The sequence below is a fragment of the Taudactylus pleione genome, unplaced genomic scaffold (genome assembly GCF_031769625.1).
Source record: "Taudactylus pleione unplaced genomic scaffold, aTauple2 ptg000407l, whole genome shotgun sequence".
NCBI classification, from domain to species: domain Eukaryota; kingdom Metazoa; phylum Chordata; class Amphibia; order Anura; family Myobatrachidae; genus Taudactylus; species Taudactylus pleione.
The window spans coordinates 1-144,179 of record NW_028284809.1 but is presented as its reverse complement, the minus strand read 5'-3'; the positions used below and the strand labels follow the sequence as shown (position 1 = coordinate 144,179).

Sequence of the window (144,179 nt, the reverse complement as noted above, 5' to 3'; positions counted from 1 at the left end):
CGGCCCCACTGACATCATTGCTGATGTCAGTGGGGAACTTCCTGCTCAAACAGAGTAGGAAGCTCCCTTGGGCTTACGAGTGCCCAGACCCTACCCTAGGGTCTGGTCATAAGCCCCGATGGTCGCGATGGTCTAGACCATCGTGACCATCACCCATGTCGGTCATTAGAGCTGTGGGTGGTAACCCACAGCTTAACGATCGACAAGGAGGCAGCCGTTCAGGATGCAAGCGCCCGCCCCGATTCAGTGCGACCGCTTGCATCTAACGACCGCCTCTGAATGAGGCCTAATACCCCTTAGTGTCATGTGCAATCTACTAGCAAAGCTTCAGCTGCTCTGTTGTTCATTATGCAGTCCCTAAATAGACAGGATGACACGAATAACTAGAGCATGAGGTCGGGGAAGATGGAAAGTGTGGGAGAAAAGTAATGAAAATAGCGCAATATCACGAAAAGATTTGCGATGGTGCTTTGTGTAGCTTCATAATCATTGCTATGGCCGTCCATGGAGACATTGCATTCACAGACAGCAGGAGCTTCCCGGGGAGTAGCCGTATGTACTATACATGTACTATATATGCTCTATGTAACCACATCACACCTCCCAGTAGTAGTGTGTGCATGAAAATATCTGCACATTATATTCCCATGTAAAACTTTTAGTTACAGTAAAAGATACACTTACACGGTGTGGAAATCAGTTATTACCTAGGAAAATATAGTTTTTGCACTAAAATACATTAGTGCAAAAAATAAAGTAAGTCATATTTAAAACATCATCTTGTTCAACAATAGCATCGAGCCCCGATTTCGTTCATGGATCAGATGGAGTGTTCTCATGTGGCCAAAGATCAGCGAGGGAGTGCTCACGCAAATGCGAGCTATGAAGGGCTGGGCGTAGGCAAATCTGCGCCTCTTTCTGGTAAAGCGAAGGTGCAAGTCCTCCCTGATGCTGACAACTAGTAGCAAACCAGATGTGGTAGCATCTCAATATGCGCACAAGTCTGCGTATCATTCGCACAGTTTTTCCTGCGCGCTTTAAAAAAAAACACAAAAAAACATTCATTTCGTTATTATGTTTTTGCAGAAAAAAACAAGAGGGTTGAGCTGGCGGGGGCAAGAATACATCCTAGGGCACAAGGGATACACAGCAAAATAGACACAGATATACAAAGACCAATAAATCGATCTCACAAATAAACAGTATAAAAAAAAAACAGTAGATAAAATTGTAATCCGTGCACTATTTTTTTGACCAGTTTTTTTTTTTTTTGCACCCCACGCATTTTACAATTTGTTGACAATCCGGTCTAAGATGACATCAGGAAGGCAGCGTGCGTGGGCACCGTAAGTGGTGGAGATGTCGGAGAAATGCGTCAATGTATATTATACATCAATTGCCCTATGGACAATAAATGAGAGTGAAGCACATTTGTATTTATAAAGTAATGTATTAAGGCCCGCTAAAGTACGGAATGGAAGTTTTCTCTCCATCTCTCGGCCTTTGGGCGTTTGTTGTTTCATGTAAAAGCAGGTATTTACAAAAAAAAAAACCTTAATGTAAAAAAAGCGACATCTCCAGGGTCACACTCCTCTTATATCAGTTACTCTGTTGAGATTCTTCTTCCCCAATCTGTAGGATTCTCTGTGAGAGGAAACGGGTTGTTGTGGGCTAGAATTAATCATTGCGCGTTTCACTTCTGTAAGCTGCTGATGTCAATATTTGTGTCTCTCCAGCGCACGCAGCGTAGTATTATTCCACCATTCCGGGTGGAACATGAAGATCTCGGCAGATTTCGGCCAGCTGTGTGAAACTGAACGTGTGCAATCAGCAGTTCCTGGGGTTATTTTTAAGCCGTCATGAAATCATTTTCCTTTTTTTTTTTGTAAATATATAAACAATCATCTGTCTGGAATTCTCTGTCTTTATAGAAAAGAAATCCTCCCGTTTTAAAAAACTAAAGCGCTAGAAAATGTTTAACGTATTAAAATATGTATAGACAATAACTACAATGGAAACAATAAATATTGATCCAAAAAATATAGTCAGAGGGGCTTATTTAATAATGTGCACAGATGCTCTGCTTCCCAGACCAACCAACCAGACGCTTTCTTTCATTCTCTAAACTGCGCTGGCTATATGATGATGGCCGCTACGGTTCACAGAATATCTCTGCGCTATATTATTAAGTAGGCCGCATTGTAATTCTGTATCGAACCTCTATATTGTGCAGTCGGGTTGTGGTGGCCTCCTAGGACAAGACTCTTGCGTGTGTCACCAAAGGAAGTGGTTAGCATTGCAGCCCTGCAGTTTGATTCTGACCAGCATGATATATGTGTGGAGTTTGTACGTTCTCCTCAATGTTTACAGGAGCTTCTTTTGGTGCTCGCAATACTTCCCACAGTGGTAAAACATACTGGTAGGGTAACTGGCGTCTTGCTAAGTAACCCTGGTGTGCGTCCATGTGGTAGGAAATATAGGGCCTGATTCAGAGCCACTCGCTCGCGCTGTGTGTTCGCAAGTGGCCCGATGTTCTGCTCATGCACATTTGCACACTTTGTTGTGCGCATGTGCGAACTACACACTGCGATCGCAACCCTCTTGCTCGCCCAGCAAAGGCAGCCCAGGGTAACTAATGAGTGACAGGAGAGGCCGTCTGTGGGTGGTAACAGGGGCAGGACACTAATATAAACGGGGGGTTGGAGATGCGAACGCAGGCGTGCCTGGGTGTTTCAACGCTGTTTTAGAGGTGTGCATAATTAACAGGCAGAGTCATAGTAAACGTCACTTAACCATTTTTTTACACTGATTTCCTCGCAATGCTTGCGGTACGGTAAAGCTCCCGCAAGCATTGCGTTCGCATCCGATGTTGCTCGATGTACCAATTTTTTAATACAGTTCCTGGAGATGACGTGGTGCTGGTGGGCGGCTCTGTCTGTGCGATTGGGCGTATGCTCAAACAAAGTGGTCGCTCGCTAAGACATGGTGGGCGTGCTTATGCCTTGGCGAGCGATCGCTTCCCGTGGCGTCACTTAGAAATATTTGCATATGCATCTAGCGAGCGTATACAGATATCGAACAGGTCTGAATCAGGCCCATAGATTGCAAGCTCCAAAGGACAGGGATGGGTGTGAATGGTAAAATATTCTGTGTATGAAAGGGCTTGGTAAGTATGGCCCTCATTCAGACCCACTCGCAAGCGAGCGCACGTACGTTAGGCGTACGTACAAAAATATTTAAATTCAATGGCTCGCTCGTATTTTCGTTCGCATCTAAAATTCCTCCCTAATCTCTGACGACCCCTCCTCTAACTAACGAGCGTACGAAATAGCGAGCGTACATCCCCGAAATGCCTTGAAAGGAACGCACGCACAAGTATAAACAGGAAGTGGCCTTGTCAGATGTCGATTACCTGCTCCTTTATTCTGCCTACCTCCCTCAATCGTATCATGCCAATCAATGTATCAATTAGCTTAATTGTTTGTTTTTTTTCAACACAATGCAAGAAACTTTACTCTTGTCCGTGTTTGTGTTTACCCGCAGAATACGTACGGATGAAACATTCGCTTTTATTGTTCAAAAAACATGTGAACCACAATTAAACAATTGTTCTATTGCTGTGGATCCCCGCATATTTCCCTGGGTTCATTTCTTTATTTAAATTTGCTTACGCATGTCACTGCATCAAGCCTATCATAACTCTCCAGAGATTTCTGGCCCTGTCGAACACATGACTCATACACTAACCAATAAAATTGCTCCTGTTAATTTCCAAAATACATTAGCCAATCAGAAAATTTTTAAACACTTTATCAAAAATGAATTTTAAGAAAAACACCATTGCCATCATGAGAGCCTCCGCATTCACCAGGCGCGAGCTGCTGGTGCTTACGGAGGTCATGGATCGCCGGATCACCAGCCAACCTCAACCCATGACCAACCGGCAGAAGCGCTCCGCGTATGCGGAGGCACGGTCCCGCCTGCGGTCCTTCGGCTCACGCCGCAACATCGGGCAGCTGGAGCGCAGGTGGTCCGACCTGCAACGGCGAACGCCCCGCTTGCTGGCATGCTTTCGCATGGAGATCCTGGAAAGTAAGTGTTATGTATTGTGGTTTTAATGTTTGTGTTTGTGGGGCAAACTGCGTGTGCATGTTTTCGTGTCTGTCCTATTTATTATTTGTACTCATATCTGCGTGTGCATGTTTTCCTGTCTGTCCTATTTATTATTTGTACTCATATCTGCGTGTGCATGTTTTCCTGTCTGTCCTATTTATTATTTGTACTCATATCTGCGTGTGCATGTTTTCCTGTCTGTCCTATGTATTATTTGTACTCATATCTGCATGTGCATGTTTTCCTGTCTGTCCTATTTATTATTTGTACTCATATCTGCGTGTGCATGTTTTCCTGTCTGTCCTATTTATTATTTGTACTCATATCTGCGTGTGCATGTTTTCCTGTCTGTCCTATGTATTATTTCTACTCATATCTGCGTGTGCATGTTTTCCCTCTATTTCTGATTTATTCATTCTACTCCTATTTGGCTTATTTTTGGGGTTTTTTTTTTTTTTTAGTTTTGGTCCCCGGATTTGTCCAGAAACTAACCGCAATTTCTTTGTCATATTTTAGGAGGACAGCCAAGACTCCGCCGTCACCGTCCGTCCAGACGGCGTTCCCGGCCACTATCCCCAACCCCCAGCCAACACTCCACCCCAAATCTTTCCCCTATTCCCCACTCCTCCCCATCCTTCCCAGACCCTCTCCCGGAAATGTCGGGCCTCCTTCCCCTCCGTCCCACTTCCCCCTCTCCTCCACCCACCCCTCTTCCAATTACCCCCTCCCCGGAGTCCATCATAACTCCTCCCCATTCTTTGGGGAATGACGGATCCTCCGAGGAGGATCATGGAGGCATTTCCGGAGCTCCCGTTTTGGCTCCCGGTATGTTTTTATTTTGTTTTTTTTTAAAGCACAAACTGTTTGTATGTAATCATGTGTCGTGCCTTTCTTCGTGTTTTTGTGGCTTGACTTTTGGTGATTTTGCAGTTTGCCTTTACCTCTTCCTGGTGATTTCAACATACACATATCACACCTGTGGGAATTTGTACCTAGGCCTTGTATTTTTGGCAGCACCCCCTTTTTTTTTTTTTTTTTTAGGTTTAGGAGTGATTTCGTTGTGTTTTTGTTTTTTTAATGTGGATTCCCTATTGTTGTATTAACCCACACACTTTTCTCACCCACAGAGGAACAGAGGCGTCGGCAAGAGGTGGCGGATTGTGTTGGCCAGATGCGGCAACATGTAATCGGCATTCTGGTGGCCCTCGACCGGCTGTCTGGCCTCCTTCGCCAGTAGTTTTTTTATTTTTGTTATCGTTTCTAAATAAATTTATTCTGACAAATATACGTTGTGGCTCATTTTTTAAATCCAAAACCAAGATAGTTTAGCATGACATAAGTAGACTGTTCCTGCAACGATTTCCCTTTTTTAAAAGTTAGATTGTGTTTTGTCTTTGTATGTCAAACAGACACAAGAAACACATAACAGTAACAATGTCATTTCCCTTTTTGGGTGTAGTGTCAATTACATATTTCGACATTTTACAGGTTCCTAGTTGGTGCGCAAGCTGCTTAGGCCAATCTTACAAATCCCAAGGTTGGGCCAGGCTTCCTTTGGGTGTGGGTTGGGAATCTGAAAACATATTTCAGTTTAGCTCAACTGGCGTCAGTACTGGATTACCCCTTAGTCAAATGTAACTTGTGTTAACCTGGTTACACTTGCTGTTAACGTCCCAAAAAAGGAAGACCATTTCACTCTCCAAACATTTATTCACAACATAACAGAGAAAACAAAGTGGTCACTCCCAAAAAAAGAACACAGTGATAAATTCAAATACAACACATACCAAGAAATAATTAAATAAAAACAAAAAGTCAAGAACTGGTTGACGAAGGACCATGCCAACATGATTCCACAAACATGGCGTTGCAATATGGGTTCCAGAATATATGCCCAAAAGGACCAGATCCAGGTTTGGTAAGGGTAGCAGGAAGTAGTGAGCGTTGGAGTGCCAAAGATTATGTGAACAAACAGAAGATGGTGAGAAAAAAAACACAAAATTAGATGTTCGCAAACAAACACAAACACATTAGGTATAAACACTGTAGTTTTGTTACAACTTACCTAAAAAATCTGGCCACCACATCATCGCGTATGGCCCCCCCACATACTGACCTACGACCAACCTCGGGGGGGCCATCCTCAGGTAAGGCATCCTCTGGCTGCATTGGGACACCACTCCTTATGGCAATGTTGTGAAATATCCCACACAGGACCACAATTTTAGACACCATATCCGGCACATACATGAGCTCGCCACCAGAGCGGTGGAGGCATCTAAATCGGCCTTTTAAAAGGCCGATACAGCGCTCCACCACTTGCCTGGTGGCTGTAAGTGCGGAATTATACGCACTTTGTGGCCCTAGTGTGGGAGCCAAATAAGGAGTGAGCAGCCAGGACATGCAAGGGTATCCACTGTCTCCTGTGAAAAAAATTAGCCAACATCAGGACCACTGTGTATCAAGCTTAACATTGTTATGTACTAAAGGTCTCCACTTACCCAGAAGCCACGCATCACCAGCTTGTAGGTTGGTTAATTTCTGCCATATCCCTGATTGCCGGATGACGAAGGAGTCATGAGCACTTCCTGGTAATTTAGCATTCAGGGACAGGATCTGGAGGGAGGCATCACATACCACCATTACATTCAGGGAGTGATAGTGTTTACGGTTTCTAAATATTGCCTCCAGCCGTGCTGGAGGCTGAAGTGGTATGTGAGTACCATCCACAACCCCTATGATGTGTGGGAAGCCAGCTATTTGGTAAAAATTGGCCTTGGCCACACTAAGGGCACCCATATCCAAAGGCATTTTAATAAAATGATGGAGGTGCTTGAAAAGTGCCTCCATCACTGCCCTCAGGATCCGGGAAAAGGAGGATTGGGAGATGCCCGCCACTATGCCCACCATTGTTTGAAACGATCCTGAGGCACAGAAATGTAACACCGCCATAAATTGCGTCAGTGGTGGTATTGCTGTTGGACTGTCAATTTGCCGCTCAAGATCACTTTCTATTAATGAGAGAGTGTCTATGATGATTTTGGGAGGTAGACGGTAGCGTCTTAAAACCTCATCATCGGGCATTCCAAAAAGGGTGACACGTGTTCGAAATATCTGGGGCCTTGCATGCCTACGATGCCTACGCCTGGGACGAGTTTGAGGTTGGTCGTCTTCCGGGAGCAGGGCCAGAACAATTCGCCCCAGATCTACCTGAAATTCAAAGTTTACAATGTAAGGCTTTTGAGTCACCCCAAAAGTAACATAAAACAACTTAGCTTTATGATACCATCCATAGCTGCTTACATGCCGGGGTATTGTCATGATACGTATAAACTGTAAAAAAGCCAAAAATGAGACATCAAAAATTTAGAGTGTGATTTTTTGTTTGGCAAATTGGTGCAAGCCAACACATAAAATAGTCGAAACACACATTTGGCCATCGATGAAAACGACATTGCACACCGTACGTCAAATAGGGGTCAAATGGACCCCAAAAATGGAAAAGGGCAAAGCAAAACTGGTTTACATGATGAATAAGCCTCGAAAAATGCGTTAATTAGTTCGCAAATGCAAGTCACTACACCAACTGTCAAAAATGCGTTAATTAGTTCGCAAATGCAAGTCACTACACCAACTGTCAAAAATGCGTTAATTAGTTCGCAAATGCAAGTCACTACACCAACTGTCAAAAATGCGTTAATTAGTTCGCAAATGCAAGTCACTACACCAACTGTCAAAAATGCGTTAATTAGTTCGCAAATGCAAGTCACTACACCAACTGTCAAAAATGCGTTAATTAGTTCGCAAATGCAAGTCACTACACCAACTGTCAAAAATGCGTTAATTAGTTCGCAAATGCAAGTCACTACACCAACTGTCAAAAATGCGTTAATTAGTTCGCAAATGCAAGTCACTACACCAACTGTCAAAAATGCGTTAATTAGTTCGCAAATGCAAGTCACTACACCAACTGTCAAAAATGCGTTAATTAGTTCGCAAATGCAAGAAAAAAAATGGACTTACCCAACTCGAATATATAAGATTTCCAACAAAAAGGTCTTTGGGTCCGAAAGCCAAAACAAACTAAAATAGATGAAATTAGTGTTAAAAAAAAAATATAAAACCAAAAACCAGAAGTAGACACCAATTGCCCACAAATTAGACTGCACAAAACTTACCAAATCAGGAAACGATGGAAAAAAATCAACCCAAAAAATGCGAACGGAAAACCAAAACAACTGTAGCAAAACCAAAAAAAAACAAACTCCGCCAAATCCTCCAACCGCAAACAACCAAATCCAACCACCTTAACCGCCAACAAACCAACAACGCAACCTCGACTCCACACACACCAAGCCATAAATAGTGTTTATTTTCCCGCACAAATTAAGGATGAATCATAGGGACGCACAATCAATGATGCGGCCGCAAACTAAGGACGCATGTATAAATACGTCACGAAATCACATTTAATTTCTGGTTGATTTCATTCTGGAAGCAGAGACATGGCTTCAGACCAGGGAAACAATGGCCAAAAATCCGGCGGTAAGGCCTTCATGCATTTTGTCTCAATGATTCTTTTAAAACATAATATGGTGCAAGTTGTGAAGTGGCTAAATCTGCATATTTACCCAAATAGGTGAGGAGGATGACATGGAAGAGACTGCTGGCCCCAGTCAACCCGCCAAAGCTGCCAAAAAAAAAAGGCAGCCACATTTCACAAGCAAGGAGATGGAGGTTTTGATCCAGAAGTGCGTTGACATCCTGCCCCAGGCAGCCAGGAATATGAGCCAAAGCCAGAAGTGGAGAATGTGGGAGGAGGTCGCCGTTGCTGTCAATAGGGTGGGTGATTATGTCCGTCTAGCCCGGGATGTCAAACGGCGGTAAGTAAACACTTTCCCATCCTATAAACAAACCCCATTGTAAAACAAAGGATAATGGTTCCAATTTCATTCCACAGATGGGCAGACTTCAAATATCGTCTCAAGCAAAAACTTGCCGACAGGGCTAGGCATGCAAGGGGGACAGGTGGGGGTCCCACCCCTGTGTCATTGGAGTTGACAGACTTAGAAGAGCTGGCACAGGGGTGTGTGCAGGCTGTGGAGGTGTTTGGCGTGTCCAACATGGATACGGACATGCCAGACTTTGCGGCTCCTCATGTTGGCCAAGGTAAGTCTTGTGATGTCACCAACTCTGAAATGCTATTGTGCCAATATGTAGATTCTAATGTGAGTCTTTTCGCATTTTTCCTAACAGAGACAGAGGCGGATGAGTCTGCTCCAGAGGGGAGCCTTGGCCGCAGAATTTCTGCTGGCTCTGCAGGGGAGGAACCAGTACATCCGGCTGAGGACCCTGCAGAAGCCAGTCCAGGGCGTGCCCCCTCGCAGGCAGTGGGCCTCCTCACAGAACTCAATTTTAAATCGGATTTCCATACGGAGATTCTGCAGAGGATGGACGCCAGTCTGATACGGGTGGCTGAGGCCCTGGAGCAAAATGCTGCGGCCAACGTGACCATTGCTCAGGCCCTGGCGGAAAATACCAGGGCCAACATCCGCATCGCCGATGCCCTGGAGCAGCTCGTTCGCCAGCACATGGTGGAGCCGACCTCCCTTCCTGCCGGAACATCCGGATCCTCCACCTCTGGCACAACATCAGCCAATCCTCCAAATGTGCCTAGCCCTGTGCCTAGTCCAGAGGCCACAACATCTGCCTCTGGACAGGCCAGCCCGATGGCATCCCGGACCCGGTCTGGCGCCCACCCTCACCCAGCCAAACGGGCGAGAAAACGGTGACAGCAATGGCGACTTTGCCCACACTCCTTCTGTGCTTGGCTCATATTCCTTTCTGGTCAAAACTTCCCTCTCCTTTCTTGTGAAATTTTTATAAATTTGGTATTTACGTTTATGTTACCAGTTATGGCATTTTTTTTTAGTTTAACAAATATCTTTGCCACAAAAAAAAGGCCAAAAAATATTAGGCCAATTTGTTGGTGTTTATACAATAAATTAAAAACAAAAAACTGAGATTGTATTGTGACATTATTGTACAAATGGGTTACATTTAATCCTGGCCCTAAAGGCAAAAACTGACCCTCTTAAAAAAAAAAAAAGGCCTCTTTAAGGAACGCTTCAAAAATCACATAGCGATGCAAATTCCACAGTAAACCAAAAAAAAGGGGAGCTAATTAAAACATGATGACATTATTGTTACAATAGGCCATAACCAACAAATTGTGGCCAAAATAAAACACCCAAAATGTACGCTAATTGATTGTGTAATCATGACATTAGCAGCTCTGATTTCCACCTGCGTACGCTTTTGTGCTATCCCAATAAACTGCTTTCCACACACATACCAAGCCGGTTTTCAATCCAACACTAATTACTTTACTGACCAGCCGCGATTAATCGCAGCACCATCGTTGAGTCCCGGGACGGAGGAGAAGGCCATCGCCAATGTGGTCGAGTAATCCTGACCCTAAGCTGTGCGAGCATTTTGAAGGGAAAGCGGATGTTCCAGTGACGTATGAGACGGTCCGAACACATTTGACGTTCTCATCTGCTAATGTATGTACGCCCCAAAAACGCCTCGCCACGCCTGCGTTTTTTCATCTCCACCCCCGTCAACACCCAAAAACGCCCTGTTCTGTCAATCACATTTGACATGTCACTTCCTGTACGCTATTTTAGGAACGAGAGAAAAAAAGCTCGCAATCTGCCGTATGCACATGCGCAGTGTAACACCGACGCATGCGTGGTTAGTCAACATCGGAACGCAACGAGCGTACTGTTGTTAACGTGCGGCTCTGAATGAGGGCCTATGATCATTAGACCTATTACATATATGAACTATGTATCAAACTGTATTAATTGTTTGGCAAATATACTGTTTATTTCCTCTTTGCCATTCCCCTATAAAGAGCCTTCCCTTTTCACAGTCACATATTTACAGCGCAGAGCGATTACTTGCATCATTCCTTACTTTCGTATAATTTCCACTATTGTAGGAAGGGAAATATTTCCCATGTGCTGTTTCTTTTGTTTGTACTTTTGATATCTGATATTTCCCGTTCTCGGGTGACGCTTCTGCAAACTTTGTAGTGAGAAATGCTGAGGAGATGCCGTACAGTAATATATCACGCTCCGACCGGCTGCACCTTAATGGGCCTGATCCACAGTTGAACGCTATTCTGATTTTCACGCAGTTGAGTGATTATCGGTGCTCTGTGCATGCGCCACAGCTGCATTATGCTCGCCAGGGTCGGCTCTTGGGGTGTGCGACCAGTGCGGCCGAACAGGGGCGCTACGCCATAGATGGCGCACCCCTCCCCAACATCCCGATTTCAGCAGGACAGCACTGTTCCGCTGTTCCACCCATGGGCCGAAGTGGCCGCGGGTGGTCTGGTCGGGAGGTTGGGTACCCCCACCGCCGCAGTTGTGCGGCGATCCCGGACCCCGGAGTCTGAATGGATGCTGCGAGCATGCGTGCGGCATCCATTCAGTGCTGGGAGAGAGCTGGGGGAAGCCCAGCTAGTGACGTAGTGCTGGGCTCCCCCCAGCCTGAAGTTCCACGGGAGGGGTGCCATGCGGACACGCCCCCAAACCGCAAATAACTTAATTTAGGGGGCATGGCCTATAGTAATTAGCTTACGCCCCCATTTTAGCTGCATGCGACTAAAGGAGGCGACCATCACCCGGGCGGCACAGGGCACGGCTACCCCTGGAGCCGGCCCTGATGCTTGCGCTGCTAATGAATTGCGATTGCGCCCACTGTGAGTATTCACTCGCAATTGATTGACAGGAAGAGACCATTTTGTGGGTGTTTATGGGGAGTTCCAGCCAAAACGCGGGCGTGTCAGGGCCGTTTACTGGGTGTGTACTAGCCCAGCGCCTGCGATCGCGCACACAGAGAACAAAGCTCTGGTGTCTCAATTACCACGTCCATTCTGAGTGACCATAGACTCACCGGAGGATCTGCGTACAATGCTGCGTTTGTGTGTGCGCAGTTACAGCCAGCTGCGAGGGCTCCAGTGAGGGTCTCTATACAAATTCTGCCGTTAGCAGATTTTAGCAACTGCTAGGTGGCACAATTGGCAAATGCACTTGCATTGGCGTACAGCTCTGAGTCAGGCCCAATAGACGCCACCTCTTTATATTTTCCCATTATTGGCCGAAAATACCGCATGACTTAGCTTCATTTATGTCTGGCATTTAATCGTGAGATGACTGTCTGACTTCCCTGCATTTGTCCAGGCTAGGGAAGGTCACTGATGGTTAACAACCATCAATGGTTAATCACAGATGGGTGATGGTTTTGCCATCGATGGTGGAGATCCAATGGTTCACCAAGCGCCACGCAATGTTCTTTTTTTCCCCCCTATGTGCTGGGACAGGGAGCCTCGCTCCGCCCCGCCCCACCCCGCATCATGACCCATGAAGTCCCGCCCCTGCTCCCTAATTGGCCTGCTCCCCAGCCAGCATTAAAGCAGAGATGATCTTCGGTGGATGAAACCATTGATGGCTTACACTACAGCTGATGGTTTCATAAGATCAATGTCAACCACCAGTGATACCATTGATGGTTAACCTACTGTTGGCCATCGCTAGTCCAGACATCTTGATGACTCGGCCCCACACTATGCTTTACAATACCAGGAATCTCAGCTTTGTCCACAATGACACAACTGCAGCGTCATGTCTCCTGCATCGCCCACTTGCATGGCTAAAAGTGCACATAGATATGAAGGGGGTGTGCAAAATAAGCCCTCCTGTATGAAGGAGACGCATGTGTGCCTATCTATATAATGGAGAATATACTGTAGCCATTATAGTGCCCTCTCCACCCCATCCGCTAATATGAATGATCCTACCCCTCCAAACTTCAAAGTGATCCACTTCAATTCCAAAAAACTACCTCCAAGACACACAGCTCAGTGCAGCCATCAGATGGTGCAGACTGTACCCCAGCTCAGTGCTGCCATCAGATGGTGTAGACTGTACCCCAGCTCAGTGCTGCCGTCAGATGGTGTAGACTGTACCCCAGCTCAGTACTGCCGTCAGATGGTGCAGACTGTACCCCAGCTCAGTGCTGCCGTCAGATGGTGCAGACTGTACCCCAGCTCAGTGCTGCCGTCAGATGGTGCAGACTGTACCCCAGCTCAGTGCTGCCGTCAGATGGTGCAGACTGTACCCCAGCTCAGTGTTGCCGTCAGATGGTGCAGACTGTACCCCAGCTCAGTGCTGCTGTCAGATGGTGCAGACTGTACCCCAGCTCAGTGCTGCCGTCAGATGGTGTAGACTGTACCCCAGCTCAGTGCAGCCGTCAGATGGTGTAGACTGTACCCCAGCTCAGTGCTGCCGTCAGATGGTGTAGACTGTACCCCAGCTCAGTGCTGCCGTCAGATGGTGTAGACTGTACCCCAGCTCAGTGCTGCCGTCAGATGGTGTAGACTGTACCCCAGCTCAGTGCTGCCGTCAGATGGTGCTGACTGTACCCCAGCTCAGTGCTGCCGTCAGATGGTGCAGACTGTACCCCAGCTCAGTGCTGCCGTCAGATGGTGCAGACTGTACCCCAGCTCAGTGCTGCCGTCAGATGGTGCAGACTGTACCCCAGCTCAGTGCTGCCATCAGATGGTGCAGACTGTACCCCAGCTCAGTGTTGCCGTCAGATGGTGCAGACTGTACCCCAGCTCAGTGCTGCCGTCAGATGGTGCAGACTGTACCCCAGCTCAGTGCTGCCGTCAGATGGTGCAGACTGTACCCCAGCTCAGTGCTGCCGTCAGATGGTGCAGACTGTACCCCAGCTCACTGCTGCCGTCAGATGGTGCAGACTGTACCCCAGCTCAGTGCTGCCGTCAGATGGTGCAGACTGTACCCCAGCTCAGTGCTGCCATCAGATGGTGTAGACTGTACCCCAGATCAGTGCTGCTACAAGATGGTGCTGACTGTACCCCAGCTCAGTGCTGCCATAGGGTTGGTGCAGACTGTACCCCAGATCAGTGCTGCCATAGGGTTGGTGCAGACTGTACCCCAGCTCAGTGCTGCCATCAGATGGTGCAGACTGTACCCCAGCTCAGTGCTGCCGTCAGATGGTGCTGACTGTACCCCAGCTCAGTGCTGCCGTCAGATGGTGCAGACTGTACCCCAGCTCAGTGCTGCCGTCAGATGGTGCAGACTGTACCCCAGCTCAGTGCTGCCGTCAGATGGTGCAGACTGTACCCCAGCTCAGTGCTGCCGTCAGATGGTGCAGACTGTACCCCAGCTCAGTGTTGCCGTCAGATGGTGCAGACTGTACCCCAGCTCAGTGCTGCCGTCAGATGGTGCAGACTGTACCCCAGCTCAGTAATGCCGTCAGATGGTGTAGACTGTACCCCAGCTCAGTGCAGCCGTCAGATGGTGTAGACTGTACCCCAGCTCAGTGCTGCCGTCAGATGGTGTAGACTGTACCCCAGCTCAGTGCTGCCGTCAGATGGTGTAGACTGTACCCCAGCTCAGTGCTGCCGTCAGATGGTGCTGACTGTACCCCAGCTCAGTGCTGCCGTCAGATGGTGCAGACTGTACCCCAGCTCAGTGCTGCCGTCAGATGGTGCAGACTGTACCCCAGCTCAGTGCTGCCGTCAGATGGTGCAGACTGTACCCCAGCTCAGTGCTGCCGTCAGATGGTGCAGACTGTACCCCAGCTCAGTGTTGCCGTCAGATGGTGCAGACTGTACCCCAGCTCAGTGCTGCCGTCAGATGGTGCAGACTGTACCCCAGCTCAGTGCTGCCGTCAGATGGTGCAGACTGTACCCCAGCTCAGTGCTGCCGTCAGATGGTGCAGACTGTACCCCAGCTCACTGCTGCCGTCAGATGGTGCAGACTGTACCCCAGCTCACTGCTGCCGTCAGATGGTGCAGAATGTACCCCAGCTCAGTGCTGCCGTCAGATGGTGTAGACTGTACCCCAGCTCAGTGCTGCCGTCAGATGGTGCAGACTGTACCCCAGCTCAGTGCTGCCATCAGATGGTGTAGACTGTACCCCAGATCAGTGCTGCTACAAGATGGTGCTGACTGTACCCCAGCTCAGTGCTGCCATAGGGTTGGTGCAGACTGTACCCCAGATCAGTGTTGCCATAGGGTTGGTGCAGACTGTACCTCAGCTCAGTGCTGCCATCAGATGGTGCAGACTGTACCCCAGCTCAGTGCTGCCATCAGATGGTGTAGACTGTACCCCAGCTCAGTGCTGCCATCAGATGGTTTATACTGCACCCCAGCTCAGTGCTGCCATCAGAGGGTGCAGACTGTACCCCAGCTCAGTGCTGCCATCAGATGGTGTAGACTGTACCCCAGGTCAGTGCTGCCATCAGATGGTGTAGACTGTACCCCAGCTCAGTGCTGCCATCAGATGGTGTAGACTGTACCCCAGCTCAGTGCAGCCATCAGATGGTTTATACTGCACTCCAGCTCAGTGCTGCCATCAGAGGGTGTAGATTGTACCCCAGCTCAGTGCTGCCATCAGATGGTGTAGACTGTACCCCAGCTCAGTGCTGCCATCAGATGGTTCTAACTGTACCCCAGCTCAGTGCTGCCATCAGATGGTGCTGACTGTACCCCAGCTCAGTGCTGCCATCAGATGGTGCAGACTGTACCCCAGCTCAGTGCTGCCATCAGATGGTGCAGACTGTACTCCAGCTCAGTGCTGCCATCAGATGGTGTAGACTGTACCCCAGCTCAGTGCTGCCGTCAGATGGTGCAGACTGTACCCCAGCTCAGTGTTGCCGTCAGATGGTGCAGACTGTACCCCAGCTCAGTGCTGCTGTCAGATGGTGCAGACTGTACCCCAGCTCAGTACTGCCGTCAGATGGTGTAGACTGTACCCCAGCTCAGTGCAGCCGTCAGATGGTGTAGACTGTACCCCAGCTCAGTGTTGCCGTCAGATGGTGTAGACTGTACCCCAGCTCAGTGCTACCCCAGCTCAGTGCTGCCGTCAGATGGTGTAGACTGTACCCCAGCTCAGTGCTGCCATCAGATGGTGCAGACTGTACCCCAGCTCAGTGCTGCTGTCAGATGGTGCAGACTGTACCCCAGCTCAGTGTTGCCGTCAGATGGTGCAGACTGTACCCCAGCTCAGTGCTGCCGTCAGATGGTGCAGATTGTACCCCAGCTCAGTGCTGCCGTCAGATGGTGCAGACTGTACCCCAGCTCACTGCTGCCGTCAGATGGTGCAGACTGTACCCCAGCTCACTGCTGCCGTCAGATGGTGCAGAACGTACCCCAGCTCAGTGCTGCCGTCAGATGGTGTAGACTGTACCCCAGCTCAGTGCTGCCGTCAGATGGTGCAGACTGTACCCCAGCTCAGTGCTGCCATCAGATGGTGTAGACTGTACCCCAGATCAGTGCTGCTACAAGATGGTGCTGACTGTACCCCAGCTCAGTGCTGCCATAGGGTTGGTGCAGACTGTACCCCAGATCAGTGCTGCCATAGGGTTGGTGCAGACTGTACCTCAGCTCAGTGCTGCCATCAGATGGTGCAGACTGTACCCCAGCTCAGTGCTGCCATCAGATGGTGTAGACTGTACCCCAGCTCAGTGCTGCCATCAGATGGTTTATACTGCACCCCAGCTCAGTGCTGCCATCAGAGGGTGCAGACTGTACCCCAGCTCAGTGCTGCCATCAGATGGTGTAGACTGTACCCCAGGTCAGTGCTGCCATCAGATGGTGTAGACTGTACCCCAGCTCAGTGCTGCCATCAGATGGTGTAGACTGTACCCCAGCTCAGTGCAGCCATCAGATGGTTTATACTGCACTCCAGCTCAGTGCTGCCATCAGAGGGTGTAGATTGTACCCCAGCTCAGTGCTGCCATCAGATGGTGCTGACTGTACCCCAGCTCAGTGCTGCCATCAGATGGTGCAGACTGTACCCCAGCTCAGTGCTGCCATCAGATGGTGCAGACTGTACCCCAGCTCAGTGCTGCCATCAGATGGTGTAGACTGTACCCCAGCTCAGTGCTGCCGTCAGATGGTGCAGACTGTACCCCAGCTCAGTGCTGCCGTCAGATGGTGCAGACTGTACCCCAGCTCACTGCTGCCGTCAGATGGTGCAGACTGTACCCCAGCTCACTGCTGCCGTCAGATGGTGCAGAACGTACCCCAGCTCAGTGCTGCCGTCAGATGGTGTAGACTGTACCCCAGCTCAGTGCTGCCGTCAGATGGTGCAGACTGTACCCCAGCTCAGTGCTGCCATCAGATGGTGTAGACTGTACCCCTGATCAGTGCTGCTACAAGATGGTGCTGACTGTACCCCAGCTCAGTGCTGCCATAGGGTTGTTGCAGACTGTACCCCAGATCAGTGCTGCCATAGGGTTGGTGCAGACTGTACCTCAGCTCAGTGCTGCCATCAGATGGTGCAGACTGTACCCCAGCTCAGTGCTGCCATCAGATGGTGTAGACTGTACCCCAGCTCAGTGCTGCCATCAGATGGTTTATACTGCACCCCAGCTCAGTGCTGCCATCAGAGGGTGCAGACTGTACCCCAGCTCAGTGCTGCCATCAGATGGTGTAGACTGTACCCCAGGTCAGTGCTGCCATCAGATGGTGTAGACTGTACCCCAGCTCAGTGCTGCCATCAGATGGTGTAGACTGTACCCCAGCTCAGTGCAGCCATCAGATGGTTTATACTGCACTCCAGCTCAGTGCTGCCATCAGAGGGTGTAGATTGTACTCCAGCTCAGTGCTGCCATCAGATGGTTCTAACTGTACCCCAGCTCAGTGCTGCCATCAGATGGTGCTGACTGTACCCCAGCTCAGTGCTGCCATCAGATGGTGCAGACTGTACCCCAGCTCAGTGCTGCCATCAGATGGTGCAGACTGTACCCCAGCTCAGTGCTGCCATCAGATGGTGTAGACTGTACCCCAGCTCAGTGCTGCCGTCAGGTGGTGCAGACTGTACACCAGCTCAGTGCTGCCGTCAGATGGTGCAGACTGTACCCCAGCCCAGTGCTGCCGTCAGATGGTGCAGACTGTACCCCAGCTCAGTGCTGCCGTCAGATGGTGCAGACTGTACCCCAGCTCAGTGCTGCCGTCAGATGGTGCAGAATGTACCCCAGCTCAGTGCTGCCGTCAGATGGTGCAGACTGTACCCCAGCTCAGTGCTGCCGTCAGATGGTGCAGACTGTACCCCAGCTCAGTGCTGCCGTCAGATGGTGCAGAATGTACCCCAGCTCAGTGCTGCCGTCAGATGGTGCAGACTGTACCCCAGCTCAGTGCTGCCGTCAGATGGTGCAGACTGTACCCCAGCTCAGTGCTGCCGTCAGATGGTGTAGACTGTACCCCAGCTCAGTGCTGCCGTCAGATGGTGTAGACTGTACCCCAGCTCAGTGCTGCCGTTACATGGTGTAGACTGTACCCCAGCTCAGTGCTGCCGTTAGATGGTGTAGACTGTACCCCAGCTCAGTGCTGCCATCAGATGGTGTAGACTGTACCCCAGCTCAGTGCTGCCGTCAGATGGTGTAGACTGTACCCCAGCTCAGTGCTGCCATCAGATGGTGTAGACTGTACCCCAGCTCAGTGCTGCTATCAGATGGTGCTGACTGTACCCCAGCTCAGTGCTGCCATCAGATGGTTTATACTGCACCCCAGCTCAGTGCTGCCATCAGATGGTGCAGACTGTACCCCAGCTCAGTGCTGCCATCAGAGGGTGTAGACTGTACCCCAGCTCAGTGCTGCCATCAGAGGGTGTAGACTGTACCCCAGCTCAGTACTGCCATCAGATGGTGTAGACTGCACCCCAGCTCAGTGCTGCCATCAGATGGTGCAGACTATACCCCAGCTCAGTGCTGCCATCAGATGGTGCAGACTGTACCCCAGCTCAGTGCTGCCATAGGGTTGGTGCAGACTGTACGCCAGCTCAGTGCTGCCATCAGATGGTGCAGACTGTACCCCAGCTCAGTGCTGCCATCAGATAGTTCAGACTGTACCCCAGCTCAGTGCTGCCATCAGATGGTGTAGATTGTACCCCAGCTCAGTGCTGCCATCAGATGGTGTAGACTGTACCCCAGCTCAGTGCTGCCATCAGATGGTGTAGACTGTACCCCAGCTCAGTGCTGCCATCAGATGGTGTAGACTGTACCCCAGCTCAGTGTTGCCATCAGATGGTGCAGACTGTACCCCAGCTCAGTGCTGCCATCAGATGGTGCAGACTGTACCCCAGCTCAGTGTTGCCATCAGATGGTGTAGACTGTACCCCAGCTCAGTACTGCCATCAGATGGTGTAGACTGTACCCCAGCTCAGTGCTGCCATCAGATGGTGCTGACTGTACCCCAGCTCAGTGCTGCCATCAGATGGTGCTGACTGTACCCCAGCTCAGTGCTGCCATCAGATGGTGCTGACTGTACCCCAGCTCAGTGCTGCCATAGGGTTTGTGCAGACTGTACCCCAGCTCAGTGCTGCCATAGGGTTGGTGCAGACTGTACCCCAGCTCAGTGCTGCCATAGGGTTGGTGCAGACTGTACCCCAGCTCAGTGCTGCCATAGGGTTGGTGCAGACTGTACCCCAGCTCAGTGCTGCCATCAGATGGTGCTGACTGTACCCCAGCTCAGTGCTGCCATCAGATGGTGCTGACTGTACCCCAGCTCAGTGCTGCCATCAGATGGTGCTGACTGTACCCCAGCTCAGTGCTGCCATAGGGTTGGTGCAGACTGTACCCCAGCTCAGTGCTGCCATAGGGTTGGTGCAGACTGTACCCCAGCTCAGTGCTGCCATAGGGTTTGTGCAGACTGTACCCCAGCTCAGTGCTGCCATAGGGTTGGTGCAGACTGTACCCCAGCTCAGTGCTGCCATCAGATGGTGCACACTGCACCATAGCCGATGCCGCCATATTGATTCGCTCCTCCAGGCACATTAGGGGCTTACTCTAGTAACCTAAAGGAACAGGTTTTTATTAGGGGTGTGCACCGGCCACTTTTCGTGTTTTGTGTTTTGGTTTTGGATCTGGATCTTTCTTCGTGTTTTGGATCTGGATTGGTTTTGCCAAAACCACCCTTCCGTGTTTTGGGTTCTGGGTTTTGTGTTTTGGATCTGTATTTTTTTGAAAAAAAGCATAAAAACAGCTAAAATCACAGAATTTGTAGGTTTTTCTGCTCCTATGCTATTATTAACCTCAATAACCTTAATTTCCACTCATTTCCAGTCTATTCTGAATACCTCACACCTCACAATAGTGTTTTTATGTCCAAAAGGTTGCACCGAGGTAGCTGGATGACTATGCTAAGCGACACGAGTGGGCGGCACAAACACGTGACCCATCTAGGCGTGAAACTGCAGTGGCAGACAGGATGGCATTGAAAAACTAGGCCCCAAACTGTACATAATGCAAAGAAAAAAAAGAGGTGCAAGATGGAATTGTCCTTGGGCCCTCCCACCCACCCTTATGTTGTATAAACAGGACATGCACACTTTAACAAACCAATCATTTCAGCGCCAGGGTCTGCCACACAACTGTGGCTGAAATGATTGGTTCGTTTGGGCCCCCACAAAACAAGCTGGCAATTAATCTGTCCCTGCACAAACTGGCTCTACGGAGGCAAGAAGTCGTCCTCATCCTCCTCATCCACAGATTCCTCACCCTCTTCAGTGTTATGTACATCCTTATCCTCACAGAGTATTAATTCGTCCCTGCTGGAACCACAGGTCCCTCTGTACGTTCTGGAGGCTGGTCTCCCTGGAAGAGTTGATCATTCATTTTATGAACATCATCTTCTCCACATTTTGTGGAAGCAACCTCCTACGCCTTTCGCTAACAAGGTTCCCGGCTGCACTAAACACTCTTTGAGAGTACACACTGGAGGGGGGGCAACTCAGGTAAAATAGAGCCAGTTTGTACAGGGACCTCCAAATTGCTTCTTTTTCCTGCCAGTACAGGTACGGACTGTCTGACATGCCTACTTGGATGCTGTCACCGATGTAATCCTTTAACAGACAGACGCACGCTTGTCGCTGCTGCTTTGAGGATTCAAGTGCGGCTACAGCCCACACAATTCACAAAGACAGAAAAAAAAAAAGAATATTTTTATTGTTTGTGGAGCACACTTTGAGGGTTACACCACCCTCTAACAGACAGACGCACGCTTGTCGCTGCTGCTTTGAGGATGCAAGTGCGGCTACAGCCCACACAATTCACAAAGACAGAAAAAAGAAGAAGAATATTTTTATTCTTTGTGTAGCACACTTTGAGGGTGTCACCACCCTTTAACAGACAGACGCACGCTTGTCGCTGCTGCTTTAAGGATGCAGGTGCGGCTACAGCCCACACAATTCACAAAGACAGAAAAAAGAAGAATATTTTTATTGTTTGTGTAGCACACTTTGAGGGTGTCACCACCCTTTAACAGACAGACGCACGCTTGTCGCTGCTGCTTTGAGGATGCAAGTGCGGCTACATCGCACACAAGTCACAAACACATTAAAAAAATAGTTTTTTATTTTTTGGAGCACTTTGAGAGTTACACCACCCTTTAACAGACAGACGCATGCTTGTCGCTGCTGCTTTAAGGATGCAGGTGCGGCTACAGCCCACACATTTCACAAAGACCGAAAAAAAAAGAAGAATATTTTTATTGTTTGTGTAGCACACTTTGAGGGTGTCACCACCCTTTAACAGACAGACGCACGCTTGTCGCTGCTGCTTTAAGGATGCAGGTGCGGCTACAGCCCACACATTTCACAAAGACAGAAAAAAAAGAACAATATTTTAATTGTTTGTGTAGCACACTTTGAGGGTGTCACCACCCTTTAACAGACAGACGCACGCTTGTCGCTGCTGCTTTGAGGATGCAGGTGGAATCTAGACGGGATTTGGAACCGAGGACACACTACCTCCATCAATTGTCTAAATCCCACTGCACTAATGTCGGATACCGGACGCACGTCTAACACCAACATAGCAGTCAAGGCCTCAGTTATACGTTTTGCTTCAGGATGACTGCTGTCGTACTTCATCCTCATCGCTAGGGACTGTTGGAGGGTCAATTGTTTAGTAAAAGTAGTGATGTTCCTACTTCCTCTCTGGGATGATGAACAACTCCCAGCAGCAGCAACAGCACTAGTAGGAAGTGGTTCTTGATCTTTCCCTATTTTATTTTTATCAGAGAAAGTTTGGTCCTCCATTTATGTTATATTGATATATATACGTGCGGCTAAAGCGCACACAAACACAGAAAATATTTTTTTATTTTTGCTGGAGAGTAGTGCACTTTGTGGGTTACACCACCCTTTAAGAAATGAGCCAGCCGGCTCTTTACTTATGGGACACAGGCGCACGCTTGGCGCTGCTCCTTTGTTGATGCACGTGCAGCCACAGTGCACACAAGTCACAAACACAGAAAATATATATTTTTTTGGTTTGGAGTGTACTTTGGGGGTTACAGAACCCTTTAACGGTCAAGCCAGCCGGCCCTTTACTTATGACACAGGCGCACGCTTGGCACTACTTTGTTGATGCACGTGCGGCTACTGCGCACACAATTCACAAACACAGAAAATATTTTTTTTTCGGTTTGGACTGGAGTGTACTTTGGGGGTTACAGCACCCTTTAACGGTCAAGCCAGCCGGCCCTTTACTTATGACACAGGCGCACGCTTGGCACTACTTTGTTGATGCACGTGCGGCTACTGCGCACACAATTCACAAACACAGAAAATAATTTTTTTTTTGGTTTGGACTGGAGTGTACTTTCGGGGGTTACAGCACCCTTTAACGGTCAAGCCAGCTGGCCCTTTACTTATGACACAGGCGCACGCTTGGCACTACTTTGTTGATGCACATGCGGCTACTGCGCACACAATTCACAAACACAGAAAATAAAAATTTTTTTGGTTTGGACTGGAGTGTACTTTGGGGGTTACAGCACCCTTTAACGGTCAAGCCAGCTGGCCCTTTACTTATGACACAGGCGCACGCTTGGCACTACTTTGTTGATGCACATGCGGCTACTGCGCACACAATTCACAAACACAGAAAATAATTTTTTTTTTGGTTTGGACTGGAGTGTACTTTGGGGGTTACAGCACCCTTTAATGGTCAAGCCAGCCGGCCCTTTACTTATGACACAGGCGCACGCTTGGCACTACTTTGTTGATGCACGTGCGGCTACTGCGCACACAATTCACAAACACAGAAAATAAAATTTTTTTTGGTTTGGACTGGAGTGTACTTTCAGGGGTTACAGCACCCTTAACGGTCAAGCCAGCCGGCCCTTTACTTATGACACAGGCGCACGCTTGGCACTACTTTGTTGATGCACGTGCGGCTACTGCGCACACAATTCACAAACACAGAAAATAATTTTTTTTTTGGTTTGGACTGGAGTGTACTTTCGGGGGTTACAGCACCCTTAACGGTCAAGCCAGCCGGCCCTTTACTTATGACACAGGCGCACGCTTGGCACTACTTTGTTGATGCACGTGCGGCTACTGCGCACACAATTCACAAACACAGAAAATAATTTTTTTTTTGGTTAGGACTGGAGTGTACTTTCGGGGGTTACAGCACCCTTAACGGTCAAGCCAGCCGGCCCTTTACTTATGACACAGGCGCACGCTTGGCACTACTTTGTTGATGCACGTGCGGCTACTGCGCACACAATTCACAAACACAGAAAATATTTTTTTTTTTGGTTTGGACTGGAGTGTACTTTCGGGGGTTACAGCACCCTTAACGGTCAAGCCAGCCGGCCCTTTACTTATGACACAGGCGCACGCTTGGGACTACTTTGTTGATGCACGTGCGGCTACTGCGCACACAATTCACAAACACAGAAAATAATTTTTTTTTGGTTTGGACTGGAGTGTACTTTCGGGGGTTACAGCACCCTTTAACGGTCAAGCCAGCCGGCCCTTTACTTATGACACAGGCGCACGCTTGGCACTACTTTGTTGATGCACGTGCGGCTACTGCGCACACAATTCACAAACACAGAAAATATATTATTTTTTTAGCACTTGGGGGGAGCACCCCTGATGGACAGAGCACCCCCTGGACAACACTACAGCACCTCTTTAGGACTGGGACACTGCACAGGACTTTGGAGTGGACACAACCCCTATGGAGAACTGACTGCACAACACAGTCCAGCCAGCCCCTATGGACTTTGAAGTAGTGGACACAGCCCCTATTAACAACAGCAGCACAGCACAACACAGCCAGCCCCTATGGACTTTGAAGTAGTGGACAACAGCAGCACTACACTACACTACACTACACAGCCCAGCCAGCCCTAACTCCCACCCTCCCTCTTCACTGTCCACAGCCGAGTGAGAAAATGGCGCCGACGTGGGTACCTTATATAGGATCCAAAACCCGCGAGACTCGGAAGGCGGGATGATGACGTTTTGCCTCGATTTCAGATCCGAGTCAGGCGGGAAAAGTCGAGCCTGATTCGGATCGGACTCGGATCGGGGGGGCTCGGGGGGGTTCGGATTTCAGAAATCCGAACCCGCTCACCCCTAGTTTTTATTGTAAGCTCAAAATAATAAATTAATCTGCTTTAAACTGCATAGATTTTGTCTGTTTAATTCATTTTTATAGTTTGTAATTGAGGATTTAGCAAGGCATGCGTGATTCATTTATCATTGTTTATTAGTTTATTGTAGTGTCATTTAAGTTTAGTTGTGTTTTTCACCTCAGTTATCTCCTACTCTCCCCCCATGGAATCACATCACTCTAATCAGGGCTGCAGGCTTCACTTACACTTACTGTAAATAATAATATGGATTGTGAGTCAGGGGCAATTATTTATTTAATGATTTTGTTTTTACAAAGTAGGAGTCCCTTAATCTGCAACACCTTCTCAATGTGTCTGCTACATCAGGGCTGTCAACTTCTGTGAAATAACAAAATTTCACAGTTTTTTATAATAATATGCTACAGTACTGTATACTAAGCCAGACAGGGGCACAACTGCCGGTGGCAAAGGAAGCATTTGCCTCTGGGTGCCACCGGTCAGGGGTGGGGCTGACAGTCTCTACTCCCAGCATCACTTCAAGGGGGATGGGGGGCACGCACTTTAACTCCGGGAGGGAAGGAAGAGAGCAGCTCGAAGGAGGTCTGGTCCCCGGGAACTGGCAGTGAGTAGGGCTGGATTATGGTTTGTGCGGTCCTGGGGCAACAACCTTGTGGGGGCCCCTATGAATATAATTGTATTAAAAGTATATATATATATATATATATATATACACACAGTATATAATATATATAGTCAGTAAGTATGGCACTCCCATGCAAATAAAGATTAGTCCCGGGTGCCCTCCGTGGAAAGCCAAAACTTCCCCAATATAATCATCGCGTCTGCGTTTTCAAGATACCTTGAAAACGATGCACTAACGCATTGAAACGTTTATATTATACCTGCCTGGTGTTGTCTGTTACACTGGAGTGCCGCCGACACAGTGATTTTAAATAAATATGTAGATATATATATTATATATATATATATATATATATATATATATATACACACTAAATTTGTGCAGTAGAGCTGCATGGGCAGACTGGCAGGCAGGACAGGGAGTAGATGTGCTTGGTTCTGTATATATATATATATATATATATATATATATATATACACATATACACACACACCACACATGCATATATTTTTATACATATATACATACATATATTCACACAGAAAGACACATATATACCACACATGCATGTGTCACATATACATTACACCATACTTGCCTACAGTACACTCCCGAAAATCGTGTGCCGCTACAGGCCCCCTGGAAAAGCAGGCAAGCATCCCTGCACCCGCTGACCCGCTCGACCCCCCAACCCTCCCCGCAGTAACAATAGAAACCCCTGCAGCAGGGGGGGGGCGGTGAGGTGGCCCCGCCCCCTGCTTCACAATGCCGTTAATCTCGGCTTTGTAAAGAGGGGGTGGGGCCACAATGGCACTATTGCGCAGTCACGCCCATGCTTCGCCCCCAATGCTGCATCATCGCAGCACCACGCCTCACCGCCATTGAAGCCTGAAGGAGGGAGCTGAAAAGTCAGCAGGTATGCATTACACACACAAATATATATATATATTAAGAAGGTACCATGTTATTAAGCTCCGTCCCCCTTGCAGCAAAATGCCGCAATTCACGGGTTAATTGGGGCCAAATGACACAATTTTAATGTATTGCATCATATTGACTCCCTATTGGGGTACATGTAAATGGGTGCTAGTATATTTTGGTGTCTCTAAAGTGAAGATTGAAAAAAATCTAAAAAATACACCTGCTGCAGCCTCGTGCAATCCTAAAAACACCTGTCTCATCATTACAGCCCCCCAAAGTACCAGGCCCCCTACTTACCCATTTTCCAACACTTTTAAAAATTTTGCCCCCAAAATTACGTCTTTTTTGGGGTGAATTAAGATAACTTTTTATTTTTTGTAACTAATTAGTCATTAGGGGCGGTGTCCAAAGGGTTCTGAACCAAGGGCCTGATTCAGAGCTGGACGCTATTTGCGCTCGCTCGTTCATTAAACAGGGGTGGCTATTCAAATGAACCATTCGCACTTTGCGGTCTGTTCACGCCTCTATGTCTGAACGAGCGAACAAAACTTGCGGTTGTAATTTTGAAAAAGACGCCCCCTGGCCGCTCGCACCATACGTCATGTCCGCTATTTAATAGATTAATCGAGTACATCGAACAGCGTATGAACTGCTCGCTATTCTTGTGGTTGGTTTTTCCTACCGCAATCTTGCGAGCAGTTCTGACTATAAATCAACCAAGTGACGTGGTCAATGACGCTCCTGTATTAATTATGCACACCCTTAAAACGCCCGTTTTGACCTTTAAGCACGCCTGCGTTCTAATTTCCACTCCCCGTTTTCAAGCACCTTCCCCTGTTACCACTCACATACGCCTCCTCCTGTTACTCAAAATAGCAGGCATTCGCTATTTAGCGAACAAACGATTTTCGGCCGCACTGACTGGTTTGCGCATGCGCAGATGTGCGAACATCGCTCATAACGAACGAGCGGCCGCTTACGAGCGGCTCTGAATGAGGGCCCAAGTCCCCACATTTGTACTCCAAAATATGGATTTTGCACTTCTCCTGCCTTTTGCTGGAGAACGTTTTTCGCCCGTTTTTGCCTATGGAATTTTCGCCTAGGCGAAAACATCCTGGAATTGAATGTGGAGATACTTTGAAAACAGGCGAAAACCGCGCATCGGCGAAAATTTTTAGCCGAACGCATCTTTTCGCCTCTAACTGAATTCGGTCCTAAATCTCAGCGGTCGCCCGGCACCTCCCAGGTAAGGTGGGCTGGAGGAGGCGGCCCACATTAACCCCTGGTCTGCTCCTTTTTGTGAACTGCTCCTAACTCTGAATTACAGGACTCACGTCACTTTTGCTGAGAGAGCCAGTATAGCGTGTAAAGTGTGACGCTACCTCCCTTTGCGGGAAAATGGGGTCAGGTCTCATGTTTAGGGGGCGTGGTCTCACTGCCCAAACCCCCGTATTCTCCGGGGGGGGGGTCCTGGAGATGCGGGCTGCCCCCGTGGACCAGTTTATTTGCAGTGACGGCTCCCTCACAGCGTCAGGATGCACGTAATGCTACAATGCAGCACCCGGCTCCCGTCACTGAGGGGGAGTCGGCACTTTGGTGTCACCCCTCGGCCGCACCCCTCTTGTGAAGCCACTGGTTGGAACTCTCAAATTCTGCCCACAATACCGAGAATTGCAGGTCCGTTGTAGCCCCTTCCCCTGGCATGGAGCCACAATTCATGGCAGAGCCTCTTCTCCAAGGTGCGGAGAATGTAAAAGTAGCAAGTATGTTAGAACCATGGGTACGGCTCTGTGCCCTGTAAGTGGGCAACAATGGATGTACTTTGAATGAAATAATCCTGGAAGTACTAAGTCGGTGTCATCCTCTATTTGCACTCTTCACCAGTGACCGGCCGTGTGTATGTTTATGTTATTATACCTGTATTGTACATACTCTCCCTGTGCGATGCCTCCCAGGATTGGCTGCTGTAGTATTGGGACAGGAGTCCTACTGTGTCATGTGTAAACACAGGGTTGTGCAGGGAGTGTGTACGCAGAGTCACACAACAGCCCTCATCATACAGGACACACCGGGGTAACACTAGGCAGAGACACACAGCCCTCTCATACACCTATATACTCCCTCCTATACACCTTCATATATACACTGTACCTCATACACCTTTATACACCCTATATACAACTTTATATACACACTGCACCTTATACACCTATATACTACCCCTATACAACTTTATATACACTCTGCACCTCATACGCCTATATACTGCCCCTATACATATACAGTATATATATATATATATACTCTGCATCCATATACCTATATATTCCTTCCTATACACACCACACCCCTTACAGCCGTATACTTACTCCTGCACACCTATATACTCTGCAGGGATATGGGTCGGACTCTGCGGCTGTGGGTACTGAGCTCGGCCCTGGTGGAAACACTGCTATTTTCAGGGTGTCTCCTTGGCTGGAATTCCCTGAGTCCTATCCTGATGGATCTGGGGGTGCTGTCCCAGGACTGTTCTCCAGGTCTGTATCACACATTATATATTCTCTCACACTGTAAGAATGCCATGTACTTTGCCCCTAAAGGTCGGGCATGAAGCTGAATGGCAATAACTCATCTCTTTTTCCTTTCTGCTTCTTACCTAGTAACATTGGTCCTGATACAGAGATTTACGTAATGCCGATATTTACGCATATTGAGCGATTGTTTGCCATAGCGTATGCGTGAATATTTGTGCTGTGCACGCGCAGTGTTTGTATTGCGCTCAGGCTCGCCCAGAGGATTCACTGGCAATGATGTTTGCGCCGTTGTACGTCGTCGGATGAACGTGAGAAGGCAGCGCTGGGCGTCCCTGAGCTCGGCTGTGCATTAGCATATGTTAGTCATTGCGACCCGTGAGAGATCGCAGTTGCGATTGCATTAGCGTAAATCTCTAAATCAGCCCCCAGTGTCAGAACCTCTCTTTCAGTCCTTGGTGAGTGGGAAGAGGGTGGATTCTATGGGACATATTCACATCTCAGCGATGTCCAGCTGGGCACATTATCATTTAATACCATAGGCGATCTTTGCACATCTCTGTGCGGCGAGGAATCATGAGCGCAGATATTAGTCGCGGAGCCCCCACACTCGCATCCTTCCGCGCACATTGCTAGGGATTGTCTTACACACAATACCTGTGACTTAGTAACTAGAAATAATAGTTTGGATTGGATGTCAGCCAGTCAGGTGGCGTAGGATAAATATTGTGATGCGGTTAGCAATGTCACACCCTCTCAGAAGAGCACTAGACGGGAAGCTATTGTCATCTGTTATCAGCCATATCAGACAGAGGAGGCGCTATAGAACAGAGTAGTACATTTGCAGAGCTGTATCCTTTACTCTAGTACAGGCCTGGCTAACCTGTGGCTCTCCAGCTGTTGTGAAACTACAAGTCCCAGCATGCCCTGCCACAGTTTTGCAATTGGGGTATGCTAAAACTGTAGCAGTGCATGCTGGGACTTGTAGGTTTGCAACAGCTGGAGAGCCACAGGTTGGCCAGGCCTACTCTAGTAAATAGAAAACACCACAGCTGTCCTGCAGAAACCTACCCGGGACATAATGACTTACAACCTCTGCTACGGGTTTTGAATTTTATATATCAGGGAGGGAGATAGGAACGAGCATTAAAGTGAGGGAAGGAAGGGAGATGGGAGAGATAGAAAGATGGCTATCAAAGGAGGAAAAGGAACATCTGGGATTGTATGTTGTGTGGTCACCTGTAATTCCATTGGTACTGATACACAAGGGTACAGCGGGTACAGCCGAATGAATAGACAGTTGTCCCAGCCCCTATGCATGATGACAATCTGCAACAGCCTTTGCGTGGCATAGGCAAACACAGGCAGGGTTTCCAGTTGCCCAGATAGCAGTAGAGGAGCAGCAGATGCAGTCTCCTCTGCCTGGCTTTACACCGGGCTAAAGGGTCTCACAGCGCCCCCCTCCCCAGTGCGCACCACCACTTGGGGTCCCTGCAAAAAAAAAATTATCCTAAGGGGTGTGGCTATGCATACTGCAATTAGGCCACACCCCCTCTCCCCAGGCTGGCTTTCGACGCCCCTGCTCTTAAGTTCTGTAATAGTGAATTGGAATCCTGAGAGAGGACTACCCCATAAGCTTTATTTCATTCAGATAAGCTTTTAGGTATGAATATCACATCCAATATCACCAATCATTGGGTATTAAATTACTACACCATGAGAGAGAGTCTCTGTCTCTCTCTCTCTCTAGATGTAGTCCTAGAGCCTCTACTGCAACAGAGAAGGATAGATAGACCCAATGTAGTCCTAGAGCCTCTACTGCAATAGAGAAGGATAGATAGACCAGTGTGGTCTTAGAGCCTCTACTGTAATAGAGAAGGATAGATACACCAGTGTAGTCTTAGAGCCTCTACTGTAACAGAGAAGGATAGATAGACCAATGTAGTCCTAGAGCCTCTACTGTAACAGAGAAGGATAGATAGACCAATGTAGTCCTAGAGACTCTACTGTAACAGAGAAGGATAGATAGACCAATGTAGTCCTAGAGCATCTTCTGTAACAGAGAAAGATAGATAGACCCATGTAGTCCTATAGCCTCTACTGTAACAGAGAAGGCTAGATACACCAGTGTGGTCCTAGAGCCTCTACTGCAACAGAGAAGGAGAGATAGACCCAATGTGGTCCTAGAGACTCTACTGCAACAGAGAAGGATAGATAGACAAGTGTGGTCTTAGAGCCTTTACTGTAACAGAGAAGGATAGATACAGCAGTGTGGTCCTAGAGCCTCTACTGCAACAGAGAAGGATAGATAGACCCAATGTGGTCCTAGAGACTCTACTGCAACAGAGAAGGATAGATAGACCCAATGTGGTCCTAGAGACTCTACTGCAACAGAGAAGGATAGATAGACCCAATGTGGTCCTAGAGCCTCTACTGTAACAGAGAAAGATAGATAGACAAGTGTGGTCTTAGAGCCTTTACTGTAACAGAGAAGGATAGATAGACCCATGTAGTCCTAGAGCCTCTACTGTAACAGAGAAGGATAGACACACCAGTGTAGTCCTAGAGCCTCTACTGCAACAGAGAAGGACAGATAGACCCATGTAGTCCTAGAGCCTCTACAGCAACAGAGAAGGATAAGTAGACGGGTGTGGTCTTAGAGCCTCTACTGTAACAGAGAAGGATAGATAGACGAGTGTGGTCTTAGAGCCTCTACTGTAACAGAGAAGGATAGATAGACTCAATGTGGTCCTAGAGCCTCTACTGTAACAGAGAAGGATAGATACACCAGTGTGGTCTTAGAGCCTCTGCTGTAACAGAGAAGGATAGACACACCAGTGTGGTCCTAGAGCATCTTCTGTAACAGAGAATGATAGATAGACACAATGTTATTTAGAGAATATGGACTTAATTTAACATCAATTAGACAGAATAGCTCTACTTCCTACCTGAATGACATGGATATGATACTCATCTTCATCTGCTATCCCACCCACTCGTTTTGCCTGTTTAATGAGTGTCTAAGGACAGATATCTATATCCACTTACTGTATATAACACCATGTCACCTTGTACAGGTAAATATCCCTGGTCACCTCATGCTACAAACTTAGCGCTGTATCTGTTTTGGTGATGTTGCTAGATCACAGTGATTAGGTTCCTTAATCTATGAAAAAGGCGTCCTGAGTGACCTTTATGTCTAACCCAGTCGTTCCCATTCTGTCTCCCAGATCCCGGGCTGTCTGCAGCTTGGAGTAATGATACCGCAGCGGGGTCTCACAGCAATCACAGCGCTGGTAAGTAGCGGTATTCCAGTGATAACACAGAGGTAGTGACTAATGATAGAAGCAATACACACAGCAATATACTGTATAAGTGAGTGTGAGTATACGGTGTGCAGTCACACACATACACACTAGGGTTACTTTTGTTGGGAGCCAGTTAACCTACCAGTATATTTTTGGAGTGTGGGATGAAACCAGAGTACCCGGAGGAAACCCAGGCAAGCACAGGGAGAATATACAAACTCCACATAGTTAGGGCCATAGCAGGAATAAACATTTGTCCTGTGTGGGGTTACATATTGCAAGAAGATGGACAAGCCATTGGCCAGATATCTGACTGTGTATGTCCCGGAAAAAGCCTTGATGTCCAATAATAATCTGATCGATCAGACCATTATTGGTCTTGTTGACAAAGGCTGGTCAGATGCTGTTCACAGACCATGGATCCAAAGATGACCAGTTTGCAGAAGATGACTACAGACCACAGATCAGGAGATGACCTCAGGCCACTCATCAGAAGATGAACACAGACCACAGATCAGGAGATGACCACAGGCCACACATGAGAAGATGAGCACAGACCACAGATGAGGAGATGAGCACAGGCCACACATGATAAGATGAGCACAGACCACAGATCAGGAGATGACCACAGGCCACTGATCAGAAGATGAGCACAGACCACAGATCAGGAGAAGACCACAGGCCACACATGAGAATATAAGCACAGACCACAGATCAGGAGACAAAGTGGAGTTATATTTATTTAGAGAATATGGACTTAATTTAACATCAATTAGACAGAATAGCTCTACTTCCTACCTGAATGACATGGATAGGATACTCATCTTCATCTGCTATCCCACCCACTCGTTTTGCCTGTTTAATGAGTGTCTAAGGACAGATATCTATATCCACTTACTGTATATAACACCATGTCACCTTGTACAGGTAAATAGCCCTGGTCACCGCAAGCTACAAACTTAGCGCTGTATCTGTTTTGGTGATGTTGCTAGATCACAGTGATTAATTAGGTTCCTTATTATATGAAAAGGGCGTCCTGAGTGACCTTTATGTCTAACCCAGTCGTTCCCATTCTGTCTCCCAGATCCCGGGCTGTCTGCAGCTTGGAGTAATGATACCACAGCGGGGTCTCACAGCAATCACAGCGCTGGTAAGTAGCGGTATTTCAGTGATAACACAGTGGTAGTGACTAATGATAGAAGCAATACACACAGCAATATACTGTATAAGTGAGTGTGAGTATACGGTGTGCAGTGTAAGGTTGTCGGTGAGACCTGATTAGGCGAGCTGCCTTCCTTGTCCAATCAGCTGCCGATGACAACCGTACACTGCTCACAATTAGACTTCTCCAATCGCTCAATTCTGAAGAACCACCGAGTACAGATTGTATCAGTGGCCAGTATCTCTAAATCTGTCAGGCCCCCGGTTTCCACTTGTATTGTGTAGGGTTGGTAAGTTAAGAAGAAAAAAACAAACATTCTTCTCTAAAACTCTCCTTCTATAGTCACTCTGTGGTCAATTAAAATTTTGGGAAATATACTGTGGTCATTTATTTATTCATTACCAGTTATATATATATATATATATATATATATATATAGCGCACTCATATTCCGCAGCGCTTTACAGATAATACTTGCCCATTCACATCAGTCTCTGCCCCAGGGGAGCTTACACTCTATATTCCTTTATCACATGCTCACATACATACACACTAGGGTTACTTTTGTAGGGAGCCAATTAGCCTACCAGTGTATTTTTGGAGTGAGGGAGGAAACCAGAGTACCTGGAAACCCACGCAAGCACAAAGAGAATATACAAACTCCACACAGTTAGGGCCATAGTGGCAATAAACATTTGTCCTGTGTGGGGTAACAGATTGCTAGGGGATGGACAAGCCATTGGCCAGATATCTCACTGTGTATGTCCCAGAAAAAGCATTGATGCCCAATAATAATCTGATCGATCAGATCATTATTGGTCTTGTTGACAATGGCTGGTCAGACGCTGTTCACAGACCATGGATCCGAAGATGACCAGTTTGCAGAAGATGAATACAGACTACACATCACACGATGAATGCAGACTACACATCACACGATTACTACAGACCACAGATCAGGAGATGACCACAGGCCACACATCAGAATATGAGCATAGACCACAGATCAGGAGATGACCACAGGCCACTCAAAAGAAGATGAACACAAACCACAGATCAGGAGATGACCACAGGCCACACATGAGAAGATAAGCACAGACCACAGATCAGGAGATGACCACAGGCCACTCATCAGAAGATGAACACAGACCACAGATCAGGAGATGACCACAGGCCACTGATCAGAAGATGAGTACAGACCACAGATCAGGAGATGAACACAGGTCACTGATCAGAAGAGGAGCACAGACCACAGATCAGGAGATGTCCACAGGCCACACATCAGAAGATGAGCACAGACCACAAATTAGAATATGGCATTTACCACATCATAAGATGACCACAGACGATACATCAGAAGGAAAATGACTGCAGACCAGGCATCAGAAAATGAGCAAACTAAAGACCAGAAGATGACAGACCAACAGAACACGAATCCGAAGATGATCATAGATTACTCTGTTGTCTTCATAATGCATGAAATGTCATTATAGCCACACGCATGTATATTTTATGTATATTGTTTATATTGTGTATATTTTGCATATTGTGTATATTTTATGTACTGTATATTGTGTATATCCTATGCATAATGTGTATATTATGTATAGTGAGTATATTATGTATATTGTGTATATCTTATGTATATTATGTATAGTGTGTATGTTTAATGTATATTGTGTATATTATGTATATTGTGCATATTATGTATATTATGTATAGTGTGTATATTTTATGTATATTGTGTATATTATGTATATTGTGTATTGTATATCTTATGTATATTGTGTATAGTGTGAATATTATGTACACTGGTGGCCAAAATTGTGGACACATTTTGAAATGTGAATGTTTATCAACTTCGAATGCTTATAAAAACTGTTTCACTTCACGCAGTGCAATGATTCAGAAATCAAATGAAAGGAAATGTAATGCTGAATTCAACACAATAAACAGAGGTCAAATATTTGCATTACAAGGGAAGTTATGCCGTGAAAACAACACTTAGGGTGAAAATCCCTGTGTATTTATGATGTTACTGTCCTATCAGTATTTCGTTGGGTATCCTTTATTTTGCAAGACCGCAGCACAGCGACGTGACCCAGGATTGTGGTGTTAAGTGAAAATGGTCTTTCGTATGCAGCAATTGCGAGAGAAGTTGGTGGGAATGTGACAACATCAGGAATATGAAAGTTTTGTTTACGCTATCAGGAAACACAATCTGTACAAAACAAAGAAGGAAAAGGCCGGAAAAAATGCACAACAGCTGCTGATGATAGGAGAATAAAACAAATTTGCGTCAGGGACAGATGGATGTTATCTGCGGCCATTAGCAGTGACCTGAGTGCAACTGGTGTTTTTGTCAGTGCAAGAACGGAATGGAGAAGACTAACGGAGGTTGGCCTAATTGGTAGGATTCCCTGAAAAAAGCCATTGTTGAATATAAAACAGCGGCAGAAACGAATACAGTGAGCAAAAGAACACATTGCATGGACAGAAGGTCAGTGGAAACAAGTGATATGGAGTGACGAAACTAAGATATCGATATTTGGTAGCGATGGGAGAAAATATGTGAGACGTCGCATCGGGGAAGAGGTACATCCAGACTGCATTCAAGCGACAACAAAGAATCCTACAAGTGTTATGATCTGGGCATGTATGACAGCAAATGCTGTAGGCCGCCTTTATGTCATAGATGGCACACTGACACCATCCTACAAGTGTTATGATCTGGGCATGTATGACAGCAGATGCTGTAGGCCGCCTTTATGTCATAGATGGCACACTGAACAGCAGAAAGTACATTGACACCATCCTACAACCAAAACGTCTACCTTCTATCAGGGATCTATTCCCAGATAATGCCCCATTTTTTTCCCAGCAGGATTCAGCTCCCTGCCACACTGCATGGACATACAAAAAGGGGTTCACGGAGAATGACATGCAGGTGCTGGGATGGCCAGGGAACATTTGTGGTTCTGTTTGAAAAAACTGGTACATATTAGGGATGTGCGCCGGACCATTTTTGCCGGATTTGGATTTGGATTTGGTTCTAATTCGTCGTCCGGCTTTGGATTTGGATTTGGATTTGCCAAACTGCGGTGACTGGCTTTGGATTTGGATTTGGATTTGGATTTTTTTACAAAAATTTACAAAAAAAGCTAAAATCACATAAATTGGTCTTTTTTTTCTTCCTAGAGTATTATTAACCTCAATAACATTAATTTCCAGTCAATTTAGACCATATCACAGCTTATAATATTGTTTTCAACATTATTGGCCAAAGGTTGCAGTGAGCTGACTGGTTACTAAGCGACAAAGCAGCGGCACAACGACACAGACACCACAGTATAAAGCACATCTATGACACATTGCCACACAGCAGTGGCAGAAATGAAAAGTAGTGCACCCACCCAGTGGGGTACGGCCAGCAGAGTCACAGTACTTGTTTACAAAGTGGGCTACGGCCCTAGGAGTCACAGTGCACAATCTTATTAGCATTACACCGCACATAGGGCCTGATTCACATTACACCATAAAGTAGTGTCTCTTATTTATGTTACGAAACTTACGACACACAGTAGTGCCCCTTTTACACAATGCCCACAGTAGTGACCCTTTTACACAATGCCCACAGTAGCGGTGTCCCTTACACAATGTTCCCCAGCAGTGGTGCCCCCTATGCAGTCCCCTTAGTAGTAGGGTCCACTATGCAGTGCCCCCAGTAGAATGCCCCCCAGTAGTATGCCCCCCATTAGCAGGCCCCCCCAGTAGTATGCCCCCCATTAGCATGCCACCCAGTAGTATGCCCCCCCAGTAGTATGGCTCCCCCAGTAGTAGGCTGCCCCAGTAGCAGGCCCCCCCAGTAGTAGGCTGCCCCAGTAGTAGCCCCCCCTGTAGTATGGGCCCCCCCTGTAGTATGGCCCCCCTGTAGTAGGCTGCCCCAGTAGCAGCCCCCCCCAGTAGTAGTAAGCCCCCCCAGTAGTATGGCCCCCCCCAGTAGCAGACCCCTCAGTAGTATGGCCCCCCCAGTAGCAGGCCCCTCTGTAGTATGGCCCCCCCAGTAGTATAGCCCCACCCAGTAGCAGACCCCCCCAGTAGTGCAGACCCCCCCAGTAGTATAGCCCCCCCCAATAGCAGGCCCCTCTGTAGTATGGCCCCCCAATAGTGCAGATCCCCCCCAGTAGTATGGCCCCCCCAGTAGCAGACCCCCCCCCAGTAGTATAGCCCCCCCCCCAGTAGCAGGCCCCTCTGTAGTATGGCCCCCCCAGTAGTATTGCCCCCCCCAGTAGCAGACCCCCCCCCAGTAGTGCAGACCCCCCCCAGTAGTATAGCCCCCCCCAGTAGCAGGCCCCTCTGTAGTATGGCCCCCCCAGTAGCAGACCCCCCCCCAGTAGCGCCCCCGGACCTTTGACAAGTAAAAAAATAAAAAAAATAAAACTTACCTGATTCCCCGCTCCCGCGCCGTCCGCTCTGTCACACGCTGCGGAGGGAGCCGGAAGACGGAGCTCATGTGTGAGCTCCAGCCGGCTCCCTCCGTGCAGCAGCCAATGAGAGTCTGTGTGACTCTCATTGGCTGCTGTAACAAACACACAGCTGCCACTGGCGGCTGTGTGTTTGTGTCTGTGTAGGCAGAGCGCTATCACTGCGCTCTGCCCTACACGCGAGGAGACCTGATGTCGGATTCTCTAGTGAGAATCCGACATCAGGCGGCCGCCGTTCGGCCCCGAATGGGGATCCGAGTCAGGCGGTGGACTCGGATCCCCAATGTTCGGAGCGGTTCGGATTCCACAGAATCCGAACCGCTCATCTCTAGTACATATGAGGCGTCCATCCAGTAAATGACGATTAATTGAGGCTATAATTGTCTCATGGCACCACATAAAAAAGGAAGAGCTCCAAACATTGGTGTTTCCTGATAGCGTAAACAAAACTTTCATATTCCTGATGTTGTCACATTCCCACCAACTTCTCTCGCAATTGCTGCATACGAAAGACCATTTTCACTTAACACCACAATCCTGGGTCACGTCGCTGTGCTGCGGTCTTGCAAAATAAAGGATACCCAACGAAATACTGATAGGACAGTAACATCATAAGTACACAGGGATTTGCACCCTAAGTGTTGATTTCACTGCATAACTTCCCTTGTAATGCAAATATTTGACCTCTGTTTATTGTGTTGAATTCAGCATTAAATTTCCTTTCATTTGATATATGAATCATTGCACTGCGTGAAGTGTAACAGTTTTTATAAGCAATCGAAGTTGAAAAACATTCAAATTTCAAAAAGTGTCCGCAATTTTGGCCACCACTGTATATTGTGTATATCTTATGTATATTATGTATAGTGTGTATATAATGTATATTGTGCATATTATGTATAGTGTGTATATAATGTATATTATGTATAGTGTGTATATAATGTATATTGTGCATATTATGTATATTGTGTATAGGTAGGTGGACTTCCTGCTCTATTAGAGCAGGAAGTCCACTGGGGCTTGAGATGGACGAGACCCTACCACATGGGTCTTGTGGCAAGCCCGATGGTCGCGACCATCACCTGGCCGCTCGCAAAAGCTGTGGGTGGTCATCCACAGCTTAGCGAGCGCCAGGAGGCCGGCACAAAAAAAAAATGAAAGAGCATCCGGCTCTGAAACAGGGCCATTGTGCATATTATGTATATTGTGTGGGCAAGTAGAATGGAAGTAAATAATTCTCTCTCCCTCTGTGTATAAATGTATTAAATACAGATGTGTTGCCCCCACTGGCTGAGGGGATAATGGGACACAGGGACCCCCCAGATTTCTGCACCTCTCAGATGCAAAGCCTGAATTTGGGATTCACGGTGGGAGCCTTCTTCCTGTGGGGAACCTTCCTGCCGCTGCAGCTGCTGATGGGATATGCACACGTCAGGTCGCTGCGCCAGATAGGAGGGTGAGAAACAGATCCACCTCTCTCTATATAACTATCTGCGCTCTGCCCCAGTCACACCCCAAACACCCTTCTCCTCCACAGGGCCCTGACATCTGTGTCCTGCCTGATGCTGGCGTATTGCTGCAGTAACCCTCGCGGTGAGTGTGGAGCAGCCCCTGCTAATTCTATACACACGTGTAACTGTCCCTAATATACAGGTTTACAGAGCTGCAGGTGGAAGATCTTCCCTATATTTAATATTGATCGACATAGTCCAACTTTACTCGCCTGATGCAATTTTCAGTCTCGTATACATGTACACTATACCAGGACATATTTATTAAGTGATATAAGCAACTACACTGACGATACCACTCCCCCTGCACGCTGAGCTAAATTCCCAGTACCTGATATTATGCTGTATGTAAGGTCAGATGCATAGTATCAATTCTCTTGTCTGTATGGTGATATACTTCCCAGTATCTGTTCTTATTCTGTATTTACGGACAACTGCACAGTACCACTTCTCATGTTCTGTATACTAGATGTAATTCTAAGTATCTATTATTTTCCTTTGTGTATGGACAATTGCACAGTACAACTTCTCAGGTTCTGAATGCGAGATGTAATTCTCAGTATTTATTTTTCCGGTGTGTATGGACAATTGCACAGTACCACTTCTCATGTTCTGAATGCCAAATGTAATTCTCAATATTTGTTCTTTTTCCGGTGTGTATGGACAATTGCACAGTATCACTTCTCATGTTATATAGCATCTCAGTACCTGTTCTTTTCAGGCACGTTAAATCAACTGCACAGTATCACTTCTCATGTTTTGTATGCTAGATGTAATTCTAAGTATCTATTCATTTCCTTTGTGTATGCACAACTGCACAGTATCACTTCTCATGTTTTCTATGCTAGTTGTAATTCTAAGCATCTGCAGTATTATTTTCCTTTGTGTGTGCACAACTGCACAGTACCACTTCTCATGTACTGTATTGCTAGATGTAATTATCAAAATCTGTTCTTTTCCGGTGTGTATGGACAGCGGCACAGTACCACTTCTCCTGTGTTTTTTCTCTTTGGTTGCTCTTTCTCAGGCCTGTCGTTGTTTCTCCCGTTTGCGCTGGTGGCCCAGGGGGTCGGAGGAAGCTGCGTCCTGTTCTCCTCTCTCATGGTAAGGAGAACACCGTTGTGGGCAAAGGATCCCCTTATCAGTAATGCCTTTATTGTGTTTTCCATTCTGACTGTGCCCTGTGTCATATAACAACAGCCCCTGTTTACACAACAGTTCCAGCTGAAAGGCTCCTGTTCACACCCAGATTCCCATCACAATGTGTTATTGACGTTTACATTTTACCTTCACTTTTTATAATGTCTTTTACGGGCAGGAAAGTAATGACAGTAATAAAAGATGGAGGATGACGGCGTGGGTTAATGCACTGCGCTTATAGTATGTGTGCCAAGATGTCAGTGTCACCAGGGACACCGCGGCTAACCTGGAGGATCTAAGGGCCGGATTCTGAGATTTACGCAATGCCGATATTTACGCAGGTCGAGCATTAGTTTGTCATTGTGCATGCAATGAGAGCCGCACTGCGCACACGCAGCGATTGATTTGCGATTGCGCTGGCACAGAGGATTCATTTGCCAAGTGAGTGACCGGTAGTCAGCGCTTGGGGGAGGTAACGCGGGGTGGCTAGGAAAACAAAGGCGCGTCTGGCCGTTTAAATGCCATTTCATGGGCGTGCATTAATTAGGCATTGCGATCGCCTTCTCAGCACGAGATCTCCCTGCGTGTCAGGAGAGCTGCAGTGTTTGCGGTAGGGATGTGCGCCAGACCATTTTCAATTTTTGCCGGATTTGGTTCCAATTTGTCGTCCGGCTTTGGATTTGCCAAACTGCGGTGACTGGCTTTGGATTTGGATTCAGATTTTTTACAAAAATTGACAAAAAAGCTAAAATCACACAATTGGGCTTTTTTTTCTTCCTAGAGTATTATTAACCTCAATAACATTTCCAGTCATTTATAGTCAATTCAGGCCACCTCACAGCTTATAATATTGTTTTCACCATTATTGGCCAAAGGCTGCAGTGAGCTCACTGGTTACTAAGCGACAGAGCAGAGACACAGACACCACAGTATAAAGCACATCGATGACACATTGCCACACAGCAGTGGCAGAAATGAAACCTAGTTCAAGATGGTATTCTCCTTGGGACCTCCCACCCACCCAGTGGGGTACGGCCAGCAGAGTCACAGTACTTGTTTACAACGTGGGCTACGGCCCAAGGAGTCACAGTCTTATTCACATTACACCGCACATGGGCCCTGATTCAGAGCCGGACGCTCTGACCAGAGCGCTCGCTCTGGATCAGGGCCCTTCTCCATTAAAATGGAGCGTCCTCCTGGATGCTCGTATAGCTGTGGGTTACCACCCACAGCATATACGAGCGTCCAACAAGATGGTCGCGATGGTCTTGACCATCGCGACCATCGGACTTGCGAGTGAAACCCTGTGGTCGGGTTTCTCAACCACAAGCCCTGGAGTGATTTTGGCTCTAACAGAGCCATAATCACTCCCACTGACATCACTAGTGATGTCAGTGGGGCCGGCTTCAGACGGTAGGCGTTCCCATGGGAACGCCTCCGTCTGGCTGCCACACCCCCGGCACGCCCACCAAAGGGGGCGTGCTGTCAATCAACATCGACAGCACGCCCCCTTTGGTGCGAGACCCAGAGCGATGGAAAATCCTTCGCTCGCCGGGTCTCCGTCGTGCGCATGCGCAGTGGGTAACATCGACCCACTTGCGAGCGTACTGCCGCTCGCGAGTGGGTCTGAATGACCCTCATAGTGCCCCTGATTCACATTACAGCATTAAGTAGTGTCTCATTTATGTTACGACACACAGTAGTGTCCCTTTTACACAATGCCCACAGTAGTAATGCCCCTTATACAATGCCCACAGTAGTAATGCTCCTTATACAATGCCCATAGTAGTAATGCCCCTTATACAATGCCCACAGTAGTAGTGACCCTTATACAATGCCCACAGCAATAGTGCCCTTTATACAATGCCCACAGCAATAGTGTCCCTTACACAATGCCCCCAGCAGTGGTGCCCCCTATGCAGTGCCCTCAGTAGTAGTGCCCTCTATGCAATGCCCCCAGTAGTAATGCATCTTTTAGTAATGCCCCCTGTAGTAATGCCCCCTGTAGTAATGCCCTCAGTAGTATGCCCCCATTAGTAGTGCCCCTTCTAGTATTCCCCCATTAGTAGAGCCCCCAGTAGTATGCCCATGATTAGAACTTGAAGTGCCCCTAGTAGTATGCCCCAGGAGTAGTGTCCCTAGTAGTATGCCCCAGTAGCATGCCCTCATTAGAAGTGCCCCCAGTAGTACTGTATTCCCCCATTAGCAGTGCCCCTTGTATTATGTTCCCACACGTAGTACCCCCAGTAGTATGCCCCATTAAAACTTGAAGTGCCCCTAATTGTATGCCCCCAGTAGCATACCCTCATTAGAAGTGCCCCCAGTAGTACTGTATGCCCTCATTAGTAGTGCTCTCGGTAGCAGCCGCCATCCCCCCGATCCCATGCACTGCCAGTGCGGCAGTGTGTTTGTTAAAGTGTAGGGCAGACCGCTCTAACTGCATTCTACCCTACACTTGTGGAGCGCTGACGTCGGATTCTCTCGCGGGGATGACACACTGACACTTGGGGCCCCAGAACAATGACACACTGACACTTGTCGCCCCAGAACAATGACACACTGACACCTGGGGTCCCAGCACAATGATACACTGACACTTGGGGTCCCAGCACAATGACACACTGACACTCGGGGCCCCAGAACAATGACACACTGACACCTGGGGTCCCAGCACAATGATACACTGACACTTGGGGTCCCAGCACAATGACACACTGACACTCGGGGCCCCAGGACAATGACACACTGACACTCGGGACCCCAGGACAATGACACACTGACACTTGGGGCCCCAGGACAATGACACACTGACACTCGGGGCACTAGAACAATGACAAACTGACACTTGTCATCCCAGAACAATGACACACTGACACTTGTCGCCCCAGAACAATGACACACTGACACCTGGGGTCCCAGAACAATGACACACTGACACTTGGGGTCCCAGCACAATGACACACTGACACTTGGGGTCCCAGAACAATGACACACTGACACTAGGGACCCAGAACAATGACACACAGACACCTGGGGTCCCAGAACAATGACACACTGACACTAGGGACCCAGAACAATGACACACTGACACCTGGGGTCCCAGCACAATGACACACTGACACTAGAGGTCCCAGCACAATGACACACTGACACTAGGGGTCCCAGCACAATGACACACTGACACTTGTCGCCCCAGAACAATGACACACTGACACCTGGGGTCCCAGCACAATGATACACTGACACTTGGGGTCCCAGCACAATGACACACTGACACTTGGGGTCCCAGAACAATGACACACTGACACTAGGGACCCAGAACAATGACACACTGACACTTGGGGTACCAGCACAATGACACACTGACACTTGGGGTACCAGCACAATGACACACTGACACTTGGGGTCCCAGAACAATGACACACTGACACTAGGGACCCAGAACAATGACACACTGACACCTGGGGTCCCAGAACAATGACACAATGACACTAGGGACCCAGAACAATGACACACTGACACCTGGGGTCCCAGCACAATGACACACTGACACTTGGGGTACCAGCACAATGACACACTGACACTCGGGGTCCCAGAACAATGACACACTGACACTCAGGATCCCAGAACAATGACACACTGACACTTGGGGCCAAGAACAATGACACACTGACACTTGGGGCCAAGAACAATGACACACTGACACTTGGGGCCCAGAACAATGACACACTGACACTTGGGGTCCCATCACAATGACACACTGACACTAGGTAGCAGCCGCCATCCCCCCGATCCCATGCACTGCCCCCAGTAGCGCCCCCTTACACAAACACACACAAAGAAGGAAAAAAAAAAAAAAACTTACCCCGCTCCTGCCATGACTGCGGCCGTCCGCTCCTCTCTGCATCCGCAGCGGGGGGAGTCGGAAGACGGCGCGCATGACTGAGCTCCTGCCGGCTCCCTCCTTTTATGCAGCAGCCAATTTGAGTCTGTCTGACCCTCATTGGAGGCTATAACAAATACACTGCCGCCAGTGCGGCAGTGTGTTTGTTAAAGTGTAGGGCAGACCGCTCTAACTGCATTCTACCCTACACTTGTGGAGCGCTGACGTCGGATTCTCTCGTGGGGATGACATACTGACACTTGGGGCCCCAGAACAATGACACACTGACACTTGTCGCCCCAGAACAATGACACACTGACACCTGGGGTCCCAGCACAATGATACACTGACACTTGGGGTCCCAGCACAATGACACACTGACACTCGGGGCCCCAGAACAATGACACACTGACACCTGGGGTCCCAGCACAATGATACACTGACACTTGGGGTCCCAGCACAATGACACACTGACACTCGGGGCCCCAGGACAATGACACACTGACACTCGGGACCCCAGGACAATGACACACTGACACTCGGGGCCCCAGGACAATGACACACTGACACTCGGGGCACTAGAACAATGACAAACTGACACTTGTCATCCCAGAACAATGACACACTGACACTTGTCGCCCCAGAACAATGACACACTGACACCTGGGGTCCCAGAACAATGACACACTGACACTTGGGGTCCCAGCACAATGACACACTGACACTCGGGGCCCAGAACAATGACACACTGACACTCGGGGCCCCAGCACAATGACACACTGACACTCGGGGCACTAGAACAATGACACACTGACACTAGGGACCCAGAACAATGACACACTGACACCTGGGGTCCCAGCACAATGACACACTGACACTAGGGGTCCCAGCACAATGACACACTGACACTAGGGGTCCCAGCACAATGACACACTGACACTTGTCGCCCCAGAACAATGACACACTGACACCTGGGGTCCCAGCACAATGATACACTGACACTTGGGGTCCCAGCACAATGACACACTGACACTTGGGGTCCCAGAACAATGACACACTGACACTAGGGACCCAGAACAATGACACACTGACACTTGGGGTACCAGCACAATGACACACTGACACTTGGGGTACCAGCACAATGACACACTGACACTTGGGGTCCCAGAACAATGACACACTGACACTAGGGACCCAGAACAATGACACACTGACACCTGGGGTCCCAGAACAATGACACAATGACACTAGGTACCCAGAACAATGACACACTGACACCTGGGGTCCCAGCACAATGACACACTGACACTTGGGGTACCAGCACAATGACACACTGACACTCGTGGTCCCAGAACAATGACACACTGACACTCAGGATCCCAGAACAATGACACACTGACACTTGGGGCCAAGAAGAATGACACACTGACACTTGGGGCCAAGAACAATGACACACTGACACTTGGGGCCCAGAACAATGACACACTGACACTTGGGGTCCCATCACAATGACACACTGACACTAGGTAGCAGCCGCCATCCCCCCGATCCCATGCACTGCCCCCAGTAGCGCCCCCTTACACAAACACACACAAAGAAGGAAAAAAAAAAAAAAACTTACCCCGCTCCTGCCATGACTGCGGCCGTCCGCTCCTCTCTGGGTACCAGCACAATGACACACTGACACTCGGGGTCCCAGAACAATGACACACTGACACTCAGGATCCCAGAACGATGACACACTGACACTTGGGGCCAAGAACAATGACACACTGACACTTGGGGCCAAGAACAATGACACACTGACACTCGGGGGCCCCAGCACAATGACACACTGACACTTGGGATCCCAGAACAATGACACACTGACACTCGGGGCCAAGAACAATGACACACTGACAATCGGGGTCCCAGAACAATGACACACTGACACTCGGGGTCCCAGAACAATGACACACTGACACTCGGGGGCCAAGAAGAATGACACACTGACACTTGCGGCCAAGAACAATGACACACTGACACTTGGGGCCCTAGAACAATGACACACTGACACTTGGGGCCCAGAACAATGACACACTGACACTTGGGGCCCAGAACAATGACACACTGACACTTGGGGCCCAGAACAATGGCACACTGACACTTGGGGTCCCAGCACAATGACACACTGACACTTGAGGTCAAGAACAATGACACACAGACACCTGGGGTCCCAGGACAATGACACACTGACACTTGGGGTCCCAGAACAATGACAAACTGACACTTAGAGTCAAGAACAATGACACACTGACACTTGGGATCCCAGAACAATGACACACTGACACTCAGGATCCCAGAACAATGGCACACTGACACTCGGGGCCCAGAACAATGGCACACTGACACTTGGGGTCCCAGCACAAGGACACACTGACACTAGGAGTCTCAGCACAATGACACACTGACACTTGGGGCCCAGAACAATGGCACACTGACACTAGGGACCCAGAACAATGACACACTGACACTTGGGGTCCCAGCACAAGGACACACTGACACTAGGAGTCCCAGGACAATGACACACTGACACTTGGGGTCCCAGAACAATGACACACTGACACTTGGGGTCCCAGCACAAGGACACACTGACACTAGGAGTCCCAGGACAATGACACACTGACACTTGGGGTCCCAGAACAATGACACACTGACACTAGGAGTCCCAGCACAATGACACACTGACACTTGGGGTCCCAGCACAATGACACACTGACACTTGGGGCCCAGAACAATGACACACTGACACCTGGGGTCCCAGAACAATGACACACTGACACTTGGGGTCCCAGCACAATGACACACTGACACTTGGGGTCCCAGAACAATGACACACTGACACTAGGGACCCAGAACAATGACACACAGACACCTGGGGTCCCAGCACAATGACACACTGACACTTGTCGCCCCAGAATAATGACACACTGACACCTGGGGTCCCAGCACAATGATACACTGACACTTGGGGTCCCAGCACAATGACACACTGACACTTGGGGTCCCAGAACAATGACACACTGACACTAGGGACCCAGAACAATGACACACTGACACTTGGGGTACCAGCACAATGACACACTGACACTTGGGGTACCAGCACAATGACACACTGACACTTGGGGTCCCAGAACAATGACACACTGACACTAGGGACCCAGAACAATGACACACTGACACCTGGGGTCCCAGAACAATGACACAATGACACTAGGGACCCAGAACAATGACACACTGACACCTGGGGTCCCAGCACAATGACACACTGACACTTGGGGTACCAGCACAATGACACACTGACACTCGGGGTCCCAGAACAATGACACACTGACACTCAGGATCCCAGAACAATGACACACTGACACTTGGGGCCAAGAACAATGACACACTGACACTTGGGGCCAAGAACAATGACACACTGACACTTGGGGCCCAGAACAATGACACACTGACACTTGGGGTCCCATCACAATGACACACTGACACTAGGTAGCAGCCGCCATCCCCCCGATCCCATGCACTGCCCCCAGTAGCGCCCCCTTACACAAACACACACAAAGAAGGAAAAAAAAAAAAAAACTTACCCCGCTCCTGCCATGACTGCGGCCGTCCGCTCCTCTCTGCATCCGCAGCGGGGGGAGTCGGAAGACGGCGCGCATGACTGAGCTCCTGCCAGCTCCCTCCTTTTACGCAGCAGCCAATTTGAGTCTGTCTGACCCTCATTGGCGGCTATAACAAATACACTGCCGCCAGTGCGGCAGTGTGTTTGTTAAAGTGTAGGGCAGACCGCTCTAACTGCATTCTACCCTACACTTGTGGAGCGCTGACGTCGGATTCTCTCGCGGGGATGACACACTGACACTTGGGGCCCCAGAACAATGACACACTGACACTTGTCGCCCCAGAACAATGACACACTGACACCTGGGGTCCCAGCACAATGATACACTGACACTTGGAGTCCCAGCACAATGACACACTGACACTCGGGGCCCCAGAACAATGACACACTGACACCTGGAGTCCCAGCACAATGATACACTGACACTTGGGGTCCCAGCACAATGACACACTGACACTCGGGGCCCCAGGACAATGACACACTGACACTCGGGACCCCAGGACAATGACACACTGACACTCGGGGCCCCAGGACAATGACACACTGACACTCGGGGCACTAGAACAATGACAAACTGACACTTGTCATCCCAGAACAATGACACACTGACACTTGTCGCCCCAGAACAATGACACACTGACACCTGGGGTCCCAGAACAATGACACACTGACACTTGGGGTCCCAGCACAATGACACACTGACACTTGGGGTCCCAGAACAATGACACACTGACACTAGGGACCCAGAACAATGACACACTGACACCTGGGGTCCCAGAACAATGACACACTGACACTAGGGACCCAGAACAATGACACACTGACACCTGGGGTCCCAGCACAATGACACACTGACACTAGGGGTCCCAGCACAATGACACACTGACACTAGGGGTCCCAGCACAATGACACACTGACACTTGTCGCCCCAGAACAATGACACACTGACACCTGGGGTCCCAGCACAATGATACACTGACACTTGGGGTCCCAGCACAATGACACACTGACACTTGGGGTCCCAGAACAATGACACATTGACACTAGGGACCCAGAACAATGACACACTGACACTTGGGGTACCAGCACAATGACACACTGACACTTGGGGTACCAGCACAATGACACACTGACACTTGGGGTCCCAGAACAATGACACACTGACACTAGGGACCCAGAACAATGACACACTGACACCTGGGGTCCCAGAACAATGACACAATGACACTAGGGATCCAGAACAATGACACACTGACACTTGGGGTCCCAGCACAATGACACACTGACACTTGGGGTACCAGCACAATGACACACTGACACTCGGGGTCCCAGAACAATGACACACTGACACTCAGGATCCCAGAACAATGACACACTGACACTTGGGGCCAAGAACAATGACACACTGACACTTGGGGCCAAGAACAATGACACACTGACACTTGGGGCCCAGAACAATGACACACTGACACTTGGGGTCCCATCACAATGACACACTGACACTAGGTAGCAGACGCCATCCCCCCGATCCCATGCACTGCCCCCAGTAGCGCCCCCTTACACAAACACACACAAAGAAGGAAAAAAAAAAAAAAACTTACCCCGCTCCTGCCATGACTGCGGCCGTCCGCTCCTCTCTGCATCCGCAGCGGGGGGAGTCGGAAGACGGCGCGCATGACTGAGCTCCTGCCGGCTCCCTCCTTTTACGCAGCAGCCAAGTTGAGTCTGTCTGACCCTCATTGGCGGCTATAACAAATACACTGCCGCCAGTGCGGCAGTGTGTTTGTTAAAGTGTAGGGCAGACCGCTCTAACTGCATTCTACCCTACACTTGTGGAGCGCTGACGTCAGATTCTCTCGCGGGGATGACACACTGACACTTGGGGCCCCAGAACAATGACACACTGACACTTGTCGCCCCAGAACAATGACACACTGACACCTGGGGTCCCAGCACAATGATACACTGACACTTGGGGTCCCAGCACAATGACACACTGACAATCGGGGCCCCAGAACAATGACACACTGACACCTGGGGTCCCAGCACAATGATACACTGACACTTGGGGTCCCAGCACAATGACACACTGACACTCGGAGCCCCAGGACAATGACACACTGACACTCGGGACCCCAGGACAATGACACACTGACACTCAGGGCCCCAGGACAATGACACACTGACACTCGGGGCACTAGAACAATGACAAACTGACACTTGTCATCCCAGAACAATGACACACTGACACTTGTCGCCCCAGAACAATGACACACTGACACCTGGGGTCCCAGAACAATAACACACTGACACTTGGGGTCCCAGCACAATGACACACTGACACTTGGGGTCCCAGAACAATGACACACTGACACTAGGGACCCAGAACAATGACACACTGACACCTGGGGTCCCAGAACAATGACACACTGACACTAGGGACCCAGAACAATGACACACTGACACCTGGGGTCCCAGCACAATGACACACTGACACTAGGGGTCCCAGCACAATGACACACTGACACTAGGGGTCCCAGCACAATGACACACTGACACTTGTCGCCCCAGAACAATGACACACTGACACCTGGGGTCCCAGCACAATGATACACTGACACCTGGGGTCCCAGCACAATGACACACTGACACTTGGGGTCCCAGAACAATGACACACTGACACTAGGGACCCAGAACAATGACACACTGACACTTGGGGTACCAGCACAATGACACACTGACACTTGGGGTACCAGCACAATGACACACTGACACTTGGGGTCCCAGAACAATGACACACTGACACTAGGGACCCAGAACAATGACACACTGACACCTGGGGTCCCAGAACAATGACACAATGACACTAGGGACCCAGAACAATGACACACTGACACCTTGGGTCCCAGCACAATGACACACTGACACTTGGGGTACCAGCACAATGACACACTGACACTCGGGGTCCCAGAACAATGACAAACTGACACTCAGGATCCCAGAACAATGACACACTGACACTTGGGGCCAAGAACAATGACACACTGACACTTGGGGCCAAGAACAATGACACACTGACACTCGGGGGCCCCAGCACAATGACACACTGACACTTGGGATCCCAGAACAATGACACACTGACACTCGGGGCCAAGAACAATGACACACTGACAATCGGGGTCCCAGAACAATGACACACTGACACTCGGGGTCCCAGAACAATGACACACTGACACTCGGGGGCCAAGAAGAATGACACACTGACACTTGGGGCCAAGAACAATGACACACTGACACTTGGGGCCCTAGAACAATGACACACTGACACTTGGGGCCCAGAACAATGACACACTGACACTTGGGGCTCAGAACAATGACACACTGACACTTGGGGCCCAGAACATTGGCACACTGACACTTGGGGTCCCAGCACAATGACACACTGACACTTGAGGTCAAGAACAATGACACACAGACACTTGGGGTCCCAGGACAATGACACACTGACACTTGGGGTCCCAGCACAATGACACACTGACACTTGGGGTCCCAGAACAATGACAAACTGATACTTAGAGTCAAGAACAATGACACACTGACACTTGGGATCCCAGAACAATGACACACTGACACTCAGGATCCCAGAACAATGGCACACTGACACTCGGGGCCCAGAACAATGGCACACTGACACTCGGGGCCCAGAACAATGGCACACTGACACTTGGGGTCCCAGCACAAGGACACACTGACACTAGGAGTCTCAGCACAATGACACACTGACACTTGGGGCCCAGAACAATGGCACACTGACACTAGGGACCCAGAACAATGACACACTGACACTTGGGGTCCCAGCACAAGGACACACTGACACTAGGAGTCCCAGGACAATGACACACTGACACTTGGGGTCCCAGAACAATGACACACTGACACTTGGGGTCCCAGCACAAGGACACACTGACACTAGGAGTCCCAGGACAATGACACACTGACACTTAGAGTCAAGAACAATGACACACTGACACTAGGGACCAAGAACAATGACACACTGACACCTGGGGTCCCAGCACAATGACACACTGACGCTTGGGGTACCAGCACAATGACACACTGACACTCGGGGTCCCAGAACAATGACACACTGACACTCAGGAACCCAGAACAATGACACACTGACACTTGGGGCCAAGAACAATGACACACTGACACTTGGGGCCAAGAAAAATGACACACTGACACTTGGGGCCCAGAACAATGACACACTGACACTTGGGGTCCCATCACAATGACACACTGACACTAGGTAGCAGCCGCCATCCCCCCGATCCCATGCACTGCCCCCAGTAGCGCCCCCTTACACAAACACACACAAAGAAGGAAAAAAAAAAAAAAACTTACCCCGCTCCTGCCATGACTGCGGCTGTCCGCTCCTCTCTGGGTACCAGCACAATGACACACTGACACTCGGGGTCCCAGAACAATGACACACTGACACTAGGGACCCAGAACAATGACACACTGACACTTGGGGTACCAGCACAATGACACACTGACACTTGGGGTACCAGCACAATGACACACTGACACTTGGGGTCCCAGAACAATGACACACTGACACTAGGGACCCAGAACAATGACACACTGACACCTGGGGTCCCAGAGCAATGACACAATGACACTAGGGACCCAGAACAATGACACACTGACACCTGGGGTCCCAGCACAATGACACACTGACACTTGGGGTACCAGCACAATGACACACTGACACTCGGGGTCCCAGAACAATGACAAACTGACACTCAGGATCCCAGAACAATGACACACTGACATTTGGGGCCAAGAACAATGACACACTGACACTTGGGGCCAAGAACAATGACACACTGACACTCGGGGGCCCCAGCACAATGACACACTGACACTTGGGATCCCAGAACAATGACACACTGACACTCGGGGCCAAGAACAATGACACACTGACAATCGGGGTCCCAGAACAATGACACACTGACACTCGGGGTCCCAGAACAATGACACACTGACACTCGGGGGCCAAGAAGAATGACACACTGACACTTGGGGCCAAGAACAATGACACACTGACACTTGGGGCCCTAGAACAATGACACACTGACACTTGGGGCCCAGAACAATGACACACTGACACTTGGGGCCCAGAACAATGACACACTGACACTTGGGGCCCAGAACAATGGCACACTGACACTTGGGGTCCCAGCACAATGACACACTGACACTTGAGGTCAAGAACAATGACACACAGACACTTGGGGTCCCAGGACAATGACACACTGACACTTGGGGTCCCAGCACAATGACACACTGACACTTGGGGTCCCAGCACAATGACACACTGACACTTGGGGTCCCAGAACAATGACAAACTATCACTTAGAGTCAAGAACAATGACACACTGACACTTGGGATCCCAGAACAATGACACACTGACACTCAGGATCCCAGAACAATGGCACACTGACACTCGGGGCCCAGAACAATGGCACACTGACACTCGGGGCCCAGAACAATGGCACACTGACACTTGGGGTCCCAGCACAAGGACACACTGACACTAGGAGTCTCAGCACAATGACACACTGACACTTGGGGCCCAGAACAATGGCACACTGACACTAGGGACCCAGAACAATGACACACTGACACTTGGGGTCCCAGCACAAGGACACACTGACACTAGGAGTCCCAGGACAATGACACACTGACACTTGGGGTCCCAGAACAATGACACACTGACACTTGGGGTCCCAGCACAAGGACACACTGACACTAGGAGTCCCAGGACAATGACACACTGACACTTGGGGTCCCAGAACAATGACAAACTGACACTTAGAGTCAAGAACAATGACACACTGACACTAGGGACCAAGAACAATGACACACTGACACCTGGGGTCCCAGCACAATGACACACTGACGCTTGGGGTACCAGCACAATGACACACTGACACTCGGGGTCCCAGAACAATGACACACTGACACTCAGGAACCCAGAACAATGACACACTGACACTTGGGGCCAAGAACAATGACACACTGACACTTGGGGCCAAGAACAATGACACACTGACACTTGGGGCCCAGAACAATGACACACTGACACTTGGGGTCCCATCACAATGACACACTGACACTAGGTAGCAGCCGCCATCCCCCCGATCCCATGCACTGCCCCCAGTAGCGCCCCCTTACACAAACACACACAAAGAAGGAAAAAAAAAAAAAAACTTACCCCGCTCCTGCCATGACTGCGGCCGTCCGCTCCTCTCTGGGTACCAGCACAATGACACACTGACACTCGGGGTCCCAGAACAATGACACACTGACACTAGGGACCCAGAACAATGACACACTGACACTTGGGGTACCAGCACAATGACACACTGACACTTGGGGTACCAGCACAATGACACACTGACACTCGGGGTCCCAGAACAATGACAAACTGACTCTCAGGATCCCAGAACAATGACACACTGACATTTGGGGCCAAGAACAATGACACACTGACACTTGGGGCCAAGAACAATGACACACTGACACTCGGGGGCCCCAGCACAATGACACACTGGCACTTGGGATCCCAGAACAATGACACACTGACACTCGGGGCCAAGAACAATGACACACTGACAATCGGGGTCCCAGAACAATGACACACTGACACTCGGGGTCCCAGAACAATGACACACTGACACTCGGGGGCCAAGAAGAATGACACACTGACACTTGGGGCCAAGTACAATGACACACTGACACTTGGGGCCCTAGAACAATGACACACTGACACTTGGGGCCCAGAACAATGACACACTGACACTTGGGGCCCAGAACAATGACACACTGACACTTGGGGCCCAGAACAATGGCACACTGACACTTGGGGTCCCAGCACAATGACACACTGACACTTGAGGTCAAGAACAATGACACACAGACACTTGGGGTCCCAGGACAATGACACACTGACACTTGGGGTCCCAGCACAATGACACACTGACACTTGGGGTCCCAGCACAATGACACACTGACACTTGGGGTCCCAGAACAATGACAAACTGACACTTAGAGTCAAGAACAATGACACACTGACACTTTGGATCCCAGAACAATGACACACTGACACTCAGGATCCCAGAACAATGGCACACTGACACTCGGGGCCCAGAACAATGGCACACTGACACTCGGGGCCCAGAACAATGGCACACTGACACTTGGGGTCCCAGCACAAGGACACACTGACACTAGGAGTCTCAGCACAATGACACACTGACACTTGGGGCCCAGAACAATGGCACACTGACACAAGGGACCCAGAACAATGACACACTGACACTTGGGGTCCCAGCACAAGGACACACTGACACTAGGAGTCCCAGGACAATGACACACTGACACTTGGGGTCCCAGAACAATGACACACTGACACTTGGGGTCCCAGCACAATGACACACTGACACTAGGAGTCCCAGGACAATGACACACTGACACTTGGGGTCCCAGAACAATGACAAACTGACACTTAGAGTCAAGAACAATGACACACTGACACTAGGGACCCAGAACAATGACACACTGACACCTGGGGTCCCAGCACAATGACACACTGACACTTGGGGTACCAGCACAATGACACACTGACACTCGGGGTCCCAGAACAATGACACACTGACACTCAGGATCCCAGAACAATGACACACTGACACTTGGGGCCAAGAACAATGACACACTGACACTTGGGGCCAAGAACAATGACACACTGACACTTGGGGCCCAGAACAATGACACACTGACACTTGGGGTCCCATCACAATGACACACTGACACTAGGTAGCAGCCGCCATCCCCCCAATCCCATGCATTGCCCCCAATAGCGCCCCCTTACACAAACACACACAAAGAAGGAAAAAAAAAAAAAAACTTACCCCGCTGCTGCCATGACTGCGGCCGTCCGCTCCTCTCTGGGTACCAGCACAATGACACACTGACACTCGGGGTCCCAGAACAATGACACACTGACACTCAGGATCCCAGAACGATGACACACTGACACTTGGGGCCAAGAACAATGACACACTGACACTTGGGGCCAAGAACAATGACACACTGACACTCGGGGGCCCCAGCACAATGACACACTGACACTTGGGATCCCAGAACAATGACACACTGACACTCGGGGCCAAGAACAATGACACACTGACAATCGGGGTCCCAGAACAATGACACACTGACACTCGGGGTCCCAGAACAATGACACACTGACACTCGGGGGCCAAGAAGAATGACACACTGACACTTGGGGCCAAGAACAATGACACACTGACACTTGGGGCCCTAGAACAATGACACACTGACACTTGGGGCCCCGAACAATGACACACTGACACTTGGGGCCCAGAACAATGACACACTGACACTTGGGGCCCAGAACAATGGCACACTGACACTTGGGGTCCCAGCACAATGACACACAGACACTTGAGGTCAAGAACAATGACACACTGACACTCGGGGGCCAAGAAGAATGACACACTGACACTTGGGGCCAAGAACAATGACACACTGACACTTGGGGCCCTAGAACAATGACACACTGACACTTGGGGCCCAGAACAATGACACACTGACACTTGGGGCCCAGAACAATGACACACTGACACTTGGGGCCCAGAACAATGGCACACTGACACTTGGGGTCCCAGCACAATGACACACTGACACTTGAGGTCAAGAACAATGACACACAGACACTTGGGGTCCCAGGACAATGACACACTGACACTTGGGGTCCCAGCACAATGACACACTGACACTTGGGGTCCCAGAACAATGACAAACTGACACTTAGAGTCAAGAACAATGACACACTGACACTTGGGATCCCAGAACAATGACACACTGACACTCAGGATCCCAGAACAATGGCACACTGACACTCGGGGCCCAGAACAATGGCACACTGACACTTGGGGTCCCAGCACAAGGAGACACTGACACTAGGAGTCTCAGCACAAGGACACACTGACACTTGGGGCCCAGAACAATGGCACACTGACACTAGGGACCCAGAACAATGACACACTGACACTTGGGGTCCCAGCACAAGGACACACTGACACTAGGAGTCCCAGGACAATGACACACTGACACTTGGGGTCCCAGAACAATGACACACTGACACTTGGGGTCCCAGCACAAGGACACACTGACACTAGGAGTCCCAGGACAATGACACACTGACACTTGGGGTCCCAGAACAATGACACACTGACACTAGGAGTCCCAGCACAATGACACACTGACACTTGGGGTCCCAGCACAATGACACACTGACACTTGGGGCCCAGAACAATGACACACTTACACTCGGGGCCCCAGCACAATGACACACTGACACTCGGGGCACTAAAACAATGACACACTGACACTCGGGGCACTAGAACAATGACACACTGATACTTGGGGTCCCAGCACAATGACTCACTGACACTTGAGGTCTCAGCACAATGACTCACTGACACTTGGGGTCCCAGAACAATGACACAATGACACTAGGGACCCAGAACAATGACACACTGACACCTGGGGTCCCAGCACAATGACACACTGACACTTGGGGTACCAGCACAATGACACACTGACACTCGAGGTCCCAGAACAATGACACACTGACACTCAGGATCCCAGAACAATGACACACTGACACTTGGGGCCAAGAACAATGACACACTGACACTTGGGGCCAAGAACAATGACACACTGACACTCGGGGGCCCCAGCACAATGATACACTGACACTTGGGATCCCAGAACAATGACACACTGACACTCGGGGCCAAGAACAATGACACACTGACAATCGGGGTCCCAGAACAATGACACACTGACACTCGGGGTCCCAGAACAATGACACACTGACACTCGGGGGCCAAGAAGAATGACACACTGACACTTGGGGCCAAGAACAATGACACACTGACACTTGGGGCCCTAGAACAATGACACACTGACACTTGGGGCCCAGAACAATGACACACTGACACTTGGGGCCCAGAACAATGACACACTGACACTTGGGGCCCAGAACAATGGCACACTGACACTTGGGGTCCCAGCACAATGACACACTGACACTTGAGGTCAAGAACAATGACACACAGACACTTGGGGTCCCAGGACAATGACACACTGACACTTGGGGTCCCAGAACAATGACAAACTGACACTTAGAGTCAAGAACAATGACACACTGACACTTGGGATCCCAGAACAATGACACACTGACACTCAGGATCCCAGAACAATGGCACACTGACACTCGGGGCCCAGAACAATGGCACACTGACACTTGGGGTCCCAGCACAAGGACACACTGACACTAGGAGTCTCAGCACAAGGACACACTGACACTTGGGGCCCAGAACAATGGCACACTGACACTAGGGACCCAGAACAATGACACACTGACACTTGGGGTCCCAGCACAAGGACACACTGACACTAGGAGTCCCAGGACAATGACACACTGACACTTGGGGTCCCAGAACAATGACACACTGACACTTGGGGTCCCAGCACAAGGACACACTGAGACTAGGAGTCCCAGGACAATGACACACTGACACTTGGGGTCCCAGAACAATGACACACTGACACTAGGAGTCCCAGCACAATGACACACTGACACTTGGGGTCCCAGCACAATGACACACTGACACTTGGGGCCCAGAACAATGACACACTGACACTCGGGGCCCCAGCACAATGACACACTGACACTCGGGGCACTAGAACAATGACACACTGACACTCGGGGCACTAGAACAATGACACACTGATACTTGGGGTCCCAGCACAATGACTCACTGACACTTGAGGTCTCAGCACAATGACTCACTGACACTTGGGATCCCAGCACAATGACACACTGACACTTGGGATCACAGGACAATGACACACTGACACTTGGGGCCCAGAACAATGACACACTGACACTCGGGGCCCCAGCACAATGACACACTGACACTCGGGGCACTAGAACAATGACACACTGACACTCGGGGCACTAGAACAATGACACACTGATACTTGGGGTCCCAGCACAATGACTCACTGACACTTGAGGTCTCAGCACAATGACTCACTGACACTAGGGATCCCAGCACAATGACACACTGACACTTGGGGTCTCAGCACAATGACACACTGACACTTGGGATCACAGAACAATGAGACACTGACGCTCAGGGTCCCAGAACAATGACACACTGACACTCGGGGGCCAAGAACAATGACACACTGACACTCGGGGTCCCAGAACAATGACACACTGACACTTGGGGCCAAGAACAATGACACACTGACACTTGGGGCCCTAGAACAATGACACACTGACACTTGAGGTCCCAGGCAGTGGTCGAAGTGGGGCCACTTCCCGGCCCCACTTCATTTTAGATGTTGAAAAGATTGCACCAGCGCTGGGATCCAGTATGGGATCCCAGCGCTGGAAAAGCGGCGGCAATGTGTTAAGATGTGTCCCGCAGGGGACACATCTCAATCGGTGCAGTGGAGGCGCTGACATGTAGCCGGGACAAAGTACCTGGTCCCGGCAGCACTGTAAGCACCACGTACTGGGCGGCTGCCAGCCAATCACGAGGCTCGCAGCCGCCAGCCAATCGCGGGACTCCCGGCCGCCAGCCAATTGCAGGGCTCGCAGCCGCCAGCCAATGAGAAGCTGCCAAATGGCAGCTTCTCATTGGCTCGTAGCAGCACCAATGAGAAGCTGCCAAATGGCAGCTTCTCATTGGCTCGCAGCGGAGCCAGATAAACTGGAGGGAATACCCGAGGATCCCGGTGGCTCCACTCCAGCAGCGCAGGTAAGAGAGAATTAGAGAGAGGGGAGGGTGTGAGAGAGGGAATAGAGAGAGGGGCAGACAGAGGCAGGCTAGCTATTGTAGGGGGTGAAAGAGAGAGGGAATCAGTAAGGGCAGGGTGTGAAAGAGGGGAGCAGGCAGGTAGAAGTGTGTGTGTGTGGGGGGGGGGGGGTTAGAAGTACAATGGAGTGATATGGAAGGAGGGGCCCATAGGGGGCGGGGGGAAGATTCAATCTCCATACCCCCACCTCTAAATTACCACTTCGAGCACTGGTCCCAGCACAATGACACACTGACACTTGGGGCCCAGAACAATGACACACTGACACTTGGGGCCCAGAACAATGACACACTGACACTTGGGGTCCCAGCACAATGGCACACTGACACTCGGGGCCCCAGGACAATGACACACTGACACTTGAGGTCTCAGCACAATGACACACTGACACTTGAGGTCAAGAACAATGACACACTGACACTTGAGGTCAAGAACAATGACACACTGACACTTGGGGTCCCAGGACAATGGCACACTGACACTTGGGGTCCCAGCACAATGACACACTGACACTAGCAGTCCCAGCACAATGACACACTGACACTAGGAGTCACAGGACAATGACACACTGACACTCGGGGCCCCAGGACAATGACACACTGACACTTGAGGTGTCAGCACAATGACGCACTGACACTTGAGGTCTCAGCACAATGACACACTGACACTTGGGGTCCCAGCACAATGACACACTGACACTTGGGATCTCAGCACAATGACACACTGACACTCGGGGCCCCAGAACAATGACACACTGACACTCGGGGCCCCAGAACAATGACACACTGACACTTGAGGAACTAGAACAATGACACACTGACACTTGGGGCCCAGAACAATGACACACTGACACTTGGGGTCCCAGCACAATGACACACTGACACTAGGGACCCAGAACAATGACACACTGACACTTTGGATCCCAGAACAATGACACACTGACACTTGGGATCCCAGAACAATGACACACTGACACTTGGGGTCCCAGAACAATGACACACTGACACTTGGGGTCCCAGCACAATGACACACTGACACTTGGGATCTCAGCACAATGACACACTGACACTCAGGGCCCCAGAACAATGACACACTGACACTCGGGGCCCCAGAACAATGACACACTGACACTCGGGGCACTAGAACAATGACACACTGATACTTGGGGTCCCAGCACAATGACTCACTGACACTTGAGGTCTCAGCACAATGACTCACTGACACTTGGGATCCCAGCACAATGACACACTGACATTGGGATCACAGGACAATCACACACTGACACTTGGGGCCCAGAACAATGACACACTGACACTCGGGGCCCCAGCACAATGACACACTGACACTCGGGGCCCCAGCACAATGACACACTGACACTCGGGGCACTAGAACAATGACACACTGATACTTGGGGTCCCAGCACAATGACTCACTGACACTTGAGGTCTCAGCACAATGACTCACTGACACTAGGGATCCCAGCACAATGACACACTGACACTTGGGATCACAGGACAATGACACACTGACACTTGGGGTCTCAGCACAATGACACACTGACACTTGGGGACCCAGCACAATGACACACTGACACTTGGGATCACAGGACAATGACACACTGACAGTTGGGGACCCAGCACAATGACACACTGACAGTTGGGGACCCAGCACAATGACACACTGACACTTTGGGTCCCAGAACAATGAGACACTGACACTCAGGGTCCCAGAACAATGAGACACTGACACTCGGGGGCCAAGAACAATGACACACTGACACTCGGGGTCCCAGAACAATGACACACTGACACTTGGGTCCCACCACAATGACACACTGACACTTGGGATCTCAGCACAATGACACACTGACACTCGGGGCCCCAGAACAATGACACACTGACACTCGGGGCCCCAGAACAATGACACACTGACACTTGGGGCACTAGAACAATGACACACTGACACTTGAGGTCCCAGGCAGTGGTCGAAGTGGGGCCACTTCCCGGCCCCACTTCATTTTAGATGTTGAAAAGATTGCACCAGCGCTGGGATCCAGTATGGGATCCCAGCGCTGGAACAGCGGCGGCAATGTGTTAAGATGTGTCCCGCAGGGGACACATCTCAATCGGTGCAGTGGAGGCGCTGACATGTAGCCGGGACAAAGTACCTGGTCCCGGCTGCACTGTAAGCACCACGTACTGGGCGGCTGCCAGCCAATCACGAGGCTCGCAGCCGCCAGCCAATCGTGGGACTCGCGGCCGCCAGCCAATTGCAGGGCTCGCAGCCGCCAGCCAATGAGAAGCTGCCAAATGGCAGCTTCTCATTGGCTCGTAGCAGCACCAATGAGAAGCTGCCAAATGGCAGCTTCTCATTGGCTCGCAGCGGAGCCAGATAAACTGGAGGGAATACCCGAGGATCCGGGTGGCTCCACTCCAGCAGCGCAGATAAGAGAGAATTAGAGAGAGGGGAGGGTGTGAGAGAGGGAATAGAGAGAGGGGCAGACAGAGGCAGGCTAGCTATTGTAGGGGGTGAAAGAGAGAGGGAATCAGTAAGGGCAGGGTGTGAGAGAGGGGAGCAGGCAGGGAGAAGTGTGTGTGTGTGGGGGGGGGGTTAGAAGTACAATGGAGTGATATGGAAGCAGGGGCCCATAGGGGGCGGGAGGAAGATTCAATCTCCATACCCCCACCTCTAAATTACCACTTCGAGCACTGGTCCCAGCACAATGACACACTGACACTTGGGGCCCAGAACAATGACACACTGACACTTGGGGCCCAGAACAATGACACACTGACACTTGGGGTCCCAGCACAATGGCACACTGACACTCGGGGCCCCAGGACAATGACACACTGACACTTGAGGTCTCAGCACAATGACACACTGACACTCGGGGCCCCAGCACAATGACACACTGACACTTGAGGTCTCAGCACAATGACACACTGACACTTGAGGTCAAGAACAATGACACACTGACACTTGAGGTCAAGAACAATGACACACTGACACTTGGGGTCCCAGGACAATGGTACACTGACACTAGGAGTCACAGGACAATGACACACTGACACTCGGGGCCCCAGGACAATGACACACTGACACTTGAGGTCTCAGCACAATGACACACTGACACTTGAGGTCTCAGCACAATGACACACTGACACTTGGGGTCCCAGCACAATGACACACTGACACTTGGGGCCCCAGAACAATGACACACTGACACTAGGAACCCAGCACAATGACACACTGACACTTGGGATCCCAGCACAATGACACACTGACACTTGGGGCCCAGAACAATGACACACTGACACTTGGGATCATAGGACAAGGACACACTGACACTTTGGGTCCCAGAACAATGACACACTGACACTTGGGATCCCAGGACAATGACACACTGACACTTGGGATCCCAGCACAATGACACACTGACACTTTGGGTCCCAGAACAATGACACACTGACACTTGGGATCACAGACAAGGACACACTGACACTTGGGATCCCAGCACAATGACACACTGACACTTGGGGTCCCAGCACAATGACACACTGACACTAGGGACCCAGAACAATGACACACTGACACTTGGGATCACAGGACAAGGACACACTGACACTTTGGGTCCCAGAACAATGACACACTGACACTTTGGGTCCCAGAACAATGACACACTGACACTTGGGATCCAGAACAATGACACACTGACACTTGGGATCCCAGCACAATGACACACTGACACTTGGGATCACAGGACAAGGACCCACTGACACTTGGGGTCCCAGCACAATGACACACTGACACTCGGGGCCCCAGCACAATGACACACTGACACTTGGGATCCCAGCACAATGACACACTGACACTTTGGGTCCCAGAACAATGATACACTGACACTTGGGGTCCCAGAACAATGACACACTGACACTTGGGGTCCCAGCACAATGACACACTGACACTCGGGGCCCCAGCACAATGACACACTGACACTTGGGGCACTAGAACAATGACACACTGACACTTGGGGTCCCAGCACAATGACACAATGACACTTGAGGTCCCAGGCAGTGGTCGAATTGGGGCGGTATACGGCGGTATGACATACCGCCACTTCCCGGCCCCACTTCATTTTAGATGTTGAAAAGATTGCACCAGCGCTGGGATCCAGTATGGGATCCCAGCGCTGGAACAGCGGCGGCAATGTGTTAAGATGTGTCCCGCAGGGGACACATCTCAATCGGTGCAGTGGAGGCGCTGACATGTAGCCGGGACAAAGTACCTGGTCCCGGCTGCACTGTAAGCACCACGTACTGGGCGGCTGCCAGCCAATCACGAGGCTCGCAGCCGCCAGCCAATCGCGGGACTCGCGGCCGCCAGCCAATTGCAGGGCTCGCAGCCGCCAGCCAATGAGAAGCTGCCAAATGGCAGCTTCTCATTGGCTCGTAGCAGCACCAATGAGAAGCTGCCAAATGGCAGCTTCTCATTGGCTCGCAGCGGAGCCAGATAAACTGGAGAGAATACCCGAGGATCCCGGTGGCTCCACTCCAGCAGCGCAGGTAAGAGAGAATTAGAGAGAGGGGAGGGTGTGAGAGAGGGAATAGAGAGAGGGGCAGACAGAGGCAGGCTAGCTATTGTAGGGGGTGAAAGAGAGAGGGAATCAGTAAGGGCAGGGTGTGAGAGAGGGGAGCAGGCAGGGAGAAGTGTGTGTGTGTGTGTGTGGGGGGGGTTAGAAGTACAATGGAGTGATATGGAAGCAGGGGCCCATAGGGGGCGGGGGGAAGATTCAATCTCCATACCCCCACCTCTAAATTACCACTTCGAGCACTGGTCCCAGGTCAATGACACACTGACACTTGGGACCCAGAACAATGACACACTGACACTTGGGACCCAGCACAATGACACACTGACACTTGGGGTCCCAGAACAATGACAAACTGACACTTAGAGTCAAGAACAATGACACACTGACACTTGGGATCCCAGAACAATGACACACTGACACTCGGGGCACTAGAACAATGACACACTGACACTTGGGGCACTAGAACAATGACACACTGATACTTGGGGTCCCAGCACAATGACTCACTGACACTTGGGATCCCAGCACAATGACACACTGACACTTGGGATCACAGGACAATGACACACTGACACTTGGGGCCCAGAACAATGACACACTGACACTTGGGGCCCAGAACAATGACACACTGATACTTGGGGTCCCAGCACAATGACTCACTGACACTTGAGGTCTCAGCACAATGACTCACTGACACTAGGGATCCCAGCACAATGACACACTGACACTTGGGATCACAGGACAATGACACACTGACACTTGGGGTCTCAGCACAATGACACACTGACACTTGGGGACCCAGCACAATGACACACTGACACTTGGGATCACAGGACAATGACACACTGACACTTGGGGACCCAGCACAATGACACACTGACACTTGGGGACCCAGCACAATGATACACTGGCACTTTGGGTCCCAGAACAATGAGACACTGACACTCAGGGTCCCAGAACAATGACACACTGACACTAGGGGGCCAAGAACAATGACACACTGACACTCGGGGTCCCAGAACAATGACACACTGACACTTGGGGCCAAGAACAATGACACACTGACACTTTGGGTCCCAGAACAATGAGACACTGACACTCAGGGTCCCAGAACAATGACACACTGACACTCGGGGGCCAAGAACAATGACACACTGACACTAGGGGTCCCAGAACAATGACACACTGACACTTGGGGCCAAGAACAATGACACACTGACACTTGGGGCCCTAGAACAATGACACACTGACACTTGAGGTCCCAGGCAGTGGTCGAAGTGGGGCCACTTCCTGGCCCAACTTCATTTTAGATGTTGAAAAGATTGCACCAGCGCTGGGATCCAGTATGGGATCCCAGCGCTGGAACAGCGGCGGCAATGTGTTAAGATGTGTCCCGCAGGGGACACATCTCTATCGGTGCAGTGGAGGCGCTGACATGTAGCCGGGACAAAGTATCTGGTCCCGGCTGCACTGTAAGCACCACGTACTGGGCGGCTGCCAGCCAATCACGAGGCTCGCAGCCGCCAGCCAATCGCGGGACTCGCGGCCGCCAGCCAATTGCAGGGCTCGCAGCCGCCAGCCAATGAGAAGCTGCCAAATGGCAGCTTCTCATTGGCTCGTAGCAGCACCAATGAGAAGCTGCCAAATGGCAGCTTCTCATTGGCTCGCAGCGGAGCCAGATAAACTGGAGGGAATACCCGAGGATCCCGGTGGCTCCACTCCAGCAGCGCAGGTAAGAGAGAATTAGAGAGAGGGGAGGGTGTGAGAGAGGGAATAGAGAGAGGGGCAGACAGAGGCAGGCTAGCTATTGTAGGGGGTGAAAGAGAGAGGGAATCAGTAAGGGCAGGGTGTGAGAGAGGGGAGCAGGCAGGGAGAAGTGTGTGTGTGTGGGGGGGGGTTAGAAGTACAATGGAGTGAAATGGAAGCAGGGGCCCATAGGGGGCGGGGGGAAGATTCAATCTCCATACCCCCACCTCTAAATTACCACTTCGAGCACTGGTCCCAGCACAATGACACACTGACACTTGGGGCCCAGAACAATGACACACTGACACTTGGGGCCCAGAACAATGACACACTGACATTTGAGGTCTCAGCACAATGACACACTGACACTCGGGGCCCCAGCACAATGACACACTGACACTTGAGGTCTCAGCACAATGACACACTGACACTTGAGGTCAAGAACAATGACACACTGACATTTGGGGTCCCAGGACAATGGCACACTGACACTTGGGGTCCCAGCACAATGACACACTGACACTAGGAGTCACAGGACAATGACACACTGACACTCGGGGCCCCAGGACAATGACACACTGACACTTGAGGTCTCAGCACAATGACACACTGACACTTGAGGTCTCAGCACAATGACACACTGACACTTGGGGTCCCAGCACAATGACACACTGACACTTGGGGCCCCAGAACAATGACACACTGACACTAGGGACCCAGGACAATGACACACTGACACTTGGGATCCCAGTACAATGACACACTGACACTTGGGGCCCAGAACAATGACACACTGACACTTGGGATCATAGGACAAGGACACACTGACACTTTGGGTCCCAGAACAATGACACACTGACACTTGGGATCCCAGGACAATGACACACTGACACTTGGGATCCCAGCACAATGACACACTGACACTTTGGGTCCCAGAACAATGACACACTGACACTTGGGATCACAGACAAGGACACACTGACACTTGGGATCCCAGCACAATGACACACTGACACTTGCGGTCCCAGCACAATGACACACTGACACTAGGGACCCAGAACAATGACACACTGACACTTGGGATCACAGGACAAGGACACACTGACACTTTGGGTCCCAGAACAATGACACACTGACACTTTGGGTCCCAGAACAATGACACACTGACACTTGGGATCCAGAACAATGACACACTGACACTTGGGATCCCAGCACAATGACACACTGACACTTGGGATCACAGGACAAGGACCCACTGACACTTGGGGTCCCAGCACAATGACACACTGACACTCGGGGCCCCAGCACAATGACACACTGACACTTGGGATCCCAGCACAATGACACACTGACACTTTGGGTCCCAGAACAATGATACACTGACACTTGGGGTCCCAGAACAATGACACACTGACACTTGGGGTCCCAGCACAATGACACACTGACACTCGGGGCCCCAGCACAATGACACACTGACACTTGGGGCACTAGAACAATGACACACTGACACTTGGGGTCCCAGCACAATGACACAATGACACTTGAGGTCCCAGGCAGTGGTCGAAGTGGGGCGGTATACGGCGGTATGACATACCGCCACTTCCCGGCCCCACTTCATTTTAGATGTTGAAAAGATTGCACCAGCGCTGGGATCCAGTATGGCATCCCAGCGCTGGAACAGCGGCGGCAATGTGTTAAGATGTGTCCCGCAGGGGACACATCTCAATCGGTGCAGTGGAGGCGCTGACATGTAGCCGGGACAAAGTACCTGGTCCCGGCTGCACTGTAAGCACCACGTACTGGGCAGCCGCCAGCCAATCGCGGGACTCGCGGCCGCCAGCCATTGAGAAGCTGCCAAATGGCAGCTTCTCATTGGCTCGTAGCAGCACCAATGAGAAGCTGCCAAATGGCAGCTTCTCATTGGCTCGCAGCGGAGCCAGATAAACTGGAGGGAATACCCGAGGATCCCGGTGGCTCCACTCCAGCAGCACAGGTAAGAGAGAATTAGAGAGAGGGGAGGGTGTGAGAGAGGGAATAGAGAGAGGGGCAGACAGAGGCAGGCTAGCTATTGTAGGGGGTGAAAGAGAGAGGGAATCAGTAAGGGCAGGGTGTGAGAGAGGGGAGCAGGCAGGGAGAAGTGTGTGTGTGGGGGGGGGGGTTAGAAGTACAATGGAGTGATATGGAAGCAGGGGCCCATAGGGGGCGGGGGGAAGATTCAATCTCCATACCCCCACCTCTAAATTACCACTTCGAGCACTGGTCCCAGCACAATGACACACTGACACTTGGGGCCCAGAACAATGACACACTGACACTTGGGGCCCAGAACAATGACACACTGACACTTGGGGTCCCAGAACAATGACAAACTGACACTTAGAGTCAAGAACAATGACACACTGACACTTGGGATCCCAGAACAATGACACACTGACACTCGGGGCACTAGAACAATGACACACTGATACTTGGGGTCCCAGCACAATGACTCACTGACACTTGAGGTCTCAACACAATGACTCACTGACACTTGGGATCCCAGCACAATGACACACTGACATTTGGGATCACAGGACAATGACACACTGACACTTGGGGCCCAGAACAATGACACACTGACACTCGGGGCCCCAGCACAATGACACACTGACACTCGGGGCACTAGAACAATGACACACTGACACTCGGGGCACTAGAACAATGACACACTGATACTTGGGGTCCCAGCACAATGACTCACTGACACTTGAGGTCTCAGCACAATGACTCACTGACACTAGGGATCCCAGCACAATGACACACTGACACTTGGGATCACAGGACAATGACACACTGACACTTGGGGTCTCAGCACAATGACACACTGACACTTGGGGACCCAGCACAATGACACACTGACACTTGGGATCACAGGACAATGACACACTGACACTTGGGGACCCAGCACAATGACACACTGACACTTGGGGACCCAGCACAATGATACACTGACACTTTGGGTCCCAGAACAATGAGACACTGACACTCAGGGTCCCAGAACAATGACACACTGACACTAGGGGGCCAAGAACAATGACACACTGACACTCGGGGTCCCAGAACAATGACACACTGACACTTGGGGCCAAGAACAATGACACACTGACACGTTGGGTCCCAGAACAATGAGACACTGACACTCAGGGTCCCAGAACAATGACACACTGACACTCGGGGGCCAAGAACAATGACACACTGACACTAGGGGTCCCAGAACAATGACACACTGACACTTGGGGCCAAGAACAATGACACACTGACACTTGGGGCCCTAGAACAATGACACACTGACACTTGAGGTCCCAGGCAGTGGTCGAAGTGGGGCCACTTCCTGGCCCAACTTCATTTTAGATGTTGAAAAGATTGCACCAGCGCTGGGATCCAGTATGGGATCCCAGCGCTGGAACAGCGGCGGCAATGTGTTAAGATGTGTCCCGCAGGGGACACATCTCAATCGGTGCAGTGGAGGCGCTAACATGTAGCCGGGACAAAGTACCTGGTCCCGGCTGCACTGTAAGCACCACGTACTGGGCGGCTGCCAGCCAATCACGAGGCTCGCAGCCGCCAGCCAATCGCGGGACTCGCGGCCGCCAGCCAATTGCAGGGCTCGCAGCCGCCAGCCAATGAGAAGCTGCCAAATGGCAGCTTCTCATTGGCTCGTAGCAGCACCAATGAGAAGCTGCCAAATGGCAGCTTCTCATTGGCTCGCAGCAGAGCCAGATAAACTGGAGGGAATACCCGAGGATCCCGGTGGCTCCACTCCAGCAGCGCAGGTAAGAGAGAATTAGAGAGAGGGGAGGGTGTGAGAGAGGGAATAGAGAGAGGGGCAGACAGAGGCAGGCTAGCTATTGTAGGGGGTGAAAGAGAGAGGGAATCAGTAAGGGCAGGGTGTGAGAGAGGGGAGCAGGCAGGGAGAAGTGTGTGTGTGTGTGTGTGGGGGGGGGGGTTAGAAGTACAATGGAGTGATATGGAAGCAGGGGCCCATAGGGGGCGGGGGGAAGATTCAATCTCCATACCCCCACCTCTAAATTACCACTTCGAGCACTGGTCCCAGGTCAATGACACACTGACACTTGGGACCCAGCACAATGACACACTGACACTTGGGACCCAGCACAATGACACACTGACACTTGGGGTCCCAGCACAATGACACACTGACACTTGGGATCTCAGCACAATGACACACTGACACTCGGGGCCCCAGAACAATGACACACTGACACTCGGGGCCCCAGAACAATGACACACTGACACTTGGGGCACTAGAACAATGACACACTGACACTTGGGGCCCAGAACAATGACACACTGACACTTGGGGTCCCAGCACAATGACACACTGACACTAGGGACCCAGAACAATGACACACTGACACTTTGGATCCCAGAACAATGACACACTGACACTTGGGATCCCAGAACAATGACACACTGACACTTGGGGTCCCAGAACAATGACACACTGACACTTGGGGTCCCAGCACAATGACACACTGACACTTGGGATCTCAGCACAATGACACACTGACACTCGGGGCCCCAGAACAATGACACACTGACACTCGGGGCCCCAGAACAATGACACACTGACACTTGGGGCACTAGAACAATGACACACTGACACTTGGGGCCCAGAACAATGACACACTGACACTTGGGGTCCCATCACAATGACACACTGACACTAGGGACCCAGAACAATGACACACTGACACTTGGGATCCCAGAACAATGACACACTGACACTTGGGATCCCAGAACAATGACACACTGACACTTGGGGTCCCAGAACAATGACACACTGACACTTGGGGTCCCAGCACAATGACACACTGACACTTGAAGTCTCAGCACAATGATACACTGACACTTGAGGTCTCAGCACAATGACACACTGACACTTGGGGTCCCAGCACAATGACACACTGACACTTGGGGCCCAGAACAATGACACACTGACACTAGGGACCCAGAACAATGACACACTGACACTTGGGATCCCAGAAAAATGACACACTGACACTTGGGATCCCAGAACAATAACACACTGACACTTGGGGTCCCAGCACAATGACACACTGACACTTGGGGTCCCAGCACAATGACACACTGACACTTGGGGTCCCAGCACAATGACACACTGACACTTGGGGCCCAGAACAATGACACACTGACACTTGGGGCCCAGAACAATGACATACTGACACTTGGGGTCCCACCACAATGACACACTGACACTTGGGATCTCAGCACAATGACACACTGACACTCGGGGCCCCAGAACAATGACACACTGACACTCGGGGCCCCAGCACAATGACACACTGACACTTGGGGCACTAGAACAATGACACACTGACACTTGAGGTCCCAGGCAGTGGTCGAAGTGGGGCCACTTCCCGGCCCCACTTCATTTTAGATGTTGAAAAGATTGCACCAGCGCTGGGATCCAGTATGGGATCCCAGCGCTGGAACAGCGGCGGCAATGTGTTAAGATGTGTCCCGCAGGGGACACATCTCAATCGGTGCAGTGGAGGCGCTAACATGTAGCCGGGACAAAGTACCTGGTCCCGGCTGCACTGTAAGCACCACGTACTGGGCGGCTGCCAGCCAATCACGAGGCTCGCAGCCGCCAGCAAATCGCGGAACTCGCGGCCGCCAGCCAATTGCAGGGCTCGCAGCCGCCAGCCAATGAGAAGCTGCCAAATGGCAGCTTCTCATTGGCTCGTAGCAGCACCAATGAGAAGCTGCCAAATGGCAGCTTCTCATTGGCTCGCAGCAGAGCCAGATAAACTGGAGGGAATACCCGAGGATCCCGGTGGCTCCACTCCAGCAGCGCAGGTAAGAGAGAATTAGAGAGAGGGGAGGGTGTGAGAGAGGGAATAGAGAGAGGGGCAGACAGAGGCAGGCTAGCTATTGTAGGGTTTGAAAGAGAGAGGGAATCAGTAAGGGCAGGGTGTGAGAGAGGGGAGCAGGCAGGGAGAAGTGTGTGTGTGTGTGTGTGTGTGGGGGGGGGGGTTAGAAGTACAATGGAGTGATATGGAAGCAGGGGCCCATAGGGGGCGGGGGGAAGATTCAATCTCCATTCCCCCACCTCTAAATTACCACTTCGAGCACTGGTCCCAGCACAATGACACACTGACACTTGGGGCCCAGAACAATGACACACTGACACTTGGGGCCCAGAACAATGACACACTGACACTTGGGGTCCCAGCACAATGGCACACTGACACTCGGGGCCCCAGGACAATGACACACTGACACTTGAGGTCTCAGCACAATGACACACTGACACTCGGGGCCCCAGCACAATGACACACTGACACTTGAGGTCTCAGCACAATGACACACTGACACTTGAGGTCAAGAACAATGACACACTGACACTTGGGATCCCAGAACAATGACACACTGACACTCGGGGTACTAGAACAATGACACACTGACACTCGGGGCACTAGAACAATGACACACTGATACTTGGGGTCCCAGCACAATGACTCACTGACACTTGAGGTCTCAACACAATGACTCACTGACACTTGGGATCCCAGCACAATGACACACTGACACTTGGGATCACAGGACAATGACACACTGACACTTGGGGCCCAGAACAATGACACACTGACACTCGGGGCACTAGAACAATGACACACTGACACTCGGGGCACTAGAACAATGACACACCGATACTTGGGGTCCCAGCACAATGACTCACTGACACTTGAGGTCTCAGCACAATGACTCACTGACACTAGGGATCCCAGCACAATGACACACTGACACTTGGGATCACAGGACAATGACACACTGACACTTGGGGTCTCAGCACAATGACACACTGACACTTGGGGACCCAGCACAATGACACACTGACACTTGGGATCACAGGACAATGACACACTGACACTTGGGGACCCAGCACAATGACACACTGACACTTGGGGACCCAGCACAATGACACACTGACACTTTGGGTCCCAGAACAATGAGACACTGACACTCAGGGTCCCCGAACAATGACACACTGACACTCGGGGGCCAAGAACAATGACACACTGACACTCGGGGTCCCAGAACAATGACACACTGACACTTGGGGCCAAGAACAATGACACACTGACACTTTGGGTCCCAGAACAATGAGACACTGACACTCAGGGTCCCAGAACAATGACACACTGACACTCGGGGCACTAGAACAATGACACACTGACACTCGGGGCACTAGAACAATGACACACCGATACTTGGGGTCCCAGCACAATGACACACTGACACTTGGGATCACAGGACAATGACACACTGACACTTGGGGTCTCAGCACAATGACACACTGACACTTGGGGACCCAGCACAATGACACACTGACACTTGGGATCACAGGACAATGACACACTGACACTTTGGGACCCAGCACAATGACACACTGACACTTGGGGACCCAGCACAATGACACACTGACACTTTGGGTCCCAGAACAATGAGACACTGACACTCAGGGTCCCCGAACAATGACACACTGACACTCGGGGGCCAAGAACAATGACACACTGACACTCGGGGTCCCAGAACAATGACACACTGACACTTGGGGCCAAGAACAATGACACACTGACACTTTGGGTCCCAGAACAATGAGACACTGACACTCAGGGTCCCAGAACAATGACATACTGACACTCGGGGGCCAAGAACAATGACACACTGACACTAGGGGTCCCAGAACAATGACACACTGACACTTGGGGCCAAGAACAATGACACACTGACACTTGGGGCCCTAGAACAATGACACACTGACACTTGAGGTCCCAGGCAGTGGTCGAAGTGGGGCCACTTCCCGGCCCCACTTCATTTTAGATGTTGAAAAGATTGCACCAGCGCTGGGATCCAGTATGGGATCCCAGCGCTGGAACAGCGGCGGCAATGTGTTAAGATGTGTCCCGTAGGGGACACATCTCAATCGGTGCAGTGGAGGCGCTGACATGTAGCCGGGACAAAGTACCTGGTCCCGGCTGCACTGTAAGCACCACGTACTGGGCGGCTGCCAGCCAATCACGAGGCTCGCAGCCGCCAGCCAATCGCGAGACTCGCGGCCGCCAGCCAATTGCAGGGCTCGCAGCCGCCAGCCAATGAGAAGCTGCCAAATGGCAGCTTCTCATTGGCTCGTAGCAGCACCAATGAGAAGCTGCCAAATGGCAGCTTCTCATTGGCTCGCAGCGGAGCCAGATAAACTGGAGGGAATACCCGAGGATCCCGGTGGCTCCACTCCAGCAGCGCAGGTAAGAGAGAATTAGAGAGAGGGGAGGGTGTGAGAGAGGGAATAGAGAGAGGGGCAGACAGAGGCAGGCTAGCTATTGTAGGGGGTGAAAGAGAGAGGGAATCAGTAAGGGCAGGGTGTGAGAGAAGGGAGCAGGCAGGGAGAAGTGTGTGTGTGTGTGTGTGTGGGGGGGGGGTTAGAAGTACAATGGAGTGATATGGAAGCAGGGGCCCATAGGGGGCGGGGGGAAGATTCAATCTCCATACCCCCACCTCTAAATTACCACTTCGAGCACTGGTCCCAGGTCAATGACACACTGACACTTGGGACCCAGCACAATGACACACTGACACTTGGGACCCAGCACAATGACACACTGACACTTGGGGTCCCAGCACAATGACACACTGACACTTGGGATCTCAGCACAATGACACACTGACACTCGGGGCCCCAGAACAATGACACACTGACACTCGGGGCCCCAGAACAATGACACACTGACACTTGGGGCACTAGAACAATGACACACTGACACTTGGGGCCCAGAACAATGACACACTGACACTTGGGGTCACAGCACAATGACACACTGACACTAGGGACCCAGAACAATGACACACTGACACTTTGGATCCCAGAACAATGACACACTGACACTTGGGATCCCAGAACAATGACACACTGACACTTGGGGTCCCAGAACAATGACACACTGACACTTGGGGTCCCAGCACAATGACACACTGACACTTGGGATCTCAGCACAATGACACACTGACACTCGGGGCCCCAGAACAATGACACACTGACACTCGGGGCCCCAGAACAATGACACACTGACACTTGGGGCACTAGAACAATGACACACTGACACTTGGGGCCCAGAACAATGACACACTGACACTTGGGGTCCCATCACAATGACACACTGACACTAGGGACCCAGAACAATGACACACTGACACTTGGGATCCCAGAACAATGACACACTGACACTTGGGGTCCCAGAACAATGACACACTGACACTTGGGGTCCCAGCACAATGACACACTGACACTTGAAGTCTCAGCACAATGATACACTGACACTTGGGGTCCCAGCACAATGACACACTGACACTTGGGGTCCCAGCACAATGACACACTGACACTTGGGGTCCCAGCACAATGACACACTGACACTTGGGGCCCAGAACAATGACACACTGACACTTGGGGCCCAGAACAATGACATACTGACACTTGGGGTCCCACCACAATGACACACTGACACTTGGGATCTCAGCACAATGACACACTGACACTCGGGGCCCCAGAACAATGACACACTGACACTCGGGGCCCCAGCACAATGACACACTGACACTTGGGGCACTAGAACAATGACACACTGACACTTGAGGTCCCAGGCAGTGGTCGAAGTGGGGCCACTTCCCGGCCCCACTTCATTTTAGATGTTGAAAAGATTGCACCAGCGCTGGGATCCAGTATGGGATCCCAGCGCTGGAACAGCGGCGGCAATGTGTTAAGATGTGTCCCGCAGGGGACACATCTCAATCGGTGCAGTGGAGGCGCTAACATGTAGCCGGGACAAAGTACCTGGTCCCGGCTGCACTGTAAGCACCACGTACTGGGCGGCTGCCAGCCAATCACGAGGCTCGCAGCCGCCAGCAAATCGCGGAACTCGCGGCCGCCAGCCAATTGCAGGGCTCGCAGCCGCCAGCCAATGAGAAGCTGCCAAATGGCAGCTTCTCATTGGCTCGTAGCAGCACCAATGAGAAGCTGCCAAATGGCAGCTTCTCATTGGCTCGCAGCAGAGCCAGATAAACTGGAGGGAATACCCGAGGATCCCGGTGGCTCCACTCCAGCAGCGCAGGTAAGAGAGAATTAGAGAGAGGGGAGGGTGTGAGAGAGGGAATAGAGAGAGGGGCAGACAGAGGCAGGCTAGCTATTGTAGGGTTTGAAAGAGAGAGGGAATCAGTAAGGGCAGGGTGTGAGAGAGGGGAGCAGGCAGGGAGAAGTGTGTGTGTGTGTGTGTGTGTGTGGGGGGGGTTAGAAGTACAATGGAGTGATATGGAAGCAGGGGCCCATAGGGGGCGGGGGGAAGATTCAATCTCCATACCCCCACCTCTAAATTACCACTTCGAGCACTGGTCCCAGCACAATGACACACTGACACTTGGGGCCCAGAACAATGACACACTGACACTTGGGGCCCAGAACAATGACACACTGACACTTGGGGTCCCAGCACAATGGCACACTGACACTCGGGGCCCCAGGACAATGACACACTGACACTTGAGGTCTCAGCACAATGACACACTGACACTCGGGGCCCCAGCACAATGACACACTGACACTTGAGGTCTCAGCACAATGACACACTGACACTTGAGGTCAAGAACAATGACACACTGACACTTGGGATCCCAGAACAATGACACACTGACACTCGGGGTACTAGAACAATGACACACTGACACTCGGGGCACTAGAACAATGACACACTGATACTTGGGGTCCCAGCACAATGACTCACTGACACTTGAGGTCTCAACACAATGACTCACTGACACTTGGGATCCCAGCACAATGACACACTGACACTTGGGATCACAGGACAATGACACACTGACACTTGGGGCCCAGAACAATGACACACTGACACTCGGGGCACTAGAACAATGACACACTGACACTCGGGGCACTAGAACAATGACACACCGATACTTGGGGTCCCAGCACAATGACTCACTGACACTTGAGGTCTCAGCACAATGACTCACTGACACTAGGGATCCCAGCACAATGACACACTGACACTTGGGATCACAGGACAATGACACACTGACACTTGGGGTCTCAGCACAATGACACACTGACACTTGGGGACCCAGCACAATGACACACTGACACTTGGGATCACAGGACAATGACACACTGACACTTGGGGACCCAGCACAATGACACACTGACACTTGGGGACCCAGCACAATGACACACTGACACTTTGGGTCCCAGAACAATGAGACACTGACACTCAGGGTCCCCGAACAATGACACACTGCCACTCGGGGGCCAAGAACAATGACACACTGACACTCGGGGTCCCAGAACAATGACACACTGACACTTGGGGCCAAGAACAATGACACACTGACACTTTGGGTCCCAGAACAATGAGACACTGACACTCAGGGTCCCAGAACAATGACACACTGACACTCGGGGCACTAGAACAATGACACACTGACACTCGGGGCACTAGAACAATGACACACCGATACTTGGGGTCCCAGCACAATGACTCACTGACACTTGAGGTCTCAGCACAATGACTCACTGACACTAGGGATCCCAGCACAATGACACACTGACACTTGGGATCACAGGACAATGACACACTGACACTTGGGGTCTCAGCACAATGACACACTGACACTTGGGGACCCAGCACAATGACACACTGACACTTGGGATCACAGGACAATGACACACTGACACTTGGGGACCCAGCACAATGACACACTGACACTTGGGGACCCAGCACAATGACACACTGACACTTTGGGTCCCAGAACAATGAGACACTGACACTCAGGGTCCCCGAACAATGACACACTGACACTCGGGGGCCAAGAACAATGACACACTGACACTCGGGGTCCCAGAACAATGACACACTGACACTTGGGGCCAAGAACAATGACACACTGACACTTTGGGTCCCAGAACAATGAGACACTGACACTCAGGGTCCCAGAACAATGACATACTGACACTCGGGGGCCAAGAACAATGACACACTGACACTAGGGGTCCCAGAACAATGACACACTGACACTTGGGGCCAAGAACAATGACACACTGACACTTGGGGCCCTAGAACAATGACACACTGACACTTGAGGTCCCAGGCAGTGGTCGAAGTGGGGCCACTTCCCGGCCCCACTTCATTTTAGATGTTGAAAAGATTGCACCAGCGCTGGGATCCAGTATGGGATCCCAGCGCTGGAACAGCGGCGGCAATGTGTTAAGATGTGTCCCGTAGGGGACACATCTCAATCGGTGCAGTGGAGGCGCTGACATGTAGCCGGGACAAAGTACCTGGTCCCGGCTGCACTGTAAGCACCACGTACTGGGCGGCTGCCAGCCAATCACGAGGCTCGCAGCCGCCAGCCAATCGCGGGACTCGCGGCCGCCAGCCAATTGCAGGGCTCGCAGCCGCCAGCCAATGAGAAGCTGCCAAATGGCAGCTTCTCATTGGCTCGTAGCAGCACCAATGAGAAGCTGCCAAATGGCAGCTTCTCATTGGCTCGCAGCGGAGCCAGATAAACTGGAGGGAATACCCGAGCATCCCGGTGGCTCCACTCCAGCAGCGCAGGTAAGAGAGAATTAGAGAGAGGGGAGGGTGTGAGAGAGGGAATAGAGAGAGGGGCAGACAGAGGCAGGCTAGCTATTGTAGGGGATGAAAGAGAGAGGGAATCAGTAAGGGCAGGGTGTGAGAGAAGGGAGCAGGCAGGGAGAAGTGTGTGTGTGTGTGTGTGTGTGGGGGGGGTTAGAAGTACAATGGAGTGATATGGAAGCAGGGGCCCATAGGGGGCGGGGGGAAGATTCAATCTCCATACCCCCACCTCTAAATTACCACTTCGAGCACTGGTCCCCGGTCAATGACACACTGACACTTGGGACCCAGCACAATGACACACTGACACTTGGGACCCAGCACAATGACACACTGACACTTGGGTTCCCAGCACAATGACACACTGACACTTGGGATCTCAGCACAATGACACACTGACACTCGGGGCCCCAGAACAATGACACACTGACACTCGGGGCCCAAGAACAATGACACACTGACACTTGGGGCACTAGAACAATGACACACTGACACTTGGGGCCCAGAACAATGACACACTGACACTTGGGGTCCCAGCACAATGACACACTGACACTAGGGACCCAGAACAATGACACACTGACACTTTGGATCCCAGAACAATGACACACTGACACTTGGGATCCCAGAACAATGACACACTGACACTTGGGGTCCCAGAACAATGACACACTGACACTTGGGGTCCCAGCACAATGACACACTGACACTTGGGATCTCAGCACAATGACACACTGACACTCGGGGCCCCAGAACAATGACACACTGACACTCGGGGCCCCAGAACAATGACACACTGACACTTGGGGCACTAGAACAATGACACACTGACACTTGGGGCCCAGAACAATGACACACTGACACTTGGGGTCCCATCACAATGACACACTGACACTAGGGACCCAGAACAATGACACACTGACACTTGGGATCCCAGAACAATGACACACTGACACTTGGGATCCCAGAACAATGACACACTGACACTTGGGGTCCCAGAACAATGACACACTGACACTTGGGGTCCCAGCACAATGACACACTGACACTTGAAGTCTCAGCACAATGACACACTGACACTTGGGGTCCCAGCACAATGGCACACTGACACTCGGGGCCCCAGGACAATGACACACTGACACTTGAGGTCTCAGCACAATGACACACTGACACTCGGGGCCCCAGCACAATGACACACTGACACTTGAGGTCTCAGCACAATGACACACTGACACTTGAGGTCAAGAACAATGACACACTGACACTTGGGATCCCAGAACAATGACACACTGACACTCGGGGTACTAGAACAATGACACACTGACACTCGGGGCACTAGAACAATGACACACTGATACTTGGGGTCCCAGCACAATGACTCACTGACACTTGAGGTCTCAACACAATGACTCACTGACACTTGGGATCCCAGCACAATGACACACTGACACTTGGGATCACAGGACAATGACACACTGACACTTGGGGCCCAGAACAATGACACACTGACACTCGGGGCACTAGAACAATGACACACTGACACTCGGGGCACTAGAACAATGACACACCGATACTTGGGGTCCCAGCACAATGACTCACTGACACTTGAGGTCTCAGCACAATGACTCACTGACACTAGGGATCCCAGCACAATGACACACTGACACTTGGGATCACAGGACAATGACACACTGACACTTGGGGTCTCAGCACAATGACACACTGACACTTGGGGACCCAGCACAATGACACACTGACACTTGGGATCACAGGACAATGACACACTGACACTTGGGGACCCAGCACAATGACACACTGACACTTGGGGACCCAGCACAATGACACACTGACACTTTGGGTCCCAGAACAATGAGACACTGACACTCAGGGTCCCCGAACAATGACACACTGACACTCGGGGGCCAAGAACAATGACACACTGACACTCGGGGTCCCAGAACAATGACACACTGACACTTGGGGCCAAGAACAATGACACACTGACACTTGGGATCCCAGAACAATAACACACTGACACTTGGGGTCCCAGCACAATGACACACTGACACTTGGGGTCCCAGCACAATGACACACTGACACTTGGGGCCCAGAACAATGACACACTGACACTTGGGGCCCAGAACAATGACATACTAATACTTGGGGTCCCACCACAATGACACACTGACACTTGGGATCTCAGCACAATGACACACTGACACTCGGGGCCCCAGAACAATGACACACTGACACTCGGGGCCCCAGCACAATGACACACTGACACTTGGGGCACTAGAACAATGACACACTGACACTTGAGGTCCCAGGCAGTGGTCGAAGTGGGGCCACTTCCCGGCCCCACTTCATTTTAGATGTTGAAAAGATTGCACCAGCGCTGGGATCCAGTATGGGATCCCAGCGCTGGAACAGCGGCGGCAATGTGTTAAGATGTGTCCCGCAGGGGACACATCTCAATCGGTGCAGTGGAGGCGCTAACATGTAGCCGGGACAAAGTACCTGGTCCCGGCTGCACTGTAAGCACCACGTACTGGGCGGCTGCCAGCCAATCACGAGGCTCGCAGCCGCCAGCAAATCGCGGAACTCGCGGCCGCCAGCCAATTGCAGGGCTCGCAGCCGCCAGCCAATGAGAAGCTGCCAAATGGCAGCTTCTCATTGGCTCGTAGCAGCACCAATGAGAAGCTGCCAAATGGCAGCTTCTCATTGGCTCGCAGCAGAGCCAGATAAACTGGAGGGAATACCCGAGGATCCCGGTGGCTCCACTCCAGCAGCGCAGGTAAGAGAGAATTAGAGAGAGGGGAGGGTGTGAGAGAGGGAATAGAGAGAGGGGCAGACAGAGGCAGGCTAGCTATTGTAGGGTTTGAAAGAGAGAGGGAATCAGTAAGGGCAGGGTGTGAGAGAGGGGAGCAGGCAGGGAGAAGTGTGTGTGTGTGTGTGTGTGTGTGGGGGGGGTTAGAAGTACAATGGAGTGATATGGAAGCAGGGGCCCATAGGGAGCGGGGGGAAGATTCAATCTCCATACCCCCACCTCTAAATTACCACTTCGAGCACTGATCCCAGCACAATGACACACTGACACTTGGGGCCCAGAACAATGACACACTGACACTTGGGGCCCAGAACAATGACACACTGACACTTGGGGTCCCAGCACAATGGCACACTGACACTCGGGGCCCCAGGACAATGACACACTGACACTTGAGGTCTCAGCACAATGACACACTGACACTCGGGGCCCCAGCACAATGACACACTGACACTTGAGGTCTCAGCACAATGACACACTGACACTTGAGGTCAAGAACAATGACACACTGACACTTGGGATCCCAGAACAATGACACACTGACACTCGGGGTACTAGAACAATGACACACTGACACTCGGGGCACTAGAACAATGACACACTGATACTTGGGGTCCCAGCACAATGACTCACTGACACTTGAGGTCTCAACACAATGACTCACTGACACTTGGGATCCCAGCACAATGACACACTGACACTTGGGATCACAGGACAATGACACACTGACACTTGGGGCCCAGAACAATGACACACTGACACTCGGGGCACTAGAACAATGACACACCGATACTTGGGGTCCCAGCACAATGACTCACTGACACTTGAGGTCTCAGCACAATGACTCACTGACACTAGGGATCCCAGCACAATGACACACTGACACTTGGGATCACAGGACAATGACACACTGACACTTGGGGTCTCAGCACAATGACACACTGACACTTGGGGACCCAGCACAATGACACACTGACACTTGGGATCACAGGACAATGACACACTGACACTTGGGGACCCAGCACAATGACACACTGACACTTGGGGACCCAGCACAATGACACACTGACACTTTGGGTCCCAGAACAATGAGACACTGACACTCGGGGTCCCCGAACAATGACACACTGACACTCGGGGGCCAAGAACAATGACACACTGACACTCGGGGTCCCAGAACAATGACACACTGACACTTGGGGCCAAGAACAATGACACACTGACACTTTGGGTCCCAGAACAATGAGACACTGACACTCAGGGTCCCAGAACAATGACATACTGACACTCGGGGGCCAAGAACAATGACACACTGACACTAGGGGTCCCAGAACAATGACACACTGACACTTGGGGCCAAGAACAATGACACACTGACACTTGGGGCCCTAGAACAATGACACACTGACACTTGAGGTCCCAGGCAGTGGTCGAAGTGGGGCCACTTCCCGGCCCCACTTCATTTTAGATGTTGAAAAGATTGCACCAGCGCTGGGATCCAGTATGGGATCCCAGCGCTGGAACAGCGGCGGCAATGTGTTAAGATGTGTCCCGTAGGGGACACATCTCAATCGGTGCAGTGGAGGCGCTGACATGTAGCCGGGACAAAGTACCTGGTCCCGGCTGCACTGTAAGCACCACGTACTGAGCGGCTGCCAGCCAATCACGAGGCTCGCAGCCGCCAGCCAATCGCGGGACTCGCGGCCGCCAGCCAATTGCAGGGCTCGCAGCCGCCAGCCAATGAGAAGCTGCCAAATGGCAGCTTCTCATTGGCTCGTAGCAGCACCAATGAGAAGCTGCCAAATGGCAGCTTCTCATTGGCTCGCAGCGGAGCCAGATAAACTGGAGGGAATACCCGAGGATCCCGGTGGCTCCACTCCAGCAGCGCAGGTAAGAGAGAATTAGAGAGAGGGGAGGGTGTGAGAGAGGGAATAGAGAGAGGGGCAGACAGAGGCAGGCTAGCTATTGTAGGGGGTGAAAGAGAGAGGGAATCAGTAAGGGCAGGGTGTGAGAGAAGGGAGCAGGCAGGGAGAAGTGTGTGTGTGTGTGTGTGTGTGTGGGGGGGGGGTTAGAAGTACAATGGAGTGATATGGAAGCAGGGGCCCATAGGGGGCGGGGGGAAGATTCAATCTCCATACCCCCACCTCTAAATTACCACTTCGAGCACTGGTCCCCGGTCAATGACACACTGACACTTGGGACCCAGCACAATGACACGCTGACACTTGGGACCCAGCACAATGACACACTGACACTTGGGTTCCCAGCACAATGACACACTGACACTTGGGATCTCAGCACAATGACACACTGACACTCGGGGCCCCAGAACAATGACACACTGACACTCGGGGCCCCAGAACAATGACACACTGACACTTGGGGCACTAGAACAATGACACACTGACACTTGGGGCCCAGAACAATGACACACTGACACTTGGGGTCCCAGCACAATGACACACTGACACTAGGGACCCAGAACAATGACACACTGACACTTTGGATCCCAGAACAATGACACACTGACACTTGGGATCCCAGAACAATGACACACTGACACTTGGGGTCCCAGAACAATGACACACTGACACTTGGGGTCCCAGCACAATGACACACTGACACTTGGGATCTCAGCACAATGACACACTGACACTCGGGGCCCCAGAACAATGACACACTGACACTCGGGGCCCCAGAACAATGACACACTGACACTTGGGGCACTAGAACAATGACACACTGACACTTGGGGCCCAGAACAATGACACACTGACACTTGGGGTCCCATCACAATGACACACTGACACTAGGGACCCAGAACAATGACACACTGACACTTGGGATCCCAGAACAATGAATCACTCACACTTGGGATCCCAGAACAATGACACACTGACACTTGGGGTCCCAGAACAATGACACACTGACACTTGGGGTCCCAGCACAATGACACACTGACACTTGAAGTCTCAGCACAATGACACACTGACACTTGGGGTCCCAGCACAATGGCACACTGACACTCGGGGCCCCAGGACAATGACACACTGACACTTGAGGTCTCAGCACAATGACACACTGACACTCGGGGCCCCAGCACAATGACACACTGACACTTGAGGTCTCAGCACAATGACACACTGACACTTGAGGTCAAGAACAATGACACACTGACACTTGGGATCCCAGAACAATGACACACTGACACTCGGGGTACTAGAACAATGACACACTGACACTCGGGGCACTAGAACAATGACACACTGATACTTGGGGTCCCAGCACAATGACTCACTGACACTTGAGGTCTCAACACAATGACTCACTGACACTTGGGATCCCAGCACAATGACACACTGACACTTGGGATCACAGGACAATGACACACTGACACTTGGGGCCCAGAACAATGACACACTGACACTCGGGGCACTAGAACAATGACACACTGACACTCGGGGCAGTAGAACAATGACACACCGATACTTGGGGTCCCAGCACAATGACTCACTGACACTTGAGGTCTCAGCACAATGACTCACTGACACTAGGGATCCCAGCACAATGACACACTGACACTTGGGATCACAGGACAATGACACACTGACACTTGGGGTCTCAGCACAATGACACACTGACACTTGGGGACCCAGCACAATGACACACTGACACTTGGGATCACAGGACAATGACACACTGACACTTGGGGACCCAGCACAATGACACACTGACACTTGGGGACCCAGCACAATGACACACTGACACTTTGGGTCCCAGAACAATGAGACACTGACACTTGGGTTCCCAGCACAATGACACACTGACACTCGGGGCCCCAGAACAATGACACACTGACACTCGGGGCCCCAGAACAATGACACACTGACACTTGGGGCACTAGAACAATGACACACTGACACGTGGGGCCCAGAACAATGACACACTGACACTTGGGGTCCCAGCACAATGACACACTGACACTAGGGACCCAGAACAATGACACACTGACACTTTGGATCCCAGAACAATGACACACTGACACTTGGGATCCCAGAACAATGACACACTGACACTTGGGGTCCCAGAACAATGACACACTGACACTTGGGGTCCCAGCACAATGACACACTGACACTTGGGAGCTCAGCACAATGACACACTGACACTCGGGGCCCCAGAACAATGACACACTGACACTCGGGGCCCCAGAACAATGACACACTGACACTTGGGGCACTAGAACAATGACACACTGACACTTGGGGCCCAGAACAATGACACACTGACACTTGGGGTCCCATCACAATGACACACTGACACTAGGGACCCAGAACAATGACACACTGACACTTGGGATCCCAGAACAATGACACACTGACACTTGGGATCCCAGAACAATGACACACTGACACTTGGGGTCCCAGAACAATGACACACTGACACTTGGGGTCCCAGCACAATGACACACTGACACTTGAAGTCTCAGCACAATGATACACTGACACTTGAGGTCTCAGCACAATGACACACTGACACTTGGGGACCCAGCACAATGACACACTGACACTTTGGGTCCCAGAACAATGAGACACTGACACTCAGGGTCCCCGAACAATGACACACTGACACTCGGGGGCCAAGAACAATGACACACTGACACTCGGGGTCCCAGAACAATGACACACTGACACTTGGGGCCAAGAACAATGACACACTGACACTTGGGATCCCAGAACAATAACACACTGACACTTGGGGTCCCAGCACAATGACACACTGACACTTGGGGTCCCAGCACAATGACACACTGACACTTGGGGCCCAGAACAATGACACACTGACACTTGGGGCCCAGAACAATGACATACTAATACTTGGGGTCCCACCACAATGACACACTGACACTTGGGATCTCAGCACAATGACACACTGACACTCGGGGCCCCAGAACAATGACACACTGACACTCGGGGCCCCAGCACAATGACACACTGACACTTGGGGCACTAGAACAATGACACACTGACACTTGAGGTCCCAGGCAGTGGTCGAAGTGGGGCCACTTCCCGGCCCCACTTCATTTTAGATGTTGAAAAGATTGCACCAGCGCTGGGATCCAGTATGGGATCCCAGCGCTGGAACAGCGGCGGCAATGTGTTAAGATGTGTCCCGCAGGGGACACATCTCAATCGGTGCAGTGGAGGCGCTAACATGTAGCCGGGACAAAGTACCTGGTCCCGGCTGCACTGTAAGCACCACGTACTGGGCGGCTGCCAGCCAATCACGAGGCTCGCAGCCGCCAGCAAATCGCGGAACTCGCGGCCGCCAGCCAATTGCAGGGCTCGCAGCCGCCAGCCAATGAGAAGCTGCCAAATGGCAGCTTCTCATTGGCTCGTAGCAGCACCAATGAGAAGCTGCCAAATGGCAGCTTCTCATTGGCTCGCAGCAGAGCCAGATAAACTGGAGGGAATACCCGAGGATCCCGGTGGCTCCACTCCAGCAGCGCAGGTAAGAGAGAATTAGAGAGAGGGGAGGGTGTGAGAGAGGGAATAGAGAGAGGGGCAGACAGAGGCAGGCTAGCTATTGTAGGGTTTGAAAGAGAGAGGGAATCAGTAAGGGCAGGGTGTGAGAGAGGGGAGCAGGCAGGGAGAAGTGTGTGTGTGTGTGTGTGTGTGTGGGGGGGGTTAGAAGTACAATGGAGTGATATGGAAGCAGGGGCCCATAGGGAGCGGGGGGAAGATTCAATCTCCATACCCCCACCTCTAAATTACCACTTCGAGCACTGATCCCAGCACAATGACACACTGACACTTGGGGCCCAGAACAATGACACACTGACACTTGGGGCCCAGAACAATGACACACTGACACTTGGGGTCCCAGCACAATGGCACACTGACACTCGGGGCCCCAGGACAATGACACACTGACACTTGAGGTCTCAGCACAATGACACACTGACACTCGGGGCCCCAGCACAATGACACACTGACACTTGAGGTCTCAGCACAATGACACACTGACACTTGAGGTCAAGAACAATGACACACTGACACTTGGGATCCCAGAACAATGACACACTGACACTCGGGGTACTAGAACAATGACACACTGACACTCGGGGCACTAGAACAATGACACACTGATACTTGGGGTCCCAGCACAATGACTCACTGACACTTGAGGTCTCAACACAATGACTCACTGACACTTGGGATCCCAGCACAATGACACACTGACACTTGGGATCACAGGACAATGACACACTGACACTTGGGGCCCAGAACAATGACACACTGACACTCGGGGCACTAGAACAATGACACACCGATACTTGGGGTCCCAGCACAATGACTCACTGACACTTGAGGTCTCAGCACAATGACTCACTGACACTAGGGATCCCAGCACAATGACACACTGACACTTGGGATCACAGGACAATGACACACTGACACTTGGGGTCTCAGCACAATGACACACTGACACTTGGGGACCCAGCACAATGACACACTGACACTTGGGATCACAGGACAATGACACACTGACACTTGGGGACCCAGCACAATGACACACTGACACTTGGGGACCCAGCACAATGACACACTGACACTTTGGGTCCCAGAACAATGAGACACTGACACTCGGGGTCCCCGAACAATGACACACTGACACTCGGGGGCCAAGAACAATGACACACTGACACTCGGGGTCCCAGAACAATGACACACTGACACTTGGGGCCAAGAACAATGACACACTGACACTTTGGGTCCCAGAACAATGAGACACTGACACTCAGGGTCCCAGAACAATGACATACTGACACTCGGGGGCCAAGAACAATGACACACTGACACTAGGGGTCCCAGAACAATGACACACTGACACTTGGGGCCAAGAACAATGACACACTGACACTTGGGGCCCTAGAACAATGACACACTGACACTTGAGGTCCCAGGCAGTGGTCGAAGTGGGGCCACTTCCCGGCCCCACTTCATTTTAGATGTTGAAAAGATTGCACCAGCGCTGGGATCCAGTATGGGATCCCAGCGCTGGAACAGCGGCGGCAATGTGTTAAGATGTGTCCCGTAGGGGACACATCTCAATCGGTGCAGTGGAGGCGCTGACATGTAGCCGGGACAAAGTACCTGGTCCCGGCTGCACTGTAAGCACCACGTACTGAGCGGCTGCCAGCCAATCATGAGGCTCGCAGCCGCCAGCCAATCGCGGGACTCGCGGCCGCCAGCCAATTGCAGGGCTCGCAGCCGCCAGCCAATGAGAAGCTGCCAAATGGCAGCTTCTCATTGGCTCGTAGCAGCACCAATGAGAAGCTGCCAAATGGCAGCTTCTCATTGGCTCGCAGCGGAGCCAGATAAACTGGAGGGAATACCCGAGGATCCCGGTGGCTCCACTCCAGCAGCGCAGGTAAGAGAGAATTAGAGAGAGGGGAGGGTGTGAGAGAGGGAATAGAGAGAGGGGCAGACAGAGGCAGGCTAGCTATTGTAGGGGGTGAAAGAGAGAGGGAATCAGTAAGGGCAGGGTGTGAGAGAAGGGAGCAGGCAGGGAGAAGTGTGTGTGTGTGTGTGTGTGTGTGTGGGGGGTTAGAAGTACAATGGAGTGATATGGAAGCAGGGGCCCATAGGGGGCGGGGGGAAGATTCAATCTCCATACCCCCACCTCTAAATTACCACTTCGAGCACTGGTCCCCGGTCAATGACACACTGACACTTGGGACCCAGCACAATGACACACTGACACTTGGGACCCAGCACAATGACACACTGACACTTGGGTTCCCAGCACAATGACACACTGACACTTGGGATCTCAGCACAATGACACACTGACACTCGGGGCCCCAGAACAATGACACACTGACACTCGGGGCCCCAGAACAATGACACACTGACACTTGGGGCACTAGAACAATGACACACTGACACTTGGGGCCCAGAACAATGACACACTGACACTTGGGGTCCCAGCACAATGACACACTGACACTAGGGACCCAGAACAATGACACACTGACACTTTGGATCCCAGAACAATGACACACTGACACTTGGGATCCCAGAACAATGACACACTGACACTTGGGGTCCCAGAACAATGACACACTGACACTTGGGGTCCCAGCACAATGACACACTGACACTTGGGATCTCAGCACAATGACACACTGACACTCGGGGCCCCAGAACAATGACACACTGACACTCGGGGCCCCAGAACAATGACACACTGACACTTGGGGCACTAGAACAATGACACACTGACACTTGGGGCCCAGAACAATGACACACTGACACTTGGGGTCCCATCACAATGACACACTGACACTAGGGACCCAGAACAATGACACACTGACACTTGGGATCCCAGAACAATGACACACTGACACTTGGGATCCCAGAACAATGACACACTGACACTTGGGGTCCCAGAACAATGACACACTGACACTTGGGGTCCCAGCACAATGACACACTGACACTTGAAGTCTCAGCACAATGACACACTGACACTTGGGGTCCCAGCACAATGGCACACTGACACTCGGGGCCCCAGGACAATGACACACTGACACTTGAGGTCTCAGCACAATGACACACTGACACTCGGGGCCCCAGCACAATGACACACTGACACTTGAGGTCTCAGCACAATGACACACTGACACTTGAGGTCAAGAACAATGACACACTGACACTTGGGATCCCAGAACAATGACACACTGACACTCGGGGTACTAGAACAATGACACACTGACACTCGGGGCACTAGAACAATGACACACTGATACTTGGGGTCCCAGCACAATGACTCACTGACACTTGAGGTCTCAACACAATGACTCACTGACACTTGGGATCCCAGCATAATGACACACTGACACTTGGGATCACAGGACAATGACACACTGACACTTGGGGCCCAGAACAATGACACACTGACACTCGGGGCACTAGAACAATGACACACTGACACTCGGGGCAGTAGAACAATGACACACCGATACTTGGGGTCCCAGCACAATGACTCACTGACACTTGAGGTCTCAGCACAATGACTCACTGACACTAGGGATCCCAGCACAATGACACACTGACACTTGGGATCACAGGACAATGACACACTGACACTTGGGGTCTCAGCACAATGACACACTGACACTTGGGGACCCAGCACAATGACACACTGACACTTGGGATCACAGGACAATGACACACTGACACTTGGGGACCCAGCACAATGACACACTGACACTTGGGGACCCAGCACAATGACACACTGACACTTTGGGTCCCAGAACAATGAGACACTGACACTTGGGTTCCCAGCACAATGACACACTGACACTCGGGGCCCCAGAACAATGACACACTGACACTCGGGGCCCCAGAACAATGACACACTGACACTTGGGGCACTAGAACAATGACACACTGACACGTGGGGCCCAGAACAATGACATACTGACACTTGGGGTCCCAGCACAATGACACACTGACACTAGGGACCCAGAACAATGACACACTGACACTTTGGATCCCAGAACAATGACACACTGACACTTGGGATCCCAGAACAATGACACACTGACACTTGGGGTCCCAGAACAATGACACACTGACACTTGGGGTCCCAGCACAATGACACACTGACACTTGGGAGCTCAGCACAATGACACACTGACACTCGGGGCCCCAGAACAATGACACACTGACACTCGGGGCCCCAGAACAATGACACACTGACACTTGGGGCACTAGAACAATGACACACTGACACTTGGGGCCCAGAACAATGACACACTGACACTTGGGGTCCCATCACAATGACACACTGACACTAGGGACCCAGAACAATGACACACTGACACTTGGGATCCCAGAACAATGACACACTGACACTTGGGATCCCAGAACAATGACACACTGACACTTGGGGTCCCAGAACAATGACACACTGACACTTGGGGTCCCAGCACAATGACACACTGACACTTGAAGTCTCAGCACAATGATACACTGACACTTGAGGTCTCAGCACAATGACACACTGACACTTGAGGTCCCAGCACAATGACACACTGACACTTGGGGTCCCAGCACAATGACACACTGACACTTGGGGCCCAGAACAATGACACACTGACACTAGGGACCCAGAACAATGACACACTGACACTTGGGATCCCAGAAAAATGACACACTGACACTTGGGATCCCAGAACAATGACACACTGACACTTGGGGTCCCAGCACAATGACACACTGACACTTGGGGTCCCAGCACAATGACACACTGACACTTGGGGTCCCAGCACAATGACACACTGACACTTGGGGCCCAGAACAATGACACACTGACACTTGGGGCCCAGAACAATGACATACTGACACTTGGGGTCCCACCACAATGACACACTGACACTTGGGATCTCAGCACAATGACACACTGACACTCGGGGCCCCAGAACAATGACACACTGACACTCGGGGCCCCAGAACAATGACACACTGACACTTGGGGCACTAGAACAATGACACACTGACACTTGAGGTCCCAGGCAGTGGTCGAAGTGGGGCCACTTCCCGGCCCCACTTCATTTTAGATGTTGAAAAGATTGCACCAGCGCTGGGTCCCAGTATGGGATCCCAGCGCTGGAACAGCGGCGGCAATGTGTTAAGATGTGTCCCGCAGGGGACACATCTCAATCGGTGCAGTGGAGGCGCTAACATGTAGCCGGGACAAAGTACCTGGTCCCGGCTGCACTGTAAGCACCACGTATTGGGCGGCTGCCAGCCAATCACGTGGCTCGCTGCCGCCAGCAAATCGCGGGACTCGCGGCCGCCAGCCAATTGCAGGGCTCGCAGCCGCCAGCCAATGAGAAGCTGCCAAATGGCAGCTTCTCATTGGCTCGTAGCAGCACCAATGAGAAGCTGCCAAATGGCAGCTTCTCATTGGCTCGCAGCGGAGCCAGATAAACTGGAGGGAATACCCGAGGATCCCGGTGGCTCCACTCCAGCAGCGCAGGTAAGAGAGAATTAGAGAGAGGGGAGGGTGTGAGAGAGGGAATAGAGAGAGGGGCAGACAGAGGCAGGCTAGCTATTGTAGGGGGTGAAAGAGAGAGGGAATCAGTAAGGGCAGGGTGTGAGAGAGGGGAGCAGGCAGGGAGAAGTGTGTGTGTGTGGGGGGGGGGTTAGAAGTACAATGGAGTGATATGGAAGCAGGGGCCCATAGGGGGCGGGGGGAAGATTCAATCTCCATACCCCCACCTCTAAATTACCACTTCGAGCACTGGTCCCAGCACAATGACACACTGACACTTGGGGCCCAGAACAATGACACACTGACACTTGGGGCCCAGAACAATGACACACTGACACTTGGGGTCCCAGCACAATGGCACACTGACACTCGGGGCCCCAGGACAATGACACACTGACACTTGAGGTCTCAGCACAATGACACACTGACACTCGGGGCCCCAGCACAATGACACACTGACACTTGAGGTCTCAGCACAATGACACACTGACACTTGAGGTCAAGAACAATGACACACTGACACTTGAGGTCAAGAACAATGACACACTGACACTTGGGGTCCCAGGACAATGGCACACTGACACTTGGGGTCCCAGCACAATGACACACTGACACTAGGAGTCACAGGACAATGACACACTGACACTCGGGGCCCCAGGACAATGACACACTGACACTTGAGGTCTCAGCACAATGACACACTGACACTTGAGGTCTCAGCACTATGACACACTGACACTTGGGGTCCCAGCACAATGACACACTGACACTTGGGGCCCCAGAACAATGACACACTGACACTAGGGACCCAGCACAATGACACACTGACACTTGGGATCCCAGCACAATGACACACTGACACTTGGGGCCCAGAACAATGACACACTGACACTTGGGATCATAGGACAAGGACACACTGACACTTTGGGTCCCAGAACAATGACACACTGACACTTGGGATCCCAGGACAATGACACACTGACACTTGGGATCCCAGCACAATGACACACTGACACTTTGGGTCCCAGAACAATGACACACTGACACTTGGGATCACAGACAAGGACACACTGACACTTGGGATCCCAGCACAATGACACACTGACACTTGGGGTCCCAGCACAATGACACACTGACACTAGGGACCCAGAACAATGACACACTGACACTTGGGATCACAGGACAAGGACACACTGACACTTTGGGTCCCAGAACAATGACACACTGACACTTTGGGTCCCAGAACAATGACACACTGACACTTGGGATCCAGAACAATGACACACTGACACTTGGGATCCCAGCACAATGACACACTGACACTTTGGGTCCCAGAACAATGACACACTGACACTTGGGATCACAGGACAAGGACCCACTGACACTTGGGGTCCCAGCACAATGACACACTGACACTCGGGGCCCCAGCACAATGACACACTGACACTTGGGATCCCAGCACAATGACACACTGACACTTTGGGTCCCAGAACAATGATACACTGACACTTGGGGTCCCAGAACAATGACACACTGACACTTGGGGTCCCAGCACAATGACACACTGACACTCGGGGCCCCAGCACAATGACACACTGACACTTGGGGCACTAGAACAATGACACACTGACACTTGGGGTCCCAGCACAATGACACAATGACACTTGAGGTCCCAGGCAGTGGTCGAAGTGGGGCGGTATACGGCGGTATGACATACCGCCACTTCCCGGCCCCACTTCATTTTAGATGTTGAAAAGATTGCACCAGCGCTGGGATCCAGTATGGGATCCCAGCGCTGGAACAGCGGCGGCAATGTGTTAAGATGTGTCCCGCAGGGGACACATCTCAATCGGTGCAGTGGAGGCGCTAACATGTAGCCGGGACAAAGTACCTGGTCCCGGCTGCACTGTAAGCACCACGTATTGGGCGGCTGCCAGCCAATCACGTGGCTCGCTGCCGCCAGCAAATCGCGGGACTCGCGGCCGCCAGCCAATTGCAGGGCTCGCAGCCGCCAGCCAATGAGAAGCTGCCAAATGGCAGCTTCTCATTGGCTCGTAGCAGCACCAATGAGAAGCTGCCAAATGGCAGCTTCTCATTGGCTCGCAGCGGAGCCAGATAAACTGGAGGGAATACCCGAGGATCCCGGTGGCTCCACTCCAGCAGCGCAGGTAAGAGAGAATTAGAGAGAGGGGAGGGTGTGAGAGAGGGAATAGAGAGAGGGGCAGACAGAGGCAGGCTAGCTATTGTAGGGGGTGAAAGAGAGAGGGAATCAGTAAGGGCAGGGTGTGAGAGAGGGGAGCAGGCAGGGAGAAGTGTGTGTGTGTGGGGGGGGGTTAGAAGTACAATGGAGTGATATGGAAGCAGGGGCCTATAGGGGGCGGGGGGAAGATTCAATCTCCATACCCCCACCTCTAAATTACCACTTCGAGCACTGGTCCCAGCACAATGACACACTGACACTTGGGGCCCAGAACAATGACACACTGACACTTGGGGCCCAGAACAATGACACACTGACACTTGGGGTCCCAGCACAATGGCACACTGACACTCGGGGCCCCAGGACAATGACACACTGACACTTGAGGTCTCAGCACAATGACACACTGACACTCGGGGCCCCAGCACAATGACACACTGACACTTGAGGTCTCAGCACAATGACACACTGACACTTGAGGTCAAGAACAATGACACACTGACACTTGAGGTCAAGAACAATGACACACTGACACTTGGGGTCCCAGGACAATGGCACACTGACACTTGGGGTCCCAGCACAATGACACACTGACACTAGGAGTCACAGGACAATGACACACTGACACTCGGGGCCCCAGGACAATGACACACTGACACTTGAGGTCTCAGCACAATGACACACTGACACTTGAGGTCTCAGCACTATGACACACTGACACTTGGGGTCCCAGCACAATGACACACTGACACTTGGGGCCCCAGAACAATGACACACTGACACTAGGGACCCAGCACAATGACACACTGACACTTGGGATCCCAGCACAATGACACACTGACACTTGGGGCCCAGAACAATGACACACTGACACTTGGGATCATAGGACAAGGACACACTGACACTTTGGGTCCCAGAACAATGACACACTGACACTTGGGATCCCAGGACAATGACACACTGACACTTGGGATCCCAGCACAATGACACACTGACACTTTGGGTCCCAGAACAATGACACACTGACACTTGGGATCACAGACAAGGACACACTGACACTTGGGATCCCAGCACAATGACACACTGACACTTGGGGTCCCAGCACAATGACACACTGACACTAGGGACCCAGAACAATGACACACTGACACTTGGGATCACAGGACAAGGACACACTGACACTTTGGGTCCCAGAACAATGACACACTGACACTTTGGGTCCCAGAACAATGACACACTGACACTTGGGATCCAGAACAATGACACACTGACACTTGGGATCCCAGCACAATGACACACTGACACTTTGGGTCCCAGAACAATGACACACTGACACTTGGGATCACAGGACAAGGACCCACTGACACTTGGGGTCCCAGCACAATGACACACTGACACTCGGGGCCCCAGCACAATGACACACTGACACTTGGGATCCCAGCACAATGACACACTGACACTTTGGGTCCCAGAACAATGATACACTGACACTTGGGGTCCCAGAACAATGACACACTGACACTTGGGGTCCCAGCACAATGACACACTGACACTCGGGGCCCCAGCACAATGACACACTGACACTTGGGGCACTAGAACAATGACACACTGACACTTGGGGTCCCAGCACAATGACACAATGACACTTGAGGTCCCAGGCAGTGGTCGAAGTGGGGCGGTATACGGCGGTATGACATACCGCCACTTCCCGGCCCCACTTCATTTTAGATGTTGAAAAGATTGCACCAGCGCTGGGATCCAGTATGGGATCCCAGCGCTGGAACAGCGGCGGCAATGTGTTAAGATGTGTCCCGCAGGGGACACATCTCAATCGGTGCAGTGGAGGCGCTGACATGTAGCCGGGACAAAGTACCTGGTCCCGGCTGCACTGTAAGCACCACGTACTGGGCAGCTGCCAGCCAATCACGAGGCTCGTAGCCGCCAGCCAATCGCGGGACTCGCGGCCGCCAGCCAATTGCAGGGCTCGCAGCCGCCAGCCATTGAGAAGCTGCCAAATGGCAGCTTCTCATTGGCTCGTAGCAGCACCAATGAGAAGCTGCCAAATGGCAGCTTCTCATTGGCTCGCAGCGGAGCCAGATAAACTGGAGGGAAGACCCGAGGATCCCGGTGGCCCCACTCCAGCAGCGCAGGTAAGAGAGAATTAGAGAGAGGGGAGGGTGTGAGAGAGGGAATAGAGAGAGGGGCAGACAGAGGCAGGCTAGCTATTGTAGGGGGTGAAAGAGAGAGGGAATCAGTAAGGGCAGGGTGTGAGAGAGGGGAGCAGGCAGGGAGAAGTGTGTGTGTGTGGGGGGGGGTTAGAAGTACAATGGAGTGATATGGAAGCAGGGGCCCATAGGGGGCGGGGGGAAGATTCAATCTCCATACCCCCACCACTAAATTACCACTTCAAGCACTGGTCCCAGGTCAATGACACACTGACACTTGGGACCCAGCACAATGACACACTGACACTTGGGACCCAGCACAATGACACACTGACACTTGGGGTCCCAGCACAATGACACACTGACACTTGGGATCTCAGCACAATGACACACTGACACTCGGGGCCCTAGAACAATGACACACTGACACTCGGGGCCCCAGAACAATGACACACTGACACTTGGGGCACTAGAACAATGACACACTGACACTTGGGGCCCAGAACAATGACACACTGACACTTGGGGTCCCATCACAATGACACACTGACACTAGGGACCCAGAACAATGACACACTGACACTTGGGATCCCAGAACAATGACACACTGACACTTGGGGTCCCAGAACAATGACACACTGACACTTGGGGTCCCAGCACAATGACACACTGACACTTGAGGTCTCAGCACAATGATACACTGACACTTGAGGTCTCAGCACAATGACACACTGACACTTGGGGTCCCAGCACAATGACACACTGACACTTGGGGCCCAGAACAATGACACACTGACACTAGGGACCCAGAACAATGACACACTGACACTTGGGATCCCAGAACAATGACACACTGACACTTGGGGTCCCAGCACAATGACACACTGACACTTGGGGTCCCAGCACAATGACACACTGACACTTGGGGCCCAGAACAATGACACACTGACACTTGGGGCCCAGAACAATGACACACTGACACTTGGGGTCCCACCACAATGACACACTGACACTTGGGATCTCAGCACAATGACACACTGACACTCGGGGCCCCAGAGCAATGACACACTGACACTCGGGGACCCAGAACAATGACACACTGACACTCGGGGCCCCAGAACAATGACACACTGACACTCGGGGCCCCAAAACAATGACACACTGACACCTGGGGTCCCAGCACAATGACACACTGACACTTGGGGCCCAGAACAATGACACACTGACTCTTGGGTTCTCAGCACAATGACACACTGACACTTGGGATCCCAGAACAATGACACACTGACACTTGGGATCCCAGAACAATGACACATTGACACTTGGGGTCCCAGCACAATGACACACTGACACTTGGGGTCCCAGCACAATGACACACTGACACTTGGGGTCCCAGCACAATGACACACTGACACTTGGAGTCCCAGAACAATGACACACTGACACTTGGGGTCCCAGCACAATGACACACTGACACCTGGGGTCCCAGCACAATGACTTACAGATACATGTTAAGTTTAGGCATACCTCCCAACTGTCCCGCTTTCAGCGGGACAGTCCCATTTTTCTGGGACTGTCCCGCTGTCCCGCGGTGGTGAAGTTGGGGAGAGCACACCCGCTGCTCTGCCTAGCAGAGCAGTGGGTGTGCAGAAGGTGAACAAATGCCGTGCGCATCGCACGGCATCTGTTCACTAGCGTAGGGAGAGCCTGGGGGGCTGCCCAGCACCTCGGAGAGTGCTGGGCATGCCCCCTATAGTGACGAAAACGGGGGGAAGCCGCGAGGCTCCGCCCCAGTTTCATTTGGCCCCGCCCCCTTCCGGAAGCCCGCCCCTTTTTCGGACGCGAGCGCCCTGTCCCTCCTTCCCGTCTCCAAAAGTTGGGAGGTAAGTTTAGGACCCCATGGCTAATGTAATCTGCCCCATTGTGATCCTATAAAACAGACCTCTCGCACACAACAGCCTCTCATTTCTCCCACAGCTCCCACAAGTCTTGTCAGATGTTGCGTCTGTCTACCCTGCGCTGGTTATCGCCAGCTTCACTGCGTCAGCCACAGTCTTCACCATCATTAAGGTAAGGAATCGCCTGTCATGGGGCTCAGGCCTCCATCCATTCCCCTTCTCTCTCCTCTATAACAGATCTGAGCTATGTGCTTAGCACTTGTTGGATCACTCATAGTGGGGAAGAGGGATACAAATGGAACCAGGCCTGCTGCTTAGTGTCCCTCCAATACGTAGTAAGCCCAGTATAGTGTCAGTGGTCAGAATACAGTGATGTATAATAGACGTACGTGTGTGTTTTCCACTCTCCGCTGGCTGAACTCAGGGCCTAATTCAGAGCTGAACGCTCTGACCAGAGCGCTCGCTCTGAATCAGGGCCCTCCTCCATGAAAATGGACCGTCCTCCTGGACGCTCACATAGCTGTGGGTGACCACCCACAGCATATGCGAGCGGCCAAAAAGATGGTCGCGATGGTCTTGACCATCGCGGCCATCGGACTTGCGACGGAGACCCTGCGGTAGGGTCTCCCTGCCACAAGCCCTGGAGTGATTTTGGCTCTATCAGAGCCAAAATCACTCCCACTGACATCACTAGTGATGTCAGTGGGGCCGGCTTCAGACGGTAGGCGTTCCCATGGGAACGCCTCCGTCTGGCAGGCACGCCCACCAAAGGGGGCGTGCTGTCAATCAACATCGACAGCACGCCCCCTTTGGTGCGAGACCCGGAGTGATGGAAAGCTCGTCGCTCCCCGGGTCTCGCGCATGCGCACGACGGAGCTCCCTCCGTCGTGCGCATGCGCAGTGGGGAACATCGACCCGCTTGCGAGCGTACTGCCGCTCACGAGCGGGTCTGAATGACCCCCTCATTTCTGGGCAGCTGGGTCAGCCACCGGGAGTCAGCACAAAACATTTATCACTTGGACCCAGACTAGAGAGAAAAGATATAGATAGAATGTAAACAACACACTGCAGGAGAATGAGGAAGAGCAATGACTGGTACTCGCACAATATAAACTTACAGCCAAGAAGCACCAAACGGTCACTATATGTACTGTAACTGTGATCACTAAACCCAAAATAAGATCAGGTTAATACAACAGTGAGAATCCCAGGTCAGGGAGAAGTTCACTCCAAGAAGCCAATACAATTTGGTGCCAGTTTGCAAAAGTGAATTTGTACATGAAACTCGCATACATCGTGCGAATGCGCACACCCGACATATCCAATGACAAATGCCAATTTGTGGTAAATGCTAGGAGGCTGCGCGGCCAATGTGACCTGGGAGAGGTGCAGGAAAAAGTGGGGTAACCATCTTGGACCCCCAAAAAGTGACGACTGAGAACCCCTGGCCATATAGAGGCTGTTAATGGTCAGACTGAAAGTACTGGAGGTTGTTACATAGTGTCAAATGGCTGATTGTTAATGGGTCAAATATTACAGCATTTTTCATCAAATAAAGTATTCTCTTGTTTTTATACAAGTTTGTAAAGAATTGGAATAAACCGTTTTACCTCTCATCTGCAGGCTCAAAGATCTCTCTCCCATCAAATCAACTCCTCCTCATACCTGCCCCACATCATTTACACCTCCCCATACCTGTCCTACATCAGTTACAACTCCACATACCTGTCCCACATCATTTACACCCCCACTTACCTGTCCCACATCATTTATATCTCCACATACCTGTCCCTCATCATTTACACCTCCACATACCTGTCCCACATCATTTACACCTCCACATACCTGTCCCACATCATTTACACCTCCACATACCTGTCCTACATCAGTTACACCTCCACATACCTGTCCCACATCATTTACACCCCCACTTACCTGTCCCACATCATTTACACCTCCACATACCAGTCCCACATCACTTACACCTCCACATACCTGTCCCACATCATTTACACCCCACATACCTGTCCCACATCATTTACACCCCCACATACCTGTCCCACATCATTTACACCTCCACATACCTGTCCCCACATAATTTACACCTCCTCATACCTGTCCCACATCATTTACACCTCCTCATAGCTGTCCCACATCATTTACACCTCACATACCTGTCCCACATCATTTACACCTCCACATACCAGTCCCACATCACTTACACCTCCACATACCTGTCCCACATCATTTACACCCCCACATACCTGTCCCACATCATTTACACCTCCACATACCTGTCCCCACATAATTTACACCTCCTCATACCTGTCCCACATCATTTACACCTCCACATACCTGGCCCACATCATTTACACCTCCACATACCTGTCCCACATCATTTACACCTCCTCATACCTGTCCCACATCATTTACACCTCCACATACCTGTCCCACATGATTTACATCTCCACATACCTGTCCCACATGATTTACATCTCCTCATAACTGTCCCACATCATTTACACCTCCACATACCTGTCCCACTTCATTTACACCTCCACACACCTGTCCCATTTCATTTACATCTCCACATACCTGTCCCACCTCATTTACACCTCCACATACATGTCCCACATCATTTACACCTCCTCATACCTGTCCCACATCATTTACACCTTCACATACCTGTCCCACATCATTTACATCTCCACATACCTGTCCCACCTCATTTACACCCCACATACCTGTCCCACATCATTTACACCTCCACATACCTGTCCCACATCATTTACATCTCCACATACCTGTCCCACCTCATTTACACCCCACATACCTGTTCCACATCATTTACACCTCCACATACCTGTCCCAGCTCATTTACACCTCCACATACCTGTCCCACCTCATTTACACCCCACATACCTGTCCCACATCATTTACACCTCCTCATACCTGTCCCACATCATTTACACCTCCACATACCTGTCCCACATCAGCTTTTTTTGCGAAACAGACATGTCTTCATTGGCCAAATTATGCTATTTAAACTCCCCCAAGTGCATGATTGTTCATTGGGAAGAGCGTGCCAGAGGTTCTGCACTGTGAGCCTGATTCAGACCCGCTCGCTAAGCTGCGTTTGCTCGCTATGGGCGATTGTCCCCCAATAGTGCTGTAACTACCATCAAAAGAGTTGTAAGAGTGTAACCCCCTCAGGTTCTGAGGCAATATCCATGAAAATGCACTTCTGTAGTAACTAGTGACATCACTGAGAATGCAGCCTAGCCATTAACTGCGGGCCAGTGGCATCACTGAGAATGCAGCCTATCCAGTCACTAGGAGCCAGTGACATCACTGAGTATGCAGCCAATCCATTCACTAGGAACCAGTTATATCACAGAGAGTGCAACTTATCCAGTCACTAGGAGCCTGTGACATCACACAGTGCAGTCTATCCAGTTACTAGGAACCAGTGACATCACTGAGTATGCAGCCTATCCATTCACTAGGAACCAGTGACATCACTATCCATTCACTAGCAGCCAGTGACATCACTGAGAGTGCAGCCTATCCATTCACTAGGAACAGGAACCAGTGACATCACTATCCATTTACTAGGAGCCAGTGACATAACTGAGCCACTTTATATTAAACCAGTTCAGTTATTGTAGAAAGTGACCTCATAACTGTTGCATTGCTAACTATTGTTTTTCCTTCAGGTTATGTATAGCACTGGGGTCCCATTTGTCCCTATAATATTAGGGTACGGATTTATTTCCTGTGCTATGTTCCTGAACAGTTTCTTCTGCTGGAATATTGAACACACTGGAAAGGATGAGGAGAACATATACAGGTGAGAGCATGGAAAGAAACTTGAGTACAGGTGCGTGAGAATGATATGTGAGAACAGGGTGGAAAACAGAGTTCAGTTGAGAGTTAAGGGCCTGATTCAGACCCGCTCGCGAGTGCATAGCGTTCTCAAGCGGGTCGATGTTTGACCACTGTGCATGCGCTGCCTCTGGCGAACTCATGCGCGAGCCCCAGAGAGCGACGGCAGCTCCCTCACTCCGGGGTTCACTACAAGACGGGGCGACTGTCGATGTTGATTGACAGCTCGCCCCGTTTTGTAGGCGGGTAGGGGCGGGCGGCTGCACAAACGCAGGCGTTCCCTTAGGGACGCCTGCCGCTTGTGGGCGGCCCTACTGACATCACTAGTGATGTCAGTAGCAGACTGCCTGCTCTATTAGAGCAGGAAGTCCACTCGGGCTTGCAGGAGCCGAGACGCACCCGCAGGGCCTCACCGCAAGCGTGATGGTCGCGATAATCGCGACCATCGCCAGGCCACTTGAGACAAGAAAAAAAAAGGAATGCCCTGATTCAGAGTGAGTGCACGCTGTTTGCGTGCGCCTCTGAATCAGGCCCTAAGTCCCCCATACATCAGCAATATGAAAACCACAATTGAACAATTTAAAGATTTATTGCCCGAGGATTTCCCAATCTAGCAATCTGTGCCCATATATTACAGATATTTTTCAGTGATTTGCAGATCGATTGCAGCAAACACAGATCTGCCAATATTGAAAGGCTCCATCATTTTACTAGTAACGGTCTGCAAATAGAGCTGCAAAGAGAGCTGGAGTACAAGTGAGAGGCAGGAAGAGAGCTGAGGTACAAGTGAGTGATGGCATGTGAGAGGTAGGAAAAGAGCTGGAGTACAAGTGAGTGATGGCATGTGAGAGGCAGGAAGAGAGCTGAGGTACAAGTGAGTGATGGCATGTGAGAGGCAGGAAGAGAGCTGAGGTACAAGTGAGTGATGGCATGTGAGAGGAAGGAAGAGAGCTGAGGTACAAGTGAGTGATGGCATGTGAGAGGCAGGAAGAGAGCTGAGGTACAAGTGAGTGATGGCATGTGAGAGGAAGGAAGAGAGCTGGAGTACAAGTGAGAGGCAGGAAGAGAGCTGAGGTACAAGTGAGTGATGGCATGTGAGAGGCAGGAAGAGAGCTGAGGTACAAGTGAGTGATGGCATGTGAGAGGAAGGAAGAGAGCTGAGGTACAAGTAAGTGATGGCATGTGAGAGGCTGGAAGAGAGCTGAGGTACAAGTGAGTGATGGCATGTGAGAGGAAGGAAGAGAGCTGAGGTACAAGTGAGTGATGGCATGTGAGAGGCAGGAAGAGAGCTGAGGTACAAGTGAGTGATGGCATGTGAGAGGAAGAAAGAGAGGTACAAGTGAGTGATGGCATGTGAGAGGAAGGAAGAGAGCTGAGGTACAAGTGAGTGATGGCATGTGAGAGGCAGGAAGAGAGCTGAGGTACAAGTGAGTGATGGCATGTGAGAGGAAGGAGGAGAGCTGGCATGTGAGAGGAAGGAAGAGAGCTGGAGTACAAGTGAGTGATGGCATGTGAGAGGCAGGAAGAGAGCTGGAGTACAAGTGAGTGATGGCATGTGAGAGGCAGGAAGAGAGCTGAGGTACAAGTGAGTGATGGCATGTGAGAGGAAGGAATAGAGCTGAGGTACAAGTGAGTGATGGCATGTGAGAGGCAGGAAGAGAGCTGAGGTACAAGTGAGTGATGGCATGTGAGAGGAAGGAAGAGAGCTGGAGTACAAGTGAGAGGCAGGAAGAGAGCTGAGGTACAAGTGAGTGATGGCATGTGAGAGGCAGGAAGAGAGCTGGAGTACAAGTGAGGCAGGAAGAGAGCTGAGGTACAAGTGAGTGATGGCATGTGAGAGGCAGGAAGAGAGCTGGAGTACAAGTGAGTCATGGCAAGTGAGAGGTAGGAAAAGAGCTGGAGTACAAGTGAGTGATGGCATGTGAGAGGCAGGAAGAGAGCTTGAGTACAAGTGAGTGATGGCATGTGAGAGGCAGGAAGAGAGCTGGAGTACAAGTGAGTGATGACATGTGAGAGGAAGGAAGAGAGCTGAGGTACAAGTGAGTGATGGCATGTGAGAGGCAGGAAGAGAGCTGGTGTACAAGTGAGTGATGGCATGTGAGAGGGAGGAAGAGAGCTGAGGTACAAGTGAGTGATGGCATGTGAGAGGCAGGAAGAGAGCTGGAGTACAAGTGAGTGATGACATGTGAGAGGGAGGAAGAGAGCTGAGGTACAAGTGAGTGATGGCATGTGAGAGGCAGGAAGAAAGCTGAGGTACAAGTGAGTGATGGCATGTGAGAGGCAGGAAGAGAGCTGAGGTACAAGTGAGTGATGGCATGTGAGAGGAAGGAAGAGAGCTGAGGTACAAGTGAGTGATGGCATGTGAGAGGCTGGAAGAGAGCTGAGGTACAAGTGAGTGATGGCATGTGAGAGGAAGGAAGAGAGCTGAGGTACAAGTGAGTGATGGCATGTGAGAGGAAGAAAGAGAGGTACAAGTGAGTGATGGCATGTGAGAGGAAGGAAGAGAGCTGAGGTACAAGTGAGTGATGGCATGTGAGAGGCAGGAAGAGAGCTGAGGTACAAGTGAGTGATGGCATGTGAGAGGAAGGAAGAGAGCTGGAGTACAAGTGAGTGATGGCATGTGAGAGGAAGGAAGAGAGCTGGAGTACAAGTGAGTGATGGCATGTGAGAGGCAGGAAGAGAGCTGGAGTACAAGTGAGTGATGGCATGTGAGAGGCAGGAAGAGAGCTGAGGTACAAGTGTGTGATGGCATGTGAGAGGAAGGAAGAGAGCTGAGGTACAAGTGAGTGATGGCATGTGAGAGGCAGGAAGAGAGCTGAGGTACAAGTGAGTGATGGCATGTGAGAGGAAAGAAGAGAGCTGAGGTACAAGTGAGTGATGGCATGTGAGAGGCAGGAAGAGAGCTGAGGTACAAGTGAATGATGGCATATGAGAGGAAGGAAGAGAGCTGGAGTACAAGTGAGAGGCAGGAAGAGAGCTGAGGTACAAGTGAGTGATGGCATGTGAGAGGAAGGAAGAGAGCTGAGGTACAAGTGAGTGATGGCATGTGAGAGGAAGGAAGAGAGCTGGAGTACAAGTGAGAGGCAGGAAGAGAGCTGAGGTACAAGTGAGTGATGGCATGTGAGAGGCAGGAAGAGAGCTGGAGTACAAGTGAGAGACAGGAAGAGAGCTGATGTACAAGTGAGTGATGGCATGTGAGAGGCAGGAAGAGAGCTGGAGTACAAGTGAGAGACAGGAAGAGAGCTGAGGTACAAGTGAGTGATGGCATGTGAGAGGCAGGAAGAGAGCTGGAGTACAAGTGAGTGATGGCATGTGAGAGGCAGGAAGAGAGCTGGAGTACAAGTGAGTGATGGCATGTGAGAGGCAGGAAGAGAGCTGGAGTACAAGTGAGTGATGGCATGTGAGAGGCAGGAAGAGAGCTGGAGTACAAGTGAGTGATGACATGTGAGAGGAAGGAAGAGAGCTGAGGTACAAGTGAGTGATGGCATGTGAGAGGCAGGAAGATAGCTGGAGCACAAGTGAGTGATGGCATGTGAGAGGAAGGAAGAGAGCTGGAGTACAAGTGAGTGATGGCAAGTGAGAGGTAGGAAAAGAGCTGGAGTACAAGTGAGTGATGGCATTTGAGAGGAAGGAAGAGAGCTGAAGTACGTGAGTGATGACATGTGAGAGGCAGGAAGAGAGCTGAGGTACAAGTGAGTGATGGCATGTGAGAGGAAGGAAGAGAGCTGAGGTACAAGTGAGTGATGTCATGTGAGAGGCAGGAAGAGAGCTGAGGTACAAGTGAGTGATGTCATGTGAGAGGCAGGAAGAGAGCTGAGGTACAAGTGAGTGATGGCATGTGAGAGGAAGGAAGAGAGCTGGAGTACAAGTGAGTGATGGCATGTGAGAGGCAGGAAGAGAGCTGGAGTACAAGTGAGTGATGGCATGTGAGAGGCAGGAAGAGAGCTGGAGTACAAGTGAGTGATGGCATGTGAGAGTCAGGAAGAGAGCTGGAGTACAAGTGAGTGATGGCATGTGAGAGGAAGGAAGAGAGCTGAGGTACAAGTGAGTGATGGCATGTGAGAGGCAGGAAGAGAGCTGAGGTACAAGTGAGTGATGGCATGTGAGAGGAAGGAAAAGAGCTGGAGTACAAGTGAGAAGCAGGAAGAGAGCTGAGGTACGAGTGATGGCATGTGAGAGGCAGGAAGAGAGCTGGAGTACAAGTGAGAGGCAGGAAGAGAGCTGAGGTACAAGTGAGTGATGGCATGTGAGAGGCAGGAAGAGAGCTGAGGTACAAGTGCGTGATGGCATGTGAGAGGCAGGAAGAGAGCTGAGGTACAAGTGAGTGATGGCATGTGAGAGGAAGGAAGAGAGGTACAAGTGAGTGATGGCATGTGAGAGGAAGGAAGAGAGCTGAGGTACAAGTGAGTGATGGCATGTGAGAGGATGGAAGAGAGCTGGAGTACATGTGAGTGATGGCATATGAGAGGAAGGAAGAAAGCTGGAGTACAAGTGAGTCATGGCAAGTGAGAGGTAGGAAAAGAGCTGGAGTACAAGTGAGTGATGACATGTGAGAGGAAGGAAGAGAGCTGAGGTACAAGTGAGTGATGGCATGTGAGAGGCAGGAAGAGAGCTGGAGAACAAGTGAGTGATGGCATGTGAGAGGAAGGAAGAGAGCTGGAGTACAAGTGAGTGATGGCATGTGAGAGGTAGGAAAAGAGCTGGAGTACAAGTGAGTGAGGAGTGAGACAGGAGTGCAGGTGAGTGAGTTATTGAATAGTAATACTGGACTACAGGTGGGTGGGGAGTGACACTGGAGTATAGGTAATTGAGGTGTAATACTGGAGAATAAGTGAGTGAGGAGGGGAGTATGTGAGTGGTGGGTAAGAGCTGAGTACAGCACAGTAAGGTGATCAGGGGGGAGATAATAGTATGATCATACTGGGATTGGCAGAATAAAGATGATCTGTGTTCCCTCCCAGGGTCCGGCTGCAGCTGAACTGCTATGAGACTGTGCACAAGAAGCCACAAGAGGAGGAGGAATGGTGCCAGAAGTCGCTGAAGCACAGGTTCCATGAATCTCTGAGGGACAGAGAGAGGATCTGGAGCCAGAGGAGGACGATGAGTTTTAAGAGGCCAGCAGGTACCAGGCACAATGAGAAAAATGTACTATTGCCCAATGCTCAACCTTGTACTCCAGCTCTTTTCCGACCTCACATGTCATCACTCACTTGTACTCCAGCTCTCTTCCTTCCTCTCACATGCCATCACTCACTTGTACTCCAGCTCTCTTCCTTCCTCTCACATGCCATCACTCACTTGTACTCCAGCTCTCTTCCTTCCTCTCACATGCCATCACTCACTTGTACTACAGATCTCTTCCTGCCTCTCACATTTCATCACTCACTTGTACTCCAGCTCTCTTCCTTCCTCTCACATGCCATCACTCACTTGTACTCCAGCTCTCTTCCTCCCTCTCACATGCCATCACTCACTTATACCTCAGCTCTCTTCCTTCCTCTCACATGCCATCACTCACTTGTACTCCAGCTCTTTTCCGACCTCACATGCCATCACTCACTTGTACTCCAGCTCTCTTCCTTCCTCTCACATGCCATCACTCACTTGTACTCCAGCTCTCTTCCTTCCTCTCACATGCCATCACTCACTTGTACTCCAGCTCTCTTCCTTCCTCTCACATGGCATCACTCACTTGTACCTCAGCTCTCTTCCTTCCTCTCACATGCCATCACTCACTTGTACTCCAGCTCTCTTCCTACCTCTCACATGCCATCACTCACTTGTACTCCAGCTCTCTTCCTTCCTCTCACATGCCATCACTCACTTGTACTACAGATCTCTCCCTGCCTCTCACATTTCATCACTCACTTGTACTCCAGCTCTCTTCCTTCCTCTCACATGGCATCACTCACTTGTACCTCAGCTCTCTTCCTTCCTCTCACATGCCATCACTCACTTGTACTACAGATCTCTTCCTGCCTCTCACATGTCATCACTCACTTGTACTCCAGCTCTCTTCCTACCTCTCACATGGCATCACTCACTTGTACTCCAGCTCTCTTCCTTCCTCTCACATGCCATCACTCACTTGTACTCCAGCTCTCTTCCTACCTCTCACATGCCATCACTCACTTGTACTCCAGCTCTCTTCCTGCCTCTCACATGTCATCACTCACTTGTACTCCAGCTCTCTTCCTACCTCTCACATGCCATCACTCACTTGTACTCCAGCTCTCTTCCTTCCTCTCACATGCCATCACTCACTTGTACTCCAGCTCTCTTCCTTCCTCTCACATGCCATCACTCACTTGTACTCCAGCTCTCTTCCTTCCTCTCACATGCCATCACTCACTTGTACTCCAGCTCTCTTCCTTCCTCTCACATGCCATCACTCACTTGTACTCCAGCTCTCTTCCTTCCTCTCACATGCCATCACTCACTTGTACTCCAGCTCTCTTCCTTCCTCTCACATGCCATCACTCACATCACTCACTTGTACTCCAGCTCTCTTCCTTCCTCTCACGTCATCACTCACTTGTACTCCAGCTCTCTTATTGCCTCTCACATGCCATCACTCACTTGTACTCCAGCTCTCTTATTGCCTCTCACATGCCATCACTCACTTGTACTCCAGCTCTCTTATTGCCTCTCACATGCCATCACTCACTTGTACTCCAGCTCTCTTATTGCCTCTCACATGCCATCACTCACTTGTACTCCAGCTCTCTTTCTTCCTCTCACATGCCATCACTCACTTGTACCTCAGCTCTCTTCCTTCCTCTCACATGCCATCACTCACTTGTACTCCAGCTCTCTTCCTGCCTCTCACGTCATCACTCGCTTGTACTCCAGCTCTCTTCCTTCCTCTCACATGCCATCACTCACTTGTACTCCAGCTCTCTTCCTGCCTCTCACGTCATCACTCACTTGTACTCCAGCTCTCTTCCTTCCTCTCACATGCCATCCCTCACTTGTACCTCAGCTCTCTTCCTTGCTGTTAACCTATATAAAACATACAACCCTATGAACAGAAAAAATCTACATAAAAATTAGATATTTGCCATAATGAGCAAAGTGACCTGGAAAGAGGGAGAAAAGACAGCTGCCTTTATTACTGAGTACTGCGAAGCACAGAAAAATGTGTTGTGGCCACAACGCATTTCATAGTGTTTCCCTGCTCCAAAAATATTCCCCCAAAAAAAGAACTGATTAAGAAACTGCTCTTGGGTCCAGTCCCCCAAAAAAGACACCAAACAAAGTGTAAGAACACTGTGCTAATAGGATCATGCGTCTGAACCCCCCACAGCATGGACGAGGTAACAACACAAAACCTCTGTAATTAATAATAACAATTGCTGCAATGTTACAGCAAAGTGTAGAAACGTTCTGTGAGATGGCATACAGTATTTCTTTGCAAACGTTCTGTGAGATGGCATACAGTATTTCTGTGCAAACTTTCTGTGAGATGGCATACAGTATATCTGTGCAAACGTTCCGTGAGATGGCATGCAGTATTTCTGTGCAAACGTTCTGTGAGATGGCATGCAGTATTTCTGTGCAAACGTTCCGTGAGATGGCATGCAGTATTTCTGTGCAAGCGTTCTGTGAGCTGGCATGCAGTATTTCTGTGCAAACGTTCTGTGAGATGGCATGCAGTATTTCTGTGCAAACGTTCTGTGAGATGGCATGCAGTATTTCTGTGCCAACGTTCCATGAGATGGCATACAGTATTTCTGTGCCAACGTTCTGTGAGATGGCATACAGTATTTCTGTGCAAACGTTCTGTGAGATGGCATGCAGTATTTCTGTGCAAACGTTCTGTGAGATGGCATACAGTATTTCTGTGCAAACGTTCCGTGAGATGGCATACAGTATTTCTGTGCAAACGTTCCGTGAGATGGCATACAGTATTTCTGTGCAAACGTTCTGTGAGATGGCATGCAGTATTTCTGTGCAAGCGTTCTGTGAGCTGGCATGCAGTATTTCTGTGCAAGCGTTCTGTGAGCTGGCATACAGTATTTCTGTGAGCTGGCATACAGTATTTTTGTGCAAACATTCTGTGAGATGGCATACAGTATTTCCGTGCATACGTTCTGTGAGATGGCATACAGTATTTCCGTGCATACGTTCCGTGAGATGGCATACAGTATTTCTGTGCAAACGTTCTGTGAGATGGCATACAGTATTTCTGTGCAAACGTTCCGTGAGATGGCATACAGTATTTCTGTGCAAACGTTCCGTGAGATGGCATACAGTATTTCTGTGCAAACGTTCTGTGAGATGGCATACAGTATTTCCGTGCATACGTTCCGTGAGATGGCATACAGTATTTCTGTGCAAACGTTCCGTGAGATGGCATACAGTATTTCTGTGCAAACGTTCTGTGAGATGGCATACAGTATTTCCGTGCATACGTTCCGTGAGATGGCATACAGTATTTCCGTGCAAACGTTCCGTGAGATGGCATACAGTATTTCTGTGCAAACGTTCCGTGAGATGGCATACAGTATTTCTGTGCAAACGTTCTGTGAGATGGCATACAGTATTTCTGTGCAAACGTTCTTTGAGATATCCATTTGGGTCATAATCCTAAGAAAGCACCGACTATTATGAAACTAGGTGGAAATTTACTAAGCGTTGGTTTTTCTGGGGTTTTGAAACCCTTGCTCACCCAACCACTGTATTTACTATTCAGTGGGTTTGATGGGGTTTTGTAAATTGCTGCCCGTGTCCCTATTGTTTACGGCAGTTTTGTTGTGTTTTTTATTCCTGGTTTTGGCCAAAACCGCCATAAAACTGACATCTTTCTGGCTAATCAGAAAGAGGGGAATAACAATACACTTACAGTCATTATGCATTGTAGATAAGCATTTGAATACGCCCCACTCATATCGAAATCTCTCCGGACATTTTAAGTCTATCAGCTCCAGTGTGATATAATCCTACACACTGATGCCTTACAATATCTGCAGCATTGTTCATTTCTAATGCGCCATAAACTCAGCAGCACCAGACAGTCATACAAATACAAATGAAACATAAAAGCTTAACAAGTACATAACAAGTATACAACATTATGTGTAAACAACATGCAGGGGGGCTAGAGTCTGTCTTATTGGCTGGTAGATAGATCCAGCGGGATTGGTATGAAATACCGCCAGACGCAATCCTGACGCCGGAAAACCGGCAGTGAAGATCCCAACAGGTAAGTATTTAAACTATTACTAACCTAACCCCCCCTGTAAGTGCCTAAACCAGTCTCCCGGGGGGGTGCCTAACTGTAACCTCTCCCTGGGGGTGCCTAACCCTAATCCCCCCTTACCCTAGTCCCCCCCCAGGAGCCCCTAACCTAACCCTCCCCCCCACGGCTGTCCGCGTCCGACCTACCTTCGATCGGTATCCCGGGGTAGGTAAAATGACAGGCGTCAGGATTTCAACGCCTGTCATTAGACCCCTGCCGGGATTAGACAGTCGGGAAGTCGGCGGTCGGCATTTCGACAGTCGGCTTCCTGACTGCATCCCGATGCAGCAATCCCCACAAGATGACATGGCCACGCCCGCTCCATCTTATAATGAAGGTCCCGGGATTTGCAATGGGGTGTGACCCCCATATACCAGGTCCTGATAGGTCTTCCATACAAGTCTAGTATCATCTTGTAGAAAATGTAAATGGTGACCCAACCACTTCAGCGCATTTCGCGAGCAGCCATCTGACTTCAGAAAATGGACGCTTTTCAAGACAGAGGGCCTGATTCAGAGCCGGACGCTCTGACAAGAGCGCTCGCTCTGAATCAGGGCCGTCCTACCTATTATTGGAGCGGCCTCCTGGCCGCAAGACCATCGCGACCATCGGGCTTGCGACGAGACCCTGCGGTAGGGTCTCGCTGCCGCAAGCCCAGGAGGGCTTTTGGCTTTATCAGAGCCAAAATCACTCCCACTGACATCACTAGTGATGTCAGTGGGGCCGACCCCAGACGGTAGGCGTTCCCATGGGAACGCCTCCGTCTGGGCAGCAACACCCCCGGGACGCCCACCAAAGGGGGCGTGCTGTCAATCACCATCGACAGCATGCCCCCCTTAGTGCGAGACCCATAACGACGGCTTGGCCGTTGCTATTCGGGTCTCGCGCATGCGCACGGCGGAGCTCCCTCCGTCGTGCGCATGCGCACTAGGGCACCATCGACCCGCTTGCGAGCGCTCAGCGCTCACGAGCGGGTCTGAATCAGGCCCAGATTTCAGAAGAAATTAGCAATTTGATCATGAAACGCGTCAAACTTCTTGACTCACTGAGGAGCTTTGTAATTACTTGAAGATAGCAATCATTGGGGGTGGACAATTGAAATAATCTGCAAGCTATAAATGAAACCTGTTTGTAACCTCTTTTCAGAAGATCAGTACTGTATATTTTGACGGATTTCAGAATATTAAATATCCAGTTCATAAGTTTTTTCTATACATAAGCTGGTTAGGGGTGAACTTCTGATAACAAAATTATTATTTATATATATAATTTCACAAAAACCTGACACCTGTTCTTTTTTTGTAAACTGATGTCCAGTCGCCAACCCTGCGAACCCTCAGAGATCACCCCCGAGAAAGATGTATGTCCACATAAAAACCATCATTGAGAATCAGAAAGAAAACATAAAATGATAGGACCACCATAAAAAAAAATAACAAAAAAATCCAGTGTGTAAAAAAACAACTATTTGTGTGTACTTCGCAGTATGCTACGTTGGCATTTTCAAGGTGTTTTCCGTGATACAAAAATTTACCCAAAAAGGCCGATAAACAAATTGCCTCTGGGTCCAGTTCCCAAATAAGGTGTGAGAACATTGTAATAATAAGATTATATTGCTGGAATCTCCACAACTTTTTTTTTTTTTTGGATCATTATCTTTTTGAATTTATGCTCAGTCGCAAACAATAACCCATCACAGTGTCCTCTCCACTCTCTAGTAAAACTAATCTAATTATATAAATAATCAGAGAATGTGAGAGAGGACAGTCAGGGGATTTCCCCTTTTTGTTGGGTTTCTACGGGAAGTGACCATTAACATCTAAAGACCGGTATGAGCGCCAATACTGAAAGTGACCAATATTAACACAAATATTTAACCATGAAGTAGAAAATTGCAATGAAATTGCCAGACTATGACTTAAGATGAATGATTAATATAAAGACTAGATCTTCCTGCTGCAGTAGTCTCTATTAATTCCATTCATATTTAGATTGTTAAAGATATGTAACAAAAATAGATGGTTCTGCTACTGTGGCCCGTATTCAATTTGAGGCGAAAAGTCCCGGACTTTTCGCCTGCTGGACTTTCCGCCTACGTCGCGTGTTTTTGGAGAAAACACTTTCCGCACGCGCGCCCGCTTTTTCGCCATATTCAATTTCAAAGGACACGAAAATGGGCCTGGCAAAACTTAAAACAAGCGGAAGTCCTGTCAGATTCGGGGAAATCAGCCTGACACCCCCCAAAAGATGCTCTGACATGGGGGTTCACCATGGTACCCCCTGATTTGCCTTGCTGAAGGTATTTGGTGTTTTAAACGGGCTCAATAGCTGCTAAATAGTGTTTTTGTATAAGTGGTGCAGAATAGTATTCAGGAGTATTTTTTGCAGAAAAAAAATTATCCCAGCAAATTTGGGGTACTTGAAAATGGGGGTCAGCATATTTTAAAGTTGCTAAAGTGAAGTTGGAAAAATCGTGAAATCCACCTGCAATGAAAAAAAACACTTGGGGCATACTTGGGGACCCCCCAGAGTCAAGTTCGCTAGTTTTTATCTTTGTCCCCCCAACATTTTTTTTTTTCGCCCCCAAATTCAAAGTGATTTTTTGGGGTGTTAAGTTTTTTTTAAAAATTTTTTGACACAGTTTACCTTTTGGGGTACTGTCTGAAGGCTGCACGGGGATTCCCGCAACTTTGCACCCCAAAACCCCAAATCTGTACTTTTTTTTCCCCCTGCTATTCATAGGCGAAACTTTTTCGCCTACTACATTGCATTGTCTTACCGCCTAGGCGGAAAGTCTTTAAAATTGAATACGGAGTAAAATCCAAACTGGCGAAAATGACGTCATCTGCAAAACGTTTTCGCCAAAAACATGCGAAAACGGCTTTTAGCTCCAAATTGAATACGGGCCTTCGCTGTCTGGATACGGGGGGCCGGCTGATGGAACTATTGTGATTCTGTCATGTACAGGGAAAATGTTGCCAGAAAATAACATTGACGCCATAATTAGATAAACTAACAAAGGAATTGTGAGCAGTTCAGATGTTTCACTATCTATTTGCACTAACGATAGTTCAGTACTAATCTCATCAGACACAGGCAGTCTGCGCAGAGCTGGAATGAATGGTGATATTTAGCCTGTATGTCAGTAGGGTTAAAAGAAGGGAGAAGGAACTTAGCGGCTAATTCAGCATTGTATGCAAGTGCAATGCTGAACGCGGACTCCAGATTACCCGGAATCTGCGCGCGCGAATAACCCGTTCTGCGATTATGCAGAACAGGTCCTGCGTAATAACACGCAGCCCCTTCTATGCCTGTGTCTGACCGACAGGCAGAGCCATTTAAGGGGCGGTGCCAGCTGTCATTCCCGGAAACGGAGGGGGCCTGTGTTGGCGAACGCAGTTTCCTGGCCCCTCAAGCCGGCCAGCCTGTGTAAGCGGAGGCTTACTAAGATGGCTGGCGGCCCGGTGCCGTCCACTGGTTATCTTAGCCTGCGACCTTCGTGGCAGCGCTGGGATCGCACATGCAGCAGGGGGTGTCATATACCCTGTGCTGCATATTCATATTTACAAGGACGGAATTGCAGAGCTGCTTGTGTGCACTGTCCCAAGCTGAATCACCCCCTTAGAGGGTTATTTCTTCCAGGTAGTGAGGCACAGTAAGGTAGAGGATTGTCCTGTCCAACGTCTCCGTGCCTCATGTTTAGAACGCTCCGAGTGGTTGGCTAGATGTATATTATGGGACAATTCTGTCCTAGCATATAGATCCATATCAATATCCATATCGCCCTGAGGGCCTGATTCAGACCCGCTCGCGAGCGCATAGCAAGCGGGCCATTGTGCACCACGCGTACGCGAGCCTCGGAGTGAGAAATCACTCGCTCCGGGGCTCGCTACAAGACGGGGCGGCTGTCGATGTTGATCACCCACAGCTGTGCGAGCGGCCTGGAGGCCGGTCAAAAAAAAAAAAGTAGGGACGCCCTGATTCAGCCGAGCGCACGCAAATAGCGTGCGCCTCTGAATCAGGACGCCCTGAATTCATTGACAGGAATTGGCCTGTGAGGAAACACTTCTCCTGCCACCATCAAACAGATTATCAGGAAAAAGAGAAAACTACTGTACTGTAAAGCTGGGCATCCACTACACAATTTTCTGTCAGATATCTGTCCAATCTGGTTGGTTGGAATGAAAACCTGGTAATGTATGGGAACAAATGACAGTCGATTATATGGCTTTAAACACTGAAAAAAGGACAAGAAAAATTGTTCAAATCGGTTACATTTGTGCATTTTAACCAATTTGTCTGAACAACCATTTTTTTGCTATTTTCCAGTGTTTGTGAGCAAATGGACGACTGTCATACATACATTACCAGGTTTTCATTCCAACCAGCCACATTGGACAGATATCTGACAGAAAATTGTGTAATGGATGCCCAGCTTACCATAACGTTGGGGGGTATTTAAATTATTCCAACTTATACCATTGGTTTTGTTCAATTTACAGGACTATATTACCAGGGCCGTCGAGAGCTGAATGAGGGCCCGGGTGCTAGGGGGTGTGGCCAAATCCATGAGGCGTAGCCACGGCCATCCTAAAATGAAATATACTATACACTTGAAATGCCACGTGCTACAAAAGGTGGACAATGTCCACCTCGGAAGCTGACCCAGGCCCGTGTAATTAGTACCCGCCTCGGCGCTCCTGTACATTACAGTCCAACGACCTGCGATTGCGCAGGAACCAGCTCTTCCAAAGAAAAGCAGCCAGTGACCTCTGACCGTTTACTTTGTGTTCTCAGCGGAACATGCAGAGCCACCTCTCCAGGACAGTCTCATGACCCCTACATTTATCCTGCACCTCCTGTCAGACTCTGTGCTGCTCACCTGGATCTACTTCTATGTTTCTTCAGTGAACTTGCAGCTCCAAAGTGTGACTGAGATTCCCCTGCAAACAGGTGAGGGCTCGCTGCTGTCCTGCACACCAGGAGAGAGAGTACCAACGCTCCGAATAATTGTATCCTCTCTTTATAGGTAACTACTCGTCTGTGTTTGGGGCTCTGCAGATGCTTGGCCTGCTCACAGCCCCACTCATCTGCTCTCTGCTGAACAAGCGCCGGCTCGGGCAGGGACCCAAGAAAAATGGGACGAACAACACAAGGTCCATCCAGAAACAGATATATTAGATATAAAAACCCAGCACTGTCTAAGCCTGTCCTGATAATAATATAACCAGTCAGGAGATCTCTGTATATTATATATAGAGACCCAGCGCTGTCTGATCCTGTCCTGATAATAATATAACCAGTCAGGAGATCTCTGTATATTATATATAGAGACCCATCGCTGTCTGATCCTGTCCTGATAATAATAACCAGTCAGGAGATCTCTGTATATTATATATAGAGACCCAGCACTGTCTGATCCTGTCCTGATAATAATTACCAGTCAGGAGATCTCTGTATATTATATATAGAGACCCAGCGCTGTCTGATCCTGTCCTGATAATAATATAACCAGTCAGGAGATCTCTGTATATTATATATAGAGACCCATCGCTGTCTGATCCTGTCCTGATAATAATAACCAGTCAGGAGATCTCTGTATATTATATATAGAGACCCAGCACTGTCTGATCCTGTCCTGATAATAATTACCAGTCAGGAGATCTCTGTATATTATATATAGAGACCCAGCACTGTCTGATCCTGTCCTGATAATAATAACCAGTCAGGAGATCTCTGTATATTATATATAGAGACCCAGAGCTGTGTGATCCTGTCCTGATAATAATAACCAGCCAGGAGATCTCTGTATATTATATATAGAGACCCAGCACTGACTGATCCTGTCCTGATAATAATTACCAGTCAGGAGATCTCTGTATATTATATATAGAGAGAGACCCAGCACTGTGTGATCCTGTCCTGATAATAACCAGTCAGGAGATCTCTGTATATTATATATAGAGACCCAGCACTGTCTGATCCTGTCCTGATAATAATAACCAGTCAGGAGATCTCTGTATATTATATATAGAGACCCAGCGCTGTGTGATCCTGTCCTGATAATAATAACCAGTCAGGAGATCTCTGTATATTATATATAGAGACCCAGCACTGACTGATCCTGTCCTGATAATAATTACCAGTCAGGAGATCTCTGTATATTATATATAGAGACCCAGCACTGTCTGATCCTGTCCTGATAATAATAACCAGTCAGGAGATCTCTGTATATTATATATAGAGACCCAGCGCTGTGTGATCCTGTCCTGATAATAATAACCAGCCAGGAGATCTCTGTATATTATATATAGAGACCCAGCACTGACTGATCCTGTCCTGATAATAATTACCAGTCAGGAGATCTCTGTATATTATATATAGAGACCCAGCACTGTCTGATCCTGTCCTGATAATAATAACCAGTCAGGAGATCTCTGTATATTATATATAGAGACCCAGCGCTGTGTGATCCTGTCCTGATAATAATAACCAGCCATGAGATCTCTGTATATTATATATAGAGACCCAGCACTGACTGATCCTGTCCTGATAATAATATAACCAGTCAGGAGATCTCTGTATATTATATATAGAGACCCAACGCTGTCTGATCCTGTCCTGATAATAATAACCAGTCAGGAGATCTCTGTATATTATATATAGAGACCCAGCGCTGTCTGATCCTGTCCTGATAATAATAACCAGTCAGGAGATCTCTGTATATTATATATAGAGACCCAGCGCTGTCTGATCCTGTCCTGATAATAATTACCAGTCAGGAGATCTCTGTATATTATATATAGAGACCCAGCGCTGTCTGATCCTGTCCTGATAATAATATAACCAGTCAGGAGATCTCTCTATATTATATATAGAGACCCATCGCTGTCTGATCCTGTCCTGATAATAATAACCAGTCAGGAGATCTCTGTATATTATATATAGAGACCCAGCACTGTCTGATCCTGTCCTGATAATAATTACCAGTCAGGAGATCTCTGTATATTATATATAGAGACCCAGCACTGTCTGATCCTGTCCTGATAATAATAACCAGTCAGGAGATCTCTGTATATTATATATAGAGACCCAGAGCTGTGTGATCCTGTCCTGATAATAATAACCAGCCAGGAGATCTCTGTATATTATATATAGAGACCCAGCACTGACTGATCCTGTCCTGATAATAATTACCAGTCAGGAGATCTCTGTATATTATATATAGAGAGAGACCCAGCACTGTGTGATCCTGTCCTGATAATAACCAGTCAGGAGATCTCTGTATATTATATATAGAGACCCAGCACTGTCTGATCCTGTCCTGATAATAATAACCAGTCAGGAGATCTCTGTATATTATATATAGAGACCCAGCACTGTCTGATCCTGTCCTGATAATAATAACCAGTCAGGAGATCTCTGTATATTATATATAGAGACCCAGCACTGACTGATCCTGTCCTGATAATAATAACCAGTCAGGAGATCTCTGTATATTATATATAGAGACCCAGCACTGACTGATCCTGTCCTGATAATAATATAACCAGTCAGGAGATCTCTGTATATTATATATAGAGACCCAACGCTGTCTGATCCTGTCCTGATAATAATAACCAGTCAGGAGATCTCTGTATATTATATATAGAGACCCAGCGCTGTCTGATCCTGTCCTGATAATAATAACCAGTCAGGAGATCTCTGTATATTATATATAGAGACCCAGCGCTGTCTGATCCTATCCTGATAACAATAACCAGTCAGGAGATCTCTGTATATTATATATAGAGACCCAGCGCTGTGTGATCCTGTCCTGATAATAATAACCAGCCAGGAGATCTCTGTATATTATATATAGAGACCCAGCACTGACTGATCCTGTCCTGATAATAATTACCAGTCAGGAGATCTCTGTATATTATATATAGAGACCCAGCACTGTCTGATCCTGTCCTGATAATAATAACCAGTCAGGAGATCTCTGTATATTATATATAGAGACCCAGCGCTGTGTGATCCTGTCCTGATAATAATAACCAGCCAGGAGATCTCTGTATATTATATATAGAGACCCAGCACTGACTGATCCTGTCCTGATAATAATTACCAGTCAGGAGATCTCTGTATATTATATATAGAGACCCAGCACTGTCTGATCCTGTCCTGATAATAATAACCAGTCAGGAGATCTCTGTATATTATATATAGAGACCCAGCGCTGTGTGATCCTGTCCTGATAATAATAACCAGCCATGAGATCTCTGTATATTATATATAGAGACCCAGCACTGACTGATCCTGTCCTGATAATAATATAACCAGTCAGGAGATCTCTGTATATTATATATAGAGACCCAACGCTGTCTGATCCTGTCCTGATAATAATAACCAGTCAGGAGATCTCTGTATATTATATATAGAGACCCAGCGCTGTCTGATCCTGTCCTGATAATAATAACCAGTCAGGAGATCTCTGTATATTATATATAGAGACCCAGCGCTGTCTGATCCTATCCTGATAACAATAACCAGTCAGGAGATCTCTGTATATTATATATAGAGACCCAGCGCTGTCTGATCCTGTCCTGATAATAATAACCAGTCAGGAGATCTCTGTATATTATATATAGAGACCCAGCGCTGTCTGATCCTGTCCTGATAATAATTAATAACCAGTCAGGAGATCTCTGTATATTATATATAGAGACCCAGCGCTGTCTGATCCTGTCCTGATAATAATGACCAGTCAGGAGATCTCTGTATATTATATATAGAGACCCAGCACTGTCTGATCCTGTCCTGATAATAATAACCAGTCAGGAGATCTCTGTATATTATATATAGAGACCCAGCGCTGTCTGATCCTATCCTGATAACAATAACCAGTCAGGAGATCTCTGTATATTATATATAGAGACCCAGCGCTGGCAGCTCATGTCCTGATAATATTAACCAGTCAGGAGAACTGTGTATATTATATATAGAGACCCAGCACTGTCTGATCCTGTCCTGATAATATATGTTCTTGATGATGTTTTAAATATCTGATGTCTCTTTTAGATATACAAAAAGAAGTAAATGCAGCATTAAGAGACTGTCTGCTGTCTACACATTGAGGATACTTGTGGTCTCTTGCTTTGGAATTAGCTGTCTCATCCCATCCCTCTGGGTCCAGGTAAATATTCTTCCCCGTTATTTGACAAAATTAAACTTTAATCATTTTGGTGAAAACTTTATGAAATGAGCCACCTAAAATGTATTGGGGGCTAGAATACCGTATAACCTCACTAAAGTGTGCCTATAAGCTGCCAACAACCTAAAGCACTCTGCCCTCTGTAGGCTGTGTTGAGTACTGCACTCTATTAAAAAATACAAAAAAAATTTTTTTCCCATTAAACACACTTTTATTAGGAAAGCATTGGTAGGTTCCGTTTTTTTTCCCGCAGTGAAACATAACAATGGGCAAGATCCTGCATTACACCACTCGAGCACGAGGTACAGGTTCTTAGTGAATGGATAGGCTGCATATACAGGAATATTATAACCACTTCCAGTGTGGCAGCGACCGTTGCACTTAATTATTTTTTTTTATTGTTCTCTCACTTACTTTCTGTTCCTCAGGTTATAGCATTTATCCTCCATGTGGTTGTGAGGTCCTCAATGTTTCTGCTCAGCTGCACCCTGTATCACTGCATGTGAGTATGACCGCCGTCACAGGACCAAACCACGGCTTGTACATGAGCAGATGGTTTACAAGCAGCTCTCTCTTCTGTCTCTCAGGTTTCCTAACAGTCACTTTGGAGCGCTGCTGGGAATCCACACGGTCATCTCTTCGGTCGTGACACTCATTCAGCATCCCATCTTCCTGCTGTTCACAGGCAGCCTACAGGGGAACCCCTTCTGGGTGAGTGACGGCCTTGTGTCCAACGTCAGAGGCTCCTACTCTCCATCACTCCCGCTTTAGGATAAACCTTCTCATCCTTACTACACTATCTGAACGGCTTATATGTTCCTGCAATCTTGCTTTAATGGACAGCTGTGTGTGTCAGCATTGGGTAGTTAGCTGGCACCCAGGCCTGGAGCGCCAGCATTTGCTATAGATGGGGGTAGACGAGTAACTATAGTTCCACTACGGAATCCTGATCAGATTCTTTCACTACTGTTCTGGCAATCTCCCTCCTTCCCTCTGTTTTCTTGTCCATTGTTGCTAGAAGACTGGAGGTAGGAGGTCAATCCTAAGACCGGGGTTAATTATGAAGCTCCTATACCATATAACCATAACATATGCTTCAGACACAATCATTTTTGCCCCCTGTGCATTGTCTGCCGCTAGATTGATTTCTGCCCTGTGGAGCCACAGCTCCATGTCACACTGCAGCAATCCTGAGGCCCCAATAACAACAGCAGCAGCAGTGTAGGAGCTGTGCGGAGGCCCCAATAACGGCAGCAGCAGCAGTGTAGGAGCTGTGCGGAGGCCCCAATAACAGCAGCAGCAGTGTAGGAGCTGTGCAGAGGCCCCAATAACAGCAGCAGCAGTGTAGGAGCTGTGCAGAGGCCCCAATAACAGCAGCAGCAGTGTAGGAGCTGTGCAGAGGCCCCAATAACAGCAGCAGCAGTGTAGAAGCTGCGCAGAGGCCTCAATAACAGCAGCAGCAGCGTAGAAGCTGTACGGAGGCCCCAATAACAGCAGCAGCAATGTAGAAGCTGTGCAGAGGCCCCAATAACAGCAGCAGCAGCAGTGTAGAAAGCTGTGAGGCCCCAATAACAGCATCAGCAGTGTAGGAGCTGTGCACAGGCCCCAAAAACAGCAGCAGCAATGTAGAAGCTGCGCAGAGGCCCCAATAACAGCAGCAGCAGTGTAGGAGCTGCGCAGAGGCCCCAATAACCGCAGCAGCAATGTAGGAGCTGCGCAGAGGCCCCAATAACCGCAGCAGCAATGTAGGAGCTGCGCAGAGGCCCCAATAACCGCAGCAGCAATGTAGGAGCTGCGCAGAGGCCCCAATAACCGCAGCAGCAATGTAGGAGCTGCGCAGAGGCCCCAATAACCGCAGCAGCAATGTAGGAGCTGCGCAGAGGCCCCAATAACCGCAGCAGCAATGTAGGAGCTGCGCAGAGGCCCCAATAACAGCAGCAGCAGTGGAGAAGCTGCGCAGAGGCCCCAATAACAGCAGCAGCAGTGGAGAAGCTGCGCAGAGGCCCCAATAACAGCAGCAGCAGTGGAGAAGCTGCGCAGAGGCCCCAATAACAGCAGCAGCAGTGGAGAAGCTGCGCAGAGGCCCCAATAACAGCAGCAGCAGTGGAGAAGCTGCGCAGAGGCCCCAATAACAGCAGCAGCAGTGGAGAAGCTGCACAGAGGCCCCAATAACAGCAGCAGCAGTGGAGAAGCTGCGCAGAGGCCCCAATAACAGCAGCAGCAGTGTAGAAGCTGCGCAGAGGCCCCAATAACAGCAGCAGCAGTGTAGGAGCTGCGCAGAGGCCCCAATAACAGCAGCAGCAGTGTAGGAGCTGTGCAGAGGCCCCAATAACAGCAGCAGCAGTGTAGAAGCTGTGCAGAGGCCCCAATAACAACAACAGCAGCAGCAGTGTAGCAGCTGTGCAGAGGCCCCAATAACAGCAGCAGCAGTGGAGAAGCTGCGCAGAAGCCCCAATAACAGCAGCAGCAGTGGAGAAGCTGCGCAGAGGCCCCAATAACAGCAGCAGCAGTGGAGAAGCTGCGCAGAGGCCCCAATAACAGCAGCAGCAGTGGAGAAGCTGCGCAGAGGCCCCAATAACAGCAGCAGCAGTGTAGAAGCTGTGCAGAGGCCCCAATAACAACAGCAGCAGCAGTGTAGAAGCTGTGCAGAGGCCCCAATAACAACAACAGCAGTGTAGCAGCTGTGCAGAGGCCCCAATGACAACAGCAGCAGTGTAGAAAGCTGTACGGGGGACCCAATAACAGCAGCAGCTGTGTAGGAGCTGTGCGGAGGCCCCAATAACAGCAGTAGCAGCAGTGTAGGAGCTGTGCGGAGGCCCCAATAACAGCAGCAGCTGTGTAGGAGCTGTGGAGAGGCCCCAATAACAGCAGCAGCAGTGTAGGAGCTGTGCAGAGGCCCCAATAACAGCAGCAGCAATGTAGGAGCTGTGAGGAGGCCCCAATAGCAGCAGTGTGGAAGCTGTGAGGAGGCCCTAATAACAGCAGCAGCAGTGTGGAAGCTGTGCAGAGGCCCCAGTAACAGCAGCAGCAGTGTAGAAGCTGTGCAGAGGCCCCAATAACAGCGGCAGCAGTGTAGCTGTGCAGAAGCCCCAATAACAGCAGCAGCAGTGTAGAAGCTGTGCAGAGGCCCCAATACCAGCAGTGTAGGAGCTGCGCAGAGGCCCCAATAACCGCAGCAGCAATATAGGAGCTGCGCAGAGGCCCCAATAACCGCAGCAGCAATGTAGGAGCTGCGCAGAGGCCCCAATAACCGCAGCAGCAATGTAGGAGCTGCGCAGAGGCCCCAATAACTGCAGCAGCAATGTAGGAGCTGCACAGAGGCCCCAATAACAGCAGCAGCAGTGTAGGAGCTGCGCAGAGGCCCCAATAACAGCAGCAGCAGTGTAGGAGCTGCGCAGAGGCCCCCATAACAGCAGCAGCAGCAATTTAGGAGCTGTGCAGAGGCCCCAATAACAGATGCAACAGCAATGTAGGAGCTGTGAGGAAGCCCCAATAGCAGCAGCAGTGTGGAAGCTGTGAGGAGGCCCTAATAACAGCAGCAGCAGTGTAGAAGCTGTGCAGAGGCCCCAATAACAGCGGCAGCAGTGTAGCTGTGCAGAAGCCCCAATAACAGCAGCAGCAGTGTAGAAGCTGTGCAGAGGCCCCAATACCAGCAGTGTAGGAGCTGCGCAGAGGCCCCAATAACCGCAGCAGCAATATAGGAGCTGCGCAGAGGCCCCAATAACAGCAGCAGCAGTGTAGAAGCTGCGCAGAGGCCTCAATAACAGCAGCAGCAGCGTAGAAGCTGTACGGAGGCCCCAATAACAGCAGCAGCAATGTAGAAGCTGTGCAGAGGCCCCAATAACAGCAGCAGCAGCAGTGTAGAAAGCTGTGAGGCCCCAATAACAGCATCAGCAGTGTAGGAGCTGTGCACAGGCCCCAAAAACAGCAGCAGCAATGTAGAAGCTGCGCAGAGGCCCCAATAACAGCAGCAGCAGTGTAGGAGCTGCGCAGAGGCCCCAATAACCGCAGCAGCAATGTAGGAGCTGCGCAGAGGCCCCAATAACCGCAGCAGCAATGTAGGAGCTGCGCAGAGGCCCCAATAACCGCAGCAGTAATGTAGGAGCTGCGCAGAGGCCCCGATAACCGCAGCAGCAATGTAGGAGCTGCGCAGAGGCCCCAATAACCGCAGCAGCAATGTAGGAGCTGCGCAGAGGCCCCAATAACCGCAGCAGCAATGTAGGAGCTGCGCAGAGGCCCCAATAACAGCAGCAGCAGTGGAGAAGCTGCGCAGAGGCCCCAATAACAGCAGCAGCAGTGGAGAAGCTGCGCAGAGGCCCCAATAACAGCAGCAGCAGTGGAGAAGCTGCGCAGAGGCCCCAATAACAGCAGCAGCAGTGGAGAAGCTGCGCAGAGGCCCCAATAACAGCAGCAGCAGTGGAGAAGCTGCGCAGAGGCCCCAATAACAGCAGCAGCAGTGGAGAAGCTGCACAGAGGCCCCAATAACAGCAGCAGCAGTGGAGAAGCTGCGCAGAGGCCCCAATAACAGCAGCAGCAGTGTAGAAGCTGCGCAGAGGCCCCAATAACAGCAGCAGCAGTGTAGGAGCTGCGCAGAGGCCCCAATAACAGCAGCAGCAGTGTAGGAGCTGTGCAGAGGCCCCAATAACAGCAGCAGCAGTGTAGAAGCTGTGCAGAGGCCCCAATAACAACAACAGCAGCAGCAGTGTAGCAGCTGTGCAGAGGCCCCAATAACAGCAGCAGCAGTGGAGAAGCTGCGCAGAAGCCCCAATAACAGCAGCAGCAGTGGAGAAGCTGCGCAGAGGCCCCAATAACAGCAGCAGCAGTGGAGAAGCTGCGCAGAGGCCCCAATAACAGCAGCAGCAGTGGAGAAGCTGCGCAGAGGCCCCAATAACAGCAGCAGCAGTGTAGAAGCTGTGCAGAGGCCCCAATAACAACAGCAGCAGCAGTGTAGAAGCTGTGCAGAGGCCCCAATAACAACAACAGCAGTGTAGCAGCTGTGCAGAGGCCCCAATGACAACAGCAGCAGTGTAGAAAGCTGTACGGGGGACCCAATAACAGCAGCAGCTGTGTAGGAGCTGTGCGGAGGCCCCAATAACAGCAGTAGCAGCAGTGTAGGAGCTGTGCGGAGGCCCCAATAACAGCAGCAGCTGTGTAGGAGCTGTGGAGAGGCCCCAATAACAGCAGCAGCAGTGTAGGAGCTGTGCAGAGGCCCCAATAACAGCAGCAGCAATGTAGGAGCTGTGAGGAGGCCCCAATAGCAGCAGTGTGGAAGCTGTGAGGAGGCCCTAATAACAGCAGCAGCAGTGTGGAAGCTGTGCAGAGGCCCCAGTAACAGCAGCAGCAGTGTAGAAGCTGTGCAGAGGCCCCAATAACAGCGGCAGCAGTGTAGCTGTGCAGAAGCCCCAATAACAGCAGCAGCAGTGTAGAAGCTGTGCAGAGGCCCCAATACCAGCAGTGTAGGAGCTGCGCAGAGGCCCCAATAACCGCAGCAGCAATATAGGAGCTGCGCAGAGGCCCCAATAACCGCAGCAGCAATGTAGGAGCTGCGCAGAGGCCCCAATAACCGCAGCAGCAATGTAGGAGCTGCGCAGAGGCCCCAATAACTGCAGCAGCAATGTAGGAGCTGCACAGAGGCCCCAATAACAGCAGCAGCAGTGTAGGAGCTGCGCAGAGGCCCCAATAACAGCAGCAGCAGTGTAGGAGCTGCGCAGAGGCCCCCATAACAGCAGCAGCAGCAGCAATTTAGGAGCTGTGCAGAGGCCCCAATAACAGATGCAACAGCAATGTAGGAGCTGTGAGGAAGCCCCAATAGCAGCAGCAGTGTGGAAGCTGTGAGGAGGCCCTAATAACAGCAGCAGCAGTGTAGAAGCTGTGCAGAGGCCCCAATAACAGCGGCAGCAGTGTAGCTGTGCAGAAGCCCCAATAACAGCAGCAGCAGTGTAGAAGCTGTGCAGAGGCCCCAATACCAGCAGTGTAGGAGCTGCGCAGAGGCCCCAATAACCGCAGCAGCAATATAGGAGCTGCGCAGAGGCCCCAATAACCGCAGCAGCAATGTAGGAGCTGCGCAGAGGCCCCAATAACCGCAGCAGCAATGTAGGAGCTGCGCAGAGGCCCCAATAACTGCAGCAGCAATGTAGGAGCTGCACAGAGGCCCCAATAACAGCAGCAGCAGTGTAGGAGCTGCGCAGAGGCCCCAATAACAGCAGCAGCAGTGTAGGAGCTGCGCAGAGGCCCCAATAACAGCAGCAGCAGCAATTTAGGAGCTGTGCAGAGGCCCCAATAACAGATGCAACAGCAATGTAGGAGCTGTGAGGAGGCCCCAATAGCAGCAGCAGTGTGGAAGCTGTGAGGAGGCCCTAATAACAGCAGCAGCAGTGTAGAAGCTGCGCAGAGGCCCAAATAACAGCGGCAGCAGTGTAGAAGCTGTGCAAAGGCCCCAATAACAGCGGCAGCAGTGTAGAAGCTGCGCAGAGGCCACAATACCAGCAGCAGCAATGTAGGAGCTGCGCAGAGGCCCTAATAACAGCAGCAGCAGTAAGTGTTGAAGCTGCGCAGAGGCCCCAATACCAGCAGCAGCAGTAAGTGTTGAAGCTGCGCAGAGGCCCCAATACCAGCAGCAGCAGTGTAGGAGCTGCGCAGAGGCCCAAGTAACAGCAGCAGCAGTGTAGAAGCTGCGCAGAGGCCCAAGTAACAGCAGCAGCAGTGTAGAAGCTGCGCAGAGGCCCCAATAACAGCAGCAGCAGTGTAGGAGCTGCGCAGAGGCCCCAATAACAGCAGCAGCAGCGTAGGAGCTGCGCAGAGGCCCCAATAACAGCAGCAGCAGTGTAGAAGCTATGCAGAGGCCCCAATAACAGCAGCAGCAGTGGAGGAGCTGTGCATCGGCCCCAGCAGCAGCGTAGAAGGTGTGCGGAGGCCTCTTTAATAGCAGCAGCAATATAGAAGCTGTGCGACGACTAGGAACACCCTTCGTCTGCCCCAGCTGCCATAAATGGCCCAAAGCCTTTAACCTCTAGGACGCTTCTTTCTCTCTGACCTTAAACATTTTCATGCAGTTGTAGGTTTTACATCATCCTCTAAAATGTTCCCTCTGTATTTTAGATTCACTGTGTGTTCCTGGCTCTCTCGATCGGAGCTGCTGCTGCTGTCCCTCTCTATCTGGTCATTAAGAAGAGGCGGAGGCATCAGCATGGTCTCTCTCGCCCCATACCCCTTCAGCGGGTAACCCCTTCAGCTGCTACTGTGAACAGACCCCAATTTGTTAAATAAAGACTAGAAACGATGGAAATATGTTTATTTTTTTCCCTTACCTGTAGGGAGCTGGAAGCCAAAAAGAAACCACACCTCCCCGTAGACATTATAATTTTCTTTTATTTCCATAAATGCTGTCACATGACACCCTTAAAAACAAAAAATGGAACGCCCCCACCCTCCAATCCCATCATAGGCATGATTACAGCCCCGCCCACCAACCCTATGAACAACCCTACTGGTCCCTTCTCGGTAATAGCTCACTCTCCTCTCAACCCAGGAAAAAAAAAAAATGGCACTTTAAGTGCAGCTGCAGAGCATCGCTCCGTGCTGGATGCTGCTTATTTAACTCCTGGGCCCGGGCAGCACCGATGAAGTCCCCCGCTTGAAGTGGAAGGACCTTGGGAAAACTCCACCCTTAACCCCTGCACTGGCAAACAGTAGTTCATAGTGACATTAACTCCTACACTGCCGGGCAGTAACAGCATTAACCCCTGCACTGCTGGACAATACAGCTATATTACCAACCTAAAAAGAAAAAAACATTTTTGTTTTCTAAAATGCGGTTTGCGCCTCTTTCCGGGCTCTGAGACATCCGAATAGCTGAGACCTTCGCTGAACTATATAAACGTTGGCAGTGCAGAGCGTATCATCCTGCCCTGTATACAGGAGATACCAGAGAAGTAGTGATGAGCACTATATACTAACCGTTATGTATTACTATGCATGTATGTATTATTGACACCATCCAAATATATTATGTTCATAAACACTGGCTGCGTAGCTTCAGTTTCCGGCAGGGAAGGGTTAGTTTTCACTATTAAACCTACGCACGCTTTATAACAACAGTGTCCGACCCTGGATATGCCGCCATCCTTACTGAGAGGTAGCCAAGTCCAGCAGCAGTGAAAAGGTTAATAGAGTCCGGCACTAACAGGAGCAGCCAGCGGGGGGCGCCTGAATGCCGAGCCTTAGAGCCGGACAGGAACAAAATTTGACGGAAGCCAAGAGAGTCATGGAACGGGGTGGGAAGAAGCCAGCTCGAGGAGGTGGGCAGCAGCTCTTCAGCTCCGTCCCTCGCACCCCTGAAACAGGGTCCCCCGCACAGTCCAGCCAATGAGAGGAAGGATGATGGTTCAGCCTCCGTATGAGAGGAAACTAAGAGGAAAAACAAAATAAGCGGTCATAGAACGGTCTACAAATAAGCCAATCCTACTACGGAGTGGAGACCCTGGGTAACACCTCAAGCCCATTTTCCCACTAAGACTTCTGAAGAGGACATGGGTCCATACACCCAGAAATAGATCCTGCGTTAGGCGCGCACACGCGTTACTGTTACAAAGGGGAGGTTAGGGAGATGTACGACTTACACCCTATGGACACCCTGCAAACAAACAATTCCTATTCGGGGGAATGAAATTGGAAAACTGCTGTCTTGGTTACACCAGTCTACATGTACTCCGATCCATTACAATACTGGCAGAATAACTGGTGCGACTCAGGGGTTGGAGGAGATTCCCTGAGTATGTCCATCAATTTATGGTTTACGGGATTTTGCAGAGAGAGAACGTACAACCAGGGCTGGCTCTTGGGGTGTTCCACCAGTGCAGTCGAACAGGGGCGCCAACCCAATATCCCGATTTCAGTGGGGCAGCACTGTCCTGCTGTTCCACCCGTGGGCCTAAGTGTCCCGCGGGTGGTCTGGTCGAGAGGTTGGGTACCCCCACAGCTGTGCGTCGGTGCTGGACCCTTGAGGCTGAATGGATGCATGTGTGCGGCCTCCATTCAGTGCCGAGAGAGGGCTGGGGGAAGCCCAACGAGTGCTGGGCTCCACCCCCAGCCCGACGTTACACGGGAGGCGTGCCATTCGGGCACGCCCCCAATCACCACTCAAGGGGGAGTGTCATATGGTAATTAGGCCCCGCCTTCATTTTCGGTCGCACGGCCGGCACAGGGAGAAACTAGCCCTGGAGCCGGACCTGCATACAGCGCACAGATAATAAGGGGTGGATTTACTAAAAGTGAGTTTTTAGAAGTTTTGAAGAGTTGTTGCCCATAGCAACCAATCAGATTCTACTTAACATTTAACTAGCACCTTATAGAAGAGAATAGCTAGAATCTGATTGGTTGCTATGGGCAACATCTCTTCTAAAACTCACTTCAGTAAATTTACCCCTAAGAGTCTACGCATGATAAAGGAAATTGATGGGTTCAGGGTATTTGAGGAAAGGCTTGGGGAGCTTCCGTAAAATGAGTGTACCAGCAAATGTATTCCTTCAAAGTATGGAAACCTATGGCAAAACTAAGGAACAGACTGATTAATATTCATAAAGGAACAATTATATTCATGAGGTACCGATTTCCCCCAATAACGTCATTGGCTGCACGGAATTCATTCAGGCCATAGAGCAGCTGCATAGACAGAGAGCAGATGGTCAGTCGGCTTTTAAAACCACAGAGGGGAGTACAGCTTACAGGTGCTGCCACCCTGTGGTCATGGAGTGCATAGCACTACGCAATAAGAATACAGTACACACTAATGACACCACCACAGTGTATTGTCTCACCTGTTAGATCCAGGGAGCTTATTCGTCTTTTGCAGTCATCCCTCTGACAGTTCCTTTCTGCCTCATCTGCAGGGAAATGGGCACTCGTCAATTGTATAAATGTCAGGACAAATAATATTGTAAAGCATAAACGCAATATGCAGACGCTATCTAAATAACCATAAATAAATAATATCAAAGGCACTTGTAAAGTTGCTATAAAAAAAATAAATTATAAAAAAAATAGTCAGCTCCTTCAAATCTTATTTCTTTACATAATGAAAATCAAAATGGATTGATTTGGCACTTCCTACAACCGACCAGCGCAGACAACTTTTCAATGTCAAATAAAAATGGTTTACAGGACAAAAAACCCCCCAAAAACAAACTAATAATTGTGACCTCAGAAGCAACTTAATTTGAGTCCTATTCAGTTGTTTCAATGGATTTAAAAAAAATAAAACCTGGTTGGTGAGTGTTTCCACAGTTGCCACACGGGCTTCATCATGAAGATCAATATAAAAGTTACTAAAAAGTACCAACCAGGAGACATGAGACCATAAAGACTTATTATAAGAGCACAAGTGAAAACATGAAAGAAAACAATAAAGTTACAGAAGTTTTTACAAAAGTGAACATGACTAGAACAGACTGACCTCCAATGCGGAGAGTTACAGTAAAAAGCACTACAAGGGACCTATGGCAGCGAGCAAGCAAGAAGAGGCAAGGATGGGAAAATATATCAATTATCCTTTATTTGTAACTAAGCAAGCTTTGAGAGATTGTGTTTTTAATTTGACATTAGAGTATTTTGTGTCAACTGGTGGCAAAAAAAATCCCAAACAAATCCATTTTGACTCCATCATGTAGAAAATACAACATGCCCGAGAGAGTGCACAGAAACAAGACCCACCCAATGCTCCCTCACCTCATCCAGCTCCCTCTGTGTCTCGTCTTCCATCCGGCGGATGTCGTCCATGTTCAGATGCACCCACCGGTCCAACGAGCAGAAGAGCTGGCGGTGGAAGTTGGTGAAGAGGCGTTTCTCTTGCTATACATGGAGCGTAGGAGACAGAAAAACAAAGAATTATGGGAAACGAGCAAGGCAATGTAAAAAGACAGAAACAGAAGAGGGTGGTGGAAAGATACATAACCCACTGCAAAGAGGCAGCTCAAGGTACAAGAAGCTTCTACTATGTGCCTAGAAGGCTGGGCAGGATGAATGCTACAGGTCAGGGTTTGGGATATGGAGGACTGGAAGGTGGGCTTCATCAGGAACGCAGAAGGACTTACTTTGTGGATAAATTTCTCCATTCGACCTTGGAGGCCCCACCACCGGAATTTGACGGTCACCAGCTTGTAGGCACACATGTGAGGGCACGAAGAGTTGTTCATCACCTCTTTCTGCAACCAAAGACAGGACAGCTGGTTACCCATAAGTCGATAGAACAAGCCACCAATGACAATGAGATCTTGTTGTCTATAGGTGTCCATACACTGAGATATAGCAGCCGATCCGACGGATTGGTACGATATTGCGGCTATATAATACAGTGTGTGGGCATGATATCGGCCAGTGCGCGTTCCCGTGGGGTCGTACATCACACCCACAGATCTTACTGTATTGGTCAGTTGATCTGGGGATGCGATGTACGATCTCATGCAGAGCTATGCAGGGGAGGGAGAGCCGGCATATCGGGCGGTCGGCCACCCGATCGCTCCGTGTGTGGGGACCGCCCAATATGTCGGACATCGGATCCCCCGCTGCGTCGTTAGGCGCATATCGCACCGTGTATGGGCCCCTTATGAGGCGGAGATAAGGAACCACCAGTGGCCAATGAGAATTTGCTGTCGATGAGGAGATGGAATGAGTGGCCAAAGAGAATGAGAGCTTGCTGTCAATGAGGAGATGGAATGAGTGGCCAATGAGAATGAAAGCTTGCCGTCAATGAGGAGATGGAATGAGTGGCCAATGAGAATGAAAGCTTGCCGTCAATGAGGAGATGGAATGAGTGGATAATGAGAATGAAAGCTTGCCGACAATGAGGAGATGGAATGAGTGGCCAATGAGAATGAAAGCTTGCCGTCAATGAGGAGATGGAATGAGTGGCCAATGAGAATGAAAGCTTGCCGTCAATGAGGAGATGGAATGAGTGGCCAATGAGAATGAAAGCTTGCTGTCAATGAGGAGATGGAATGAGTGGCCAATGAGAATGAAAGCTTGCCGTCAATGAGGAGATGGAATGAGTGGCCAATGAGAATGAAAGCTTGCTGTCAATGAGGAGATGGAATGAGTGGCCATAATGAAAGCTTGCCGACAATGAGGAGATGTAAGGTGTGGCCAATGAGAATGAGAGCTTGCTGTTAATGAGGAGATGTAAGGAGTGGCCAATGAGAATGAGAGCTTGCCGACAATGAGGAGACATTAGGAACCACATGTGGACAGTAGATCGGGTTATCAGTGAGATATAACAAGCCACTAGTGGGCAGTTAGAAACAGAGCTGGTTATACATAAACGTTTTGACACGCGTTGATGACCACCTGTTCATCACAACAAACGTAGATAGCCGAATCTATTAAAATAGCAGATTTTTAATGGAAATTTTTCACACCCAGCCAATGGAATGGTGTGCATTGTATGTATGTGCGATTGGAGTCTGACAATCCTAAACCTGCCCTACATTTCCCGTGCACTGCCAAGGTCTTCTCTTTCTACTAGATCAAATTTGTAATGTGGGAAGATACCGGATTGGGTATCCGGATGGTAGATAGGCAATAAGTCGACACCAGATGGTCAACAGGCAATAGGTTGACATGCAAGTGGTCGACACATGGTTTTTCATGAATTTTTTCAGGTTAGGGTTAGGCACTTGGTGGACTGTTAGACTGTGGAAGGGGGCGGTAAGGGACTAAGGGGAGGGTTAGGGTTAAAAGAAAAAAAAAAATATTTTTTTTTTTTTCGAAAAGTGTCAATATTTTCTGTCAACATTAGCTGTCTGATAACGGTCTATCTACAGCCATGGCCAAACGTTTTGGAGAATTACACAAGTATTGGTGTTCAAAGTCTGCTGCTTCAGTGTTTATGATGGCAATTTGCATATACTCCAGAATGTCATGAAGAGTGATCAGATGAATTGCAATTATTTGCAAAGTCCCTCTATGCCATGACAATGACCTTAATCCCAAAAACATTTCCACTGCATTTCAGCCCTGCCACAAAAAGGACCAGCTGACATCATGCTAGTGATTCTCTAGTTATCACAGATAAGAGTGTTGACGAGGACAAGGCTGGAGATCACTCTGTCATGCTGATTGAGTTAGAATAACAGACTGGAAGCTTTAAAAAGGAGGATGGTGCTTGAAACCATTGTTCTTCCTCTGTTAACCATGGTTACCTGCAAGGAAACACGTGCAGTCATCATTGCTTTGCACAAAAAGGACTTCACAGGCAAGGATATTGCTACTAGTAAGATTGCACCTAAATCATCCATTTATCGGATCATCAAGAACTTCAAGGAGAGGGGTTCAATAGTTCTGAATAAGGCTTCAGGGCGCCCAAGAACGTCCAGCAAGCGACAGGACCGTCTCCTAAAGTTAATTAGGCTGCGGGATTGGGACACCACCAGTGCAGAGCTTGCTCGGGAATGGCAGCAGGCAGGTGTGAGTGCATCTTCACGCACAGTGAGGCAAAGACTTTTGGAGGATGAATACAAAAAGAAAAATTGAGCAATCTCACTTGCGCTCCAGATTTTTTCAACTTCAAATAACGATGGTAGTAATTTTTCCTCAAGCCATAAGACATTCATATAAAATAAAAGAAAATATATTTTTAACAATGGTGTGTAGTTATTTCACAAAAAAAATGTTCCAATGGTGATGTAGGAGAAAGGATCAGTGCATATAGGTCCTCTTCAAAGATACATGCTGTACCAAATTCCAGTGAAATAGTTCAAAACGATCCGAGAGACACCCCAAACTCGTGAACAAGTAGGATATATATATAATGAATCCTCACATGAATGCTTACTTCAGAAAGGATGGTGCAAAGCACATAAAGGTTTCTTTAGTCTCAATAATATACCAATGTGTAGGTAAGAAATGGATATATTCCAATGAGCTCCAATATAATGCAACGTCAAAAAAGAAAAAATATGGAGAAGGTTGTGGTATGGGTATATTCACACATGTTTATTAAAAACTACAACCATAGGTAAAAAGGTAGCCATACCATATAATTGACATAAGAAACACTGAAGATGGAACCCGGGTATATTCAGTATAACACAAAATATGGATGGGCTTCCTGAGACCATAGCATAACACTCTTTTCTACGCGTTTCGACGCACTGCGGCGTCTTTTTCAAGTAGAGTGTTGTTATGAAAAACACTCTTTGTAGTTTAATTCCTGATTTGCAGTGTTTGTATACTGAAGCAATCCTGGGTGGGGGATGTTGTTCAGTGATGCCTAGTTTATTGTAGGATTGCCTAGTTTATTGTAGGATTGCCTAGTTTATTGTAGGATTGCCTAGTTTATTGTAGGATTGCCTAGTTTATTGTAGGATTGAGTATCCTACAATAAACTAGGCATCACTGAACAACATCCCCCACCCAGGATTGCTTCAGTATACAAACACTGCCCCCGCCATATGATCCGTCAACTGGTCAGACAAGGGAAAGACACTCAACATAACCTTAGCCTTTTTAAAGTTAGGGTACTTAGACTTCGGGGCCGGTGCATGATCCTCTAACCAATGCCGGCACATTAATGGAGGACTTAGTCTCCACCTCCTGGGCCATGGCGTCTGAGTCAGTGTCCTCATGAACTTCTCCATCATCCGAAGACACATCAGAGTCCGACAGCTGCGCTGTTAGAGAACTCACAACGTGACGCTCGGGCGCCTTAGGGGGCAAATCACTCTGCAACATAGACTGAAAAGCAGAGGATGAGGCCGCCAGACTCTGCACAGAGCTGGAGAGTACCTTCACCCAAGGTGGAGCTTGAGGATAACCCTGAAAAGGCACCACCGACTGCTGAGTCACAGGGGGGGACTGGACATACAAAGGCACCCCCACATAAGGACCCACAGTATGAGACCCGGGGGGAGACTGCAATAAATGCGGAATACCGGGGAATGGGGGGATGTTAGGCTGGGGCAACGCCCCAACAGGCACTGCAGCCGGCACCGCTAAACGGTCCGCAATAGACGCCAGCACCTGGGAAAACATCGCCCAGGGAGGATCCTGCGATATAGGGGGTATAGAGGGGCCAGGCACCAGCTGGCACCGCCCGCACAGACCATCCTGAGATAGATCCCCCCCCTATCAACTCCAGCAGAACAGCGTCTGCAGGAAAACAACACAGGAGCCCCGGAGTGCTCAGTCTCCTCATCAGACATGATACAGTAAATACTCAATGAATACGTATCACCAGAGGAATTACGGTGAAAAACACCCCCGCAGTCCCAGCATGCAACACAAACAGCCCACAATATGGAACTGTGCAGCACACAACTGTATGTGACCGACCTCACAAATACTTGATTTATACAAGCGAGGTCCACAGAAAAAAAAGGCCCTTCCCCCACACACCTGTCGGGCCGTATGGAAAAGGAAAGGGATAGGTACAAGCTGACAGTAAGTTAGAAATAAGTCACAGACAGCAGCACTAGCAAAAGTCACATATAATGCAGTAAGGATTTGACTCACCGCACCTTCCGCTACAAGCAACCTCCCAGATTCAGTGTCTGGGAGGGCTATAGCGCTGCATACACTGTCCCTTTGCAGAGGAGAGGTATACAGGGGGACCCGTCCACGCACTGCCTGGGAGTCTGCGTTACAGCCTAGAAGATGGCTGCTGGAGAGCTCTGAGGAGTGGCCGCATGAGGAACAGCTCAGCGACGCCAGCACACGTGAGAGAAGGCGCGCTGAACTGAGGGGAGGAGCCGCTAAACCAGGGAAGGTGGCCTTCCCTGGCTAGTGATTAACCCCAGGGACGCTGGTTCCCCTCCAGCTATTCTTCCCTGGTGGTCCAGCGGACGCGCGGGGTATGCCTGAAGAGGAGAAGCCCGCCGCCCCTACTACCGCCGCCGGTCTGTCACCAAAGACCGGCGGCTAGAAACTGCATTAATCCTCGCAAACAGCGCTGATAACGCTGCACGCGGCTTACCTTAATCCCCGTGAGCCCGGCAGCAGTCAGTGGGAGGTCCCGGAGCCACGCTAGTACTGACTCCGGGGTCTCGCTACGATCCCCAGATCAGTACTGGCGTCGCAGCGCCAGCGGGGTTGTTGGAGCGGCAGCGTGGACGTCCAGCTGGACAGTCTGATGCTGCCGCTCTGAAGAGTAAAAAAATAAATAATAAAATCTTCAATCTTCAAAAAAATAAAGCTTAGGGGCTGCTAAAAACAGCCCCACTGCGACAGGGTGACCCGACTCCAGCCGGGCACCAACTAAAACTGAGGTGCCTGTGGCTCGGGGGCGGGGTATAGAGGAGGACGGACCCAAGTGCAACCTGGGAGCAGTGAAAGCTTTAACTGCGTGTTGCCCGTGGATCCAGATCCAGCTATACCCCAAGGTCAACCCTGTGGACCCCCTATGTAGCCTGAAGTAGAAAGAAGGGTCAACACTGCAAATATTGACTCTTTGCATAAACTTAATGTAATTGTCAATAAAAGCCTGTGACACTTATGAAATGCTATAATGTTACTTCAGTATACCATAGAAACATCTGACAAAAAGGTCTAACAACGCTGAAGCAGCAAACTTTGTGAAAACCAATACTTGTGTCATTATCAAAACTTTTGGTCATGGCTGTAGATCCTAACTATCAATCCACACCCACGGAATTGTAATGTATATGCCTAACATGTAAAATGATGTGACTGCACAGAAACATAAGGTGAAAAAAATACTGTTTAAAACATAAAGCAATGTAGTGAAAATAAATGATAAAACAAAAAATGAAAATATGATTATATAATATAAATATATATATTTTACACACACACTATTGGGCCCCCTTTCAGTTTTTGTGTGTGTGTCTGTGGCCAGCCTACAGAAGTAAGACCCACCAACCGTAGATAGAGAAAGACAAGCCGGCTGATCTTACCATCCAATCCTGGTTTAGGGGTCCTCTCCCCGTCTTCTCTGATCTGAAAGTTGCAGGATCCTCTTCCGGTTTGTAATCCTGAGGACAGAAGGTGCAAATCCGGGTTACCAAACCTTTGCGCACTGAGAGCATAGAAGGCTCTCCTCAGACACCATTGTACTTACATCTTCTGAGATTTCAGAGCGATCCCCAATGTCAATCGGTACAATCTCTACCTCTTTCCACGTCTCTGCATCCAATCCGTGTACCTGACCAAGAGAGTGTCGGGTTCAGGAATTGCGCACTGAGAATTAGTCACTAAATGTTGATTTACGCAATTCATTTTGCAAAATTTACCAAAAGCTGTGGGTGTAAATGTGTCCACATTCTGCTAACTGTAAAACAGCAGAATGATTTGGAAAATGTATGACAAACTCTTACTATCGGGTTTATCATCTTGGATAAACATGTTGTAGAATAGTTAATTTCCTCACATTTTCCAGGGATCCAAAATCTGGTTTGTGCCATGTCTCAATTTTGATGAAGAAGTCGTCTTTCATGTATTCATTCTATAGAGAAACGAGATGGATGCAACCTTTATACAGACAACCAGATGTCAGGAAACCTGTGCAAGAATATTCCTAAATCGCTTAGGTGCAAAGCGTTTCTCCCCAGGTAATGTGGAACGATGAGTACACAACATGCAGAGGCTAAAAGGCCATATACTAAACATGTACTTTCTATATACTCCAAGTGCAAACAAGGGATCCGTCCCATAACCTGAAGATACTTACAGTTCTAGAGGTGGGAATCTGTACATACCTGCTCAATAGTGCTCTACTCAGGAGGTGTATATGTATACAGGTTGCTGTTAGACTGAAGGGGGGAGGACTTTAGGTTTTAGAAGGGGGTTAAAGTTGAACGCCACCCAAAATCCCTAATAACATAGGGCCTGATTCAGAGCCGGAAGCAATTAGCGCTCGCTCGTCCAGAAAATAGGGGTGGCTATTCAAATGAACCGTTCGCTGTTTGCGGTCTGTTCACGCCTCTAGGTCTGAACGAGCGAACAAAACTTGCGGTCGTTTTTTGGGAAACTACGCCCCCTGTCCGCTCGCATCCTACGTCATGTCCGCTATTTATTAGATTAATCGAGTACATCGACCAGGGTATGAACTGCTCGCTATTCTTGTGGTTGGTTTCTGCTACCACAATTTTGCGAGCAGTTCTGGCTATTAAAAAACCCAGTGACGTGGTCGATGACGCTGCTGTATTAATTGTGCACACCCATAAAACGCCCGTTTTGACCTTTAAGCACGCCTGCAGTCGGATCTCCACTCCCCGTTTTCAATCACCTTCCCCCATTACCACCCACATACGCCTCATTCTGTCACTCAAATTATCAGGCATTCGCTATTTTGCGAGCACATGATTTTCGGCCGCACTGACTGGTTCGCGCATGCGTATAACGATCCGTACACATGCGCAGTTGGGCAAACATCACTCGGAGCGAACGAGCGGCCGCTTACGAGTGGCTCTGAATCAGGCCCATAGTGTTCACTCTAGGTCTGGCACTGGGCAGGGCGCCGGACCTAGAGAAAGCCGTAGTGTTCCCGCTAGGCTGTTTTAGCGGGGCACGGCGCCCTGCCCTCCTTCAGGAGGGCAAAAAGCGCCCTGCCCTCACAGCCTGCGGGTGCCATCTTAACCCGCGGGTTGCAGTGTCCCGCGGGTTTGGAAATGTGCATGCGCCCGGCATCTATTCTTCCTGTCAGCAGCGCTTGCCCGACGTGTCCATAAGTGCCGGGCATGCCCCCCAAGAGTGACGAAAAGTGTGACGCATCTTATAGACACGCTCCCTTTTCAATGGCCACGCCCACTTTTCCGGGCGCGCGCGGAAGTGCCTTCTCTAGCTCCGGCATCCGGCCTGCCGCCGGAGCTAGAGTGAACACTAGAAAGGGCACTTCTGTGCGCGCCCGAAAAGAGGGTGTGGCCAAGGAAAGGGTCATGTCTTTATGACGCTTCCCCTTTTCGTCACTCTTAGGTACGTGCCCGACAACCATTGCCGGTGCCCCCAAGCACTTGCGCCCAGCATCCATTCACCGGCGGTGACCCGTGAACCGCCGTTTTCCCCACCTGCGGGACACTGCAGCCCGCGGGTGGGGACAGAACCCGCAGGCTTGTTTCAGCGGTGCTTTCTGCCCTTTAGAAATAGGGCAGGACACTGCGCCCCGCTGTAACAGCCTAGCGGGAACGCTAATAAATACGGTCACAAAGGGCTTCCTAACCTGTTCCACCAATGTGTGTACAGACGTCTGGCGATGCTTTCAATAAAAGTCCATCATGGTAGCAGCGGGAAAAGCATCATCGGACAGGGAAAACAGAGGACAACCTCAATTTTGTGTGGCCTAGAGGCAGGTCAGATACGATTTCCAAGCCAATCCTAGGACATAACAGAGGGAAGCAGACGGGTATACCCCCGAAATGTTTTCTCATACGGAAGGATGCACCAGAGGCGCAGGATATATTCTGGATGGAGTATGCATGTTCTCTTCTCACAGCCAATCATCTTACAAGCAGATGTTGCTGAGGTCACTGAACTCTCTGTTCTGTATAAAGCTCTCTATCCTCACTATATTCCATCAGTCAGTAAAATTACTAACACTTCTACGGTCACCCTCTAAGAGCATAATTATCTGCCATATATGCTTTTGAGTAACAGGTCCAGTAAAAAAAGCCAAATACAAATTGCCCGAAAGTGACTAACATTAATAAATATCACATTTTAACAGAGGATCCCGTTTCTGATCAACGTGGTACAAATCACAACTCTCCTCCCCCCAGGCTGATAACACGGATAGTCACTGACTGACACCAGGTCTACTCCTCTGCGGCCTCTCAGGGAAAACATCCTGAGCACATGGTGACATCAGAACCTGGTCTTTACAAAGCTGCAGAACGTAGAGAATATTTCATAGTATCAGACAACATAATTCTGCCATCTAGGGACTTTTCCACATACAATATTAACTCTGCACAAAATACCATGTACATGATCCAGGCGACAACTATAGCCACATTACTGCCACGAATGGACATGTACAGAGACGCACAATGGTCTGAGTGAGCAGAAACCATACTTATTAATGAAGGCTTAATAATACCCCCCCAAAAACTAAATAATGCAATTATACTGCACACATCACTCAGGGACACCCAATGTGGCCCTACCAACAATATAATGTAATCCTGCTACCCGCACCCACTAATCTGACACAACTAGTTATAAAAAACGTAACTGATCTTATTGTATCTTTCCTGTGTCAGCCGAAGTTCACATATTTCAGCCATGTTAATTAACGTGATCTGGTAAAGTTTTAGCTCTTATCCTGAGTGCGAGGTACCTCGGTATTGCCCCTGGCTCTGAGAACTCATACGTCAGTCGACAAAACATGACTGCCAGCCTTCCCATATGGAGAGAGCAATTTATGTCCATCAACCTATATACTCAATCACAGCGTGGTCCTGCGTCATATTCCAAGATAGGCCCTACCTACAGTATTATATTATGGATTGTATCAAAGGGAGACAGCGCCACCAATATATGTCCTGCATTGTATACAAGACTTTCAGACTGGTCCAATATAAAGCTAATTATTATTGCTTTTTAAAAAAAATAATAGTAATAATAAATTAATTATTATTATTATTCATTCCCTTGATCTGCTACAGCTATAATGTTTCACCACCACTAGGGAAGGACGCCATGAGTCTATTTGGATTCGTAAATGTCCAGTTTTGAGTGGAAGAGTCCACTAATATTTCGTGTGATCAGGTTTCCTTTATGAATTATAGCATTGTACAAAAAGACGTAAGAGATAAAGGTGCAAACACTTATACTCACGGTGACAACTGAGGGCGCCGGGAGATCAGCCGTAAATGGAAGAAAGAGAGACAGAGACGCACATTAGTACTATTATGGGTAGGTGGTACAGAGACTGGGCGGGTAGAGCGCACCAACACTCACTTGTCCGGCAGTATGGGTATGCGTTCCAGGCTTTCTCGTGAAATATCAGCGATCCTTCAGGGGCCAACATCTTAACAAAACTGGGGACTTTACTGTAGGACAGGAGCAGAAGAGAAGACAATATGGGGGGGGGGGGGGTGGACCGGTAAGAGATTGTAAATAACATTAGTTACATATAGGTCAGTCATTTTCACTATGCCTATTAAAAAGAAATCGTAACAGGCAGAATTAAATCTTCACCAACTTAGTGTGATGTAGTTATATAACGGACTATATAGCGTGCTGCAGCTGCCCGCGGGGCGGCATTTACCATTGAGCTCGCAGGGCCATCCTTACGTTCAGCACCATAGCAGCATGAAAGGCTGGATCACTGACTGAGCGTCATGGTGACCAATCACCAGGAAACGCAGCCATTTAGAAGTGTAAAATAATCTATTAAGAATTTGGCGTCCAGGGTGACTTCCAGAGTCACAGATACAGCAGACTCACCTCTGTAGGTGGTAGATCTTGTGGGTGTATTGTCCCTTCTCGCCTTCCCTCTCATACGGCTCATTCTTGAGGACCTCTATCCCCTCACCTCCGCCTGTGTTGTCCTTGCTGGCCTCAGCCACAGAGAACAGCTGTCCGATCTGGTACTGGAGGGAGAGAGGGGACACGGGTGAGGGTGAAGCAGGAGGGTACAGCTGAGGGGGGTAGTGATTGGGGGCATGGGTGAGGTGAAGCAAGGGTGGGGGACAGACGGGGGGGAGGCACGGGTGCGGGACAGACAGGGGGGGTACAGGACAGACAGGGGGGGGGCACAGGTGCAGGACAGACAGGGGGGGGGGCACAGGTGCAGGACAGACAGGGGGGGGGGGCACAGGTGCAGGACAGACAGGGGGGGGGGGGCACAGGTGCAGGACAGACAGGGGGGGGCACAGGTGCAGGACAGACAGGGGGGGCACAGGTGCAGGACAGACAGGGGGGGGGGGGCAGGTGCAGGACAGACGGAGGGGCACAGGTGCAGGACAGACGGGGGGGCACAGGTGCAGGACAGACGGGGGGGCACAGGTGCAGGACAGACAGGGGGGGGCACAGGTGCAGGACAGACAGGGGGGGGGCACAGGTGCAGGACAGACAGGGAGGGGCACAGGTGCAGGACAGACAGGGGGGCACAGGTGCAGGACAGACAGGGGGGGCACAGGTGCAGGACAGACAGGGGGGGGCACAGGTGCAGGACAGACAGGGGGGGGCACAGGTGCAGGACAGACAGGGGGGGGCACAGGTGCAGGACAGACAGGGGGGGGGGGCAGGTGCAGGACAGACAGGGGGGGCACAGGTGCAGGACAGACAGGGGGGGCACAGGTGCAGGACAGACAGGGGGGGCACAGATTGGGCACTTACCTCCTCCACAGATATAGGCAGGCAGACACGGCTGTGAGGGGAAATAAAGAGATATTATGATAAGAAATTAAGCATCTTATGTCCACGAACACTTGGACGCCAGCCCTGCCGGCAACACCCGTATCTGACACCAGCCTCACACAACAGCATGGGACAAGGGACTTTCCAGCTGCTGAACTACAAGTACCATAATGGCTTAACCGCACACACAGGAGCCACAGCCTGACAAGGGGGATTAGGAGCCCCTCAGGCAGTCGCTAGGACCCTTCCCTGACACCACACAGCTGCTGTCATGTAGCCCCCCACTCCAGGTAACACTGGCCCCACCCCCCTCAGGGCACCGCCACGCCCAGGCACGGGGGTACCCCCGGGTTACTTACTACTCCTTGATCAGGACCATCCTTCCCTCCCTCCCTCCGCCTCAGCAGCAGCAGTAGCCCCTGGAACACAGGCCGGAAACCGGAAGCCAGGCCGCCCAGAGGGGGGGGAGGAGGGACACACATGTTGCTGCCGAGCCCGGGCGGAG

The 144,179-nt window shown here is 50.2% G+C and overlaps 2 protein-coding genes across 2 annotated transcripts; one reads left to right on the top strand and one right to left on the bottom strand.

Annotated features, from left to right (window-relative positions):
* The first annotated feature begins 28,225 nt into the window (after positions 1-28,225).
* Positions 28,226-129,380, top strand: LOC148506331 (large neutral amino acids transporter small subunit 4-like). Its single transcript, XM_088446877.1, has 15 exons — positions 28,226-28,690; positions 31,915-31,980; positions 33,077-33,142; positions 38,911-39,094; positions 39,176-39,231; positions 40,177-40,253; positions 99,127-99,219; positions 102,764-102,897; positions 107,894-108,054; positions 116,971-117,126; positions 117,203-117,329; positions 121,237-121,351; positions 121,798-121,871; positions 121,957-122,080; positions 128,468-129,380. Exons 1-15 carry the CDS (start codon positions 28,552-28,554, stop codon positions 128,633-128,635), a joined length of 1,740 nt encoding a protein of 579 aa, XP_088303003.1. The 5' UTR covers positions 28,226-28,551; the 3' UTR covers positions 128,636-129,380.
* Positions 128,776-144,155, bottom strand: LOC148506330 (phosphatidylinositol transfer protein beta isoform-like). The gene is made up of 12 exons (XM_088446878.1): positions 144,034-144,155; positions 143,654-143,684; positions 142,760-142,905; positions 142,271-142,362; positions 142,148-142,155; positions 138,744-138,818; positions 138,435-138,518; positions 138,271-138,348; positions 132,457-132,567; positions 132,092-132,214; positions 131,185-131,250; positions 128,776-129,775 (listed from the first exon to the last, which is right to left on the bottom strand). Exons 1-11 carry the CDS (start codon positions 144,051-144,053, stop codon positions 131,203-131,205), a joined length of 816 nt encoding a protein of 271 aa, XP_088303004.1. The 5' UTR covers positions 144,054-144,155; the 3' UTR covers positions 128,776-129,775; positions 131,185-131,202.
* Between the last annotated feature and the right edge of the window lie 24 nt (positions 144,156-144,179).

What these genes read in the sequence shown, in the direction of transcription:
- LOC148506331 (XM_088446877.1), top strand. Translation starts at nt 28,552, where the DNA reads ATGGGTCGGACTCTGCGGCTGTGGGTACTGAGCTCGGCCCTGGTGGAA. An exon ending in GATGAGGAGAACATATACAG is followed by an intron (nt 102,898 to 107,893) that starts GTGAGAGCATGG and finishes GTTCCCTCCCAG; the next exon opens with GGTCCGGCTGCAGCTGAACT. An exon ending in GAGTTTTAAGAGGCCAGCAG is followed by an intron (nt 108,055 to 116,970) that starts GTACCAGGCACA and finishes TTGTGTTCTCAG; the next exon opens with CGGAACATGCAGAGCCACCT.
- LOC148506330 (XM_088446878.1), bottom strand. Translation starts at nt 144,053, where the DNA reads ATGGTCCTGATCAAGGAGTA. An exon ending in TGCCTATATCTGTGGAGGAG is followed by an intron (nt 142,906 to 143,653) that starts GTAAGTGCCCAA and finishes CTCTCCCTCCAG; the next exon opens with TACCAGATCGGACAGCTGTT. An exon ending in CCCTAAACCAGGATTGGATG is followed by an intron (nt 132,568 to 138,270) that starts GTAAGATCAGCC and finishes CTTTGGTTGCAG; the next exon opens with AAAGAGGTGATGAACAACTC.